The 116,355-nt window shown below is 42.4% G+C and overlaps 2 protein-coding genes across 2 annotated transcripts; both read left to right on the plus strand.

Annotated features, from left to right (window-relative positions):
- Window positions 1-21,344: 21,344 nt before the first annotated feature.
- On the plus strand, window positions 21,345-109,552 carry CAP2 (cyclase associated actin cytoskeleton regulatory protein 2). The gene is made up of 13 exons (XM_074944843.1): window positions 21,345-21,626; window positions 32,849-32,973; window positions 36,532-36,632; window positions 63,894-63,971; window positions 78,825-78,968; window positions 79,480-79,565; window positions 83,098-83,203; window positions 99,465-99,654; window positions 100,671-100,846; window positions 102,251-102,374; window positions 102,596-102,678; window positions 105,516-105,656; window positions 107,471-109,552. The coding sequence occupies exons 2-13, from the start codon at window positions 32,850-32,852 to the stop codon at window positions 107,552-107,554; spliced, it is 1,437 nt and encodes a 478-aa protein (XP_074800944.1). The 5' UTR covers window positions 21,345-21,626; window position 32,849; the 3' UTR covers window positions 107,555-109,552.
- Window positions 57,867-62,569, plus strand: LOC141983479 (uncharacterized). Its single transcript, XM_074946686.1, has 3 exons — window positions 57,867-58,351; window positions 59,331-59,621; window positions 62,487-62,569. The coding sequence occupies exons 1-3, from the start codon at window positions 57,952-57,954 to the stop codon at window positions 62,567-62,569; spliced, it is 774 nt and encodes a 257-aa protein (XP_074802787.1). The 5' UTR covers window positions 57,867-57,951.
- Window positions 109,553-116,355: the final 6,803 nt, after the last annotated feature.

Below are 116,355 nucleotides of genomic sequence, written 5' to 3' on the forward strand. Positions count from 1 at the left end.
GAAAAAATAACACTTGGATGTGATGGCGTCTCATTTGTTTGTTTATTTTTGACATGGAAACTCCCAAAACAGTGACACTATAGAATGCAGAGCGTGCAGTAGATTTGCCATGTGCTCATTTCTCTTATTAGCAGCATCTCCTAATGCCTAAATATGGTGAATCACCAGTTTGTTATGGATATCATGTTGCAGCTGGACTGTTATCCATCTCCCAAACGTGATAAACTGGAAGGGAGAAAATAATTCTACATTTGTATAAGACGTATTTAATACAAATATCTTCCCTATAAATACACAAAAGACAGACTGACCTCCCTACAAAGAATTTACAATCTGCACCCAAACACTACCTGCTTGTTTTGTGCCTTTATAACATTTGTTTTTTTAAACTGGAAAACAATTCTGGCTGGGTCTAATGCCATAGAACATAAATAACCCAAGAGAACCTATGAAATCACTAGAGAAGAAGCTATTTAGACACATCAGGAACTATGCTATAAATCAGTGTTTCTTAACCTTCTCAGGCTGGTGACCCCTTCTTCCAAGTGCCCTGTTAGATTTACTATAAAAGCCAGTGTAAAATTGTATCAATGATAATAATGATAAACCTATATAATTTATTTGTGTATGTTTTGAGAATTCGACAGAGAATACTTGACCTTGAAGAGTAAGGGTGTGCAGGGAGTGGGGGAGTGAGATTTTCTTTGCTTTAGACTGTAATAACATTTTCAACATCTTGCAAACACCTCCTCCCACCGATGGCCTCTTCTGACCCCCCTGGGGGTCACAAACCACTGGATGAGAAACGCTGGTCTAAACAGATCATACAGACATGGGAATGTGGTCTATTTAGCACCCCTTCAAGTGTCTCATGCTGCAATTAATATTTTGCCAAAGAACAGGCCAGAATAGGGCAGAATTACTTCTTCTCAGACAGCTCTTTCTATACATTTTGGGCAACAAAGTGTGTACTCAGTTAATCAAAGAAGGTGAAACATTGGTGAAATGTGCCTTGATTTGTGGTCTTTAAACAATGAGGCTCTTTCCAGTAATCAGTGATAATACATTATCCTGACAGGAATTAAAAATGCCAAATACTAATTTTAGAGTGGTCTTGAATTTCTTGTTCTCTGCACTCAGTGGCAGTGACAATGAAAATAAAGTAACAAAATCCAACTGATATTCAGGTGGATTCCCTAATGGAAACATGAGTAGAGTCCATTAGAATCCTACAGCTGGTCTTTATTACTTTCCTATTGTCTTTTTGCTGTTGTACAGGAGAATCAGTAGCCACAGAAACCTTCAGAATTATTGCTCTGTTCCAACACCTACTTGCCTGGTGGAACTCCAACAGAAGAATTCTTCCATTGACCTAACTACTGCCTCTTGAGGGGGTGGATTTACTGCAGTGATGGAAAAACTCCTTTCACCGCTGAAGTAAATGTCTATACTCCAGTGCTACAGAAGGGTAGCTGCAGGTGTGCCGCTGTAACACTTGTAGTATAGATATACACTAAAGCTTGGTCTACACTTAAAAGTTATGTTGGCGTAGCTACGTCAGTCAGAGGTGCAAAAAAATCATCCCGACCAACATAGACCAACATAATCCCCAATATAGATGTAGCTATGTTGATGGAAGAGGGCTTCTGTCCACATAGCTAATATTGTTCGGAAAGGTGGTGTTCCGACACTGACAGAAAAAGCTGCATCCACACTAGGGGGCTATGCCGGCATAGCTATGCCGATATAGGCTCCATAGTGCAGACATACCCTAAATTATGCATTTTGCAAAACTGACCTAGTTATAGCCTTGCTAAGTGAATGAGAACTAATAGTGCTCTTCAAAGTCCTGTTGATCCAATATGTATTTCTGACTGCTGGAATTGAGAGGGAACATTACTACAAGCAGGACAATCTGCAAACAACCGCCACTTAATTTACCTTTGATTTCTTATGACTTGAAAATGGACTGTTGTCGATAGCCAAGGTGCCATTAAAAATTTCAGGAACTTTATTTTTTTCCCTTCTGTTCCACCAGTAAACATCTGGATTGAGGCTTACCAAATGGTCAATGAAATTAATAAAGTGACATCTTTTTTCATAATGCCGATGCCCAATACACACATCAGTGATGCTTCACATGAAACACCCACCAGTACCACAGTCTGAGAGCGCCTACTTTCAAGTCTAACCTTCTTATTTCCAACTTCCTAGCTAATCCAAAACAGTGAACAAGGAGGGGAAAAAACTTGCTGCTCCCTGAAGTGCACTCATTCAGAGAGGCAGGACTTCTTTGATCTTTTTTTGACAGTAAGAAGCTTGAACCTCTTTGTAACAAATACAGTCATGGTCAACTTGCTAACACATTCACTAACTAAGCTTTTTGTTACAGCTCCTAATTCAGAGGGACCTGGCTGATCTAATTGAGAATTTTCTAAATCAGTGTATAATGTAATCTGACAATGTCAGTCTTCCCTTTAAAATATTATGTGCAACAACTTGTTTCAGTTGCCTGTTATGATTTTTTATTAAACTGGCTGGCATAGAACAGTTCCTTGCACCAGATAGCAAAGATTTTGGTGCAGTTTCTTTCTACTTCCTGCAGATTTACCAAAAAAACCCAGTTTGTTTGTCTCCTTCTCTCTCCTTCACTGAGTTTCTCCCATCATTCTCTATTTTTCGCATGGTGACCCATGAACATACTCCTAACTCTTCATTCCTGAATTATCCAACACCACAATTTTCTGAGTCTCTTTGGATCTCTACCATGCTTCTATTGATATTATATGATAATCTGTGTTAAATCCAAAAGTAGGAACGTGTCTGTTTTCTAGTCTCCCTTTGGATGTGGTTGGAACATCATGAGAACAGCTGATATGTCTTCATTTCAACCTTTTGGACCAAAACTTTGTGAGAACAGCGTGTGGCATTTTGATACCATCTAATCCGATCACAATCCTTAATTCTGATTTGGCCTTGAACCTGGAAATCTAAATTAGAGCCAAATGCAATCTCCTCAACCCATAATTTGTTATGCGGACCATATATTGAAGGGGGAGAATGAGAGACTAAATGCATGATGTCATGGTCTGGTTTAAAGGTTTGAGTGTGGGATGGATGTATTCCAACCAACTGCCTCCATACTGCTGTCCACAGCCAGTCTTTGTGAAAAGACAAATGCTTTAAGAATCATATTTAATGAAGAAAAACAGGAATGTCAAATACTAGAAATGTGCAACATTGCTCAGTTAAAATTATAAGAGCAACCTTAACTAAGGAATTTTCTGTTGACTGGTTTTTCAAACTTAAAATCACATTAATTTTCTTTTAACTTTAGTGTCTTTGTTTTTTAAAAGGTGATTGGGGAAGAACAGAAGAGGAAATAAAAAAAGAAATGCTGAACGATTAGGCTATTCAAGTTTTAGGGGGGAAAAATTAAAAGGGCAACCAGAAGGTACACATCACTCCCAGCCTCTGATGACTGAACCTGTCTGCCTTATTTGTTGACACAGGAGAGTTATGGAGTGACTATGGCTTGATTTACAACTGGGAAGGGAAGGTTAGAGGACCCCTAAACAAGCATTGTGAAACACAGTAGATGTTATCTGACCTGACTTTCTGGGTGGCTTCACAATCTTCACCCACAGAGCTACTTTTTAAAATTACTGTTATTATTTCTATTTTTGGGCTTCTATGAAGACCTGACAATATCCTATAACAAAAAAGCAATAGTTTGTAAATTTGCATATAAATTCAGATACAAACTACCAGAAGTATGTACCTTCCTATTTTGAAGTTACATTTTAACAAAACCCCAAGGGAAGATAATTACATGCATAATGGGGCACACAGGACCAGATATTAGCTGGTGTATATGAGTGTAGCTCCATTGACTTCAATGCGGCTATGGTGACTTTCAAGGGAGAATCAGGCCCAGAGTATTTACAATCGGTTCTTGATATAAATATAAAATCAAACCAATATACTTCTAAGATATTCCTCTATGTTTTACTTTACAGTGCCCAAAGGCACTCATCTTACATAACATCTGATGAAGGCATCATTCCTTGTCCGGAAGAGATTACAATTTAATATTAGACACTACACAGTGAGTGGGGATAAAGAGCAGTTGGGGGGATGTGGTGAGAAAGGAAAAGACTTAGATCAACAAGATCAAGTTGTTATTCAGCTTCCGCTACATTTCCAGTATTATTCCTATTATCTTTCTCACTGTGGCAAGTTCCAAGAAAAGGTGGCAGATGAGGAGAACAAGTGCCTATCACTTGATCTATTCATCAACTGATGTCAAAAAACGTCAAGCCACTTGTGATTTGTTTGTACTGACATAGGCAGGAGAACTGGCAATGATGTGTTGAGATTTTACACGGGAAAGTCACGGAGCCATAAAATAAAAGTAGAAATCTCACCTTCCCATTTTCTCCTTTGCCAGAGAGTTCACCTTCTGACCCTAGAATAATCTGAACAATTGCAAGGCACTCCAAGAGGAACACATACATTTCAAACTTTAATGGGATGAAATAAGAAGTGTGGACATGAAAATGAGAGAGAGAGAAAAAATATATTGTTATAATTCTGTTTTGTTAGAGAGTCTGGAATAAAAAAAAATCTATATTAGGAGATCATTCAGGGATTCAGAAGATGATTTTTAAACATTTTTATTGCCAAGTCTATTTCCAGCACACACAAATCTCTCTGATTTAATTCAAAATTCCTCTCCCACTCCCAGTGTGCCCAAAATCACAAAAAGAGGTAGGCTGGTCAAGCTTCATAACAGACCTGTAGAATGGGGCCCAAAAGTATTAGTCTACTGTGAAAAGCAATAGATTTGGCTGGTCTGCGTGTGGCAGGCTGACCTTTCCTCAGAAAAGGTCATCCTGTTATGGAATCAGGTTCCCTAGCCTTCCAGGGATTCTGCTGCTCAAAAGGCTCTGGATATTTTAGGCTAGATCATAATCAAGCCCTAAAAGGACAGAAATCAATCATTGTTTTTCAAACCTTTACCATTTCTTAGATGAAATCAGTTGGTGGGGTCAGTCCATTTAACAAGTGTCCACATTAAAAAAAACAAAAACAAAGTAAATAGCTATAGTAAATAACTGTAACCATTGTTAAAAATCTCAGCAGAGGAGTGAAGGACACCATGGACATAAAGGCTGTACGACACTCACTAGGTCAAGCGTTGAAGGACGTTGGCAAGATAATGTGAGGAAGCTCGATTTGCTTCTGTCTGAGTTGTCTCTGTTCTATGGTCAAATGGAGGACTTTAGGTTACAGTGCTATCAGTGCGATTCTCTTCACTGCACTACACACACTTTTCAAGAGACAGATTTTTTTCTTCTTTTTTTACAATGACTATTGGTGGAAGAAAATGAGCCCGCTACATATCTATGATTGCTGCTTCCATGTTGTGTCCTATCCAATTGCTTATCTAACATGCCCCTAAAATTAATTATTTAGGGAATTTGATTCTAACTCACTACATTTTATATTAAACTGATTTGCTAAACAAACAAAAAGCTGGAGTACAGTGGCACTCTAAGTGTAAGGATACTTTGGAAGTTAGAACAAAATAAAAGGTTAAGAATTAATATTAGATTAAATTCTAAATTAGGTGTGTAAAGGTTTTCAGTTTTTCAAGGTGTGGCTCAGATATGGAGTGACCAAACCAGCTCTTTGAACAAGTAGAAGACTTTAAATATAGAAAGAGAGCTTAGAACAATTCAAAAGAGGCCAGATTCTCAGATGGTGTAAATCAGCTTAACACCATCAATGACAATTAAGCATGGTGGTTTACACTGCCTGGGAATATCGTCATTCTTTTGGATGAAAGATGTTAAATAAAAGTCTTTCATTTTCCACATGAGTGCATTCACTCTGGATGTAGAAAATCAGGTAAGTGATGGAAAACTAAAAGAACAGCAGAATAAACATCTATCTTAAAAAAAAATCCAGGGCACAAATCAAAAAAGTATCAATGAAGGAAAGGATTCCGGGGGGGGCGGGGGGGGGAATGGAATTTCTTTTTAATTTTTGGTCTGCTGTGTTTTTGAAGTAGCACATTGTATTTAAAACAATGTATGTAACAAGAACACTTATGGTATTATTATGGTTATTATTTATTTTTATTACAGTAGCACCTAGAAACTCCAACATAGATCAGGGCCTTATTGTGCTTGGGGCTGCATATACACATAGTGAGAGACAGCCCCCTCCAGATCTGATACTGTTCATTTATATATATAATTTTACCCTCAGCCACAACTGTGCAGCCACAGCGGTCATATAGCTGTGTCTGAACTCAGAATTTGGCCACTGACTTTCCTCCTAGCATCTACCTTAAGTTTTTTGGTATTTTTTTTAAGTGAGGACATGCAGGGTAAATGCCTTTTGGTTAGGTATTCATTCCAGGTGAAATCCACTGCAGCTGCATAGAAACTGAATAATCAGTCCCTATGGAGACAGAGTGTGACTGGTGAAATCCTCCACCAGTGAATGGTGACTGCTGGACGTACACACACACGCACGCTGTTGCTGTTCTAGTCTATAACTTCATGGTGTCTGAGAGTGAACAGTGTTCTCCAAAACTGAAGGTGACTGAGCTTTGCAAAGGTTCAGGAGCACAATATTTACTGAACTCCAGAGAGGAAGGGTAAGCCACAGAGCTCTGGCTTCAATTCTTGACTCTAGCACAGTCCTCCCTGTGCCTCCGTTCCCCATCTGTCAAGTGAGGATAATAATAGTCCCTTTCTCACACCCTTTGTCTATCTTACCTATTAGGGAAAGGGACGGTCTCTTATAACGTGTATACAATACCTAGCAAGGTGTGGCCTGATCTCATTTGGAGTCTTTTGGTGTTACTATAATCTACCTAGTTATTTTAGGTGTTTATATATTCCCCATCACCTTACTATCTGAGCATGTTACAATCTTTAATGTACTTATCCTCAGAACACCCCTGTGAGGAAGGGAAGTGCCATTCTCCCCATTTTATAGATGAGGAACTAAAGAACAGTAAAATTGAATGACTTGCTGAAGGTCATAGAGGAAGTCTAAGGCAGAGCAAGGAATTGAATTCACATCCCCCAAGACCAAGGCTAACACCCTAACTACTGGGGCATCCTTCCTCATCAAAATATAAAATAACAACATCCTCCTTTATGCTTTTGGGACCATTTTTCACAAACATTTTTGTAAAATGTGTGTCCCTTTTTTACATAATATTTTTTTAATTTTGAATATTTTTGACCAGCTGTACTCTGAACGATAATACCTGATGTGGCTGTACGTGCCACTGTCCACTGTGCTATTATATTAATGCTCATATTAGACCAAAGGCCCAAGCAAACTCCTAAGCAAAGACCCCTATTGACTTCAACTGTTACTGGATTGGTACCTAAAGGCCTGCAGCTGCGCCCATTGACTTCAATGGCTAACCTCCCAGTGGTGCAGGATCAGACCCTAAATATGAAAATTAATCACCACTTATTTTTTCTTATGATTATGTGAAGCTAATTTTTTAACTGCTGTAATTTGTTGGTGTGCAACCAATCAGAAATCAGTCATGGTCAATTTGAATCTTAGCTTAGTTTATTAGTTATAACATGAAGTTTGCACTTATTGAAAGCATGGTATTGTGAGTCATGTTAAGCGCAGAGGAATGACTAATCACCTCTTAGAACCGACACCACAGGAATGACAACAGCAGAGAAAATGTAGTGCTAATAAATATTAGAATTAGTAAGAGCAAAGACATATTCATAGCTCCCACAGCAATCCAAACAATACCGGAATGGGAGAGTGACCAAGCCCATACAAAAGGAGTACAACATTTTGGTTAGGATACTGGGGTATTTAAAAAAACATGGTTCCAAGTATTATATGGAACGCCATGAAATACTGGATTCTCTGACAGACTTGTGCACTGACATTGAAAAAAGATGTAAGGAAGTGTTTCTGAGAATGCACAGAAACATCAATGGAAAGTTGTGCACCTTGATCATACTTCATCTGGTTTAAATGTTATCACGTCAGCCATTATTAGGATGACTATATTTCCCTATGTTGAATACGGGATACCTAGTAAAATTATTTGTATTCAAGCGAGTTCAACGGCAATCAATCAGAACTATGCAGTATAAATGTTCAAATTAACATCAAGCTGACTGAGCCCCTGTTAAAAAAAAAAACTGTGTAGTTGGATTCTTTTTATTTACCTTGTTATCTTTAAGTGACTTATCTTTAAGGCTTTAAGGTTCACTTGGAGAGGGGTGACACACACATCACTACCTCCCCCCCACACACACACACGGGGAGAGGTGACACACCTACACTCCCGTACATCTCTCTTACCCGGGGGGATGACCGACCAACCCAACCCTCCCTGCCCAGCACTCTCCACCCTCCATGCCTGGCTGGGCCCCTGTCACAGACTTGCCTCTCCTAATACCTGGCACCGCGTCTTCCCGAAGCAACATGGGGTGGGGAAAGGAGACACAGGGCACATGCAGTGCTGGGTTTACAATGGCTCCAGTGGCTCCATGGAGCCGGGCCCACGCTCAGAAGTGGTGCCAGCCTGTTCCGCTTGTACTGTGCCCCAAGACCCCGCTGGCTCCCCCCACCCACCACTTGCTCCTCTTGGCCAGCCCACCGGCTGGCCGAGGGCTCCTCTTCGCCCCCTGGCCCCACCCCCTGCTCCTTTCAGCCCTTTGGCCGGACCCCAGTGCACCTCCAGCTCCGAGCAGTCTCTGCTTCCTGCTACCTGTGGGGCCCCACCTGTCTCCCTGGAGCTGAGCTGCCTGGGACTGGTGCAGAAGCCTGGTCTGTCTCAGCCAGGTTTGTGTGTGTGTGTGTGGGGGGAAATAGTGTGGAGGGCTTGGCTGGGCCTCTCGAGGCAAGTGCGTGTTGAGGGACTCCAGCTGGGGCAGGTCCTGGCCTGGCTGATCGCGCCACTCCTGAAGGGACGGAGTGATTCCTGGCCCTGGGACCAGCCCTGGCTGCGCTGCCGGCTTAGACCGGCAGGCACAGTCACCTCCCAGCAGGGCTGGTGAGTGCGGCCGGGAGGCAGGGCTTGCAGGAGTGGGTCTGTAGGGAGTATGGGGGTGGTGCTGGGCTGGAAAGGGGTGGGGAGGATCTGTGTGTGTTGGGGCAATAGGAAGTGGGGGTTCTGTGGGGGGTGCTGGGCAGTTGTGGTGGGGCTGTGGGCACAGGGCAGGGGTGGTGTTGTGCAGGGTGCTGTGCATTTGTGGAGAGGTCTGGGGAGATGCTGGGCATAGTCGGACCGGGGGGGCCTCTGGCCATAGGGAGTCGGGGGGTGTTGGGTGGGGGGGCGGGGGCTGCGTGGTGTGGCATAGGCCCACCCCCGAGGGGAAGGGGCATGCTGGCAGCACAGGGCCGGGCAGGCCACTGTGCCTCTGGCAACTGCCGGTTTATAAATAGTTCCCTCGCATTGGGCGGAGCGAGGCCGCCCCTGCCACGCCCCATTGCCTCTGGGTGTCCCCTTGCTCCGGGGACTGACCTCCCCGCGCCATGCTCCATTGCCTCCATGGCAGCCCACAGATATGTTTGGCGCCGGGCCCACAAAAGGTTAATCCAGCCCTGGTCACATGCCCCCCTCCCCAGATTTCTGCCAGGGCTCACACCAGAATGTGGCCAGCAGCAGCCTTTCCGCACTATGTGGGAGGGAAGGGACACGAGCTGCTTCCAGCCACGGGGAACGGTGGGAGAGATGACCTGGCCCGCCTCTTTGCAGAGCTCATCTCTTCCCCCGCCCTAACCCTCCTTCCCGCTCCCCTGTGGCTGGAGGCAGCTTGTCCCTTCCTGCCTGCACAGTGTCAAAAGCAGCTAACACCTCCAGGCTGCTGCTGGCCACCGACATTACCCAGCCGCCTCCTGTGCCCTGGCTGCAGCGCGGGCAGGAAGGGGTTAAGCCCTAAGGATGCATTGTGCACCAGGGCCCAGGGAACCCAACTGTAAAGGCTTCAGAGAGGTGGCTCAGCAGAGGAGGGTGCCTAAGGGATGGAACAGTCTCACGCTCCCTGGGGGGGGGGGGGGGGGTGTCAGGTGAAGAGGGTTCTAAGACCCTGCCCCGGGGACTACTGTGGAGCCTGCAGGGTCGGGGCATGAACAGGCTGGAAATTGCTTTCCCCTCCCCCGATTTTAGAGCTTAGCTGAAGGAAGGAGAGGATGTGCTGTGCGGAGCTCTGGCACACAAAGGGCTCGGCTCCTCCTGGCCAGTGCACCGGGCTGGAGGGTCTTGGGCTTTCCAGGGGCACCAGCCCAGCCCGAGGCAGTGGGAGAAGGAAGGAGCCTGCAGACCAGGCTGTTGGTGAGCTGAGCGCTCTGACTGGGGGCTGGTTCTCTGCACAGCACTGGGAGTGGGATGTGCCCAGTCAGGGGAGATATGGAGGAGTAGTGGGGCTGGGAGTGTGTGTGCGAAGGGGCAAAGCAGCGAGAGGACAGCGAGAGGGGGAGCACGTAAAGGGCCAATGGGTGGGCAGGAGAGGCGACGTAACCGGCCGCTGCCTGGCACCTGTCCAGACTCACCAGCCACCTCAGCTCACAGCCAGTGCCGGCCGGAAATGGGACAGAAGGCTGGGCCCTGCTGGCCCAGAGCCAGCACGCAGCAGGGGCTGCACTGATGGGCCAGCAGGAAGAGCAGCCAGCCCTGTGAGCTGCAGCTTTGCCCCACCACCAGCCTTTCACACCCACCCCCATCGTCGGCCACTGGACCCCCTCACCCCCACTCACTGCTGATGGGCGGGTGGCTGGTGAGCAGGGATCCGACCAGTAGCGGGACCCGCTAGTACTGATCAGGGGGAGACAGAAAATATTGGACAATTTGCCCATTTTTAAGAAAAAGTTGGGACACCTGCAGATGGGCTTAAATATGGGACTGTCCCCTTAAAAACAGGATGTCTGGTCACCCTAGCCATGATGAATGACTATAAACTTTTATGGATGGCTTCTAAATCAAGATATTGTATATGTTGCTCACTGCAACTGATACTGTAGATCTACCTGCAGAATATTTTAACATGGGGACTCTTTCTTTTCCAAGCAACAATTGAGTCTACCCCTTCCTTAACCCCTTTTTAATTTTGTCTCATTTAGTGCTGCACAAAAAGACTCTCAGTGGCCCATTGCTCACTGTGTTCTGTGTGTACAACAGGAGGGGTTACAGTCTGGACCACAGATTAAATGTGACCAATGAGTCCTACAATGTAGTCCATGGCCTTGCTCATCAGTCATGGAGGGGTTGCCCACAGAACAGAAGACAGCTGTGATCAAGATATGGAGCACTGCATGTGGAGACAACTGATTATATAATGGAAAATTGGTTCTCCTGGTTATCATGAGCCAAGTGGAACAGGAAGACATATTTTCTGAAGAAGCTGAGAGAGGTTGAGATGTAACTTAACAGTCTTTTATATATTTTAATATGTCTAAAAGTTGTGGAACCAACATGTGTCTTTAATATGATCTTGACCTTAAAGATTTCTTTACACCTTCTTCAAGGAGATATTATAAAACTGTTCTGGTTATTATCCCTCACTGTTTTATGAACATCCATGAGCTATATGACTTGGAAACAACACTTCAATGTAAGATGCAAGGTGTGAACCCTTCTTGTACAGACAAAAGTATAGTTAGCTGGGGTCCCCTTTCAACAAAGCCTTGGAGATACTCCAACTCAACAGCTGGGCTAGATGACCTCCTGCAGATGAGACTGACAGGTTCCAATTGAAATTCAGTGGGTGCTGCTGAAAGGCTGCTTCACTGATCTCATTTAGGGATTTAATATAAGTTAGTAGGTAGAGTAAAAGATTAAACATGTGGTGTAACTCTGTGCCACAGTTTCTTAGTGGCTACACTATGGTTTTTTCCTTTCTTTTAAAAGTATTTGTAGTTTACCCACGTATATGGGATTTGGGAAGAAAAGTGATAAAGGAAGCGGTTGCATATGCACACATTACAAACCATATTCTGTCTACGGTGGTGTTTGTATTATGTTCATTTTGGTATCTAACCATAATACAAACTAATATCTTTTCCCTAAAAATCTCTTATATATCATTCACTATATTGTTCCAGGAATAAATACCAAATTTCCCTCAAATCCTTATCTTTCAAACAATGTAAAGAACCCAATTCTGATCTTCATTACATGGATCAAAACCTGTAGTCAGTGAACTTATTCCAGATTTACACATGTGTAACTGAAATCTGGCCTGAAGTTATGATTTGTAATGACCCTTTATGTATTTATGTTCATGTTTTAATTCATAAATCAGCTTTAGAATGTTTGTTTTGTTCATTTCTTTTCTCTCTGAAAGATGTTGGAATGGAATATTTGATGGGGAATTAATAAGAGAACTTCAAAGAGGAAATATTTAGCAGAACAAACAATTCCTTTTCCAGGGAAAATTATAGCCTTTTCATATATGGTACAGTAGGTACAAAGCTAGTGTAAATACAGGGGTGGGGGGTGTGAGAGAGAGAGGTATTAAATGAAGGAATGGTTTGGAAACAAAAAGAAAAATATTTCTAACACATAGTATTGAACTTTCCTACATAAATCTTTTTAGCCTATCTTTATTCAAGCCAATCTTTAGTCTTGGAACTTGGAGTGAAATTCTGGACCCTTTGAAGGCAGTGGCAAAACCCCCATTGACTTCAGTGGGACTGGGATTTCACCCCTAGAGCCTGAAGCATTTACAGATCGTTCTAGTCCATATTTCATGCATCAATATGAATTAATTTTTTGCTACATTTTTAAAGCAAAATATGGCAAATGGAATGAGAGCCTTTGCAATGCCAACATTTATCTTAAAGCCCCCCCACTCTATTTTTTATGTATTCAATATTTTCATTGTAGAAATTCATCCATAGATGAGCACAATTCAAAAACCCAGGTACAAGAAGAAAGCTGTGTCTGTTAAGAGCCTCATACTGCAATACTTACAAAGGAAGAACACACATTATTATTTCTTTTTTACTGAAAGAAAGACGACCTTCTGCTGAACTGGAATGGCAAAAGCATAGACTGCAAATGAAGTTATTTTATTTTGACCATAAAAGAACCCTTTGAAAACTGAAAAATTAAAAAGATACCAGTCCTTTCTTCACAGTGATGGAGTATCATAATGGAAAGACTGAGCATACCTACACCAATCCTGCAGTCCTTGCTCACTGACCTGAATGAAAAGTCTGCAGGATGCCCTTTACTTTTTTCACCAGTATTTTACAATAGAAAATGACCAACCTAGATTTCATAGCACAGATCATACTGTAGCAGAACAATTGTCTCGCAGATGCTTCTCTCACATTCCTGATATTACTGTAGCAACTACATGAATCGCTGATATGGAAAATTAATATTAGAAAAGTATTTAATGTTATTTTAATTTTCTTTTGATTTTATCTTATCTGGTGGAAACAAGGTGAATTAGCCCCATCCAGCTTTCCACAGGTTGTGAGTGAGTTCTCAGACCACAGTTTGAGAACCACTGTGTGGTTGTCATTGATCATTCAATGCTTTAGGTGATTTCAAGAGCTCTGCTTTATTCTGTCTCTGGTAACAAGTTCCAACTGGCTATGCATAATGAGATGCTTCATAGCACCTCACGCAGATTCTCTGCCTGGGAAGCTCAGCCCTTAAAGGCATTGTCCCCAGTCACACACTGTGCTGATTAGGACACTAACCACTTTTATGTTGGGTACAATGCCATTTTTAAGGCTAGCAGCAATATGAATCAGCACTGCAAAGACCCTAAAACAGTAAGGCTACATTTGATTTCTTTTTTGAAAAAAAGGCTTCAGCAATAACAAATCCTGCAGAAAGAGCCATCACTTGTAAAAGATATTGATTTAGATAGACTAAACTGAACAATTAATATAATGTAATGTACCTTGACATCCATGTCATCACTCTCATTTAAGAGGACAGAGAAGGACACAGAGACTGAGATATCCTCTGAGTCCGAGATGTGATTCTTCAAGTTCTTGGTCAAGGCACACAGCTAATGGAGTTTGGGTAAAGCTCACACTGTGGCTGCCCCAATCCTGTTCTGTGGGGAAAAAATATGGGTTAGTTCGGTTCAGTACCTTTCATGAGCACTATCACCATAATAATAATATTTAAATGGCCATTCATTGTGCTAAGATTACCCAGTCTGTCTACAGGAGATATTTATTTATGGCTAGATTGTGACTCGCAGTACAAGCCCATTTATGGGAGAGTAAGAACCCTCCTTACACTCTTAGGCCTGAACCACTTACAGGGCCTGAGGATGATTGGAGCTCCTGGATAGGGCATTTTGAATGAGCCCAACAAGGGTGAATCAGTGGTCTGGAGAAGAGAGGTGGAACCTTTGGTATTGTTTCTCAAATGCAGGAAGCAGCAGGTTTTCACATCTGCTCCCCAGGCACAGATGGATTACAAAGCCCTGAGCAATGACTAGGTTTCCGGCACTGACACTTAACTAGCTATAATTACCCTGCTCAGATGCTTCATAACTTGCATTTGGGGCAGGTAGGGTGGCCTAGTGCTAGCACTCTCTAATGCCATAGTGGAGTTTGTTGTAAAGCAGAGGCAGTACATTCAATTACTATGCTGGAGGTAGTGCCTCATTTCATCCAACTGCAATACAACTAAGACATACGGACAATCTCTTAAAGGAACCCAATCTGCCTGGGTGAGAAGAATAATGAAAGGAATGGAGAGCCAAAAGCATGGGGAGATCGATAAGGCTCAAACTGAGATGCTGAGGATTCTTCAGTGAAAAAGTTAATAGCCCATTACAACTAAAAGTACACAACTCCTTTGGAGTTATTGTTTCATCGGTGCTTACAGACTAATGAGACAGAAGTGCATCAAAAAGTTGGCCTGGGTCAGTGTGTGCTGCACCTTTAAATGTAAAGCTCTCTGGTGAGGGACAATGCTGTAAACCCATTCAAGGTGAGTGTTACAGAGCAACACTATGCTGGCTCTCATGAAAACTGAATTTGTTCTTTCTTTGTTGCTTTTCCTGGTTCTCAAATAAGTAATTCTGCTTGAAAATACTTGGGCTTTTGTGTGTGTGTGCGTGTGTGTGTTTGTTGTGCTTTTATTTATTTTGTATTGAAAATATAAAACTTCATTTGAAACTGATTCAGAAAAGCAATATTGTAGGGAAAGAATTTTTCTTTTAGCAACAGAATGAATACCTGTATATTGTAACTCTAAATCATTACCCATCCTTTCGTCACAGAGATGGAGTAGCGTAATGCAAAAACTGAGCACATTTAGGGCCTTATCCTGTGCTTTACCCATGTTAACTGTCCCCTGAACTTAATGAAACGGACACATCAATCACTTTATTCATGTTAGTAAAGTGTTCAGGACATTAGATTATAGCTTTTTTTTTAATTAAGGCCTGATTCAGCAAAACCCTTAAGCATCTACTGAACTTTAAGTGTGTGAGTAATCATCTCTGATTAGGTTTCAGAGTAGCAGCCGTGTTAGTCTGTATTCGCAAAAAGAAAAGGAGTACTAGTGGCACCTTAGAGACTAACCAATTTATTTGAGCATAAGCTTTCGTGAGCTACAGCTCACTTTGAGCTGAGGCTCACGAAAGCTTATGCTCAAATAAATTGGTTAGTCTCTAAGGTGCCACTGGTACTCCATCGCTGATCAGCAAACCACTTAAGCAAAAGCTGTGCATAGGGCTAGCCTACCTGATCTAACTTGAATCCAGCTAGGACAGGTAACAATATCAGTGAAGACAACACATTGTGGGCAGTCCAAGCCTGGTAAGGACCCGGGTATGTACTTAGCTTGCTAACCCTTTCTGAATTCCATGCTATGCTGTCTTCACTCTATTGTTACTCATGCTAGCTGGATTCAAGCTTGCTCAGGTAGGCTAGCCCATTTTTGGGTGTATCTTTTGCTATGTAGATATACCCAAACACACATGGAATGCTTATGTGCTGTGCTAAATAGGGAAAAGATTATCCACATGCTTAAAGCTAACCATGTGTTTATTATTTAACATTTTTATGTAGTCGCACCAAAAGGTCAGCCAGGTCAGGACCCTCTTGTGCCAGGCACTGTACAAATATATATTAAATAACAGTCACTGCCCCAAAGAGCTTACAATCTAAAAGATAAGACATAACAAGTAAATGAGACCAAAAAGAGATAGTATAATACCCTATCTGAGACTACATGTAATCTGAATCTGCTCTAACCTTTTCTTACAGGTGGTCAAATGAATGAAGACAGATTCTCCCCTTGTTTTTAACTAGTTTGCTCATATTTCTTCTTTTTTGACAGTATCTGTTTCATTCATTGCACATCTTGATATCTGATACAGGCAAGGTGTCTACAAAATGCTCCATTCAATTAATTAATTATATATATTTACTTGGTTCAATAGGCTAAGATGCAGATTTTATAGATAAAAGATATCAACATATGTCCTGAGTAGATTGCAATATGAGATAGGCATGTCTCGCAATTCAAACTGCCAAGATGTTCTGAACAAGCTATTCCCATTTGTGTTATATACATATATTGGCTTGAAATCAATATCTAATTAATATTAATCAATGGTATTTTGTTCTGCAATGCTTCAACAAAATTGCCTTTATAAAATCAAGGTAACTAATAACAATATTTGTTTGTTTCCAAGTTTCATTTATCAATCAGATATGGCTTATGTCATTGGTAAAATTTTTCAACAGTACAAATTCAAACATACGCTTTGTAATTTTATTCCCAGTGAATTACTATAAGGATTGAGGAGAGGATTTTTAACATTTTCCTCAGTTTTCGTCTCTGTAAAAATGAGTATGCAGGTAAAAAAAGTGCATCATAGTATTTTTTATAGAATATAATTCTCTTATTTTATAGAGCTTGACATAGTATATCTCTGTAACAGACTCTGTAGTTCATCGTGGGATCTGTTCAGAATTTCAGAACTACTCTTTCTTCCAGAAAAGGAACTAAAGTATGCAAGCCTTGGGTGCAGCAACAATCTGTGTGAAAGTCAAAAAGTAAAATGAAAAGATTATACAACCAAAGGTATATTAAATATGATCCATTAAAGTACAGTACAACACACTTCATGCAGCATTAAAATTTAATCTCATAAATTCTCTAGCAAGAGGCTACTACTGCAGTTTTTAACTCAGTCAAAGCTCCTGTTAATTTCAATGGGAGTTTTGCTTGAGTAAGAATTGTAGGTCAGGCCTCCATAAATTAATAAGTAGTACTGAAGTCTCTCTGAAGATTTAGGGTTTTATCCTGAAAGTGACTGAACACACTGACAATCCAGAAAAATAATTAAGCACATGCTGAAAGATAATCATTATTATTAATTATTGACGTCAATGGAACAACTCATGTGCATAAAGTTAAGCACGAAAGCATAAATGTTTTGCTGGATCATGGGTAGAGTGCTCAGCCATTATAGCCTGATCCTGCAATCCTTAAGTACACACATATTTTCATTTGAAGTCAGTACCATATAGTTTCATATCACCTGTTCTATTGCGATCCAAAGCCTGTCTTTTTTTCTTGAGAGGTTGAAATAGTTTATAATGAGTCATCTGTTCATTACATTTGCATATACAGTATTCTGTAAACTACAAATAGGCTCATAAGAGTTATTTTGGAGGTCTTTTGTCCTTTTTTACTCTTTAGAAAACCATTAATAAGAATTCTATTTCCTGGTATTGTCTTTTAATATTATGTTTATTATTTATATAGCAACAGAAGTGGACATGGCTCTTAGGACTGTATATTTTGACATATACCTGCTTTTAGGTCTTTTGTTTCTACTAGGTTTCCTCTGTACTTCGAAGTAATTTACAATGATGATATATTTATTTTCTCCTCTTATTGAATTTACCATTTGTTGCTGTTCCCTTTGCTCAGTTGATGTCATCCAACACTCTGGGCTTGTCTACACTTACCGGGGGTTTGACGTGCAGTGATCGATGCATCAGCAGTCAATTTAGTGGGTCTAGACCGGCTAAGTCGACCGCCAATCACTCTCCTGTTGACCCCTGCACTCCACCTGAACGAGAAGAGTAAGGGCAGCCAATGGGAGAGTTTCTCCAGTCGACATCGCATAGTGTGGACCCCGAGGTAAGTAGATCTAAGTACATCGACTTTAGCTACATTATTCACGTAGCTGAAGTTGCATAACTTAGATCAATCTTCCCCCGTAGTGTAGACAAGGCCTCTCTTAAAGGAAGTGATGGATGCCCATTCTGATTTATTTTGTTTTATTGGTAGCTGTAGCTCCTGTTTAAGATGTTCGAAACCAGAATGAACAAAGCACTAGAAAATATATTATAGGGAACTATTTCTCTATCTTTGATATTTATAGGGCATCTACGATCTTGGTACCCAAGTGAACAATCCTACTCTGCTAAGGGGATTGACCTAGTAGGTCTTTTCCATCTCTAATTTCTATGAGTCTATGATACAAATGGGTGATGTTTATAACCCTAGTGCTTAGCTAGATGTATTGCATTTTTGCTTATAGATTCAAGGAAATGTAGGGCTGGGAGGGACCTCAAGAAGTTAGCAAGTCCAGCTCCTTGCACTGTGGCAGGATCAAGCAAACCTAGACCATCCCTGACAGGTGCTTTTCCAACTTGTTTTTAAAAGCTTCCAGTGATGGGGACTCCACAACCCCCCTAGGAAGCCTATTCCGTAACTTAACTACCCTTATAGTTAGAAAGTTTCTCCTAATATCTAAACTAAATCTCCCCTGCTGCAGATTAAGCCCATTATTTCTTGTCCTGTCTTCAGTGAACATGGGGAACAATTGGTCTTCAGCCTCTTTATAACAGCCCTTAACATATTGGAAGACTGTTATCAGGTCGCCCTTCAGTCTTCTTTTCTCAAGACTAAACATGGACAGTTTTTTCAACCTTTCCTCATAGGTCAGGTTTTCTAAACTTTTTATCATTTTTGTTGCTCTCCTCTGAACTCTTTCCAATTTGTCCACATCCTTCCTAAATTCTGATGCCCAGAATTGGCCAAAATACTCCAGCTGGGGCCTCACCAGTGCTGAGTAAAATGGGACAATTACCTCCTTTGTCTTACATACAACACTCCTGTTAATACACCCCAGCATCATGTTAGCCTTTTTTGCAGCTGCATCACACTGATGACTCATTCAGCTTGTGGTCTACTATAACCCCCAGCTCCTTTCCAGTAGTACTGCTACCTCAATAGTTATTTCCCATTTTGTAGCTGTGCATTTGATGTTTCCTTCCTAAGTGAAATACTTTGCACTTGTCTTTATTGAATTTCAGCTTCTTGAATTCAGACCAATTCTCCAATTTGTCAAGGTCATTTTGAATTCTAATGTTCTCCTCCAAAGTGCTAGCAACCCCTCTCAGCTTGGTGTCATCTTCAGATTTTATAAGCATACTCTTCACTCTATTATCCAAGTCATTAATGAAAATACTGAAGAGTACCAGACCCAGGATTGACCCCTGCAGGGCTCCCCTAGATATGACCTCCCAATTTGACAGCAAACCATTGATAACTACTCTTTGAGTATGGTCTTTCAGCTAATTGTGCACCCACCTTATAGTAACTTTGTCTAGACCACATTTCCCTAGTTTGCGTATGAGAATGTCATGCAGAATTGGGTCAAAAGCCTTACTAAAAGCAACGTATATCACATCTACTGCTTCCCCCAACCCACAAGATCAGAAACCCTGTCAGAGAAGGAAATTAAGTTGGTTTAGCATGATTTGTTTTTGACAAATCCATGATGACTATTCCTTATAACCCTATTTTCCTCCACATGCTTACAAATGACTGTTTAATAATTTGCTTGTAAAACTCTTCTGATCTTGACTGTATTCCATTGTCTCAAATGAACTTTCCATCATTTGGAAGGAAGAAATCTGTTTACATTTTATCAAATTAAACCTTCTATCGCATTAACCTATTATCCCCCCAGACTACAGAGGAACATTAAAATGGATCTTTCAGAATGTAATATATTCAGTGAACTTTTGATCTTTCCATTTCTCTCTCTTTCTCCATACTTTCTTTTCTCTCGTCTCCCTCTTTTCATTTGTCCTGTTTCTATTCTCGATCTGTGAGTATCTGCGATACTTCAGTTCATATTAATCTGTTTCCCTCCTAAAACCTGTAAATGGGATTCATTCTACTGATTCAGTAGGAGTTTGATCAAGGCCAACAAGCCAAATAGATATATTTTCATAATTGTGTATATGGTGATGCAGCACCAGTTCCTGTTAGTTATGAACTAGTTCACTATCCAGCAAGATGACAGTTTGGCTTGCAAGACATTTTTTGTTGATCTTTGCCATCAGCTTTTCTCTATCATATTTTCTTATATCTCACCATATACAAATATATAGCTCTGCTGAATTGGTTAGACAGTACTTCATTAATGTATAGTTTCCTCAATCCCAATTAACACTTATGTAATTCAAAACAAACATTTTATGTTCCATATTTTATAGTGTTCCAACATTGAATTATAGAAAATCATCTATATTGTTACATAAGGACTTTTTAAATATATATGTACCTACAACAGGGGAAACTGCCACAAATCCCAACTGTGTGGTTGACTATAGAAAATAAATATTTTTTATGTCAGGCAATTATTTTCCTTTTAGGGGCAAACTGACTTTTCTAGACCTCCTGAATTTAAAAACATTCTGCTTCCTCCCCATGGCACTAACCAACATATTTATACCCTTATAACTCTTCTAGCATAGACCACGCCTAATTCCACTGACTTCAGTGGAACTCCACCGGGATTGAATCTGTCCTTATGTCTGAGAGACAATGAAGGGCACTGTCCTGGCTGTGTATCTCGATAGATGTGCAGTGTTGTTACAGCCACCCATGCTGGTCCCAGGATATGAGAGAGAGAGAAGGTAAGTGAGGTGACATCTTATATTGGACCAACTTCAGTTGCTGAGAGAGACAAACTCTGGCACTCCAGAGAACTCTTTTCCCGACTTGAAGAAGAGCTCCAAAGCTCGCCTCTCGTCTAACCAACAGAATTTGGCCCAATAAAAGGTATTATTACCTCACACCCACCTTGTCTCCATATTAGAGAGGGAAGACCAGGCAGGGCTGCCCTGGGTAGCAAGCCAGAGTAGATTTCCTTTTCCCTTGCCCAGCTTTTCACTCAGGGCAAGGTATTACCCCAGATCCTTGCTTCCCCCACCTGCTCCATCCCCCCCCCAACCTGCTGTCTTTCCCCTTGACGAGCCCACTTTTCCCAGCCTCCTCCCAGGCTGCCTGCTCCCTAGTGATGTGCTAAGATTTCCATTTCCTCTCCGCCTGTTACACAGGGCTGTTGGTGGAGCTGCTGAGAGGCAGCGCTGTCTCTCTCTCCATTTTCACACAGCCCCTCACCCCCTTTGCTGTCTTTCTCCATCTCTCTCTTGCTGGACTTGGCTTTATTTGGCGCTCCCGGAAGCGGCGGTGCGTGTGGCTCTGCCGGGCTGACTGACACCAGCTCCCACGGTAGGGGAGGGGAAGGGGAAGGAGGCAGCGGCCAGGGATTATCCCCGCAGCGAGGACGCGAGCAGGGGGCTCCTCCAGCCAGGTAATTCCGGAGCAGCCCGCGGCGGAGCCGGCTGTGGGGGCCCCGCAAGAGGGCTGGGGTGGGGGCAGCCTCTGGGGGGGGCGATCCGGAGCGGGGCGGTATGTGTGTGTACGCGCGCGAGGCGGAGCGGCGGCTGCAGGGGGCCGTGCAGAGGGGCCCTGCGTTGCCAAGCGGCTGCTGCCTGCAGAGGACATCTGGGGGTGGGGTGGGGGGGCGATGCTGAGGGGTGGGGGTAGGGGGTTTATTGTGCCATGATCCCCAAGCAGTGCTGCCCTGGCAGGCTTCTGGGGCGGGGCTGCATAGCGGCAGAGCTGCCTGTGCCTCCTCTATCTGGGTCAGCTCTGCACACTGGTGCTGCCTCCCCCACATGCTCTGCCTGGGGCTGTGGCCTGCTGCTGGCCAGGGCCCCGGTTCGCTCTTCAACTTTCGGCTCAGCCCCTGAGAAGCCCCAACATCACTTCACCCCCCCCCCCTCCGCCCCCCATGAAGCCAGGCTGACAGCTGCACGCAGCAGTAGAGACGCGCTTACAGAGAACCAGGGCTTTTATTATTACAGCTGTACCTGCATATTCTGCTTTTCAACCTCGTATTCAGCTGAGGAGGAGGGAAGGTGTATGACAGCCCCTGAAAGCAGCACTGCAGGATTTGGCTTGTTGAGGGTAGATAGCCATGAAGTGTGTTGGATTAGAAACCCGACCCCCGCATCACCATGTCTTTCTAAGAGATTATCGGAAACCCTCTGGTTCTTCGTTTAGATCTGATGGTGTCAAGTGATGCCCTGCTGATTCGGGCAGTGCAAGACTAAGATTGGCTAATTTTGTTGAGGAGCCAGGGCTGTTTGATGGTGGCTAGGCTCAAATTGTGCCAGGGAACACCTAGAGCCACAGAAGCAAAATGTTAGGTGACAAGAGACATAGGTTAGTGATTAGCCTACAGGTATAGCTGCATGGAAAGCAAAGGGTTAAAGAGCAGTTTAGGATATACTAGCTAAAGGGAGGACAGAGACTCCTGCTTATAGGGATGCTACAAAACCAAAGGCGGGGGAGGGAGAGAAAGAGAGCAAGAGAGAAGAATCAAGGAACTCAAAGCCTACATACACCTTGCATTTTGAAATAAATGAACATTTTAAAGGAATGTTCTCAACAGATTCATTTTGCACAATAGCAGAGTAGAACTGATCATGAGCCCACCTGAAAGACTATAAAATAAATGTGTTTTTTTTAAATGACTGGTAATTTAGAGCCATATATTTGCAATAGACAAACACAGTTGATGGCTTATACCAAATCAGACCAAATTTCATCATAATCAGCATATTTTTTAAAATAAAGGACTTTTGAAAAAATGACTTCCAAAGTTTCATTATCTAAATGTGTTCTACTAATACAATGATAGAATATATTTAAAGAAAAACACATTGGTCAACAGGCAGCTATATTAACAGTTGTTTAAAAAAGGGGGACTACTGTGTTTTTAAAAAATGCTGCAGGAGATAAAGACAAAAGTGATATTTGGTTCAGTGGGTACCATGCTTCATTGTTCTATGAAATCATTATCTGCAAACCATTCATATTTCAGGGAGTGAATGGCATTTTTAAAAGTATATTGTAGATGGTGGGGATGGTTAAAACCCCCACAAAATTGCAAGCTCTTAAATACTGTTTCTCAAAGCTGTCCTTATTGCATAAGGTATTAATACATTTAGCAAAGTGAACATTTTCACATGCTAATTTTTATGCCTCAGACATATTGAAGCAGGTTTTTCTTTTGTTTACAGCTCACAGAACAGTAAAGTTTCCTTTAGCTTTTGTTTAACACTATAAACTTTAAAACAAGGATTTTATAACAAAATTGAATGGGGGGGAGAAGCTTTTAAACAATGTAATACTATGAACAGTGCTTTTTCTATAGAGAAGCGAGGTGTGTAGAATAGTTTGACATTTTAGATCTTTGTTGTAATAAAATGTTACAGGGTCCTTAGACAATTTCTGTGATTCATCAACCTCTTCTCCCTCAAGAAAGCAAGCACTGCTCAGATCTAGACGGTGCACATGCAGAACTCCAAGTGTAATGAATAAAATCTGTTTTCTCTATTAAATAAAAATGAAAAAGTCGTGCATTATTTACTGTAGTAGGTCTAACACATTACATGGCTTGGTCATCCATTGTAGACAATGGCAAATACTTCAGTGAAAAAAATGCATAGTATCCTCAGTCCTATAGCTAATGGTGAGTGATCTTGGTATACGAAGATCCTATATTAACCAAAGTGAAAACAAAGAAATATTTGTTTACCTATGTTCATATCAGACTTCCACATTCAAAACCATAACTCACCTAAATCTCTCTTGCAAGAGCAATAACTGAAAATCCTGATAGTGGCTCCAAAAGAACACTAAAATTACCACCTATACAGGACTAAATTTGATGGGAATCTGGGATTTTACCCTGAATTATCATACACTGGAGAAAGAATGTGGCCCAGTGGAGCAGGCAGGAGGACTGGAATTTGGGGCACCCATATTTTTTGCCTGGCTCTACCACTGATTTTAGTGTGACTTGATGCAAGTCATTTAATTTTGCTGTATTTCAGTTTACAGTCTTTAAGGAATAAGGACATTTACCCACCTTAGTAAAATGCTTTGAGATCCGTATAGGAAAAATGCTGACATGCAAAGTACCTTTAATGGAATGTTCTTTGTTGATTTGTGCAGACTTCATTGCTCTAAAAATCACCTGCAAAAAAAAAAAAAGATAATTTTAGTAGGTGTGTCTTAGTAAGACATTTTTATAGGTAAAAATTGGGAAAGTTCCTTTACTTCTCACATTTATTAGGCAAACAAAACAGCAAGTTAACCCTAACTTGCGCTCAGTTTTCAGGCACGTAGATCTTATAACAAACTAAGGAAGAGACTTTGGCTGAATTATTCAATTTTTGAAAATTCTTTCCTCTTAATTCTAGATGTTTCTCTTGTATTTGGAATGCAAAAGGAAAGTTCTTTTGTATAGCTTAATTAACAGTTATAAATTCCCATGAATGGTGATAAAAGCTGTCTAGTCTATACCAAGAGTTCCCAAATCTTTTGGAAAACTGATAATAGTTTCAGACTAAGGGCCCAGTCTGACTCCTGTAGATATCAGTGAGAGCTTGTTCGGGCTCTAAGTCTTTGTATGTACCTCTAGTTCATCTATACATATTAACTTACAGTGGCGCTTGGGCTCCTGGAGACTTCAGTCTAATGGTTCCAACAAGTGTTAACACACATAAAGAGAGTGACTCTTGTGAAGTGTTGAGCCAATGGTGGCTGGTGGTCTTCAGCATCTCAAGACTCACGCTGGCAGGAGCAGTCAAGACTACTAATTATAAAAGCCTGATGTGCAGGTACTGCTGTGCATTGGGAATCACTTGGCCCAATGAATAAGGTTTGTGACCTAGTTAAAAGGTAGATAAGTGGCCAACTACATAATTGGTTAAAGTATCTGATTTAGTTCCAAGGCAGTGAGTTCAAATCCTATTACAGCATAGGATTTGTAATATTTCAGTCCAGTTTTTCCATCATTGTAACTACATATTAAGGTGTTACTTTTCTGAAGCAAGACAAGCAATGATTCAACACATTCTGCACCTAACCACCAGTGGTTTAGGGAAAAGAACAATTCAGCCATATAAAGATTTCATGTCAATCAGAGCAGCCATGTTAGGAAAGGTTAACTGTACAAATGGTCAAGTTAAACAAGACCTAATCAGGGCTAACTTGGTCATTCTGGAGTTCATAATTCCACACATTGAAACTCTGACATGGGATAAGTTGCGTACAACTCTGTCACCCTGGGATATATAGCTGTTAGTTCTCATAAACAGAGTAAGGTTGAGCTTGGTCACTATTAAGAGGGAAGATCTTCAAATAGAAACCAAGGTGCTATAAGAAATGTTGTTGGTAATTCAGTAGGTGGCACTCTTCATTCTGTGTAAGAAGCGAACACATGCCCCAGCACAGTTTTGGAGATATTGTTCTGTTAGAGCCTTTGTCTTTGGAATGAGACATGAAAAAAGGGCCTGATTACTTGTCATCAGTAAAGATCACCGCACTTTTTGCAAGAGTAATAATGGTACCCACCATGTCCTAGCCCTATTCCAGACATTCTTCCAACTGCCATTTCTTCTGTAGTTTCAACAGGACAGGGCAGTATTCTTTGCTTGTTCTAAACTCCTGTGAGTTGTTAGACCAATGCTGTATTCCATAACAGAAGTGGCTGCATTCCCGTATTGAATGAAGTGCTTCCTCTGCTTATAAAGTTCAGGCTAAATGTGGTCCATGAGTGATGGATTTTATAATTATGATATGGCTGAACTGTCCTCATTTTCTGATGGTGAAATTTTATTGGATCATGGAGTATATACATGGTAACTGTTTTCCATCCTCCTTTCTCAATCCACTAGTACCAGTTAAAAAGTCTACTCTAGCTCTCTTACAGAAATGGACCAATTCTCATTAATATAAGTCAGATTCAAATGATGTTATTCTACCTCCTTTTGCAGAAAGCCCCCTCCCCCATCCCTAAGTACTAGGATCGCAGGGGCAGGACAGAGGAGTGCTCCACAAATCCATGGCATGTTTCTCTGGTAGCATGAAAGAGGATTTGCGTGTGGTGGGAAGTGAGCTAGGAGAGTGGTCAGTTAGTATGCCACAGGCCTCACTTAGAACTTGATCTAAATCTCTTAGAAGAGAATTGGAGTCTTTCCACTGACTTTAGTGGGAGTTGAATCAGGCTTTGTGAAGCCACAGCTGATACAGCCCATGGAATGCAGTATTAATAGCAGCAGAGTAGCTACTTATCCCCTCGCTCCCTACCTCCTGAATTTGCAGGAGGATTCCTGCCCAGTCTCTCTTAAATCTTGAGTAATCTATTCAGCGTTGGTGAGGCCTCATCTGGAATACTGTGTCCATTTTTGGACCCCACACTATAAGAAGGATGTGGACAAATTGGAAAGAGTCCAGCGGAGGGCAACAAAAATGATTAAGGGGCTGGAGCACAGGATTTATTAGGAGAGGCTGAGGGAACTGGGATTATTTAGTCTGCAAAACAGAAGAATGAGGGGGGATTTGATAGCTGCTTTCAACTACGTGAAAGGGGGTTCCAAAGAGGATGGAGCTAAGCTGTTCTCAGTGGTAGCAGATAACAGAACAAGGAGTAATGGTCTCAAGTTGCAGTGGGGGAGGTTTAGGCTGGATATTAGGAAAAACTTTTTCACTAGGAGGGTGGTGAAGCACTGGAATGGGTTATCTAGGGAGGTGATGGAATCTCCTTCCTTAGAGGTTTTTAAGGTCAGGCTTGACAAAGCCCTGGCTGGGATGATTTAGTTGGGGATTGGTCCTGCTTTCAGCAGGGGGTTAGACTAGAAGACCTCCTGAGGTCCCTTCCAACCCTCATATTCTAGGATTTAGAAAAGATTACCCACTGACAGCCCATTTTGCCTGAATAAAACAAAACTGAATGAGGAATGCAGGATTTGACAGAGTATGGGTATTCTCGAGAGCTAGGGTATACTATAGAGAAACGATCAAGTTTGTCCTAAGTGGTAGTAACAGCAACTTAACTGTTGCCAATTCTGGAAGTTTTGCCTAGAGACTAATGTCTTCTTGCCTTCCATGTTTTTTTATTTGTTTGCCATAATTCTCTCTGGTCAAAGAAGTGAAACACTGACAGCTTCTTTGCATTGGGAAGCATACCCTTTTAAATAGCACAAATGCGTTTTAAAAGCACAACTTAGATAGAACTCTAATTTAGTTAAGGATTTTACCATTCAATCTTATTGGATGAAGTAGTCATACTTCACCAGCTCCAACATCTGTGGCCGTATGCAGTATATTCTCCAAGTTCAGCAGCTCATTTTGCTTGCATACAGTAATTGGACTTGTGGCATGTAATTAAGTAGCTTGCAAGCCCTATAGAATGTTTGATTACTTGAAAAGTATTATGCTAATACATGGCAAAGGGGTGCCTAAGAACACAGTATATCTATTGATGGGAAAAATACTTAAAATCTTACACTTCATTGTCACAAAGAGAAGCAAGTAAAACCAGACAAAAGGTAAGGCGAGAACTGGGAGAACAGTGACATAAAAGGTAGCATAAGTGATTAGGAGGATGTACTAGGAAATGGGTTGCCTTCGTTATTTTAACTCCATCAAACTGGCAATCCTTGATTGCTACAGTAGATCATTAAATAATGAACTTTTCTTTGTCATCACCATTGATAAAGCGTTAAGAATTATTCAGCTGTGGATGGGAGTGGTTTTTTTTTTTAAACAACTGGATATTCATGTGTAGTTAGAGAATGAACTGCTATTTCAAGGGATACTAAATATATATGCACATACTATATTCAAAAATGTGAATCAGTAAAATATTTCAAAGACCTCAGCACAGTGTGTGCATACACGGATTCTTGAATAATTATCCTGGCATGTGCTATTGCTTACCTGTAGTTATGTGAGACTAAATTGGGATGTGATAAGAAATTTAAGATGTGTTTCTAATCTTAGTCTCTGTTTTGATGGATGGGATTTTAATTTTTTTAAATGAAAGCTCTCCCAATATAAAATACTGTCAAAATATAAAATGCCACACTGGCCTCTTGAATGTTTTTGGTTTTTTTTAAACTTTAGTCTGTTGGACAAAACACAGGAAAGAGGAAAAGTGACAGAAAAACCAAACACACAGTAGATAGGCTCTGCGGTACTAGTCAATTTGCATACCAACTCTGTGAAGTCAAAAAAGGAAAAAAACTTGGGGATAAGTAGGAGAAAACAAGGAAAAGTCAGGATTTTCTCTTCTCCATAGAGTTCTCTTCTGATAAAAAGGCTTTTAAGACTTAACACTGTACCTGAAGAGTGTAGCTCACAGAAAAAACCCTTTTGGATACCATCTTGTGGCTATATATATAATATTTAAAAGATCCATTTTCATTAATAGAACATCAGTTTTCATCATCTGTATCCATCAAGACACAGATATGAAAGTTCCTTTATACTTTGTACCATACTAGAACCAGTCAAAAGCTTCAAACACTGACAATTTTTTCCATTTCAAATTTTAACCAAAAAACCCCTCCCACACACATTTTTTGCCTATTTTTTTCCAAGGCAGTTAAGGCTAGTCAAAATGTTGGCAAAAAATCAAAATGCTATAAAAATGCAAGAGCATTGCATAATTTAAAAAAAATATATTTAAAACGTTTTTACAGACAGCTGTCCTCTACACTTAGGAGCACTGTTCCTAAAACAACCTGCAGCAGGGCCAAGGGCAAAATCAGTGCTTCTATATCGTGATGCCAACTTTTCCCAACCTAGCGCTAAAAATTTCCCAAATCTTCCCAAATCTGGTGAAAAATTCCTAGCAGTGCTTCTATATCCTGGGAAATTTCACCAGATCTGGGAATTTTTGAATAAAATGTTTCAACTTGGGAAATTGGGAATTTTCATTCAAAACATTTTACTCAAAAATTCCCAGATTTGGGGAAATTTCCCAGGATATAGAAGCACTGGGCAAAATTGGAAGAAAGCTCACCAAAGGCTCAGGTTTGAGTACAAAGTCACCCTCTCTCTAGGTAGGGTTTTATTGCAGGGATTCTTGTTTAATCTAAATTGACATTAATTTGGCATGTCTCTAACTACATTCTTTCCATGGAGGTAACATAAAAACAAAGTACTAACCATACAAGGTAGCACTTCTGTTTCTCTAACATGCAAGCTTCTGGCAAACACACTCTTCCTATCTCCTATGAGAGAAATCCCCATTTTGTCTCCTCCTGCCACTCATGCTTTATGGTGAAGCAAACTCACTACCCATGCTCTTTTCCTTTTCTTCCTCCTACTCCTCTTCCCTCCCACCCCTTTTCAGGTGATGAAACTAAATAGGTTCTGCTGCACTTAATTAGTCCCATTCTTCCTCTCCCCTTTCGCCACCTTAGTGTCTCTGACTGGGAATTAATCCCTAAAACCATAAGCCATTGCATTGGCTGGCACAGTGGGGCCTCATTTTATGGACAACCTGAGTGTGGGGAGCAGCAAAGATTTGAGTTCCTCACCAGGAAATGCCAACACACCTGTAATAATTTAAAGGAGGTTACATGTCAATAACAGGGGAAAGTAGCTATTCTTTGCATTTCCATCTTACATTGGCTGTGTTTTATGACAATTAAACTATGATTGGATGCTTCTCCAGTTTGAGAAGAATTCCAGGAACATGTTGGGATGTTTCTCCTAACTTAGTATATGTTGTACTGCTTTCTTAGCTAGCAGATGAAAAAAGCCTTCCTGATATAGATTGCTACATACTACTCTAAACCTGTAATAAATTTGTGGTTGGCTTTAAGATGCTACCTTTTTAGAATACTGGAGGTTTGGTTTTTGTATATTTTGTAGTTCAGTTACATCTTATCAGAGAGCAAATGCATGGGCCACTATAATTTGAAGACTATGATAGTGATTTCTCCAAGCAGTGCAAGGGATTTAGTCACACAACTTCCAAATTGCATCTCATGAGGTTGTACAGGAACAACAGAGGGCAGAATTTGCCCTGCACTATCTGTAGTGTGGTGGAGATATGTGAGAAAGAAAGGACCCAGCTTGACTTTCAGATCCCAGGCTGATTTTGAAGGGGCTGGCAGCTAGGAAAAAAACAAACCATCTTTGTAATTTTAAACTGAGTGAATATGGTAAGGAATCAAAAAGGCCCACTAAACATGGAACCCTATGACACTATTTTTACAGTTACTTTTCAGAGTAAAACTATACTTAAGAGGCTACCACCTTTCCTTTGTTCAAAACTGGAATCTTTGCTCTTCTTATTGTCATCATGTTTTTTCACTTTTTTATTTTCTTATGTCACTGTGCTACTTCCCCTCATGGACTCATTACAGCTTGTTTCTACTTGAGACAAAGCAGTATGTTTTTCTCCTGTCAGCCATACAGAATGATGGCAGGAGCAGGCCCATTTGTGCTGCTCTTTCTTTGTCTGCTATGTTGGAAAATATTTGAGATGAAGAGTGTCCAGAGAAATTATTCTGCAGTTTTGTTCTTTCCTAGGTTACAGACATAAGTATATTTGTAGGTAGAGGTCAGATGGGGGTAGGGGAAGGAATGGTCATTCTGTTTTAAGGTTTGCCTATAAAATATGCTCTGCCCATGTCTCCATAGGCTGTGCTAGGCTCCTTGGGCTTGGAGAAAAAATAAATGGTGACCCCTCATCAACACCACCCACTTGTGACACCAAATTGAGATATCACAGTAAATTGTGCAAGTCTATGACCCCCCTCTCCTTTTTTACATGCATGAAATAGTTAACAGCGTTGATATTTAAATTATCATCACTGGGCATCTGAGTTAACATCCTAGTGAGCACCTTTCAGAGATATTGTTCCAAGCTTTTTCCAGGCTCAGGTAGGCTATGTCTTTACTGTAAGAAAAAGAAAGCTGTGTTTTTTACATCAGATAGTTGTCTTGACTTAGACTGTAGATGGTCCTTATTTCAAGATGATGAGTCAGCCCAACCTCACTTTAGAGTCTTTTACAACTTGAGTTTTAGACTTTAGCACATGAGATTTGTGTAGAATGTGGAAAGAAGAGAGTCTGTAGTTTCTTTAGGGGTGTACAATACTTATTTTAAGAAAAAGTTCTTATGTTTTCACAAAATCTTGCACATTGTGGAAGCTCTCCTGGTGCCATCTATCTTATTTCATTCAGACAAAATACCCAGTATGTTAAAAAACAAACAATGTTTGGAATGTTTATGACCAACTCACTCACTGAATATGCAGATTATATTCTGCAAAAAGAACAATGTACACACTATTGTAGGCAGGTTGAGTTCCCACCCTGCACCATGCACAGTGGATCTAGTCCAAGCTTACCCACGTCCAAGGATTTGCCTTTGTTGCTAACGTAAATGAGAACAAAATATAAACCTCGACCAACGCTTTTCCTGAAAATGTCTGTTCCTAGGGTTTTTCCCTGTAGAATCCACTGGCTTTGCTTCTAGTTCCTTGTTCCGTAGTCACGCACAAACCTTATTAAACTACTAGGGTTGAGCTAAAAGGACCCATTAGCCTGACAGCCAAGGTGAATCAGCAGAAGAGCTCTGCATCTATATGTAGAATCCTAATACCCTGTTACATCTTTTTAAAAAATTAAAAATATGTAGTAATAATAATGATAAAAACTTTCTTTGCATATTTGGCTATCTAATAATAGTACTTTAGACACTCTCCCCACAGTACGGGGACAGGTAATTAGCACAATGGTGTTTGTTCTGGTTGCTAGTGTAGCTTAACAATATGCAGTTTGTTGGAATCTAGTATTACACATGCGGTATCTCTGAGGGATTAACACTTTTAGCAGTGATGTTTATTAGGAAATAACATATGCATACCCTGGATGTCATTTACTGGGATAAAATGTTCACAACCCTAAATGGAACATGTGTGCATGAAACCTGTTAAGTAAATGATGAAGGGGGAGGGTTCCATGCTTTGAAACCTAGCTGTTTATTTATTTGTTCACATCATGTACTTTTAGAAGGGAAAGAAGACAACATTAACTGATGAGAGGTCAGATCTTAAAGAAGCAAATACAAGACTTTCTTGGTTTCTTGAATTGAAGGTGTGTAGTCATTAGTAAAAACAACCAAGACAGAATATTACCACAGTATATACGAGGATTGGAAAGACCTAGGAAATCCAAGGAGAGAGTGTACATTCACACAACTTTTAGTCCAGACTTAACTAGCGTTCTGTATTGTATCTGTAAATAGCAGGTACAAATGATTGCAGGCACAACCTTACGCCAACAATTATTTGCAACTGTATTTCAGTCACTTGGATATCTAAGTACCTAATTTGCAGGTGCCGTCAGGCTGTGAACGTAACCAAAATTGCACTGACAGTCATTTGTACCTGTCATTTGGAAATGTAAAAATAGAGACCACTTTTGGAAACCCATCCCTTAAAATATAATTTAAATTTACTGGCGAGGAGAGAGGAGATTGTTTTTCTAATGTTGCGATGATGCAAGCTAAGTAGTTTTTATAAAGGAGATCAGTAGACCTGTCCTTATCCTAGAAATTGATGAAAATTAAAATCACCAAAAACTACAGAAGAATGATAGTGCTGTAAAACCTGTGCTCATATTCAAATGTCTAACATTGTTTCTGTCTTTTAGAATGGCGGAGACACAGGTGTTGATGGAGAGGCTGGAAAAAGCTGTAATTCGACTTGAATCATTGTTTTCAGATTCGCACAGATCCATTGGAATGGAGTGTGGAGCTGTAAATGGAGTCAATGGAGGTATGAGTGGCTCTTTCGAGAACTGCATGCCTTTTTTTGGAATGCCAGATATATAGCTTGTAAGTGGAGCATGTTTTTTGTTCCAAGAGAAGGAGAACAATCCCAGCCCTTAAGAGCTGCACATTAGCAGAAAGCAATATTTTTCTTTTTGTAGACTTAGTTGGAACACGTCAGGAGGCATCCTTAATCTTAATCATACATTAGCATGCCCTAGAAAATTCAAGATTTGAACTAATCTTAAATATATAGTCCATATTTCAAGCTTTATTGCTCTGTTTTACTGTTTATATTGTTACAGAGTGCTCACCAGTTGCAAATGTCTGCTGAGGCTAATTAGCAGAAGAAATGAGTGTTCCTGAAAAGTCAGAACATACATTTTACTGAAGAAATCAGCAATGCAAACTTTGGATTTATTTTCCAGCTCCCTGAATTGAATTTCACTGTGCAGAAACACTGCATGTAATTGCCTGATCCCCTTAATAACAGCTGAACTTGTTCTTAAGCATTTGCTCACTAATCGCTGCCACTATCTCAGCATTGGCCTTATTTTGTGCTCTCTTTCATCCTCTGTCCCCAGAAGTGCATCTCCAAAGTCCTGGAGTTTGGAACAGAGGAAGGAAGGCTGGGATCACAATCTACCCACACCTGTCTGTACCGTGTTGCCAAGCCATACTTAACACTGTGCAGCTCTTAAGTTAGACTTTTGGTTGTCCTTGAAATTTCCAGGTTAAGCAAAACTGCATGAATGAATAGTCAGAGAAAAACACATGACCCACACAGAAGCTGGGAAAATAAGTAACTATTAAAAACTGTGTATTTTCAAAACATAGGCTCCAGTCCTGCAATGAGCTCCTTGCGGGGAAGACCCCTGCATCCACAGAAAGCTCACTGTGGGATTGGAGCCATTGTTACTAAGGTCCCTGTTCTGATTATTTTAATTGCAAAGCCACATCTACCCATGAAATTTGCACAACCCTGTGCTTATGGGGCCAGCTACATCAGATGGGGGGCTCACCACTGGGGAAAGTGCCGCTTTAAAATCCTGGCTGGGCTGCACAGGAACTCAACCAGCAAAGCCTGTCTGTGAGAGGTTGTAAATAAACACATCTTCCAGCTGGTCTGGCCCTGCCTATTCTGGAGGCTGCATCCGTCAGTCCCAAGTTTCCTGGAGGACCAGGGGCTACAGGATATTCCCTGTATAGCATGGCTGCCGCAGGCAGTTACCACAGATGTGAGCCCAGAACCTAGGCTGTGCTGGCAGCGTGCATAGAGCCCACATCATATGCAGTGTCACACTCAAGCAATCCGTGAGTTTGGAGAGATGGTAGCCGTTCTAGCAATAGTGTTCATTCTGGGCCATTGTTATGTGTGTGGTGTCATGAGCACAGCTATACGTTATATGCCTGTGATGGTTTGTTTCAGGGCAGATTCTCCCATTCCAAATGGTCTCTATGGCTAAACATGGTGGCCCAAGTTCCTCACCAGAGATGAATGTGGCTCAGTAACATGACACACAGAGTTCCCCATCTGTATTTATTCACGCCACTTTCCTTAACTGTGCCCCTCAAAGATGGAGGCTCTGGGCATACCTCCTAAAGACATGTTTTAAACCACGTTATCACTCAATATCCCTAGATAGTCTTAGAGCTTTACAGTTGCACCTGTCTTATAGTAAGGTCTTTATTTCATTTAAAACAGGAATTCATGTAAAAGCGTATATGTTCTTCCATAGTAATGACCCAAATAATTTACCATTGCTTACTTCAGAATATATGTGTGATAAGTTAGGCTTGAATGTATATTGTATCCCATCTTAATTGGTTAATATCTTTATCATACATGGCTTGATGGAGAAGAGTACACATTTTGGTCCTGAAGATCATGGTGGCAGGCTTGCAGGAAAAACATGCAGTTTCTGAATTACAGAGAGGTCCACAGCAAACTCTAGGATATGATCTCATAAATCAGCAGCTTTGCTTCCTAAAAATAGGTGTAGCTGTGTTCTGTTTTTCTACAGTGTTAGTGTAGTTGATGGGCTGCTGTTTGAGTCTCCGTGCTCCAAAGTAAAAGTTTAAAATGGAGTCTCTTGGAGACTGGCATGGATTTTTACAAAGAATATAAATAGGCTTTGGAAAACATTTTCTTCTCCACCATAAAAATCTTTGTGCGGTAGGTCCCACAAGAAACTTACACATAAACATTTCAAATGGACAAAAGCCCAGAAATCCTTAGAATCGAAGGTGAGAGAAAAGTAAGTGACATAAGGAGAACAGGACAGCCTAGGCTTTCCATCAAGCAGCTTAAGCACAGAGTGCTAAACATAGGCAATTCCAAGTCCTCATAGTCAAAGCTAGTGTTTTCTGTCAAAGGGCCAAAATGCTGTTACTGCAAAAAGAGCTTTCAGAGTTATTAATCAGGGTTCTGCCGTAGTGCAGTGCCAACTGGTTAAGACAGCACTGGGCAAAGCCTGGGGTCCCTTCAGAACAGGCTTCGCTTTTACCAAGTAGAGGGGAAGCTCAGGGAGAGAGGCAGGAGAAAATTTTGACCCTGATTCTGCAAAGCACTTGAGTAGCTTAAATTTGCATATGTGCTGGATCAGGGCCATAGAGAGGATATGACGGCATATCAGGGAGTGAAAAAGGGACTGGAAAACATCCTAGAAAAGATTACTTTCTCTGGCTTAAATGATATATAAGGTTATTCAGAAAGCCAGTTTGGTGTAAGAAACTGACTCTTACCTGGGTTTCCCAGTAGTCCAGACAATCCACGTCCAGTTTAAATGGAACCCACTGTATCAGGAGACAGTAGTATACTCTATATGAAAAATTGTGCTTGTACTCATCAGCTTGGTATGTTAAAGTCATTGAGATTAATGATTTAGTAAAGTTAGATTTTTTCCAGTGACCGGAGGAGCTTTTATCATTAATGGAATTTACAGTTTTGTAAACTCAGACAATGAAACAAGGAGATTCCAATGCTGTGCTTCAGTATACTGATCGCTTAGGAACTGATTCCCTCATATAGTAGAATTGCACTATTGCCATATTGAAGCCCCATCTTACTAGAAATTGACTTACTGGTTTTTAATGTCTGCCAAACAATTTATAAAGCTTCAGGAATGGGTGTGTGGAATAAACATAGCAGTGGTTCAGTACAGATTCCTTTAGGAGGATGACACTTGTTTTATGTATATTAATAGCACTGTGTTAATGAAAAGGTCTAAATCATGCTTATCCGGTCATTCTGACTTTGCAATATTGAAAAATGTTCATTTTAGCACCTGTTATTTTAGCACAAAGGCCGCTAGCCACATACAGTATATAGATTACATTATTTTCACGCTGCAAGCTAGGTTCCACTGGGAGCAATATTGTTTGGTTGTTGCTGGAAATAATGGTGATGCATTAATTTTCACTGATTTTACAAATCAGTGAATATGGTAAAAGATTACAACAATTTTTTCCCATTTCTACAGTATTTTTCCCTCTGGCAGCAAAGGACATATTACAAATTACTGACTTTATGAACCAGTTGTAATGAAATGCCTTTCTCCCAAAGGTGTAGCACCGTACGTAGAAGCCTTTGATAGACTGTTAAATGGGAGTGTGGCTGAGTTTCTCAGGAATAGCAAGATCCTGGAAGGTGATGTGAAGATACATGTGAGTATTTTCCCATTTCTCCCCAGTATAACTGTGGTTGTCTCTAAATACACAAAACCTCCTCTACCAGCCTTGATTGTGGAGAGGGCTATGGAATTCTCATTGCTGTTGCTTTAATTATTATTAGTAGTAGTTCCCAGAGGTCTCAGTCGGATAGAACCGCATTGTACTAGTGGTTGTATGAACACAAAATATGATACAGTCCCTGTCACAAAGAGTTTACAATCCAAGGCACTAATGTAGAAAAAAAAACCTTACACATATGCATTAGCATACACAATATGAGTAGTCCCATTGCATACAGTTCAGCAAGAGCATGAATATTTGCAGGATTGGGGCCTAATTAAAGACAAGGTGCAACAAGTGAATAAAAAGCAATATGAAGTAAGAAGGGTATTAATGTGCACAACTCGGTTCCAGATCTTAAGTTTTCGGGTTTTTTTTATTTTAATCCTCATCTGCTTTCTTTATTTTCAGGACTTTTGCCTATTTTGTTTTGTTTTAAATTATTAAATTGTTTTTAATCTGCCCAATTTTTTAAATCTATGCCTGTTTCTTTTTTCTTTTGCAATAAATTTTGTAACAAGGAAGTTTTATAAAGACAAAGTTAGTTAACATTGAATGTGGTCATTTTATGTGCTGATACCTCCCCTTTTGTGATCTGGGTTTTTATTTTTTTTAAACTGTCTTTTCTAAAATTCAGTGACAATATACTCATTATCTTATACACATTATCTTAATCCCTCCTGGTCCCCCAGCATGAGATACATAACTCTCTGTGGCATGTTTCTCATGCTGAGGGACAAGGATGGGATTCAGATAATGAGGAGGTTCTGATAACAGCACAGAGACCTCTGGCCAGGACTGTGAGGAGGAGCCCCCAGGCATGGGGAGGCCACCCTGCTGCTGAATGGGAATGTGTGGAGCCCTCTGCAGCCCTGTCATGGAAGTGAGTGAGCAGGGCTGGAGAGGGCTCCCTGTACAGCTGCAGGGTCAGTGACACCCAATCCCTGCAGGTGCAAAGTGCAGGGAAGGCTGCAGCCCTGGCAGGGCAGAGCAGAGTCCTGTATGGGGATCTCTGCTGTGCCCCACTAAGACCTCCCTCCCTCACCTTGCATCTGCAGGGATCAAATGTCACCGGCCGTGGCAGTACAGGGGGCCCTCTGCAGCCATGCTGTTATGGGATTGAATGAGTGGGGCAGAGCAGAGACCCCTGGCAAGCACTGTGAGAAGGAGGAGGAGGACAAGCTCCCAGCCCTCGGGGAGACCACCCTGCTGCTGATTGGCTCCTGCCCTCGATTATCTAAACTCCCAATTACTGAGATAAAATCTGTGACCCCCACACTGTTTTGATAATCAGAAGTATACTGTATTTTCTAAAAAGAAAAGGAGTACTTGTGGCACCTTAGAGACTAACACATTTATTTGAGCATAAGCTTTCGTGAGCTACAGCTCACTTTCTGTGGCAGAGGGACAAAGGATGGATTCATCTGATCACAGCTTGCAACATCCTGTCTATCCTGGTAATGTCATAAAGCTACATGCAAATGGGGGGCTCATCGCTCAAAGTCAGTTAGCTGATCTGAGTTGGGGGTGAAAGAGGGTCAGGGATTTTCCCTCATCTCAATAGAGCTGTGCGACCGTGCCTTTCACCGTATGAATTAATCCTTGCCTAATTCACTGCTGCTGCTACTCTACCCCACAAACCCTGTAGCAAGGGAAACATGCAGCATCCACTGAGTTTGCAAAGACAGGGTGTCTCACCTTAGCGGCTGAGAGCATCATATTCAAAAGACCCTTGCACCCAGTCTGCTCAAGGTACAAGAGTTCTGAGGTTGCTCTCTGAACTGGGTCTCTTGTATGGTTTTATACATTATTGTCCAATAGGGTTAGAGTGCCTCAGTCAGGAAGCTCTAGCATATTGGAATGGATCAGGAGATCAGGCAGATCCAGAGTCTGACTGTCTTTAGAAATTGCTACAAAATCTGGCTCTTCAAAAAAGCCTTCCTCCCATAAGAATGACACTCCCAACACTTGTAGCCTGAAGCCCCTACCAGCAAAAAATAAAACAAAACAAGCTAAAAAAGGGAGGGGAATTCCCTAGGTGCTATGGGAATACAAATTATAAAATAATAATAAAATATTTTTAAAAACAAAAACCAGGCCCTAAGCAGAGATTTGACCTCAAAAATAGACAAGTGCCAGAGCCACCATGAAGTTCACTATGAACTTCACTATTGCAATTGATGGGCAGCAGTATAAAACCCCATGATAAATAGGAAACCTTAGTGTTGCATCCTAACAAACAAACAAAACAATCATAGAATCATAGAATCATAGAATATCAGGGTTGGAAGGGACCCCAGAAGGTCATCTAGTCCAACCCCCTGCTCGAAGCAGGACCAATTCCCAGTTAAATCATCCCAGCCAGGGCTTTGTCAAGCCTGACCTTAAAAACCTCTAAGGAAGGAGATTCTACCACCTCCCTAGGTAACGCATTCCAGTGTTTCACCACCCTCTTAGTGAAAAAGTTTTTCCTAATATCCAATCTAAACCTCCCCCATTGCAACTTGAGACCATTACTCCTCGTTCTGTCATCTGCTACCATTGAGAACAGTCTAGAGCCATCCTCTTTGGAACCCCCTTTCAGGTAGTTGAAAGCAGCTATCAAATCCCCCCTCATTCTTCTCTTCTGCAGACTAAACAATCCCAGCTCCCTCAGCCTCTCTTCATAAGTCATGTGCTCTAGACCCCTAATCATTTTTGTTGCCCTTCGCTGGACTCTCTCCAATTTATCCACATCCTTCTTGTAGTGTGGGGCCCAAAACTGGACACAGTACTCCAGATGAGGCCTCACCAGTGTCGAATAGAGGGGAACGATCACATCCCTCGATCTGCTCGCTATGCCCCTACTTATACATCCCAAAATGCCATTGGCCTTCTTGGCAACAAGGGCACACTGTTGACTCATATCCAGCTTCTCGTCCACTGTCACCCCTAGGTCCTTTTCCGCAGAACTGCTGCCTAGCCATTCGGTCCCTAGTCTGTAGCGGTGCATTGGATTCTTCCATCCTAAGTGCAGGACCCTGCACTTATCCTTATTGAACCTCATCAGATTTCTTTTGGCCCAATCCTCCAATTTGTCTAGGTCCTTCTGTATCCTATCCCTCCCCTCCAGCGTATCTACCACTCCTCCCAGTTTAGTATCATCTGCAAATTTGCTGAGAGTGCAATCCACATCATCCTCCAGATCATTTATGAAGATATTGAACAAAACCGGCCCCAGGACCGACCCCTGGGGCACTCCACTTGACACCGGCTGCCAACTAGACATGGAGCCATTGATCACTACCCGTTGAGCCCGACAATCTAGCCAGCTTTCTACCCACCTTATAGTGCATTCATCTAGCCCATACTTCCTTAACTTGCTGACAAGAATACTGTGGGAGACCGTGTCAAAAGCTTTGCTAAAGTCAAGAAACAATACATCCACTGCTTTCCCTTCATCCACAGAACCAGTAATCTCATCATAAAAGGCGATTAGATTAGTCAGGCATGACCTTCCCTTGGTGAATCCATGCTGACTGTTCCTGATCACTTTCCTCTCATGTAAGTGCTTCAGGATTGATTCTCTGAGGACCTGCTCCATGATTTTTCCAGGGACTGAGGTGAGGCTGACTGGCCTGTAGTTCCCAGGATCCTCCTTCTTCCCTTTTTTAAAGATTGGCACTACATTAGCCAATGACATGGGCTAATTTACATATGCAATCCCGAATCTCCTCTATGGTAATGGGTACACTGCAAATCCAGCCGCAGAACTCTGCTAATTGAGTAAATCCTCTCTAAGCTGGCCACCATTTGACATACACAAATTAGTCCACTTAAAAGAATACTTAAATGAAAAGATTTAATCTTCCTGAAAATGTGGGCAGTGCTGACATATTGTGGGTGCTCCTGGAATATAAATACAATAATAATTAAGAGTGTTTGTTCAGAGCTATAGAAACTATTAGTAAGTTTCCATTGTATAAAGAAAATGGGATTCTGTTTGTAACCTGTTAAAATATTCTGAAATTTTAGTCTTTGAATTTACAACATGAAACACAGACTATAGTTGCTTTATGTTTCTACTTGCTGCTGCAATAACATCTGTGCTTTACTGTAACAAGCAGAACCAGGAGTGTTTTTCTTCTGGGTGTCTTATAGACCATGTGTCCTAAGCATTATGCTTGCAGCTGCTGTCTCTTTCACATAATAAGCTGAAGGGAAGGTTGTATTTTGTTTCAAAAAACACCTGTTGCCTAGAAAACCTCACATACCTGATTGATCAGGATGGTAATATGAGATAGAGCTCATAGGGGACATATTATGCTAAAGAAATAAGGGATTTAATGTGATGCATTTCATGTTTATTGCTGTAAGAATGGTGTGGTTTGTGTTTCTGATGAAAGGAAGAGTACAGCTACATCTCATGTCCGCTGCAGTGCCCCATTCCTGTGTTTTTCTTAGCTTACTGTATGCTAGTCTTTGGAAAGAGAACAAAATAAAAAAGAGAACTGATAACTAGCTTTCGTAAGCCCTGGTGAACATAACAGCGCAGTGGATTTCAGAAAGATTAGTTCACTGAAGAAGAGTTCGGTGTAGACCCAATCCAGTTAGTAGTAGAATGATTTTGAATTCAAACTATAGCATGTCTAGTGATGATTATTTTGGGAGGTCAAATGCATTAAAATAGCTAACCACATCAAAAACCAAAAGCAAGGATTTTTGTATAGCCTATTGAAAACAAGCTATATTAAATGTTTACGGCCAGATCTTTGGCCTTGCTGAGCCCCTGTGGTGATGCATATTGGCCACAAAACAGGTGTAACCGGCTATCTGGCAGTGTATAACTGGGGAAACCAACTCTAATCCATGCCTCTCAGAGCCCCTGAGGCATAGTGAGGCTGCTCTAACTTGAGTCCAAGGATGAAAAGGTGCAAGGAATCAGGGGAGTGCAAAGATGGCCTCCTGGTTTAAACTGCACTCGTGTGGATATTCCAGCAGCCACAGATAGCAGGAGCAGAGGTGCATCAGTGACATCCCCTTTTGCCTCTGGGTGAAGCTGTCCCTGCTGGCACACAGGGGAGGGGATGGGGTGATTTTTATACATACATACACCAGCAGAAATTAATCAACCCCCCCTGTATATTGTGTGTGACATTTAAATTGGGTTTCTAGGTAGTTTCTTGAGAAGAAAGATCTTGGAGTCATTATGGATAGTCCTCTGAAAACATCCACTTCATGTGCAGTGGCAGCCAAAAAAGCTACCAATGTTAGGAACCGTTAGGAAAGGGATAAATAATAAGACAGAAAATATCATATTGCCTCTATATAAATCCATGGTATGCCCACATCTTGAATACTGCATGCAGTTCTGGTTGCCTCATCTCAAAAAAGATATATTAGAATTGGAAAAGGTACAGAGAAGGGCAACAAAAATGATTATGGGTATGGAACAGCTTCCGTATGAGGAGAGATTACAAAGACTGGAACTGTTCAGCTTAGAAAAGAGACGATGAAGGGGATATATATCCAACGTCAGTAAAATCATAAATGGCATGGAGAAGATGAATCAGGAAGTGTTATTTACTCCACATCACACAAGAACTAGGGGTCATCCAATGAAATTAATATACAGGAGGTTTAAAACAAACAAAAGGAAGTACTTCTTCACCCAACACAGAGTCAGCCTGTGAAACTTGTTGCCAGGGGGTGAAGGCCAAAAATATAATGGGATTCAACAAAAAATTAGATCAGTTCATAGAGGATAGGTCCATCAATAGCAGTTAGCCAAGATGGTCAGTAATGCAGCCCCATGCCCTAGGTGTCCTTAGCCTTTGACTGCCAGAAGCTAGGAGTGGACAATGGGATGGATCACTCAATGATTGCGTGTTCTGTTCATTCCCTCTGAAGTACCTGGCATTGGCCACTGTCAGAAGACAGGATACTTGGCTAGACCTGACTACTGGTCTGATCCAGTATAGCTGTTCTTATGTTCTAGGAAGGTCTTGTAGTTCAGGCACTGGCCTGGGATTTAGGAGATTTGGGTGCAGTTCCTAGCTCTGCCACAGACTTTCTGTGTAACCTTGGGCAAGTCACTTAGGCCTAGATTTTCAAAGGTATTTAGGTGCCTAACTCCCAATAAAAATAAATGGGAGTTAGGTGCCTACATACCTTTGAGGATCTGGATCTTAATCTCTGTTCCTCATCTGTAAAATGGGGATAATAATCCTTCTCCCCCACATACTTTCTCTATTTAGATTTTAAATGGATCAGGCAGGGACTTTCTCTTGCTGTGCATATACACCACACTTAGCACAATGGGTCCCCAATCTCAATAGAGGCCACTAAGCACTATTGTAATGCAAATCATTATAGGTGCTGACTCTGTGGGTGCTCCACGGCTGGAGCACCCAAGGAAAAAAATAGCAGGTGCTCAGCACCCACTAGCAGCCAGCTCTCCTCTTACCCACAGAACCTCCTGTCCGCTGGTGACCCCGCCAATCAACTCCTACCCCTCCCTCCCAGCGCCACCTGCCGCCACGATCAGCTGTTCCACGGCATGCAGGAGCCGCTGGGGGAGAGGAGTGGGGACAAGGTACGCTTGGGGGGAGGAGGTGGAACTGGGCGAGAAGAAGCGGGTTAGGGATGGGGCCTTGGGGGAAGGAGTGGAGTAGGGGCAGGGCCTGGGCAGAGCTGGGGCAGGAAGAGGTGGGGTGGGAGCATGGGAGGAAGGAGTGGAGTGGAGTGGGAGCAGGGCCCGGGGTTGAGCGGGCATTGAGCACCCCCAGGCAGAGGGAAAAGCCGGTGCCTGTGCAAATCATTAATGATGGAATCTCATGTCAGTGTTCATGTACCAGGATTCAGCAAATGCTATAGGTGAACATGTACATGCAAGGTCAGACTAATGCAAGAAACATGGTTATGTGGGAGACAGACAAGATTGTCCATGATCTTTGCAGGCTGTTGTATCCTTGCTTTGTGCTGTTCACATTTTTCACAGAAGATATTAATGTGCCTTGCTTCAAAGCAGTTAATGGTGACATGACATATCTGCAGCCACCTTGCTTTGTCGTGGGCTGTTGCTTCCCAGTTGTTGGGATCAACCTGATATACTTTCACGTTTGACTTCAGTGTGTCTTTATATCATTTCTATTGGCCACCACGAGAACAGGTACCTTACATTAGATGATCATAAAATATGGTCCTGAGTATTCTCAAATTGGCAATAGAACGAGATGCCCAGACTAATGCAGCTGAGTGTTTATGAGGATGCTTTGAATGCCAGACATTCGACAATGATTCAGGATTTCGATATTGGGAATCTTGCCCCACCATTTGATCCTGCAAATGGACCAAACACAGCACATGTGGAACTGATCAAGTTTCCAAATCATTAATAATAATTAGACTAAGGGAAGGTAACTTTCTTTTTCTTCCTGTTGGTAACTACCTACAAAATAAGTAATAATCTACATCTGTTCATGACAAGCATTTTATTGTAAGATATAACACTCCCTGTACTCAAATCATCTGTCCTTTACAGGGAGACGTGTAGAAGTAGACATTGGACTTTCATGGTAATGATTTTTCAACAGGATCTCCTTTCTGTGATGGGCAGAAAACACTTTTACAATTTATATTGCCTAATTTAACCACGCACTATCAAACCTATTATTTGGCTGATTCCTCATTAACAAGGCAATGTGCTTACAGGGCAGCAGAATGCACACGTGTACTCTCATGTTGATCTTGCTGTGCCCACAGGCTGTGTGGTTTCAGGCATTGTGCTAAAAGTTGAGTCAGGACTCAAAGTAGAGAATGATGTCAGTCTGCCCAATGAGAAGCATGCAGCAGGGCTATCTCTCAGCTGTTGAAAGCAAACACTAGATAGAACAGTTTTCAGGGTAGGGAAACAACAGAGCAAAAGAAAAAAGAATGAAGCAAAAATATTTTTAAAATATTCAAAATACACTTTTGTAAAATAAAGAGAAAATTAAATAAAAAATAGTCTTAATATGATGTTGATCGAAAAAAACAATATTAAAAAAATCCAGAAATTCTCAAAGTTAAGGTTGCTTTAGTAATCCTGACTTAGCTTTATTGCACATCCTACATCTGTTCCATAAAATATTACATAATATAAATTTAAATCTTAATGTATTACTGGTTAAGAAGACAGACAGGAATACAAGATACTACATATGTGCAATGTGGCCAAATTACCAATGCAATACCCACATTTACTTGTGGAATTTCCTGACTTTTGATTGCTTGGAAGCAGCTCCCATGGAAGTCAATCAGAATCTTTCTGTTGATTTTAATAGCAAATTGGATTGGGTTCTTTGTTTCTTAACCTTAATGTTGCAGTAATGCCAGCTTTATCTTAAAAAGGAGGAGAAAAAAAGTCCAACAGACACTGCTTAAAATCGGGAAATGGTGCCCAGCATGCCTAGCTGTGCATTGCTGGCACCAGAAGCATGCACCTGTAAGTTTTGGGGGCGGGGGGGGAAGAATTCTACTGGGAGTCCTCCAGATGGCATTTGTTAAGTCAGAAGATGAAGAACCCAAAAACAAAAATAGTCAATCTATCAACAATTCTATACAACCTGCTTCCTTAGGCTTGGATTCTGCATAAATTTACACACATGCTTAAGCATGCACATTGTCCCACTGAAACCACTGGGACGGTTTGAGGGAGGGAGTAGAGTTAAACACATGCATAAGTGTTTGCAGGATCACGACCTTAGACTGTAAGCCTCTCAGGACAGGGACAGTGTCGTCTTCTGTGTTTGTACAGCACTGAATACTGTGGGATCCTCATCTCAAAATGGATGTTGACAAAATAGGGAAGGTTCAGACAGAGGCTGATTAAGGTTTTGTGGGGCCCTGGCCAGAGCAAGTGTGGGGGGCCCTCCCAATGGTCCCGCCCCCATTCCGCTCCTTCTGCTTGCGGCCCTGCCCCTGGCCCTACACCATTCTACCCTGCCCACTGCGGCCCCTGTTTGCTCCCTTCTGCCACCCCCCACTGTGGCCCCAAGACTGGAGAAGCTCTGTTCCCCTGCCCCAGCCCCGGGGCCGCAGTGGGGAGTGAGAACTCCCCCAGCCCTGAGGCTGCGGCAGGGAGTCAGAGCTCCTCCATCCCGGGGCTGCAGCCGGGGTCTGGATGCTGGGCGCTGCTTCTGCCGAGGGGCAGGGTCGGGACATTGGGGCTTCCCCTGCCCCGTCCGCCCTGTGGTATCTGCTGGGGAGTCCTCTGGGGCTTCCCCCACTGCCTTGTGCTTCCGCCAGAGAGTGGGGTTGGGGCGTGGGGGCTTCCCCCACCACGCCTGGTGCTGCTGCCAGGGCTCCGGGCTTCTGCTGCCCCACGGCAGATGTCTGCTGGGGCAGGGCGACCATTTTCCGGGACCCCCCCAATTGGCTGGGGCCCCTGGACACGGGCCCTGTCGGCCTGTTGGCTAATCCACCACTAGGTTCAGAAAAGAGAAGAATTATTTGAGATCTGGAAAATCTGCCTTAAATAAGAGATTAAAGAAGCTTCATCTGCGTAGTTTATCCAAGAGAAGGTTAAGAGGTGACTGGAAGCTGAAGTAGACAAATTCAGACTAGAAAGAAGGTGCAGGTAACAGTGAGGGTGATTAACCACTGGAAAAATATAGGAGGGATGTGGTGGATTTTCAGGCACTTGAAGTCTCTAAATCAACATTTGAACTTTCAAATTTCAGCAATTTTTGAGGTATGATAAAAACTGATGGTGAGAATAGAAAATAATGTTGTCGAGTTTTTTTTTGTAATTCCCACAACAGCTGAACATAATCAGCTTCAGTTTAAAACAGACATCTTCTGTGCAGAAACCAAACATGAAAAATATCAGCCCATAAGAAGAATTTTGGGGGAAGTCACAAGTGAGTAAAAATAGGGGTCGGGTGGGAGTGTGGTATAACTTAAGCCTTTTCTGCATTTTTAATTCTAGAGGTGGCATCCTCAACCCTGCTCTGTCTCCTTTTTGCTTGGTTAACGGGCGTGAATGTCATAAAGGGGTCCTAAAAGCCCCGCTTGCAGCTGGGGGAGGGTTCCTTTGGCGCACACACTGCAGAAGACAGCTGTCGGGTTGCCTTCCAAGGAGCCCATTCTAAGCCCCAGGGTAGGGGGCTTGTCAGGGGTGGCACTGCAGCCGGCAGACTTTGGAGGTTGACAGCCATTAGGAAACGGTTCCCAAACCTCTTCTCTGCATGACCCCATTTTCAGATGTATTGTTTCCTATGACCCCAGACAATCTGAAGGATGCCATTTTAAAACAGTGTCCTGTGCACAGTATCACCTCGTAGGTGCAAGATCAGGCTCCATAGAGGATGCCGTTTTGTTCTGCACATCAGTGGTGTCCACCATGGAGTGTGATCTCGCAGACACCATACATGTGAGGTCATGCTGTACAGAAGATGCCATTTTACAATCCTGCACACTCAGGATTGCTGTGACCCCACCCACAAACGGAGCGACACCACTAGAGGTGTCCGCCCGTAGATTCGGAACCACTGCAGGAAGGCAATCCTCCTTAAAGCTCTCCTTTGCTGTGATGCCTGTAAAAAAAAAAATGACAATGATGAGGCTCCTTTGTGTTCTAAGACCACTGCATATCATGCTGACCAATACTGTCTCATTGTTTCCTTGCACTGTCTGCATGTATCTATTGCTTGTTTCTTGTCTTATACTTAGATTATAAATTCCTTGGGGCATCTGTTTTTCCCCCTATGTTTGTACAGTGCCTAGCATAGTGGGGCCCTTGTCCATGACTAGGGCTCCTAGGAGCTATGGTAAAATAAATAATAAGAAGTCCTGAAAGGGGGCCATACCTTAGACAGCCCCAAGGCTAACTTATGCTGGGGACCTCTTCAGTCCCAGACAGCCCGAGATTGGGAGAGTACAAAGGTGGGTTAAAGCCGCCATAGCCACCCATCCTTCTAGGCTGGGAGTTCTGTGCCTGTCACAGTGCTAGCAGACTCCTATGTAGTCCTCGCCAAAACAGAAAGCTGCCCTGATCCAGCAGAAAATCTAAGGGGGAATGGCAGAATTAGTATTACCTGCCCTCCGCATCAGGGCAAGCTCCCCGCGTCAAGCTATAGTTGACAGCTTCTTGCACCATTGAATCTGGCCTGTGGTTTTAATTTCTCTCACAGTGAAGGAGAATGTATTATTATTTTTTCATCTCAGAGCTGCAGTGCTACTGAGCCCAGTTTTTCAAGTTGAGAATAATATACCCCTCAGTGTCCATTTTTAAAGCTTTTCCTCTGATGCTGAACAGTGGTTCCCCTCTCTTATGCTTGATTGGAGTTATTTGTTTTTACAGGCAGTGAACAAGCTTTTTCATTAATTTTCAATCTCATTTTCTCCAGGAACCACGTGCCTTCACTGCCCTGCATAACTCCTCTCCCCCTCCCCTCCCCCCGCTTTTTTTTTTTTAGTTGGTGGCTGCAACTGTTTGAGTCGCATAGAAATGCTGGGTTTGGAAACTGGGGGTCATTTATTGCAGTCAGCATATATGCAAACAATGAGTTCAGAATCTGGCTCTTCAGTCAGTTTCTAGAAAAAAGGAGTTCAGTGAATAATGAGTATTAACAAGGCACAAGAGAAACTGATGTGCCGTTTGAATGTTGTTTTAAATAAGCTGGGAGTGATGTTGCGGGAGGGGGGAGCGACTGGTATTGTAAATGTGCATTTGCCTCTTTTTGTTCAGATTGAAGCATATTATCAGTATGTCCAGTTTCATGAATGCTGGAGAATAAATTTGGGTAGAACAATCCTGTTGTTGCTAACTTCTGTTATCATATGACATCATAAACTATACTATGTCACTTCATAATCAATCTGAACTATGCACACATACACACAAAAACACAAGTGGGTAATGCAAAAATTTATTTAGTTATTTACAAATTTAATTTCACATTTCTCAACAACTCCTGGAGGTGCAGTAAAATAGATTGGTACAGGGTCTTGAAGTCAGTAGTTAAGTCTGAAATCTTTTTATAGCCTTCTATTTAAGGAATGACCTTAGGTCAAATTCTGCTCTCAGCTATATCACTGTGAACCTGGAATAAATCAATGGAGTTACTTTGAATTTACATCTGGTATAACTGAGGACAGAATTTAGTCTCCTGAGCTTATTCTTATAAAATACCTGTTTAACGGAGACCAAGGGTGACTGCAGAAACTGCATATTTCTTTGTAATCAATACTTTAAATTAAATCAGAGCCCAAAATATTCAAACATGGTGCCTAAAAGTAGACCCCTAAGTCCATATTTAAATACCTAGGACTGGTCTACACTACAAACTTGCATTGGCACAGCTGCATTGATGCAGCTGCACTGTTGTAGCGCTTCTGGTGAAGACTCTCTAAGCTGACGGAAGAGAGCTCTCCTATTGACTTAAAAACTCCACCTCTGCGAGAGGCAGTAGCTACATCGGTGGGAGAAGCTCTCCCGCCGACATAGTGCTGTCTACCCAGAGGTGTTAAGGTCAATATAACTATGTTGCTCAGGGGTGTAGATTTTTCACACCCCTGAGCAATGTAGTTATACCTAAGTAAGTTTGTAGTGTCAACCTGGCCCTAGATAAATGGCCTGCTTTAGTGCTTTTCAGAGATGCTGAGCACCTGCAACTCCAAGTCATGAATTGGAGAACCCTGGGTACACAGTACCTCTGAAAGTCAGGCCACTCTTTAGCAGAAGGGTACCTAAATATAGTTTTAAGTGCCTTAACTTTAAATACCTACATTTGTAAATTTTGGCCTGGGAGTCTTCCAAAACCATATAAATGGAAATCAAATTCAACGGAGCCAGGATTCTGACAAATTACTTACTTTGAATGGTATCAGTGATTTCAGTAGGGCTACTCACAGAGAAAGGTGGGTAAGGGTGTAAAAATCTAGACCAGGGATCGGCAAACTTTGGCACACGGCTTGCGAGGGTAAGCCCCCTGGCAGGCCAGGCCGGGCCGGTTTGTTTACCTGCCGTGTCCACAGATTCGACCAACCGTGGCTCCCTCTGGCCACGGTTCACCACTTCAGGCCAATGGCTGTGGGAAGCGGCACGGGCTGAGGGATGTGCTGGCCGCTGCTTCCCGCAGCCCCCATTGGCCTGGAGCAGCAAACCGTGGCCACTGGGAGCTGCGGTCAGCTGAACCTGCGGACACGGCAGGTAAACAAACCAGCCCGGCCTGCCAGGGGTTTTCCCTGCACAAGCAGCGGAACAAGTTTGGGAACCACTGGTCTAGAGTCATCTGCATAGAGACATCAATGGGACCAGAAATTCACCCTTACTTTCTGCATGGGCCAATGAGAGAAAGATGGTGGTCGTTTGCCCGCTTTGCTTTTCCTTGACCAGTTCAGTTACTAGCCCAGTGTTTAGAGAATTGCCAGTGACTAACATTTGGCCCAGTTATACAAACCAAAAAAACCAAACCAAACCAAAAAAAAGCAATCAAATTATTCAGCTGTACAGCATACATATTGTCTCTGCAGCTGCACTGGGTAGTTTGCTTGTTCCTGTTTAATCAAAGCTCCATTCTTTCTCCATTTCTTCCTTGTCCCTTAAAGCCACCAGGAGGTCATACTTCTGAAAGAGTAGCCTCTTCACTCTCAAAAGGCTCTTGAAAACAGACAAGTATCTCAGAGGCAAGACCATTTTCTCCTTTTGGTGGTTGAACTCTTTCTTACAATTCTTAAAAGAAAGAACGGAGTATTAGCTCATGGTAATGTTGTGACCCTCAGTCAGTTGGGGTGTTTATTGCTATAATGTGTGTGTAAGATAGAATAAGATGTTTAAGCTGGAAGAAAAAGTAACACATTGATGCTCTTAGAGCCAACTTTGTGATTGGCATCATTTGAGCTTCACCAGGTTGTCCCCCTGACCATCTTGGCTAACAGCTATTGATGGACTTATGTGTTTTATTGTCTATAAAATGTGCTTATGACGAGGTAAAGCCACAGCCTGGAAAAAGGTGAGGGATTGATTTCCAGGCAGGCCCTCCTGAGACACTCCCTTGTGGCAGGACCATCCCGCCCCAGGATTCTGGCCTTGGCTCGCCCATCTCAGTATCCCTCAGATCACCCCACCACTGCACTTTAAGCCAAAGCCATCCATGTTCCAGGCTCAGTTATTAAAATACGGGCTTCAGAATAACCCTTTACAATCTGAAAAGAAAGTTCCAATTTAATAGCTCAAAATTTATCACTTAGCTCTGTCATCTTCTGCCAGTCCAGACTCTTCCATCCCACTCATCCTTCAGAATGGGGTACCAGGCTTCCTTCCATGTCCTCTTAATATACTCAAGGCCCAGTGATGGATTACCTTATGGGCCCCTGGGGCCTGTCCCCAGGGGCCCCGGCGAATTGGGGGGCCCCTCAGGATTGCCGGAACTCTGGCCGCACCCCCTGCCCCACCCCCTCTCTCTCCCTGCCACCCAGCTCCTCCCCCTGAGGCACCGCTCCCTGGCTAGGCCGGACGCAGGAGTTATAGGGTGAGCATATTCCCTACACACCCCGTACGGCGCTGCCCCCCGAATCCCTCTCCCCCCTCCCTCCCACTCGGAGCTACCAGCCCCTCTCCTTCCCCTCATTTTACACATGGGTATAGTGATACGCACAGAGGTTAGTGAATTACCTACAGTCAAGCACAAAGTGAATCAAGTATCACTGCTAGTTAGTTAGAGAACTCAAGAGTCCTGACTGCCAGTCTCCAACACTTACCAATAGATACTGTTTTAATAAAAAAACTCATGTCTCAGCTATTACAATATTTGGCACTTAGGCAGAGTTCTCTGGCATAATGCTGTGTTATGTGTACAGACATCTGCAGCTGCCACACTCACTCACCTGAAATTACAGGCTCCAAAACTACTGTCACAAGTATCAGCAGGGTTATTAATTCAAAACCAAACAATTTATTGACAAGGTGACAACTTTAAGATAGCCAAATTTTTAGTGCGGTGACCCATTTATTTTCATTCATATTTATTTCTATGTTAACTGTTTTACATCAGTGTTTGATTCTTTGACATGTAAATAAACAAGGCTCCTGCCCTCAGCAGCTTACGATCTAGTGTTTTCCCAATAAATATTTATTTTATACTTAGTATTTTTAAATTTCAAGCTGCTTTATAAAAGCTAAATAATCAATCCTCACTCTCTGCTTGGGAGGTAAGTAAGTAAAAATCATTTTATGATGTGGAAACTTAGACAATGCAAAGTTATGCCAGAAGCAAAGATCACCTAGCGAAGAAGAGAACTCATTTTTCTGGCTCCACAGCCTGTGCTGAGATGCTCTTACTACATCAGCTTCTCAAACTACTTAAAAAGAAAAAGTTACATCTCGTATCTGTGTTAAACAGGAATAATTGAAGTATTTTAAATCGTTACATGTTTTTCTTTATTAAACAAGTTGCAATAAGATAGGCAGTTCTAACTTACTTAAAACAATAAAGGCAGTAAAATAAAGTGTAGCAACTGTACACGGTTCCTTTGTTGTCTTCAATAAATACCCCCATAGCTGTTTTTTTCCAGACAGCCCAGTATGTTATATATAAGCTATGTAGGCTTTTCGCAGCTCCCCTCTCACCCTCACTCAGATTCATTCCTTCCCCATTTGAATTGGCCTTTTAGACAGCCAAAATTTCCCCTCTCTTTTAAACATATATACACACTGCTCCTTTGCTCCCTGTATTTGTATACAGACCTTCGCTTCTAGGGCCCCCCCGAATCCCTCTCTCCCCTCCCCCCGCACAGAGCTGCTACCGCCCCAAGTCCCTTTTTTGCAAAGCTGGGCATTTATCCCATTTGCTCTTGCCAATTGATGATGGACAAATACCTAGTTTTGCCAAAAAAGTCAGGACGTCCAGGGCAGGGCTTAAAAAGGGGACTGTCCTGGCCAAAATAGGACGTATGGTCACCCTAGACTGTAATAAAAGCCACCCAGGGAGCCTGTGGAACCCCGGACCCTCCACCTGCCCTGGGCAAGGAGCCGGGGTGCCCGAGAACAGCCCCCGGCCCATGTCCCAGCTTCCCAGGGTGCGCTGTCTAGGACAGGTGGAGGGTCCAGGACTCCCCACAGCAGCCCAGGCTCTCTGGGCAGCTCTTACCACAGCCCGGCTTCTGGCCAGGCCAGGAGGCAGGGCCATGGGGGGAAAGGGAGAAGCAGAGGATGGGGCTCCATGGTGGGGTGTGTGTGGGGGGGGGCAATGTTCTTTGTGCCCAGGGCCCCAATAAATCTTAATCCACCTCTGTCAAGGCCCCAAATGAAGAAGCTGAATAAATAGCATCCAGCCATCCTGGGCCTAAACAAAACTCCCATGCAATCAGTGTCTGCCCTCCCTGGCCTGGGCTTAAAATCCTAGTCCATCCTGGGTCCTTCCCCAGGACCCTGTCCCTGTACAGAAGAGCGGGCTACAGGGTAATTCCCTGATCCTTTTACCCAGTAGCTGTCTACTGCTTCCTTCACCAGGGGACTCTGGGAAGCACCATGCAGCTATCCCAGAGAGCTCCCATCAGTACACATGTACCCACACACATACACTGTCCTAACTACTTCAAGGCTCTTTATAGAGGCCAGGTACTGTCTATGAGGCCCCATTGAGAGGCAGCTAATTAGTCACAGGTGAACTGAACCCAGTCCCTCTTAACAGGGCCAGTCATCCTATGACAGGATCCTTGCTATCCCTGGCCAGACAGGATATATAAGGAAGAAAAAACTGGGTCATAGGGGAAGAACACTGTGGCCTCTTTCTCCTTGGCTGGTTGAGGCAGGGAAAAGTCTGGGGATAGCAAGCAACATTTTTCAGCTGAGTTGTTATTTTGTGTTGTTTATCTCCTTTGTTATGAATAATCTACCATGCAGGGACCTGGGCATGGAGTTTGCTTCCCTTTCTGGCTGCTGGAACAGCCCCCCAGCCTACAGCGCTCATATTCCCAAACTCAAGGTGCAGGTATTAAATGTATACACATTCAGAATTTATAGTTTGCAAAGATAATAAAAAGAACAAGCATTGCCCCAAAACAAAGCGAATTACCACCACCACCACAGCCTGAGAGGAGGGATGGACTTACCATTGCCTAGGACCATGCCTGCACTACAGAATTGAACTGTTCCTAACTGAATGGGTGGTATAGAACTGGGTCAGGCACAAATGGCTCAGCGTAACCTTGTCAGTTCACATTCTGAACCAATGAAGCTTTGCCCAGTGTCCAAACTAGCACTATTGTAAACAGTTCAATTGCAGTATCTTTTCTAAGCTTCGCTCCCAGAGTTCCTGGCACCACTACCAGAGCAGTGCATTCAGGGAGACATCAAAAGCCAGTAGTGAACAAAAATAAGAAAGGCCATATTGGATCAGACAAATGGTCCAGTATCCTGTCTTCTGACAGTGACCGGTGCCGGATGCTTCAGAGTGAATGAACTGAATAGGGCATTTATTGAGTGATCCATCCCCTATCGTCGAGTCCCAGCATCTGGCAGTCAGAGGCTTAGGGACACCCAGAAAATAGGGGCTAATAGCCATTGATGGACATAGCCTCTGTGAACCTATCTCATTCTTTTTTTGAACCCAGTTATAGTTTTGGCCTTCACAACATCCCCTGGCAATGAGTTCCACAGGTTGTCTTTGCATTATGTGAAGAAGTACTTCCTTTTGTTTGTTTTAAACCTGTATTAATTTCATCGGGTGACCCTTGGTTCTTGTGTTATGTGAAGGAGTGAATAACACTTCCTTATTCACTTTCTCCACGCCATTCATGATTGTGTAGACTTCTGTCACATCTCCCCTTAGCTGTCTCTTTTCAGACAGTCCCAGTCTTCTTAATCTCTCCTCATAGGGAGTCTGTTCCATACCCCTAATCATTTTTGTTGCCTTTCTCTGTACTTTTTCCAATTCTAATATGTATATTTTTGAGATGGAGTGACTGCATGCAGCTGCATGCAGTATTCAAAGTGTGGGTGTACCAGGGATTTATATAGTGGTATTGTGATATTTACTGTCTTATTATCTATCGCTTTCCTAATGGCGTCTAACATTCTGATAGTTTTTTTGACTGCCGGTTCACATTGAGCAGATGCTTTCAGAGAACTATCTATGATGACTCCAAGATCTCTTTCTTGAGTGGTAACAGCTAATTTAGACCCCATCATTAGGGTGCACTGTAGGAGAGTGGTTTGAATCACTACAATTTGGGCAAGTCTCCATCTACACTGGCACTAAAAGAATGCAGTAGTTTAGACTGTCTAAAAGGAAGTTTAATCCAAATCGTTTCTTGGAACACATGTTAACCATTCGGAGCACTTTTGTATGTGGACATGAGATATTTTACAAGTCTACTAGGGGGACTAAACGTTCTTAGAACAGTAAAATTCTCTAGAGTAGACAAGGCCTTACTTGGCCGGATAAGGGGGAGAAGTGAATTCCTGAGTCAAGGACCCTCTGCTGAGAACACACTGCCACCAGCCACTGTGAAAATACATGTATCCTCCAGATGTTGCAGACATATGTACTGATGACAACCTTCACTGAAGCCTGAATTTTAGCTAACATCAGCCCAAATATATCTATGTGAAATTGTAGAGGCAGCTTCAAAACTGCTTAAAAGACACGCACACACACACAGAGCATACAGTTTATTTAATCTCTTTAGTCATCTGTCATGCACAGAGCTAATTGTATGGTGTGGCAGCTAGGATGATACAGGTATACTGTTTTTTATCGTGCTTTCTCCAGAGAAGGGGAAGTTTTGGCCAGAACTAGGGCACAGTGCTTTTAAGATGCATAGTTTACTGAACTTGTACATTAGGAAGCAGATTTTCGAAACTGCTAAGAACTCAGCAGCTCCCATTGACAGCCATTAGGAGCTGAGTTCTTTTTAAAATCCAGCCTCTTATTTAGGATCTTAAATGGGAGCTATTGGGTGCTGAGCTTTTTCGAACATCTGGTTCTATGTATATGTGCCTGTACAGCAATCTAGCCAGAATTCTGCAGAGACCTTTTGTAGGACAAATGCAGTGTCACTGTCTGTAATATGCCATTGCTCTTCCTTTTTAAACACCTCACAGCCGTTGGGACTGTTTCACACATTTCATTGTTACCTACATGTTATCTACTTAAACAGACAGCATTCTTTTTACAGGGAGCTGGTCCCTGAATTGGATTCTTTATTCAGTGTACAGCCAGCGTAGTGAGTGGAGCATAGCGGTGAGGTGTTCACGGTGAGCTAGGTTTCACTGTCTCAAGACCTGGGTATTGATAAACGTTACTGAGAATGTACAGAAGGACCCACTCCTTATCTGATTGTAGTCAATGGAAGCGCTATAGACTTCCATAAGAAAGAAGTTGGCTTCATAGTTTGCTTCCTCTGTAACGTACACCTCAACTGAAGGCACCTGCCCACTAATTGTGAAATCTGTGCACAGCCTTGAACAGGCTAAAAGGGCTCCCAAAGATTTTGCATGCCCGGAGAGCCATGGCTGCAAAATATTTCCATTGGCACCCACGGATAGCCAGAAGTTGTGCCCTATCCGATAGGACACAGATCTAGCCATGTTTACCCAGGCATTTATGACTTCCAGACTTCATTACTTCATTTCATATCTGGGAAGGAAGCCAAATAAAACTTAAAAAGCTTCAGCTGATACAAAATGCAGCAGCCCATCTGCTCAGCCACAAAAGTCACTGTAAACACATCACCCCTGTGCTCACGGTCACTACACTGGCTGCCCATTCAATAAAGAGTCCTATTCAAGGACCAGCTCTCTGTAAAAATAAATGTATCTGTTTAGGTAAATAACTAGTTTGTTAGAACCAGGGAAGTAGAGCTCTGCGCGGATACAAAATGTGTGTCCGCATCCAATCCGCGAGCTGCAAACATGGTCTGCAGATGTAGAGTGGATATCCACGGATTTGCAGGGCTCCTCAGGTAGGTGACAATGAAATGTGTAATGTCGAGTTCCAAGTCTGTGAGGTGGTTAAAAAAGGAAGTGCGGTGGTAGATTACAGCCAGTGATACTGCAGTCTCACTGTGAAGAAGCATTTGTGTTACTTTGCAGAGACATAGTGGAATGAAATCAACACACCTCCATAAACAGGGATATGCAGTAGAACTCAAGTAGGACCATCGTTAAATATTATTGCTGGGAGAAGGAAGTAAACAGTGATAATAAAAGGCCTTATAAAATTATACTATATTAATTGCAAAGGCTATGTTAATACAACCTTTTGGTCAAGATTTAAATACTCATGCCAGGAACATGAGCATTCTGGTGCCCACAGCAGCCTAAAGTATCTAAAGCCAGATTAATTCCTGGCATACAGTAATCACTCTGAAATCAGCAACATTACTCCACAGACATGAATTGACTCACATAGTATCTGATGTTACTAGGTATGATATTAAAGGTAACATTCATGTGTGCAATGTGTCTGGTTTACTCTTGCTATAACTTTGAATTTCCTGACTCATGTATATTTAAAATCAAAAATCAAAATCAATCAAACGTTATATTCACATGGGCTTTTACAGTTAATTTCCTTGTTTTATTTTTAGATGGGAGGGACAGATAAATAAAGGAAAAACATTGAGGAAAAACAAAAGGACCAGTATGTACATTCCCATTTGAAAGTACAGTTATTAGGTTAATTTAACATAGTCATCCTGTTTTTCCATTTATTGATATTATTACTCAATTGTATTATCATTGGGCCTAAGAACCAAGTTCAGAAACCAAGACCCTGTTGTGCTAGGTGCCATACGGAGAGCTTACAATCTAAGGCCTGGTCTACACTACGAATTTATGTCGGATTTAGCAGCATTAAATCTGAATTAACCCTGCACCCGTCCATACAACGAAGCCATTTTTTTGACATAAAGGGCTCTTAAAACTGATTTCTGTACTCCTCCCCAATGAGGGGATTAGTGCTGAAATCGACATTGCCATTTCGAATTAGGGTTAGTGTTGACGCAATTCGAAGGTATTGGCCTCCGGGAGCTATCCCACAGTGCACCATTGTGACTGCTCTGGACAGCACTCTGAACTCGGATGCACTGGCCAGGTGTACAGGAAAAGCCCTGGGAACTTTTGAATCTCATTTCCTGTTTGGCCAGGCGAGCTCATCAGCATAGGTGACCATGCAGTCCCAGAATCGAAAAAGAGCTCCAGCATGGACTGAACGGGAGGTACGGGATCTGATCGCTGTAGGGGGAGAGGAATCCGTGCTATCAGAACTACGTTCCAAAAGATGAAATGCCAAAACATTTCAAAAAATCTCAGAGGCCCATGAGGGACAGAGGCTACATCAGGGACGCAACACAGTGCCGCGTGAAACTTAAGGAGCTCAGACAAGCGTACCAGAAAACCAAAGAATCAAACGGGCGCTCCGGGACAGAGCCCCAGACATGCCGCTTCTACGCTAAGCTGCATGCAATTCTAGGGGGGGCTGCCACCACTACCCCACCCCTGTCCGTGGACTCCGAGGATGAGATACTCTCTGCCATGGCTGAGGATTTTGCAGATGGGGAAGATGAGGAGGAGGACGAGCTTGAGGAGAGCACACAGCACACAGTTTTCCCCAACAGCCAGGATCTTTTTATCACCCTGACTGAAATACCTTCCCAACCCAACGAAGCCGGAGAAGGGACCTCTGGTGAGTGTACCTTTTAAAATATAATACATGTTATAAAAGCAAGCGTTTTTTAATGATTAAGTAGCCCTGAGGACTTGGGATGCATTCGTGGCCAGTATTATTACTGGAAAAATCTGTTAACATGTCTGGGGATGGAGTGGAAATCTTCCAGGGACATCTCCATGAAGCTCTCTTGGAGGTACTCTAAAAGCCTTTGCAGAAGGTTTCTGGGGAGAGCAGCCTTATTCCGTCCTCCATGGTAGGACACTTTACCATGCCATGCTAGTAGCAAGTAATCTGGTATCATTGCATGACAAAGCCTGGCAGCGTATGGTCCCAGTGTATGGCATTCAAGCAACATCCGTTCTTTATCTCTCTGTGTTATCCTCAGGAGGGTGATATTGTTCATGGTAACCTGGTTGAAATAGGGGAATTTGATTAAGGGGACATTCAGAGGTGGCCGTTCCTACTGGGCTGTTTGCCTGTGGCTGAAAATAAATCCTCCCCGCAGTTAGCCATGCGGTGGGAGGGGGGGCCATTGGCGCTGAGCTGTTCGCATTTGGCTAGCAGGGATCTTCCCTGATACCAGCCAGGCAGTGGTGGGAGGGGAAAAATGATCATCCCAGAGAATTGGATGTGGGGAGGGGGTTAGTTTGGTTTCTGCTGCTGCACATTAACAGGAAAACTGCAGCAGTAAATGGCCAAGTCAACGGGCTTTGCTTGGTATGGGAAAGGAGGGGGCTGCTGTTATGAAGGTTGCAGAAGCCGAAAGACTATGGCTTACCATGGCCGCCTGCAAGCCAAATTCTGTTGCCCGGCCCTACATGTGTGATCTCTAACACCAAAGCTGCAGGCACTCAATGTAAGATGCAAAATGCGATCTTGTACCAAAATCACATGTGCTATGTAATGTGAATAGTGTTGTTCACCGTGAAAGAGTATAGCCATTGTTCTGTAAAATGTATGTTTTTAAATACTTCACCCCCTTTTCTTCCTCCAGCAGCTGCAGATGTTTCAAGCCTCCCTCCTCCATCCCAGAGGCTATCTCAGATAAGGCGGCGAAAAAAACGCACACGCAATGACATGTTCTCTGAGCTCATGCAGTCATCCGGCACTGACAGAGCTGTGTGGAGGGACACAATAGCAGAGTACAGGACGATGGCTGATGAACGTGAGGAGAGGTGGCGGCAGGAAGATCAGAGGAGGCATGAGGAAACGCTGGGGATACTGCGGGATCAAACGGACATGCTCAGGTGTCTGGTGGAGGTTCAGGAACGGCAGCAGGATCACAGTCTGCCGCTGCAGCCCCTGCTTAACTGCCTTCCCTCCTCCCCAAGTTCCATAGCCTCCTCACCCAGATGCCCAAGAACGCGGGGTGGGAGGCTCCGGGCACCCAACCACTCCACCCCAGTGGACAGCCCAAGCAACAGAAGGCTGGCATTCAACAAGTTTTAAAGTGGCCTTTTCCTTCCCTCCTACCCTCCTCCCACACCCCACCCGGGCTACCTTGTGAGTTATCTCCCTATTTTTATAATCAATTAATAAAGAATACATGGTTTTTAAACGATAGTGACTTTATTTCCTTTGCAAGCAAGCTGTGATCGAAGGCGGGAGTGCGGGTGGCTTACAGGGAATTAGAGTCAACCAAGGGGACGGGTTTTATCAAGGAGAAACAAACAGAAGTGTCACACAGTACCCTGGCCAGTCATGAAACTGGTTTTCAAAGCTTCTCTGATGCGCACCTCTTCCTGCTGTGCTCTTCTAACTGCCCTGGTGTCTGGCTACGCGTATTCAGCGGCCAGGCGATGTGCATCAACCTGCCACCCCGCCATAAACATCTCCCCCTTACTCTCACAGATATTGTGGAGCACACAGCAAGCAGCAATAACAATGGGATATTGGTTTTGCTGAGGTCTGAGCGAGTCAGTAAACTGCGCCAGCAACCCTTGAAACGTCCAAATGCACACTCTGCCACCATTCTGCACTTGCTCAGCCTACAGTTGAACAGCTCCTGACTACTGTCCAGGGTGCCTGTGTACGACTTCATGAGCCAGGGCATTAAGGGGTAGGCTGGGTCCTCAAGGATAACTATTGGCATTTCAATATCCCCAACAGTTATTTTCTGGTCTGGGAAGTAAATCCTTTCCTGCAGCTGTTTAAACAGACCAGAGTTCCTGAAGACGCAAGCATCATGAACCTTTCCCAGCCATTCCACGTTGATGTTGGTGAAACGTCCCTTGTGATCCACCAGTGCTTGCAGCACCATTGAAAAGTACCCCTTGCGGTTTATGTACTGGCTGCCCTGGTGGTCCGGTCCCAAGATAGGGATATGGGTTCCGTCTATAGCCCCACCACAGTTAGGGAATCCCATTGCAGCAAAGCCATCCACTATGACCTGCACATTTCCCAGAGTCACTACCTTTGATAGCAGCAGCTCAGTGATTGTGTTGGCTACTTGCCTCACAGCAACCCCCACAGTAGATTTGCCCACTCCAAATTGATTCCCGACTGACCGGTAGCTGTCTGGCATTGCAAGCTTCCACAGAGCTATTGCCACTCTCTTGTGAAATGTGAGGGCTGCTCTCATCTTGGTATTCTTGCGCTTCAGGGCAGGAGAAAGTAAGTCACAAAGTTCCATGAAAGTGCCCTTACGCATGCAAAAGTTTCGGAGCCACTGGGAATCATCCCAGACCTGCAACACTATGCGGTCCCACCACTCTGTGCTTGTTTCCCAGGCCCAGAATCGGCGTTCCACGGCATGAGCCTGCCCCATTAACAGCATGATCTCCAAATTGTGGGGGAATGCAGTTTTAGAGAAAAGTGTGTTCATGTCCTCATCACCGCGCTGCCGTCACCTCCTCGCCTGGTTTTTCAGGTGCTGGTTCTGCATACACTGCACGATAATGCGCGAGGTGTTTACATTGGTCATAACTGCTGTGGTGAGCTGAACGGGCTCCATGCTTGCTGTGCTATGGTGTCTGCTCCTGCTCGGGCAATCCAGGGGAAAGGGCGCGAAATGATGGTTTGCTGTTGCTCTGGTGGAGGGAGGGGCGACTGACAACATGGCTTACAGGGTTGGCTTACAGGGAATTAAAATCAACAAAGGGGGTGGCTTTGTGAGAAACAGAATGGCCCCCTCAAGGATAGAACTCAAAACCTCAAGGACAGAACGCAAAACTGGGTTTAGCAGGCCATTGATTTCACGGAGGGAGGGAGGAGAAAATGAATACAAAACAAATCTGGTCTATTTCTTGTTTTGATCCACTTCATCTATCTTTATACATCTTGCTGGCAGCAGATGTGCAGTGCAACCGCTAGCCATCGTCATCTCCTCGGTGCTTGGCAGAAGATGGTGCAGCATGACTGCTGACCATCGTCTTCTGCTGGCTGCAGATTAAAAGACAGTGCACTGCCGGTAGGACTGAATCGCCATGAGACAAAACTTAAAAGGGAGATGACCTGGCTGAGTCACTCCCATGTTTGCCCAGGCGCCCCGACCTCATCGAGGTCGGTTAAAAGAGCACCCAGGACTACGTCGATGATGGCTACCAGTCATACTGCACTGTCTGCTGCCAAAAGGCAATTAACTGCTGCTGTGTAGCAATGCAGTACCGCGTCTGCCAGCACCCAGGAGACATACGGTGACAGTTAGCTGAGCGGGCTCCATGCTTGCCGTGGTATGGCGTCTGCACAGATAACTCAAGAAAAAAGGCGCAAAACGATTGTCTGCCCTTGCTTTCACGGAGGGAGGGAGGGAAGGGGGGCCTGACGATATGTACCCAGAACCACCCGCGACAATGTTTTAGCCCCATCAGCACTGGGATTTCTACCCAGAATTCAAATGGGTGGCAGAGACTGAGGGAACTGTGGGATAGCTACCGACAGTGCAGCGCTCCAGAAGTCGACGGTTGCCTGGGTACTGTGGACACACTCCACCGATTACATGCACTTAGAGCATTTGTGTGGGGACACACACAATCGACTGTATAAAAACGCTTTCTACAAAACCGACTTCTATAAATTCGACCTAATTTCATAGTGTAGACAAGGCCTAAGTATAAGAGAAGAGACAACGGATGTATGCAGACAGACCAACGGGAGAGTACAAGGAAACAGTGAGACAAGTATTAGTCAGCATTATACTCAATGGTTTCAGCACACCAACAGCCTAGCTGTTGTCAAGCTTTTTGTAGGCTTGATGGTAAAGGAGAGTTTAAGGAGGATTTTGAAGGTGGATAACGAAATAGCTTTGCGAATGTTTATGGGTGCTCCTCCCAAGCATGAGAGACAGCATAGGATGGAGTGGACAAACTATGGCCCGTGGGCCATGTCCAGCCTGTCAGACCTTTTAAACCAGCCCTCGAGTTCCCGCTGGGGAGCAGGATTGGGGCCTTCCCTGTTCCGCATGTGCCATGACGCCGCGCAACTCCCGGAAACAGCGGCATGTCCCCCCACCAGCTCCTACACGTAGGGGAAGCCCAGGGGCTCTGCACACTGCCCCTGCCCCAAGTGCTAGGTCTGCAGCTCCCATTGGCCGGGAACTGCGGCCAAAGGGAGCTGCAGGGGTGGCACCTGTGGACAGGGCAGTGCACAGAGCCGCCTCGCCATGTCTCTGGGTAGAAGCCGGCGCGGGGACATGCCGCTGCTTCCAGGAGCTGCTTGAGGTAAGCGCTGCCCAGAGCCTATACCCCGAACGCCTCCTGTGCCCTGACCCCCTGCCCCAGCCCTGATCCCCCTCCTGCCCTCCGAACCCCTTGGTACCAGCCCGGAGCACCCTCCTGCACCCCAAACCCTTCATCCCCAGCCCAGAGCCCACACCCCCAGCCGGAGCCCTCACCCCGCCCCCGAAGCCCCAGCCCAGAGCCCCCTCCCACATTCCAAATCCCTCAGCCCCAGCCCAGAGGCCCCCCCCACACCCCAACCTGGAGCCCCCTCCTGCATCCTGAACTACTGATTTCTGGCCCCACCCCAGAGCCCGCACCCCCAGCTGGAGCCCTCAGCCCTTTCCGCACCCCAATCCCCAATTTTGTGAGCATTCATGGCCTGCCATACAATTTCTATACCCAGATGTGCCATCCCAATTTCTATACCCAAAAAATTTGCCCACCTCTGGCTAGGAGAAAGCACAGATATGCTTGTCTGAACTGTTATCCTCTACGCCTGAATTGGATTCTCCTGATCTGCAGTTGAATGAGGATTAGATGGTACATTCTAGCCCATGTCAAGTTTTGTGCTTGTTTGTGCATGTTCAGAAACACAGAGGACCCATTGCTACCAGTAGCTGAGCACCACCTGTAAGGTGCTGGGCTCCCCTACCTCCATTGTCTTGTGGCCAATCTGTACTGCTGCAGGGAGTTAGACTAGAAGTAGAAAGAGAGAATTAAGTCATAACACTTGACTTGGCGGTACCAAACTAGAAGAGTGAAAGGCTGTAGGGGGGAACTAGGGCATAAAGAAGGAACAGAATAATTGTTAATGCTAAAAAGATGAGGTTAATGTTACTATTAACAATTATTTTCCTTCCAAGATTAAAGTTTAATTTGTTTTGCTCCTCTTCTTATAGGCAGAAATGGTACGTGCTGCTTTCCAAGCACAGAGAGCCTTCTTGTTGCTAGTGTCTCAATATCAAGAACCTCAAGAGGTAAGGAAATCAGTATAACGTTTTGGGAGGCAACGTGTTAGAATGTCTGTGTATGTATAAATGGCAGCACTCAAGCTCTGGTGCATTCACTGCTCTTTATTTAGAGGGAATGTGTGATGGTGTGGTATAAATGCTGTACTGACATGAGTTTGGGATGGGCGCAGTACCAATGGCAAAGCTAGAAGTGGGTCATGCGGCTACTCTCAAATGAGCACTGATATAAACACACTATTATTTATGCTTTGTCACACATATGGCAGAACATTTAAAAAATATATTAGAGAGTTTTAGAACTTTTTTCCTAGGACGAGTTGTTGCAGTCCTCTCTACCTGTAAAGCAAGGTACCTTAGTAGCTCAAAGTTCTATTGCACAGGGATCAGAGTAAGCCATAAAATCCCCCAAATGCCCTAAAACAGTTTTTGCATGCCTAAAAGTGTCACAATACTAACGGGACCTTTGGACCTTCTGGAGCTGGAAGTGAGTGCTGTGTATCTCATTGGGAAGCCAGAAATCTCCTGTTTCCCATGGAATAAAACTTCCATTTCTAGCGCTGCAGGGACACTAGGTAACAGACTTGAAAGCCACAACACTTTTTATGTATAGAAACATTATTATTGGCCCAGGGCTGACTCGTGTCCTGCCTGAGGCCCAGATTACACTAATTTTGGGAGGAAAATACTTCAAGGAGGTAGTATTATGAGGAGAAGGAGGAAACATTTCTCTGTCAGGATGATTATTTTTTTTAAAGGGGAGTTATTTGAATCCTTCTTCACAATTTGAAGCTAGGGCTTGGAGCAGCCCTATGGAGCCTCTATTACAGATTCTGTAATACACTGAGCTTTGATCTGTCTGTATCAAATATCCCAGTCTCTCCATGGGTCCACCCTCAAATCCTCCTTCATGGGGCATGCAGGGAATTAAGAGTCCCTGTGCATAGTCTGTCCATGGCCTGCATTTTTGTGTAGCTTCCTCATTTTTGTGTAGTGCTCCTTTTGAAGTTAAATGCTACTGTGGTGGGTTTCTTTGGAATTTCCTCCCGTACAAGGGCGTTACATTTAATTACATTATGGTTGCTATTCCTGAGTGGTTCAGCCATATTCACGTATTGGACCAGATCCTGTGCGCCACTTAGGACGAAATCAAGAATTGCCTCTTCTCTTGTGGGTTCCAGGACTAGCTGCTCCAGGGAGCAGTCATTAATGGCGTCCATTAATGACTAACTTCCATTTTAAGACACACAATGGTCAGCCAGGGAGATAAGTGTCTCCTATCCCTTGTCTGAACAGAAGCTGTTTATCACCTTCCCGTGACCTGTCTTACATACCTTAAGAATTCAGTTTTCAGTATATATGCACATTATCCCTTCCATATTATCTGTACATATATTTTGCAGTGATTGTGACGAACAGAGTGAGACAGGCTTTCAGTAGAGACCTTACATGACATTCTTTGGCACATTATTATCCATATAACTGATTCAGGAGATCCCAGTAAAACTCTATGAACCCCCTTTGCCCTCTGCCAATTGACATCAAGAGGTTCCTGGGTCACGATAAATTAAGCACTAGGCGTGCAGTATTGCCACACCCAAAAATAGGGAGTCAGGCCCGCCCAAAAGTTCATGATTGGCTTTAAAAAAGAACGCATTTTGGGGTTCTTTTTATTTGTCTTCTTGTTTCTGAGCTTTTGGCAGAATTGAATCACATTTTCAGGCTTCTCTCAGCAACCATGAGGGCTAGAAACTTTCAATTAAAAAAAAAAAAGTAAACTAAGATGCTCATGTAAATCACTGCTTTCCAGGAGCTGGGGCTTTAAGAAACACACTACATATTGCAGAACTTGCAATAAAATCACAAAACTTGGCAACTTGGGGCATAATTTTACTTGCGCTTTGGCTGGCATGACAGTTTTGTTTACCTTGTTAGGACTTACAGCAGGGATCTCAAACTCAGATCACCACGAGGGCCGCATGAGGACTAGTACATTGGCCTGAGGGCCGCACCACTGACACCTTTTAATATAAAGATACAAAAGCCCCCGCCTCTGCCCCCAGCCCCACCCCCACTCCACCCCTTCCATGAGTTCCCGCCCCGCCTCTTCCCACCCCTTCCCCACCCCCATTCCAACCCCTTCCCTAAAGTCCCCTCCCCAACTCCGCCCCCTCCCTGCCCCTATTCCAACCCCTTCCCCAAATCCCTGCCCCTGCTCTGCCTCTTCTCCGCCTCCTCCCCTGAGCATGCGGCTCCCTGCCCCCCCCCCCCCCCCGAAAAGCGCTAAGCACCACCAAAGAGCTGTTTGGCGACAGGAAGCACCTGGAGGTAGGCAGAGGAGCGGGGACGTGGCGAGCTGGGGGGGTGGCGGGTGTGGGGAGCTTAGGGCCACAGGAAATAACTCCGGTGGCGGGGGGTGGGGGAGCTTGGCAGGCCGCAGCAAATAACCCCGCAGGCCGCGTGTTTGAGACCCCTGACTTAGAGGATCAAGGCTGGAATGTTATAGCTATAGACAGAGGTCCACATAGAGATAGTGTGTAGGAGAACACTATTGGAAAGTTAAAAATGTCATGAGGTTTTTTTTCCGATTGCTTGTGAGTGAGACCAAGCCCAGTGCATTTGTTCCTTTTAATATCAAGAGCATTAGGGAGCATTGCTGATACACACATTTATTTTGGTGGGCCTCCATTAAAAGGATATTGCTGCTCATTCTAACTTTTTTTCAGACCCAGTTCTTTCCATAGCTTTACACTCAGCTATTCTGTGGGCAGACCCGAATGGTGCGGATGGCTACTTATTCCGTGCAAAATGTAGTTTGCATGGCAGCAGCTTGAATAGTATTTTCCATTGCAGAGCATGCAGTTCCGGGTACCACTCTGTCTTTTCACACCTACATGTCAGTAGTAGAAAAAAAGCCTGTGTTACTAATTCCACACAGATTAATGGGTTTGCAGATTATTTTCTGCACCACATATGAAAATTGGTGAGCATAGAATATCCCAAGAGAGGGAAGGAAGGGGAGACCCCCCCCATGACTATATCAATGTGATGTAATCTGGGTCTGCTTGTATTTATAGCTTAAAGCTACAAAGTCAGTGTGGAATCCAAACAGGAAAGCTAATCATTAGTGTATCGGAATGCACAGGGCAGAAAAAAGCAAATGAAGATAACAGCGTATCTGTAAATGCAAGAGAAAAGGGAGTAATTCTGTCATTCAGCTGTCTAGACTGTTTGCTTTAGTAATGTAAAGCTGTGAATGAGCCAGTGAGTTGCAATTATGGCATAGTAGCTTTGTAGATATTCAGAGATAGCGGTGTGGAGACTGAGAGGATTTACTGACTTCCTGTGGTGTTGGGATGTCGCATATGGTGACTTTTTAAGTAAAAAAACTAAAGAGAGAAAACCCTGAAAAAACAAATTAGCTCAGCTGTCTTTGCTAAAGAAACTAATGAATTAGGCAATCAGCATTAGAAAGATGGCTGTTGAGGTAATAATATTATAACTTTGAGGTCAGAAAATAGAAATACATAATTTGTAGAAGTCAGGATTTTTTTCTCTTCTCCTTTTATTCAAATGCTGAGGTGACTAACTAATTTAGTTCTTTAATATCTGTAGTCAGTGAGTTACTATCAAATGCTCTTCCATTTAGCTAAAACTCATTTAGCTTGGTTTTGTTCAGATTTGTTTCTTATTATTAGCTTCTACATTTTTTCATCTTGGAGCTTGTGGTGAACAGCATTTATCATCTGTATATGTGAAAATAACTGTTCCAGATGGCATACCAATCCTGCATCAACTGCAATAAATTACTTAGCAGAGTGCATGTTCTCCTTACTTTTTATGGTCATGTTCTATATTTGTAGGTTCAGTGGAAAAGATCACATGACAAAACTATCATTTGATATTAATGTTTGTGTCCCAACTAGTGGCTGCTGGATACAAACTAATTCTACAATTCTTACATTCATCCACTTATTGGAAGTAATTTTCTGATGCTACATTTTAAAATGTTAAAAATGTAACCTATCTACCATAAATTATTTATACATGGGAATGGAAAGGGGTGAAGAGAGAGCCAAAGAGGTGTAAGTGTGTTGTGTTCTGTGAGAAATTATTTTAAAAGGCATTTTGATTTATATGCTTTTTGAGCTGTTCAAAAAATTAAAATATCAAAACATTGTGAAACAGTTTTGAACTGAATTTCCTATTCCACATATTCTATTCCAAATCTAATTCTGAATCAAACAGAATATTATTTTGTGGCATATTTAAAGTTATTTGTTTCCTTGAGTAACTATCTTTTTAACAATATAAGTTTTTACTTGTGATCTGCAAAAAATGCATTCTTGTTCCAGAATAGTACCATTCAAAGTCATAGGAGTAAACATTCTATGAATGATAAATTTTATGCCACTGCTTCTTCAGTAACTGTTTCTTTTCACTTCAAGAGTTTAAATATCTTAAAAAACTGCTTTGTCAGTTTGGTCTTCTATTTGTACCACTGTTCCCACAAAGGGGATCATTAGTAAGATAAGTTTGCCCATGAATTATTATAAGTATAAGCAGTATCAGCTTTAGATCTGTGCCAAACACATTGCTGCAGATGGTACTGGACTGAGATGTTGTAGCCCAGTTTATCAGGAACCTCTCATATTAAAGTTTATTCCTCAGATATGTTGTGGAAGACAGAGGGGCTTTTTTCATGATGTAATGATGCACATCTTGCATTAAGTCTATTCATTTAAAATTACACCACAGCACTTCTGAGGTAAAGCCCTTTACATTCAAAAATTTAGTGTCCATACAAATAGGCACAGCTAGAAATGTAAGAAACTGGTCATAAGAGATTATCACAACCAGATTCAGATGACAGATGCAGTTCAGACTATAAATGGTGCATATGTCTGCCAATCCCCAGCTGGTCTGATATTAACATTCTGTAGACAAACATTCCGGTTAAATACCTGCCTTTAATGTGCAGATGCTATAACCAATTTGAGGGTGGGGAATGGGAAGGGCTCACCTAGAAAAAAATAAATCACAATAACCTGTCCTCAAAATCCCACAAAAACTAGGGAAATTAGAGTGGAATTGTAGGAGCAAAACCTGAGGTTTTAAATGGCCCTTTACTCAGACATGACTTTCGTTAAAGTCAGTGGGAATTTGCCTGAGTAGAGACTGAGTAAATACGTCGAAATTTAGTCTATAGAAATTAGAGATGAATGTTTTCAACCAGCTCGTTCCTGCGAGTGCAGGATTGTTTGCAGCATCATATTCTGAAGTTTTTTTCCAGTCTGTTTTGTCCAGACTGAAAAGAAGTTGAGCACCATTCAGATGAAGCTAGCATCTCAGAAACATTCAAAAACATCAAATGGTCCAAATTCAAGTCAATTGAAGAAACCCATCTTCCAACTAAACAGGTCCCACTCTCTTGGACGGTCACCCAACGTTCTCTAAGGTGGTGTGGTCATTTGCTCCTAATATCCACCAGCTTCCCCTGAGAGAATTATTTTCAATTTTATCTAATGAAAGCAGGATAGAAAAGACCCCTCAGAAGACCTAAAACACAATAGCTGGATAGTCTCAACAGAAACCTGTTGGTCATCGGCATCTAATCCAGTAACCCGCCAGATTTGGCTCAGGACAGAACATCATGGAGGCAGCATGGGAACTATCCTATTTTTAAATTACCCCAGTGATAGGATGGCCACTGCATCTCATGGGAGACTATTGCCTCAAGTAGGAGATTTTTCCTATTACTTATGTAGAATTTCTCTTTGTTGATTGTCATTCCATTACTGATTGCTCCTAGATATACCACCCATGGACCACCTATTTTCTAAATACATCCCTTCCTCTTCAGTCATTGCTCAGCCAAACTAAACATTTTAGGTCAAGATCTGCTGTCATTTTACTCATTTGGTTGACTTCAGCAAGGCTGCACCTTTGTAACTAGAAGTAGAATTTGGTCCAATTATTTTTTCTTCTTTCTTAAATCTTTCTAGGCCCTCAGGGCACAATCTGGTAAAAAGTGTGGAGGTTGAAGTGAATGAGAGTTGAGAGTGCTGAACCCCTAATAGGAGGCACTCAGCACCTTGCATCATTAGGCCCTTATTCCCCCTTCCACCCAGGTTCTCTGCATTTCTTCCTGATTGTCAGCATGTTTCAGGTATGAATAAGCCTAGAACTGTGTGATGCCTGTGGTCTCATTAATGCCATATAAAGAGGGTCCACAGGCAGCATACAGTTCCCAGCTCCTTCATGTGATGCCTTTTGTATATGCAGCCCAAAACTGCATGGGCTCTTTTTTTGTTCAGCATTGCACACTTACATCCAGTTGTCCACCACCATCCTTGGTTGTTTTTTTGGTAAGTATTATTGTTTTCCAAATAGCTACCTGCCATTGGTTGTGTATTGCTCACTTTTTTCCCTCCAGATGCACTTTACCAGCTTCAGACTAATTTTATTTCCTGCCCACATAGCTCACCTCTCTAGATCCCCTTGTATGGTTTCTCTTTCCTCATTGGTGTCTGCAAAACCTCCCAAGTTAATGTCTTCTGCAGCTTGATGGTCTGAAGTGTTTGAGACACAGCCCTGCAGGCAGGGCACTTAGCCTCGGGAAGGCATAATGCCACCTGGCGCTCCAGAGAGTACAGGAAGGCTGTGGTTGTTGTGGTACCATTGAGGAAGTCCATTCTCTGTACCCTACCAGCTCTTCTGGCCAGTGCAGAAGGGAGGTGAGGCTACGGTTCTGCTTCTTCACACCCTTTTGAGGGGCAGACACCACCAGCATCGCTAGCCTCTCACAGACTTTGCACTTCTCAGTGTGAGCACTGTCATCGTGTACACATGCAGGGGCCAGACACAAGTAAGAGGGAGGTTCCTTCCACCTTTGACCCCCCAGCACATCCATGCAGGGGCTGAGCACCATTTTACCGTTTTAACGGATATGCTATTCATTGCCTCTCGAGGCTCATGAATGAAATAGTAAATGCCTTTGGACACAACACTAATAATCCCTGTGGCTCCTTATTGGATACCTGCCTGAAACATTTCCTTTTGGCATTTATCCTTTCTCCACAATCCTTCAGCCAGTTTTCAGTCCCTGCAGAAATGCTCATACTCAAGCCCTTGAGCTATATAAGGTTACATTAAACCATTTTGATGTAAGTATTCTGGTAAGAGTCCCTAATCCACTAGGGACCATGCTCTTCATTTTTTGCACACCCAAAACTGAAGTAGCTCACTCCCTTGGCCAGGAGGTCCACCCACTTCCCAGCACTTTTGGTCTGCACTCACCCCCGATACATCTTCTGGCAGGAGAGACAACATGGTGATTGGGCACTGCTGCAGTCTCTATCTCTGGCAAATATGCTACCACTAGTGACCTGCGACCGGGGTTTTTGCCATCATAAACACAGGGTGAATCCGGTGAGTGGATTTTAACAGTGGCAGTGTTTAGAGAAGAATTATTGTCCTTCTTAAAGCTGTTGGAGTGGTACTACAGCATGTGATTGCTTTTTAAAACCCGAGAAGCTTATATAGCTAGTCAGCTCAGTCTTCCTGCGCACTTCTGTGTTTTCAGTTAGTGCACATGCCCTCCTACCGCCATTCTCTGTCATGAAATTTGCTTCAGTGTATTGCTAGAACATACAGAGTAGGGCAAACCATGTAACAAACAGAACCCAGGAGTCCCTCGAGCAGCACAAATTAGGAGCAAATCTGGTCTTGCCTGGGTAGCAGCCCACAGTTAGGAGTGGAATCTGTTCAGTTTGGCTGGGACAGCAGAACACCTAGGTGGGTCTGCACAGTTTGTCTGACCTTAGGAGTGGCTCTTTGTTGGACGTACAGTGTGCTGCCTGGCCAGAATGACCGCAGAAGGTAACGCAGTGTGCAGTAGCGGCAATTCTAATTATAAAAATTGTCAGACTGACTCCAGGCTCCCAGGATAAATATATTGGGCCTGATTCTCTGTTGGTATAACTTGGCACAGCTTCACTGAAATTTACACCAGCCCCAGGTTTCTTCACTGATTAGGAAACTATTTATCTTTCATGTTCCTGGCTGTTTGCTTTCCTAACGTTTTATGCATAAAAATAAAAACCACAAGTGACAAAAATAGTAATTTGTCAGTTTTGACAGAACACCAATTAGTTATTGGGTAGGGCATTGCTGTGGTTTTTAAGAGAAATACATCAAATGCCATTTAAGTGACTGCTGAATCACATGCATCTGTCAATAGACAACTGACTTGGTAAGGCCAGGAATTTTCCCCCACACTTGTCGCACCTTGTTAAGGCCCAGGTCCTGCACTATTAAAGTCAATCGGAGCTTTGCTGTTGACTTCTGTGAATGCAGGAACAAGCCCTAAATGTACAATTGTGTTGGAGACTCATTCAATTTAAGAAAAATCAGAAAATTCACTTATGTATGGAGGGTCTGCACAAGGCCCCCTGCATGGAAATATTGCTGTAGCCCTCCCTGGGGGAGGTGTGAGTGGATTGGTCACACAGAGGGATCCCTGAAGACAGATCTCTGTACTGATCCCGAATAAGCTGGTGTGGTGAAGGCCTATGGACCCAGGTGGGCGAAGTTCAACAGAAGCTGCAGCTGCATACATTTAGCAAAAAGAAAAGGAGTACTTGTGGCACCTTAGAGACTAACCAATTTATTTGAGCATAAGCTTTCGTGAGCTATAGCTTTCCTCAAATAAATTGGTTAGTCTCTAAGGTGCCACAAGTACTCCTTTTCTTTTTGCGAATACAGACTAACATGGCTGTTACTCTGAAACCTGTCATATATTTAGCAGTAACCCACTTGCTCCCCAGTGCACAGGGGCAGCGGATGCTATTCTGGCCCAGAGGCTGAAGTAGCAGATGCAGAGGGGCTGCAATTTCTTCCCACTCAAACCTCACACAAGACAAAGCTCCTTTGTGCAAGGGGGGTGAATCATCTCATCCCATGGAGGAGGAGGAGGAGTGTGCAAAAGGAACTGTCCGGCAGCTGCCTTTGAAAGCTGGATACATTTTTGCTAGGAAATAAACAAACAGAAAATTGTAACCATTCAAGGGATCCAGATATTTCCCAAACAGCAAGCCCTGGAGGTTCAAGGCTGTTTAGCAGCTTGTTTTGGGTTTATTTAGATTCAGCTCTGAAAATCATTCCTCAGCCTAACACAAGCACCACCTCAGTTGAGTTCAGATTAGTAATAAAATAGAAAAATTATTCCATCACACTGCTGACATTCTTGAATGTCAAAAACAAAACAACCTTTCATTCCTTCCATATGCATAATAAAAGAAGGGTTCAAGTCCAATAAAAAAAATGCTCTTTACAGATTGCCTTTAAAAGAAACACAAACATTTGAAAGTGTGGAAAAGCACAGTTAATGCACCCAAACTCTGCAACTGTAGTTATGCCAGAAACTCTTAGATGATTTTATCCATCCATAACAGAGTTTCATCTCATCAGCGATAACAAACTACAATGCCTTATTCTTCAATACACAGTGATATCACTAACTCTGGCCTACCTTATGGCCATACACAATTCACAGTAAAAGATATGCTGTACTGCTTGGTGGAGGTGCAGGGAATTATTCTAACTTGGAATCCAAGATGGGAAGGATCTAGGATGACCAGATAGCTGTGGGGATGCAGCATCTCAGGTTACAACTCATCAGATGCTAATCCAATCACTGTGTAGCTCCAGCATTGTTTCGCAGTGCGACCACTCTCTGCTCTCACTTGAACTTGGGTAACCTGGATGCTGTAATTGGAATGTACTAACTCAAACTAACTGCTGCAGTGTGGACAAGGTTTGAAAGAACTCAGGGTATGTCTACACAGCAGCTGGAGGGTGCTTCCAAACACTGCTGGAGCTAGTGTGCTAAAAAAAATAGCAGTGTCCCATAGCATCATGTGTTGTCAACCCCAAGCTTTTTTTTTTTTTTTTAAATTAGTCAAGCCCCAAAACACTACGAGATTGGCTTAAAGTCGTGAGACTAAAAATAGTACATTGGCTTCTTTTTATTTGCCTTGTGGTTTGTGAACCTTTAGGAGTCACATTTTCAAGCTTTGCTCCACAACTACTAATAATGGTAAGAGATTCTTGTCTGGCATTACTAATTATTATAAAGGCCGAAAGGTAAGAGAGAAGCTAAGAATTATATTTGATATTTTTCAGTTGTACTATGCTGCATTTTTTAAATTTCAGTAAAATGATGTTATAATAGGAATGGATCTAGTGTTTAAATACCAAGAGTCCTAAATTACTGGACCTTGAACAACTGTGCTGTTTTACATGACAAGAAATTTCATGTAGCACATGCTGAAGACATGTTGAAGATTTTTTCCAACTAAATTGGTCAGAGTCATCTCTTTGAATTGATTTTTTTTTGTTACAGATACAGTATAGAGATTCACTTTATCGCAATGAATATTAAATCAGCTGGTAGCTAATAAAGAGAAAATTCTTTTAGAATCCTGAGCAGAGCAGATTCATATTGCTCCTATTGTAGAGCCAAATCAAGAGCTATTACTGCCAGAAGTAAGAGTATTTTATTAATTAATTGCCCCGCACCACATAGTCAAATGCACTGTATATCATTCATCTAATGGTACATTTCAATCATTTTAAGAAGTTCGGATGCTTAGGGCTGGATTGTGACAGACCCTTGCCCAAGTGCATGAGTAACAGGAAGCTACGCGCACACACACACACACACACACTTACTTTGAGGATGAATCTAGCTGCTGTATGAATCCAAATTCTGCTCCTTTCAGTTTCTCTAGTACTTAATATTTCATCTTTAAAAGCCCTGCGATGGGCTTAAATAACTTAATAGAAAATGTAAAATGGACTACCTTTTTAGAAATATTTAATATGTAGTGCAGCAAAAGAAAATATATATCTCCCTACATTCAAAGCAACAGAAAACTCTAACACACGTAAGATGAATGGACATAATCTTGTACTGAAGTCATGGGAGCTTTTCTGTTGACCTTAATGAAAGCAGGATTGGGTCCCCTGCCCACAGTAATAATACTACTTACCTCTTATTTAGGGCTTTTTATCCTTGGCTCTCAAAGCATTTTACAAATGAAGGTAAGTATCATCAGCCCCAATTGACATATAAGGAACTGAGGCACAGAGAACTGAAGTGATTTTCCAGAAGTCACACAATAAGTCAGTGGCAGAGCCTGGAAGAGAACTGAGGTTTCCTGATTACGAAGCCTGTGCCCTATCCCCACGACCACGCTGCCTCGATATGCAAGGCCTTTCTGGAGCTACATGTTCTGTTCCTGACATTCTCTTGGGCTGTTTGGATCTGGGCCATGAAGGTTTATGATGAGCTAGAGACTGTAAACATTCTTTAGACTCTAGGAGCAAATTAGGACAACACAAAAGCAGGGAAAATACTTTATTTAATTTCATTTTTGCTAATCACTGTTGTACTCAGATTCCTGAGTGTTGTATGAAAAAATAAAAACTGTAAACAAGAACTTTTCCAAACTTGATAATATTATGGTCACAAAAACAATTTTTAAGAGATCGCAGGGTCTTTTCAGACTTAATGACTTGTAGTTGGGGAGCCAGAGATAAACAAGAATCCTTTCTGATCCAGTTAATATTGTAAATATCATATTTTTGCCCTTTGTGGAGGCAGGCCAGATATCACCAACTTTTCAGATGCACTGGTCTTTCTCAATGTGACAATAATAAGGTTCGAGACTGACTCCTTTAAAATTTTTTAACCCCTGATTTTTCCCCTGTTGCTGGGAAAGCCTTTTGACCATGTGTTGATTTATGGTAACTTTGACACATTTATTTTAAGTAGGGGGAATATTTTAAGAAGTTTACGTCATGCGGAATGGCTTGAAACACATGTTAAAGGGGAGGGAAATAAACAAGCGAAGCTTATTGCTGTGTGTTATTTTTTACAGCCATCAGAAGTCATGAGATATTGTTGCCCAATCAGAAGTCATGAGATATTTTAAATGGCAAGGCAGGAAGAAGGTCATCCTGTAAAGGTATTCCTCAGCTGATCAGGGAACATTTGAACTTCTCTTTGTTACAACTCTCTCCCAGCACGGAAAAGAAAATTGTGTAGCTCTCAAAAGGCCATTTAGGAGCTTTCACCTTTTCCACTAATCCCACTTTTGGATACATCTTTTGCAAATGAAGCCACTTACAATCAATCTTTCTTTGCTGACTGGAAAATCTTTCTGATAATTAATCTCTCTGTTACACTACCTACCTATTTTAGGAATTGTATAGCATCCATCACTGCAGTATTTAAGCACTCTGATATACCAGTTTCTTACTACAGAATGGACCTGCACCTTGACTGGGCAGGTAATTGTACAATAATGGTAATTTTATTATGTGAATGGTAATGCTGGTCCTCAAAGTATTCTGAAAAATGAATTTTCTTCAGTAAACAGTTAAGTCAGTCAAACAGTTACACTCTTAGGAAAAGTGAAAAGAAATATCTGTCTCAGACAACTTTGTCCATAAATACTAGTGGCCAACTTCTCCCCTCGGTTATATTTCAGGAAAGAGCGTGGGCACTGGAGAATGGTGTTCTCTCAAGTCGGTCACATGTCAGTGTGCGGCATGAGTTAGGTGACCGAACTTTTAAAATCAAAAACTGAGCCATTTTTGTGGCAATATATTTTAGGGTCGCAAGATAGTTTATATTACAGATAAGAAGATGCTGACAGATTCTCACTCTGCAGCAACATGTGTCTATTACTGAATGTGGTAAATTTTCCACCAACTTAGTGTTTTGAATGAGTTTATCTGATACACTGGACAAGTGTGATTAATATTCACGTTGAATAAAAGAATAGCTTAGATGGCCATCTATGCTCATCCAGCTTTTCTCTTCATTCCAAACGCTATTCAATCGCACTGAGTACTCATTCTATTGGACTGTTTGTTGCTGGTAAACACAGAGCAAATTCTACTTGGTATAGCAATACATCAAAACAAATATTTTGTACTTCTAAAAAACAAAATCAGACATAAAATACATTTTGATAAATAAAATGAAAACCCAGGGCATTGCAAGTGTCCTAAAGAAGTTTCTGGAATATCGTATGAAAAACTAACTGTCACAGTAACTCAAAATGTATAATCATTTTAGGAGTGGGGTCCTGTGACCCAAGAATCTCGTAATGCCAGTTGATAAGTTTATGGGCATATTCTGATTCTAGTATGTACATTTTGCTTTGTCAAAGAATGTCATGTGAGGTCTCAAGTTAAAGCAAGTGTCACAGTGGTCATTACTATCCTAGTGAAATGTATGAAGAAGTTATGTATATACACACACACTGAAAATATGTTTTTTAAGTCTGTATCAAGATGTTTGTCACCAGCAAAGGTGAAAAACAGGTTTTCCTCCAAACGGGAGGTAAGAAATGTGTGCGTCTCTGTGTCAGGATGTAAATTAAGCATTGTAAACTAACACAATGGCTGCCCATTTACATGTGAAGTCAAATATTAATGAAGAGGTGTGAAGCAAACAGGGAAAGGTCACACAGGAAAAAAGACAATCTATGGGAGGTTATCCTGTCTGTGAGTAAAGACCATGAACTTTGCTGATATATCTAGAAGACAAAGAAGATACCCCTTCATCTTGTACCTAGGAAGTAAATGGACGATGTGTTTATATTCATGAAAATGGGATCTCAGCCAGCCTTGGTTGAAAGTGTTGAAAATCTTTAGAAAGGAGGTTAATCTGTCTCTAGAAAGTGTGTTATGATATTGTTTCATATGTAACCATGTTTCCAGTATCCTTACTCACTATCTCTTGAATATCTATTTGATAATAAACGTATTCTTGTTTTCACTATAAATATATCTCAGAGCACTGATGTTAAGCAAAGTGCGGGCCTTGAGCTGAATCTTACAAGCTAGTGTATGCCTTATGTGTACATTTGTTTTCTCTGTGTGTGTTTTCTGAATGTGAGTGTTCTCTATATCCTGGTATTTCTCTGAGTGTTTAATGAATATGGGGCTGGACAAAACAGGGAATGCTCAGAAAGGGCTTGGCTGTTGGTGTGTGCCAACCTGCTCAGAGGGAGTGAGGCCTGCAGAGGCCTGGAAGGCAGTGCTTGTATTGCCAGAGGCCATTGGTTTCAGGGAGTTGATCCACAGTGTGAAGGAGTCTTGTCTGTGTCTGCTAAAGGGAGGTAGTAGTGAGGTGCCTTACAACCATGGGTGCCCTTGGGGAGCATCACAGGTCCCAGGAAGCACAGGTCCCTGTTTAACTATATAGCAGGGGTGGCCAAACTTACTGGCCCTCTGAGCCACATACAAAAATCTTCAGAAGTTCGAGAGCTGGAGCACACCTGGCAGGAGCCAGGGCTCGGGGCGTCAGCCCCACTCTTGCTGAAGCCCCGAGCCCCAGCAAGTGCGCCCTACAGGGCTAAAGCCCGGAGACCCCCCCCTCCCTGCTGGACAGAAGTCCCTACCCCACCACCCCACTGCAAGGCAGAGGGCCTGAGCTCACCCCCAGTCTGGTAGACAGAGAATGGGGGGTCGTGGGGGGCTTGTGAGCCACACTTTAATGGTAAAAGAGCCAGTTTGACCAGCCCTGCTGTATAGATTGCACATATCTCAGACACTGCCAATGCTGACTGTAATTTACATTGCAATGCACATCAGTATTTAATGGGTGGATGTTTTGCTGTTGTAACTGGAGCGGGGCAAATGAAGTTGTGTGGTGAGCTTACAAGTGATACAAGACATTGACCTTTATTGCCTCCCTAAATCGATGGCATTACACGGAGAAGTGCTGAGCACAGAGTGCCTCCAGTCTGCCAGTATTACCAATAGTTTCATGTTTTACTGCAGAGTGAGATGGCCGTGCTGCTCAAACCTATATCTGACAAGATCCAGGAAATCCAGACATTCAGAGAGAGAAACCGAGGAAGTAAAATGTTCAACCACCTCTCAGCTGTCAGCGAAAGCATTCCTGCACTTGGGTGGATAACAGTGGTGAGTTAGACACAGACTAGGGCATTTTTAAACGCACTTCTTAATGGTACTCCATAAACAAATAATCAAATCAGAGCAGTCCTGAATATTATTTAACTCTGCATTCCCATCTCCTTATTTCTACACTCAGGCCTAGTCTACACTAGGGGAGTAAGTCGATCTAGGTTACGCTATTCCAACTACATGAATAATGTAGCTTAGGTCGACTTACCCTGGTGTCTTCACTGCGCTGTGTTGACGGGAGATGCTCTCCGGTCGACTTCCCTTACTTTTCTCGGAGAGCTGGGGTACCGGAGTCAACCGAAGAGCACTCTGCTGTTGATTTAGCGGGTCTTCACTAGACCCGCTAAATCGACCCCCCACTGCATCGCTCGCAGCGGCGTTGATCTCCCTCGTAGTGAAGACAAGCCCTTAGTCTAAAATACTGGTGGGGGGTTTTGACTAATGTTTTAACTCTTCTCTTCTTTTATTTTTTTCTTGCTCTGCTTGGGCAATGGTGCTGTTCTCTTAGTCTCCTAAACCAGGCCCTTATGTCAAGGAGATGAATGATGCTGCTACCTTTTATACTAACAGGGTGTTAAAGGACTACAAAAACAGGTATGTTGCCTGGTGTGAATGTCTACATTTTCTCTATTGGTAGCTTAGAACTAGCTTTACTGAGGTGCTAGAGAGTACTGTATTAGTTGCAAACACATGACAAAAAAATGTTTTGAAAATTAAAAAGCACTCAACGCGTGAACGCACGACACACACACACACACACACTGCCAGCTACAGCACTACCCTGTCTGACTGATACACTGCTGCAGAGATGGAATTCCCTGACTGCCCATCTTGCTTTTCTGCTTGAAAAATTGCACTTAGGCTCTATCATCTGGAGTCCAGCTCCATGCAGTTGAGACTTTACTGCCCCTTGATGCTGTGTTTCCAAAGGGGCTCTCTTTGCACCAATGCATGGGGATCTTAAGGGGTGGGCACAGGGAGGCATGTGGTTGCTGCAGCACATATGGTGCAGTGCTATTGGTGTTCTGTAGCCTGAGACAGTGAGAGGATGACTCCTTTTTCTGAGCCCCTTTGGGGAACCCTTGCACAAATCCCATTCACTTGGCCTTTGCAGAGTTTTTAGCCGATAGAACCATATTGTTACTAAAATACAATACCTGCAAATTAGGGGGTTTTTTTTCCCCTTAGCCATCATATTCCATGACAAATTAGGCTGATTGAAACCCCATTTTTGTTCTTTTATAGAACGTAAGGCATTTGATACCGTGCCACATGGGGAATTATTAGTTAAATTGGATAAGATGGGGATCAATAGGAAAATTGAAAGGTGGATAAGGAATTGGTTAAAGGGGAGACTACAACGGGTCCTACTGAAAGGTGAACTGTCAGGCTGGAGGGAGGTTACCAGTGGAGTTCCTCAAGGATCGGTTTTGGGACCAATCTTATTTAATCTTTTTATTAAAGATTATTATTATTTATTATCTTTTTATTATCTTATCTGACCTTGGCACAAAAAGTGGGAGTGTGCTAATAAAGTTTGCGGATGATACAAAGCTGGGAGGTATTGCCAATTTAGAGAAGGACAGGGATACCCTACAGGAGGATCTGGATGACCTTGTAAACTGGAGTAATAGTAATAGGATGAAATTTAATAGTGAGAAGTGTAAGGTCATGCATTTAGGGATTAATAACAAGAATTTTAGTTATAAGCTAGGGACGCATCAATTAGAAGTAACGGAGGAGGAGAAGGACCTTGGAGTATTGGTTGATCATAGGATGACTATGAGCCGCCAATGTGATATGGCTGTGAAAAAAGCTAATACGGTCTTGGGATGCATCAGGAGAGGTATTTCCAGTAGGGATAAGGAGGTTTTAGTACCGTTATACAAGGCACTGGTGAGACCTCACCTGGAATACTGTGTGCAGTTCTGGTCTCCCATGTTTAAGAAGGATGAATTCAAACTGGAACAGGTACAGAGAAGGGCTACTAGGATGATCCGAGGAATGGAAAACTTGTCTTATGAAAGGAGACTCAGGGAGCTTGGCTTGTTTAGCCTAACTAAAAGAAGGTTGAGGGGAGATATGATTGCTCTCTATAAATATATCAGAGGGATTAATACCAGAGAGGGAGAGGAATTATTTAAGCTCAGTACCAATGTGGACACAAGAACAAATGGATATAAACTGGCCACTAGGAAATTTAGACTAGAAATTAGACGAAGGTTTTTAACCATCAGAGGAGTGAAGTTTTGGAATAGCCTTCCATGGGAAGCAGTGGGGGCAAAAGATCTATCTGGCTTTAAGATTAAACTCGATAAGTTTATGGAGGCGATGGTATGATGGGATAACATGGTTTTGGTAATTAAATATTCATAAATAGGCCCAATGGCCTGTGATGGGCTATTAGATGGGGTGAGATCCGAGTTACCCAGGAAAGAATTTTCTGTAGTATCTGGCTGACGAATCTTGCCCATATGCTCAGGGTTTAGCTGATCGCCATATTTGAGGTCGGGAAGGAATTTTCCTCCAGGGCAGATTGGAAGAGGCCCTGGAGGTTTTTCGCCTTCCTCTGTAGCATGGGGCACGGGTCACTTGCTGGAGGATTCTCTGATCCTTGAAGTCTTTAAACTACGATTTGAGGACTTCAATAGCACAGGTGTGAGGTTTTTTTTGTAGGAGTGGTGGGTGAAATTCTGTGGTCTGCATTGTGCAGGAGGTCAGACTAGATGATCATAATGGTCCCTTCTGACCTAAATATCTATGAATCTATACCTGATTCAAGTCCTTATATCAGGTCTGTTGATACACATTTTCATCCACACTGATCAGCAGAGGGAAAGCAGCTCACAAGTAATTTAATCTTTTGCCCAAGTAAAAATTAATCTGCAGATCTGAATTTTTGAGAAAGTTCTTTTAATTATAGTTGTGAATTGCCTGCTGGAGCCCAAAATGATCTACTCTGGGTAATTCTTTGCTCCATTTTAGAATGTACTTTTTGAACGGGTATAAGCACCAGTGGGGAAAGTGCACCTTTTGAAAAGGAATAAACAATGTGCATGATTTTTAGGGATGAGGAGAGGGATGATGTTTGTTTAGTATTTCACACCAAGATATTTCTGAGTATTGGAGCTGAAAAAGTTATATAAAAATAAACAAAAAAGACACAGGATTTAAGTGTGGAGATTTTTCTCTGAGGCTGTTTTACTTTAAGACTTGATCCCAGTGCCCATGCAACGGAATCAATGGGAGTCTTTCCATTGACTCCAGCGGGCCATGGATCAGGCTTTTAGTGATCACTGTTATTATCTTTAACTGGATTTTCACCATTAAGGGCTCCATCCTACAAATAGTTACTCCCATACATATTCTTACTTCCACTCATTGTCCCATTGCAGTCAATGATAGGCATCCGGGTGCTTGGAGTTTTGGAAAATTAGGCCACTTATTTAGGTGCCTAAATAATAATTTGGGAACCTAACTTATTTTTTAAAATCTTGGCTTATAAATATGAGTCTGAGAGAAATTATAACATGACACCGTATTATCTAGCCTAAAGATGCACATAACCTTTGTTTCCTGACCAGCCTTTATTTATGACAACTCCTCCTTTTCTTTTGAGATTAATATTTTGGTTGCGTTTAAGAGTTTATAAGGTGCTGGTTAAAATGTTCCAAGGGGAAAGGGTAGCAGAGCACATGCTCATTTGAGAGGTGTAAAGGAAAGCAATAAGCTACCTTTGAACTCAGAAGCCAGGACATTTTACAGAATATGCTGATCTTTAATTCTCTAAAAATCAAAACACTGAAGGGGACCAGGTTTGAATTCCTGGCACAGGGCCCCATCTAGCTTTATTACTGCCCTGGCTCACTTTGAGCCTGGGCAGGAAGCATTCTGTTCTGGAGCCCTCTTGTTCCCTTATCTCTCCTCTGGAAGGATCTCAGGGCTCACCAGTCTGCTAGGCCTCACCATTTGCTGGGCTGCCTGTCTGTCAGCAGTCTTCTGACTGAATTGTCAGTGGCCAATGACAGATGCAGTCTCTAGTCTGCTTTAAATACAGGGTAGCAAGTATCTATATTTAAACACAATAAATCATACATAGAAATATTTCCTTTTTTTTTCCTTACAGTGACTTACATCATGTTGATTGGGTGAAATCATACTTGAACATCTGGACTGAGCTTCAAGCTTACATCAAAGAGCATCATACCACAGGCCTCACCTGGAGTAAAACCGTGAGTGCTCCTTCCCTTTCACAGTCAGAACAAGAAAATAACACTAGCTCATTCTGCTTTTACCAGATTCTGGCATTATTGCAGTGAGACCAAACATTATCTCCGGGAGAGGAAAGGATTTAAAAAAAAAAAAAAAAGAAGAAGACGACATTTCTGTATTTAAAATTTTAAAAATATTTTAAGGGGATAAGACAAATGTGACCCAGGAAGAAGATTCAAAACAAAAGTTGACCGTGCAAAGCAGTGAATGTTGTAGTAAGGTAGCTTTTTAGGCTATGTCTACACTACAGACCTTACAGCAGCGCAGCTGTACCACTGCACTGTAAGGTCTCCTGTGTAGCTCTTCTATGCCGGCAGGAGAGAGCTCTCCTGCTGGCATAATTAAACCACCCACAATGAGCAGTGGTAGCTATGTCGGCAGGAGAGCATCTCCCACTGACATAGCGCTCTCCACACTGGCACGCTTGTTGGCGAAATTTATGTTGGTCAGCGGTGTGGTTTTTTCACACCCCTGACAAAATTTTTGCTGACAAAAGTGCTGGTGTAGACAAAGCCTTAGTCTCCTAGTATGAGAGATCTAAAGTGGGTCGGGTGCATTGATAAAATAAAATGGAGATCTGAGTGGGCGGAGGTGGACATTGTAATAATAGTCGTCAGATATGAACAAACTAGGCTCAATGTATGCTGGCTGCAGGATTTTTCTTTCTTTAATCTGCCTTTGTGGATAGTGCCATGTCTACCCTCATCTTCCCTTTCACTTTTCCAAAGCATCACAACGGATGGGCCCCAGGGAGGTGAAGCCTCCCCAGAAATTTTGTGTCTTACACAAATCAGAGACTAAACAGTGCTGGCTGTGTGGCTGCACAACTGTGCTTCTCCAGAGCAGAGCAGGCAATGGTCACAGCTCACTGTTCTTAGCCAGTAGCAGAAGTTACATTCTTTTTGCTCTCCGCTGAGAACAGCTGAAACTTGTGCGAAAGATGGACAGAATGATGCTTTAGGATGATTGTGGCCTAGACATTTGGGGAGGTGGAGAAATTCTTTGGGCTCCTAGTTCTCAGCAGCAATGAGGGTGGAGTAAGGAAATTAGATTCTCCAGGTCCAGTGCGCTATTGCTTGTGGGGATAGAGAGCAGAAGAAAGGTTAAGAAGGGGATAAAAAGTTAAGGAGAGATTGAAAGATGGAAGAATGGGAGGGAAAGACAGAGAAGAGGGAGGTTTTATAATGAGAAAAAGAAATACAAGGGACACATATCACATTATTATAGTATAGATCATTTTATTTTACTATGTTATACGAATATAAATAATTATTGAGCTCCATGCTGTGTGTATATATTGTGTGTAACATATATACAATATAAGTACATTTTCACTGTGTTACAACTATGATGTGTAACCACATTAGAGGATCATCTTGCAATCTGTTGTCTATTCTCTTAAATAGGGTTAAACTTTAAGAATAAAGAATTTGCTGTGTTTGACACACATGCAAGGATTTTGATCCCCTGTCAATATAAAAATGTAAGAGTCTAAGTTTCTTCTTGGTAGTCTAAAGAATGTACTCACATTACTTATCTAGTTAGAGGAATTCTAGATGTGAGTCAAAATGTCTTATGCCCTGAAATTTCATTAACAATTTTTTGGTTTTGGAGTGTCCTAATTTTTTTTAAAAAGCACACACATACAATATTGTTCATAGTTTCTTTTGTGTAAGCAAATAAAGACACAGTTTAAAAATTTGTAATTAAGTGGAATGGGACAAGTCACCAGAACGTTACAGTTTCAGGCCAAAACAGTTTTCCAATCCAAAGACACAGAGAAGCTAAAATTGTATCTTATAATGGAGGCTAGCTTTAACTTCAGCTATGAAGTGGTTACCTCCCCTCCAATATATATGGCACATATGCAGAGGTGAGATCCATGTGATAAACTGTATCTATCGCTAACCTTTGATGCCTGCATCCTAACCACTAAGCCACCTCTTCTAAGACGTATTCTAATATTACAAATCCATGGTTGCCAAATCACTACAGCCTAATAGTAGGAGTCAGGATAAAGGCCCTGATGCAACTTTTATTGTAGTCAACGGGAGTCTTTCCACTGACTTTAATAGGAGTTACATTGGCCCAGAGAAAGAAACACATATTAGCATGCCAAGGATCGCACTTGACATGCCCCTTTAGACACATACATTCACTGCACATGCTTTGCACTCAAGGGGCTTGAAACTTACTTCTGTTCAGGGAAAACAACTGTGCCTAGTACATCATGTTACTTGTGCCCAGGGATAGCTTTTGCTCAGATTTGCACTGGACTACAAACTTTGCACTCTTCCCTGTGCACCATGCAAGACCTTGAAGCATAGCAAGTGTAAGTGCAAGTTCAAACAAAGGAGAAACTAGCACTTGTTGAAATATGTGTACTTTTTGGTCTGAACCAAAGTAAAATATTAAACTTTTTTGAGGTGTCTGAGGAATTAGCTGCTTTTTTGTGGGGTTCTTTCATTAGCAAAGGTTTAAAATATTAAACTTCACTTTCTTTCTCAGTATTTAGTATAAAATTACACCCTTGCTGCATCCTATTCTATTTTAATCCAGTCAGTGGGTGTGAGAAGAATTACCGATTTTGAAATGATTATAAGACAGGGCTAAGGAACTCTATTACCCTATTAGCAGAATGAGCATTAGAATAAGGGCCAACTTTATATCTGCGAATATATAAAAGAAATAATTTTATTTTACATAATGGAACCTTACAGGTATGGAACTAATATTAAGATAAGACAAAGCTATCTCATTTGCATTTCGTCAGATAGGAGTCATTTTTAGCTTTGTGGGCACCTGCAATCTTTCCCAAAATAGTAGCTATTGCAGGATACATTTGACTGGTTGTAAGTCAGCATCTCAGCCTCCCACCCAGGGTCTCTCTGTTTCCTTTGGTTTAATTGTCAATCAGAGTGCTGTATGCAAACAGACCGAAACCCACTATTTGTTCATATCAAATATAACGTCTCCACAGACAGTACTCCATCCATTACAGTTGGTTAAAGATGATTTACTGCATCCATAGTATTATTAGTTTCGCTCACTTGAAATATGTCCTATCTGAAGTGGTTTATCCTGAAAGTATGGTTCAGTTAAATCTCAGATGACCTGGGACTCAGATGTCAAATTCTAAACATAATGTTCTTATTGATGTGATATGTAATTCTTTTGACATACCATCAAGTGAACCTTACGAAGTCAGAAGTTTAATAAATTAGCATGTATCTTTTCTGTTTAGATTTTTTTCTACTAGACACCTGTAACAAATCCATGAGTTATAAAATGGTATTATGATTTTTCTTTTACTTTTTAAAGTCAGAATTAAACAGTCACATATCAGTGTTTTTGGATAGTTTTCAGTGAATCCCTGATTATATACTCAGGCTTTCAAAAGTGATACACCTAAGAGTTTTGGCCAGGCATAAAGTGACTGTATCATAAAGATACTGCATTTAAAAGGGAACTTTTGACCAATTTAGCACAGGTTTAACTCCCAGTGAAATCAGTGGAACTACTCACAAGGCCTGATCCTGCACTATTGAAGTCAATGGCAAAGATCCCATTGACTTCAACAAGTCAGGACCAGACCCACAGTGTATAAAGTCGGGCACACGCCCAGGTGTTTGCAGGATCAGGGTCTTAGATAGGTACTATGGGACTATTACAAACAAAATTGTTAATCCTTGAAAGGAATAGCATCTGCTTATGTGCATAAAAGGAAAAACTGGTAGGTTGGCTAGGCATTGAGAAAGAAATGTTTATGGAAAGAAAATGTTGGTACAGAATCGCTATTGTGTATACAATAAACTTTTGACCAACTTGAATGCATATTTATAAGTACCATGTCATACAAATAATTTGTCATTGGTATCTACACAACTGGACAAGGAATGCTAGAAATCACACTCACACACAAATAAAATAAATAACTCAGAGTGTTTGGGGTTGTTAAAGAGAGAGAAAAAGTGTCTTGGAAAATCATTAGGAAATTACTACTTTTTTCCAACCAGTTTGCAAATATCTTGGGAAAATGTGCAGAACATAGGAGTTACCAAATTAGATCAGACCATTAGGGCATCTAGAACTGTATCTCTGTCTCTGGCACTGGCCAGTTCTGGATGCTTTAAGAGGCAGGTTCAAGATAGGTCTTAATGGAGTACAGTATAGCGGCCCTAGTACAGGGCACATAAGGGTGAAAGCACACATAAGCAATCAGCCCTCATAATATAATCACAGGGGCTCTATCAGCTTTTATTATTGTGCTTATGCTGATAAAAATAGATCTGTACAGACTCTGAAAGATAATAATGTGCCCTGTTCTGTCACCCTTATTCATTTCGGTCTTGATTCTGCCACCCTGTTGAGTAATACCTTATTCTTTAAGCAGTCCCACTGAAATATGTGTAATTATTTGAGGAGTAAGTTACTTCTCAACGTTCACACAGGTGGCAGAACTGAGCCACCTGTATTTGCAGATTTTTTAAACAATAAATAGGGTTAGTGCATTTCTGGGCTCTTTGCTCATGGAAAAACTATTCACAAGACTGGTTCCCCTTGGAAGAACCTGAGGGACTAGATAGGTCGACGGCGGGTTCTGGGCTGCTGATACTTCCACAGTGCCATTGGACACTTAGGCTGGGTTCCCACTGGAGGACTTTATGAAGATAGACATTGGAGGAAGTACCTCTCAGCAGAGCCTGAGTAGCCGCCCCTCACAGCCCACTGATTGGCTCATGCTGGTATATAAACCAGGAAGCCATCATGGGGAGCTGTCTGAGCAATGACACAGACTGCCTGCTTGCTTCTGCCCCAGACCTTGCCTTGCTCTGGATCCTAGACTCTGGCTTCTGACCCTGGTTTGTCCCCAACTCTGCTATTTACCTGCTGTCTGTAACCTGGTTCCTGATTCCCTGGTATCCCAACCCAGCTTTACTCTGACCCTGCTACTTGCCTGGTGCCTGACCCTGGCGTCCTGGTATCCTGACCTGGCTTGACCCTAACCCTGCTACTCTTCTCCTGCCTGCAATTTGGTAACTGACCATGAACACAGGCTACCCACAGCCCTGCCCTGACAGTTTACTCAAACCACCTTCACCCCCTAAGCCCATCTAACCCCTGCATATATGATGGAAGGGGTGGGCTGCCCTCCGACCAGTAGCTCCCCTGGGGTCTGGGACCTGCAAGAGCAAGTTGCCAACCTGCAGGCGGAGAACCTAATACTACAGATCCGAGTGATGAAGCTCACTGTCAAAGCACAAACTCTACACAAACAGCTGGCATGCTTACAGGGAGAAGCAGCCACACTATGTGCCTGACAGACCACCCATCGCCTGAACCAACGCCTGCGGTGCCACTGCCCAAACAGTTTGACAGGGATTGTTGGAAATTCCAGGGGTTTCTGAACCAAGGCAGCCTGCTCTTCCTGCTGTGCCCCCAACGTACCCCATGGACCAGACAAAGGTGGAGCTAATAGTCAGCCTGATTGCCTGTGAAGCATTCGATTGGGCTTCCCTCCTGTTGGAATAGAGCAGGCCCATGGTCTCTGATTGGGACTCCTTGCAAGCCTTCTCAACCATCTTTGATGACCCACATTGTGGCTGCTCTGCAGAGGCTGCCCTCTGGAAGCTTCGCCAGGAGCAAGGGCCAGCCACTTACGTTGCTCATTTCCAACAGTGTGCAGCGGACATCCAATGGAAAGACACTGCCCAACTACATAAATTCCGGTGGTGCTCAGTGAGTATGTAAAAGATGAGCTAGCCTGCCCCACCTGCCTACAGGCCTCTATTGATCTCACATGAACTCTCAGCTGTGTGAGTAGCAGGAGGAAATGAGGGGTGGTCAGATGCCCCATGTCCGCCCTCTACACCAAAGCCTGTAGGACCCAGTCCTGAACCCATATAGGTCAACAAGGGTCACCAACACTTGACCTCAGGAGAAAGAACATAGACAGCAGTGAAGCTCTGTTTTCACTGTGTGGTTCCAGAACACTCCCTTGCCTCCTCTCCAGCTCAGAAGAGCTCAGGAAATGAACAAGACCAGGCGCAGTAGGGGGGTACAGTCTAGGCACCACCACACCTCATGCTCTGGAACCACCCCCAACCCTCAAGTAGAACCCAACCCAGAACTGGGGGGGAGGGGAGAAAGAGTTAGAACCTGGACCATGAGAATTCTGGGCTGCTAACAATTCAGCATTGTCATAGGAAGCTTACGCCACGTTTCCGCTGGAGTACCCTGTGGAGCTAGGCACTGCAGGAAGTACTGCCCAACAGGGTCTGAGTGGCAGCCCCTTGCAGCCCACTGATTGTCTCATGCTGGTATATAAACCAGGAAGCCATCATGGGGAATTGTCCTGAGCAATGACACAGACTGCCTGCTTGCTTCTTCTCCAGACCTTGCCTTGCTGTGGACCCTAGACTCTGGCTTCTGACCCTGGTTTGTCCCAGACTCTGCTATTTGCCTGCTGTCTGTAACTTGATGCCTGACCCTGACTCCCTGGTATCCTTACCCAGTTCGACCCTGACTTATCTCCTGACTGCAACTTGGTAATTGACCAGTGCATACAGGCCACCCACTGCTCAGCCCCACTGACACCCATGGAATAAAATATAGAATTATATTTTCATCATGATATGCAAGCATAATTTTCATGAATGTTAACAGGATTGTGTTTGTGCAACTCAAAGAGACTGTTCTTGCCAGTATGATCCAAAATAATTCAATCTGAAATCATTTCCCTAAAGTAAGGTTTTGGGGATTCATTGAATTGATTGGAATGTGTGAAGTTTCAGAAATCACGTGAATGGGTGGGAGTCATGATACCTGGTTCTACTAGGTAAGTCACTAAGTGTTGTGCCTCAATTTACCCATCTGTATAATGGGGATAATAATATTTACTTACCTAATAGAGCTCAGTAAAATTTAATTCATTAATGCTTGGACATTTTCAGATGTCAGAAGAGACTGTAGAAGTGCAAAGCTATTATTATAATGAACTGTTGAAAATGATCAGCATATCATTTCCCCCACACAACAACTGTTCTGTTTTGTGACAGTTGCAACCATGTTTCCTTGTTACCACTTTTTGAACTCTAGACGAAATCTACAGCTGTAGTAATAAACTGTTCCTTCTTTCAGTTGTCACTGGTGAAATGCAAGAGACTACTGAACTATCTCTCCCTCCCCTCGCCCCACTTTTTTTTCTTTTTTAGAAAAAGGACTGAACAGCTGTAGTATAAGCTATCAGGAATGTCTCATAAAAGTTTTAGTTTGCTGGAGGGGTTGAGTGTGTTGGGAGGGACCAGGGAAATACATCCACTCCTATTCATGCAGGTTTACTTTATGGCCTGAAAACAACTGGCAATAAGGAGAGTTTGCTGTAGCTAACTGTATCTCAAATCAGTGCTAACAAACAAATACTGCCTGAGGATTATTTTCCAAAACATTCATCTCAAGTTACTTGTGTAGAGCTGGGATAATTTATTTTTTGTAGACCACGGTCATTTGGGACAAAATTGGTGAGTTTTTGATTTGATGAAATAGTCTCACAATAGTGGTGAATTTAGTGAAAATGTTCCCTTTGACACAATCTCAAGGAAACACTAAACATTTTCCCCATTTATAAAAAAACACAGATACCTAGGAGAAAATCTGCAATTTACGAACAGTTTCAAAATTGAGATTTATTTACAGTGGGCCGATCCTACTCACATTGAAGCCAATGAAAGTTTTATCTGTGTCTGCAAGTCTTATCTCCTAACACATATTTTTCTAAAATATTCATAATGGAATACATAATATTTTTAAATGTTCTTTAAAAAACTGAAATTTTGATTAAAACTCCCCTAAGCATCTTCAGCGAGAACCAGAGATAGATCAAACAGTGGTAAGTACTGCAGCCCATAAATTAGCATGCCAGTCTGCCCTTATATTAGTCCCAATACAATCATTTGGCACTTCATTCCCAGCTACAGACGCCTGCTCTAGACATTCTCAACATTTTCCCCATAAAACTTTGTCTTGTCCCTACCATCTGCATGCTCAGAGGAGGAGGCTGCAAAGGCTGATTTTTGCAACCAGCAGCCTCCTGCTATCTTCACAGTATATCTGCTATGCTATGTTTAGTTTGACCCATTTATCAAAAAGCCACATAGCCACGCCCAGGGGGAATTATAAGTCTTGTGTTCTTATGTGGAATAAAGTTCATCTTTCTTTTCTGACCACCCCCCAGAAGAAGAGATGTTGGGAAGGTATAAACATACACCTGATGCAATTCCATGTTTCCAACAAGAAATTTAGAAAATAAATGATGCACCCACCATTGCCAGCGACACTCATCTTTCATAAAACAAGGGGTTAACATGATCAGGTGAAATTCCACCCCGTGTTACTGTATAGCGGTGCAACTCCACTCACCTCAGCAGGATTGCACAAATATAAGTAAGGGCAGAGTCTGGACATAGGGTTTTAATTCTCTAGGTCTTGGTAAGAGAACATGGCTTGCCCCGCCCTTCCTGCCCCCCCCAATCTTTTCTGGGGCACCCTTCTGCCCCATGTTGTATTTCCCTCTCACTCATTTTGCTGACCAGCTTGCATCACTTTAAACTTAGCCACTTCCATTTCACAGAACACACTGTGCTCCGAGACTGTTACCGGTGCAATGCCAAGCTGGAGATTGCCTGGCAGAGGTTCCTGTAGAAAGCTTCAGCCGTCACCTTTCCCCTGTAAGACAGAGTCTCACCACTGAGACACTAACATTATAGAAACAGCCATTCAGGACACTCAATGTAAACATGGCAGAACACCATCCAGTGCTGAAATCAGTTTCCCCACTGGTGTAGATAGGGTCGGTTACATTCAACACACTTGCTAAGAAAGTGTCCTCACTCCCTCCTTCTAGCAGGGGTTCGCAACACTGTATACTGATTTGGCCCTATCCACACCAGTGGCCAAACATTATTCAGCCCCAGTTAAGGGGAAGCCTGGGGAGACTTGTTTGACACCAGCCATCAAGTGCAGCTTGAGCAGTAGTATAAACACAGCCAGGGGGATGGAATGGGAGGACTGAACATACATAGAGGGAAAAGGAGAGAAAGATGTCTACTAATCAATTTAATAGGTTACAAGAAGTATTTACACATTTTTTTACTTTTAAAAAAGAAACAGCTTAAATAGGCCCATTAAGCAAATTACTTAATGATAGTACATCATCATTCAGCTCCAGGGTGATTAAGAGAACCCAGACTTTGTAAAGCATCTCTGATTGCGTGATTGAATGGTACCATTGCTCAGTGGCAACATAGGCCCTATGTTAAATCCCAAACAGGTGATAAATGGCACAAATGCATAAAAGCGGCTTCAGAGCTGGAGAGCCGGACAGATAAATAATCCTGCCGAGAACCAGAAAAAGAGGATTTTTTTTTTTATTCACAAAGACTGCAGCCTCTGCACATCAGCTGTTTCATCGTATAACTTCCATATCATTGGGCAGCATGAATGCTTGCAGACAGGTGGCCTAACATGTTGTAGTTAATAGGGCCATAACATTAAGCCACTTTTACAGAAGAAACACCTTAACAAAAGATCTATGTCTCTGTGTCATAGTCCACCTGTTCCTAGAGGCTGTTACATGATATTTTGAGCTCTACGATCCTCATCTTTGTGCCTGCATGTGTATGAAGAGAACAACACAGAGCAGTAATCATTTCAGGCATGTAACTAGGATTATAAAAAGGGGGGTGGGGTATCCTTTTATGAGGAGAAAGTGAACCTCCCCATTGGGAGTCCTATTCATCTGTTGCCTTGAAAAGGAAAGCGTTCAATGAATTTCAGGGGGTTATGCCCCCCCAAAACCACTTGTCTCGTCCTCAATTAGATACCTGTATCATGAGATAGATATAAAGGGATACATTTTATTTCTAATTTACGTCAGTTATTTTTATATATATATACACATATATATATATAATTGTATGTATTATTTAGAAATTTATATTTATACCCAAGGTCTTTCCTCACTAAGAGCAATCAGTAGACTACAAAATGAGATGTGTTCCCATTTAAATGTTCCACAGTAATCTCACACTGCACTGGAACCTTCATCCTCCCATCTTCCTTGTTATTACACATAAAACCCTGCAGTAGATCACCAAAAGCTTGAACAAAAAAAGGCATGTCCATGTCTTTCTGTGTGTTTGTACACCACCTAGCACATTAAGGCCTCATTTCTCATTGTGGCATCTGGATGCTACCATAAGGACAGATACCTTTCTGTGGCTCACTCAATTTGAACTTGATGAGTGATAGAAGTGAGATCCTTTCTGCGTCTAGCCCTACAGAAACTTCCTAGGAACTTAACCTTGGGAACTAGGAGCAAGAGTGATCAGGTAGGTTGTAACGCCTGCGCTGGGACATTACCTGGCTTAAATTACGCTCCAAGAGCTACCATAGAGAAGCTACTCAGAATAAAGAGCTTTGGGTCCAAACACCTCTTCCCCACTGATCTGCACATTTGATGTCGCCCCTCCAGCATGGTGTGGGGTTATCAGCTTCTTCCATGCAACTTTCTACTCCTTCACGTTCCTGGCCCATCCAGTGGGGGAAAAGAGGTAGGTCAGGAGGAACATATGGGTAGCTCTGTGGAGCTAAGGGTGGAGACATAATACAGCCACGGTCTGTATTACATTCCTGCACCCCTTCCACAGCAGTATCCCCCTTTTACAGAGAATCCTGGGGCATGCACAAGCTGCTGGAGGTTTATAAGCATGACGCCACTGGAACTGTGTCACTGAGGTACAGGGGGCTGCTAGGGAGCCAGAGTCAGTATGGAGGAACAGGGCCTCTGTGCAGATGACTCTGACCTACACAGGGTCAAACCCTGACCCCAATGGAAGGCTGCAGAGGAAACACCATGACGATAATCCTGTAGAGTTTCCTGTCCCCTACACAGCTATTTCCGCATAGAGCTAGGTTCTAGCCTTTCCAATGTTCATAGGATCTTACTCAGACAGCTACAAAGAATTCTTTGTCCAGTTATATAAATCTTTACTAAAGCAAGCTTTACTAAAGCAACCACATTGAGACTGCTAGTACTGTGTGATGAAACGTCTATGATACATTCCCTTCTTCTCAGATGTCTTCCTGTATTTGTATAAAATTGTAATTTTAGCTAGCTAGCGCTGAAGTCAGTCACTTCCCTAATATTTCTTACAAGGGGCACATTTGCAAGTGATGACACTGTTTCAACAAAAAGATCTTAATTACAAATGGAAAATGACCACCCAAAGATGCAAGTGGGAACAAACATCCCTGAGCATAACTTGAGTGGATGTATGTAAACCAGGGCACTGAGGAGAGCAGCTGTTACCAAGGAAAACAGCTGAAATGAAAATAGAAGACAGGGGCTTGCAGAAAACATCCCTCGCTAGTCAAATGGCTCTTAAATACTCTTTGTGTAAAGATACATTGTTGTGGACATCTGCTCAAAGTTAATGTAAAGAGTTGTTTGCAAATAGCAAGCCTTTTAAGCACCTGCTGTATTAGAAAAGATGAACTTTTGTGAGCGTATAATGTGCTGTTTTTTCAATTCCCAGGGGCTCACACATACACCCACCACGCAATGCAAAGCACAAATAAATAGGCTTTATGAAGGGAACTCAGTGGAAACTGGACAGGAATGGAATTCACCCCAATTCAGGGACAGGTCACCCAACTGTAAAATACCCCTTACATAGCTACTACTCCAGCTTGTATGGTGATTGCTGCCCCACAGTGATCACTATGCAGCCATTCCTAGATACTAGACCAATTTATGGATCCAATGGACCCTCCTAACCAAGCCCACTCCAAAACTGCCCTCCTTACGAGCGTATTTGGAAGCAGCACAAAATCCATTGCCCTGGCAGGCTAGGGATGCAAAGACTTTCCTGCACATCCAGTCTGCTTGCCTGCTCCCTGTCCCCTTGCCAAGAGGTATCTCAGGGCTTCCTCAGCATGAAGGGCCTTGCATGGTGTGATGGTTCTCGGGGTACCCAGGACTGTGAGTCATCTTTCTTACCGCTGCCTCCAGCAAGAGGGAGTCTTCCCTTTGGTAACTGGGTATCACCTCCCTGACACCACCAGCCTGTCAGCCACTCAAACACTCTCCTCTGGGCTATGCCAGCTCTGTCTTCACCTTGCAGGTTAACAATAGGTGCGCCTCAAGCCTTGAGTCCCTTTGAATCATTCCCTTGTGACATCCAGCCCCAGACACTGGCTACTCACTGAAATTCCAGATTCTCGGCACCCAGAGGTGCAGGGTACCCCAGTTTACCAGTTTTACCTTAAACCACCACTCCTGAAAACCACACAGCACTTGTGAACACTTACAATAAAACAAAAGTAGGTTTATTTAAGAAAGAATAAAGATTTAACTAGAAGTGAGAGAAAAGGATGGAAACAACTGGTTACAAACACAAAACAATCGTAAAACACAAACCTGGGTCCATGCTTAGCAGTAGTTACCTTTCCTATACAACAAAGTAGGCTTCCCCCCAAAGTTCAGCTTGTTGCAGAGCTGGCTGGTTTCACAAGAACTAGGATCCAAACGTTCATGAAAGCCCCCTTGTTAAAGGGTTTCTTCAATGAATGGGTCCAGAGCGCCTTTCCCTACACTCTGTTATAGTGAAACAGTGTTTTGTTTTTATTCATAGCCAGGGCAATCTCCTGCCTGCTAAAATGTTCTTTTTCACTTCCAAGTGGTTTTGTTTTGATTGTTGGCATTTGTCTTTGATGGTTTTCCATTGACTGTTCTGCAATGTGGCAAGGGTAGACAATAGAATCTTGCATTACCTCACCAGCTGACTAGGGAGGGGTGGCAACTCTTGCTTGAATAGGTCATCACCAAGACTACCCTGGTGACTAATTTTTGCTCCAAGTCGATAAAGCATAATTTCAATATAAATACATTATTCCTTAAATATTATCCATATATATCTTGCAAAGATTATGAGTCTTGACAAGTTATAAGCACAGTTGCCAACTTCCATGCGGTAAATAAGCACCCTGACTTTCACAATAAGCCAAAAATCAAGCAAATCCCATTTCAAAACAAGGCCAAAACAAGCCAATCCCTAAGAACCCCACCACTCTATGTGACTAGATACCCCTGTCATGCAGTCTGGGACTGTGGTGGGCCCACTGTGCATCCCTGACTCTCTCCCCTGCTTGCCCCTGCTTGCCAGGAGCCGATCAAAAAAAAGAAGCAACAAGCTGCAATAAGCTACAAGCCGAACAAGCAACAAGCCAAAAACTAGCCAACAAGCAACTCACAAGTCAATTAAGCCAAAAACAAGCCCAATTTCTGCATTTTTTTGTGGGTTTGGCATGTCTGGTTATAAGTTTTCTGTAGATACCTTACATGTCGCTCTTTATGGCTAAATATCCTGTAAGACATGCCTTTGATGGAGTGAGATTGTCAGGTCTGAGGTGAGATTTGTTTTAAAAGAACAGGGGACCCTTGCCCAAGGAGCCTCTATGCTACACATGGGTCCTCCTCCATGGAATGAATTTCATGAAGCATGAATATTTACTTGATCTAAATTGGGCAACTCAATATTGTACAGGTTAAAAGAGAGAGACAGACACACACACAGTACACACAGAGGCAGACAGTTGACAGCAGCACCAGTATGTTTCTGTATGCCTCCTAATTATTTAAATTGGTCTGTCTTTTCTCGTCATTCTGTCCCAGGTGTGTTCACTGGGTGTGTTTGGTAACTTCAGCTGAGTCCCTCATGCCTTGAGATGTGTACGTACAATGGAGCAAACTCAGCCCTGAATTATACCCCAGCAATCTCATTACCTTAGATTTGTTCTTAGATGTCTCAGTGGCCTAAATTATGACTGAAATTCATGACAGGTTAAAAAGTGGGACTAGGTTTTGAGAATCTCTTCCTATGCAATAATTATGGAGACAAATTCTGCTCTCACATACACCCATGTTATTCTGTTGATTTTTATAGGGTTACTTGGCTGTAACTCTTCTTTCTAGATCAGTGGTTTTCACCTGGGGTCCACAGAATGTCTAAGATTTCCAAAAGGATCTGCACCACCATTCTAAATTTTTTAGGGGTCCACAAATGAAAAAAGGTTGAAAAACACTGTTCTAGACACTTCCCTAGTCAGTGTCAGCAACTTTTATAGCCTTCTTCCAAAACCCATGATTGTACTCTAGGCTGTTGTGCAGATTGACTTCTCTGCAGTCTGCTGATATTCTGTCTATGTTGCTTGGCTGTAATTGAGAAAAAAATTTGGCACACAGGAAAAAAGTTTGCAAGAGAAGTTCAACTTAACTCTTGAACTTCCTTGATTTCTGTTACAAAGTCGATTGTTATTTTCTCTTCTCCCTTTCCCAAGCCACCTAAATGTGCATAAAAGTAAGAAACAAGAGAAAATGCAGCTTATTTACCATTCAAGCTTTGATGGCTCAGTGAGTGCTGCTAGGAATTCTAGGAGTGTAGTGGAATATAATGATTTTTGTAACCTCTATTGTTTACTTAGCCCATGGAGGAGGAGGAGGAATACAAAACACTGCTGGTTTTACAGTGTTTAGAGTTCTGATCCTTTACTCACTACCTGAGTCATAACTTGTATGCAAAGATCTTACCCTAGACTGAAACAGTGGGAAAGTACATTATAGAGGTACTGTTGGTTGAATATATTAGCATATTTTTGTCAATTACTGCCATGCTTTTTACTTCTGATACAATTGCCAAAATGCTTCCTTGTTGTTATAGGGCCTGATCCAAAGCCTGCTGAACTCAAATGAAAGACTCCCATTGACTGAAATGGGCTTTAGACTGGGTCCATAATAGGATGTGAGGCAGTTTTGCAGCCTGGGGGGGAAATGATCCCAAAACCAAACAAAAAGTTCTGTTTTCTCTATGGAGAAATTTACCCATCCCACATAAGGCTCAAGGATCTGTGCTCTATGGGAGTGGAGTGGCTGTGGAGGTAAAATCCACCTTCCCATCTCAGGTTTTGTGCAGCCCAGCCTAGCCTTCACCCTCTTGACTGCTATTCTAGTCTATGGGCTGGAATAATTCAGGGACTCTGCTCACATGTGAACCTATGGCCTTTCCAGCAGCCTCATCCCATTGTAGCCTTCCCCATTGGATTGTGCTGGACCCACACAGATGCCAGGCCCTCCTATACATCCATTTTCCTAACGACCTGCCTGTGCAGCCCCCATGTAAGATATAAGTGGTACAGAGGGCCTCATGCTACTTCCATATAACCAGCCTGGGCTGCTGCTTCTAGGTGGTAGTTATGCCTGAAACAATGAGGTTTTCAGGTATAGATTCCAAACGTCTGATCTTCCATATAGTCTTTGTCCTCCTCTGCAGAGGTGCTGTCCAGATGAGGGATTCTTGGAATCAGAATGACACTCGGTGAGCGGTCAGACAGAAAAAATGAATCCCAATTCCTTTGATCCTTCCTGTCTTTCCTGTGAGTCAGGCAAATTAGAAATCTAAGATCTGAATCGGATTTTTTACTAATAAAGCTGTTCTGTTTCTTTTCATAGTGCACTGGCATAGACATATAATTCAAACAGACCAATACCATGTACTGCTGATTATACAAACCAATTGCTAGAAAGATTAGTTTATTCACACTATATCCATGTCCCTCATTACAGTATTTGTCTATAACTGGTATTACGACTGCACCTGGAGCTATTGTGTTAGAAACATATAGAAATTTAAAAAAATAAAAAGCAGTCAAATCAGAATTCTGAAATATAGTGTTGAATTTAACAGCCTGAGTCACCACAGCCTTACACCACATTGCAAAGTATATTCAAAATCTGAAGGGTAGCATTTTATGCCCACTTTGCATGTGTATAACTGGCTGGGCAAGTTCCACCCTATTATTCATTGTGTTATCTTCACTGGAGATTAGAGTGAAATGCTTTTTTATTTGTCTGGCCTATACTGAATGTGCATCATTCGGGGGTTTATTTTATCTGGGTATTTGGGGAAAGAAGAAACTTTCTTCCTTACACTATGAATCTTTCTTAATATGTAAGTTCATTCATTAGTGCCAGCAATTTTTCCCAAGCCCACTGCTGGCCGAAGTCCAAATCCCAGCAGCATTCAAGTATGAAAAGAAGTAAGATTCCATAATAGAGCGTTTTTGAAAAACTGTATTAAACATATTTTCCATCTCTCCCACACATAGGGCCCAACTGCGTCAACAGCATCTGTGTTGTCTACTCTAACAAGTGGGCAGTGCCTCCCACCACCCCCACCTCCACCGCTGCCCCCAGGACCTCCTCCTGTCTTCGATACAGAAAGTGGAAAGGATGAAGCAACCACATCTCGCTCAGCCTTGTTTGCCCAGCTTAACCAGGGAGAGGCAATTACCAAAGGTTAGAGGAAAATAGTTCAACTTGTCACTCTTCAGCCAACTGATACTAGCTACCACTATATGTACTTAGCCAAATTCTCCCTTTAGTCACATCTATACTGCCCAAAGCCAGTATATTTTTAAGCTTGGAAGCCTAAATTTAGGCATCTAAATCCATATTGAGGCACCCAAATAAATAGCCTGATTTTCAGAGATACTGAGCCCTGGCAGCTCCCATTTAATAAGTAGGATCTCATAGGTACTCAGCACCTTTGAAATTCCTGTCACTTATTTAGATCCCTCAGTGTGAATTTGGTCACTTATTATAGGCACCCAAGTTTGACACTTTGGGTCCTGTTGACTTCAGTGGCAGTGCCCAGATGTCACTGAGACTAGAATTTGTCCACTCTGCATTTTCTGCATACACTGATTTGTACTGAGACATTGGTTTAGATAAGCAGGTACCGATTGCTATACCACTGTATAATGTTGTTGTAAGTACACCTAGATAAAGCTATTAAGCTTTTCTTAATAAAACTGGACAGTCTTAATTAGTGTACACAGTTTTGAGTTGAAATATACGCAGTACAGTAAAGTTCAGTCTTTGGCCCTAGGTATTCTGAGGATGGGTGCATTACAATCAGATTAGCTAGAGAATCTAATTTTCACAGATGAACCTATAAAATGAATGGAGTGGCGGCATGCACAGCTGATGACAGATATAGTGAACCTTTAGATCTGTGAACAGAGAGATGCCAATAGACATTGCTGAGCTTATCTGTGAAGACATAATACCAGCCCATTCACAGTAAAAGAACCTTTATTTAAAAGTATGAGGCCAGACAGTTCCCCTTTGGCTAAATACCTAAAGAAGCATAAAAGTGTGTTGGGCATTTTAATACAATTGTAATCAAACTAGCTATGGTATTGTCTTCCCTGTTTTAATATTAACCTCCCTAGGGGCCTAATGCTGTGAGAGAGACTCAGTCATATCAGCACCTCTTTGTTTATTTATCTATTTATTTATTTATTTATTAGGGCTACGACATGTCTCAGATGACCAGAAGACCCATAAGAATCCCAATCTACGTGCTCAGGGTCCGCCAGTTCGTTCTCCTACAAAAAGCCATACTCTGAGCCCCACTTCTCCCAAAAATTCTCCTCAGCAGAGCCATTCTCCTTTGTTAGAACTAGAGGGAAAGAAATGGAGAGTGGTAAGTTCAGCTCACATCGCACATATACACACACACACACACACACGTACTTGTGCCTGGAATATCCCCAGAGGGATTGTACCTGCCTGAGGCACAATCTCTCCAGTGCTCCTCTGGGGGCACAGTGACTCTGCACTGTCCCATCTAGCCACAGCTTAGTCCTTAATATTCTTGTGGGATTTACAGCTTGTTCATTTGTTGGTGAGAATAGTATGAGAATTTACCTGAACTGGAAAATACTCTTATAAGGTTCAGAACCAATATTTTAGTTCTTAACTCAGTCAAAAAGTCCCTCAGAAGGAAACCCACAGAGAACTCCAATTGAGTAAGGTCCCATTGTGCAAGCCATTCTTACGTATGAGAGATATAGTTGTTGTGACACAATGGAAGTTCTCATTTATTAGCCAGTGGGAGCACCTCTATCTAGATACTCATATAATCACAATATCATAGTATTTACAAATAGAAAGAACAATAGTTCTCCATCTTCTTTCCCAGCCCATAGAAGAAATAGCTTGATTCGTTTAGTTTTGGAGGGGGTATGTGTGGTTTTTTGCATGTGCATGCAGAGAACTTATTGAATGGAAAGGTATGTTGTTTATAAGGGTGGGGAAGACAAGACACGATTTAGTCAGTTGGTAGCTTACATAGGCCCTTGTTTGCATGGGTCACAGTGTGCATGAGGGACAGCCATTGTTTACATGGGTTGTGCTATGCTAGTGTTAGAATATTCCAGGTACTCTCACTGAGACAGGAAAGTGCAGTAAAGGCAAAACATGGGAGAGCCCCTGTGTACATGCTAAGTAGACCAGCATTTTGCTATGAATTCTGTTTTACTATGCTGGGACACGCAGTGTGTAGCTTACATACCTCAACTCTCCCATTGAAATCAATTGGAAGTCTTGTGTGCAGAATGGGCCCTCAGTGTCTTACAAATAGAAAGGAAGGTCTTCATGCACTACTCCTTATTGGATACTGCCTTGCTCACACCTAACCCTAATGAATTATATAACAGTATGCACCAACAACTTGTTCTATTCCTGAAGGTGCCTACTTGTTCTAAAGTTGGGTGGTAACCAAGCAACAACTTCACTGAGATAGTTTTAAATAGTTGAGTGTATAAGAACCTAGTACCAAAATAAACATTTTTTGGTCTTGGTCAGTGTTAAGATCTTCACAACACAGACACTTCAGCTCTAAATCATGCACACACAGCACTGAATATGTGCCCTCATAAACCCAATCAGTTAGACTTATCACAGGCTGAGATAAGTGAGAATCTTTTTTCCTCCCCATTCTCTTTCTATGTGAAGATGCAATGACTGGAATAAGTTGTGCTTAAAGTCTACCTTATTGCTGCCTTATTAAAGATAGTGAAACCAGTATATGCGTTTTTTAAAACAGGAATACCAAGAGGATAAGAACGACCTTGTTATTACTGATACTGAACTCAAGCAAGTGGCTTACATTTTTAAATGCAACAAATCTACACTACAAATGAAAGGAAAAATAAATTCCATTACAATTGGTGAGTGGACAGTCTCACATATGAGCTTTGGGGCAGTAAGTCCTGGAAAGATTTGCACATGCAGGTAACTTTATTGACATGAATAGTCCTGTGTAAAGTTACTCACACGTGTAAGTCATTGCAGGATTGAAGCATTTTAGTTTTTAATGTGGTCATGTGATTTTTTTTTTAAAAAGATCTTTTTTTTTGCCTTCATTCGTTTTGGGTTTGTTTGTTTGTAGACAACTGCAGAAAGTTTGGCCTTGTGTTTGACAACGTCGTGGGTATCGTGGAAGTGATCAATTCCAGGGATATTCAGATTCAGGTAAACATCCAATTAGACAAGAAGAAGAAAAGAACCAACAACTTCAAAGTGGTATTTGACTACTAGAGATAATTTCAGCTTCCCTGGAGTATACAAAAAAAAATGTATATTTCCAAAAATTACCTTTTAGATGCACTAAATTCTTGTAACTTGTCTAGAAAAAGGTTGAGAGTTACTATTGTTTTTGCCTTTGAGTTTTCAAGTGCCACTGATCATGGCTCCCTGTCGAGAACACCTTTCCTTAATGTTCTGGTGCTGTAGTTGAGATCAGCAGAGGTATTTTCTGATAGTCTGGGAACTTTTACTTCTGGGGAGTGGTGGTCAGGTTCTCTCAATGAATGGTCCCCAGGTTTGGACTCCATGCATCCTGGTCCATCAGTGCCGGAGTTTGGCAAAGCTTCATGGCATAGTGCCACTCATTTGCCTAATTGGTGCTAAAGTCAAGAAGGTGGTTGTGAGGCTCAGCTAATTTTCTCACACTGAGGATGTTGGGTAGATTTTCAAATGGCACCTAACTCCAAATGACTTTAATTGAGCGCTAGGTGCTGAGCCCTTGACAGTCTACCCTGTTAGCAACAGAATGGAATTGAAATGGCTTCTTCAGCTTTGCTGGGGGAAGGGCAAACAATGGCTTTTCTTTAAAATATCAATAAAAAATAAAACCGTTGAAACACTCATCAGCTCATATCCTGCCATCCGTCTCGAGGCTCACATTCCTCACTGAAATCAGTGGGGTCTTCTGTTTACATGTGGATGGGCAGATACAGCACAGTGAGTGACATTAATAATGGAGAATACTGTACCATGCTTCAGAAATGTGGGTCAAAGCCACCATAGGGAGAGGAACAGCAAGATATTTTGTATCTTTTAAATGTTAAACAAGTGAATGCCATTACTACTAGCTATTTGTCTACTTCTGAACATTTACCAATAATTTTATTGATAATCACTACATTTCCTTTTGCGGGAGAGGCAGTTGGGAGAGAGAAAAGGGCATGATTATTTAAGAAATAGTGATCTTTTTTTCAATAAATAGAGGATTTTGATTGTTAGCGCTAGAACTATTCACCAAAGCTGAAAAGTCTATACACAATGAATAGGAACACCACGTCTCGTTAAAATTCAAATAAAGGGGAAATATATTTGCTAAAATCAAAATGCCTTTGATGATTCAGGCTTCATGAATGTTGCATAAGATTTCAGTGCCTTATAGCGTGGCTGGTCTTGCACTTAAGAAAAGCATGAGTCAGGCTGAACAACAACTGCTTGAAGCAGGCTGCTGTCTTCTTTCTAAGAGTTTGATCCTGCAAGGTGCTGAGCACCTGAACTCTGTCAGCACTTTGCAGGTTTGGTCATATGAATGATATGTTAATGTAACAGATCAATGGAATTCACCAAGCAGATCTTGCCATAAACAGCAATAATAGTGCAATGCTCTTGGCTCTTGACCCCCACCAGTATAATTATTTACTGATTATTTTTCCTGCTGGGTTAATATTTGTCAAATAAAATACCCCCAGGCATACCATATGATCCATATAGGAGCATACTTTCGCCTCAATGGAGCTCCATTAAAATCAACCTAGAGACAGTGCTCCACTTGCACAGACTAGCTATAGAATCAAGGCCATGGCCACTGAACACTCTGTGTTTATCAGCATGTTGTTCAGGAACTGAATCTAAAATGTATTAACGTGAATGATGTGAGAAAACACTCCTTTTTATTTACATGGGAATATATATATATACCCTGCTGCTGCTGTTTTATGACCCTAACTAACCTCTGTCCTTTTGATATCTTGGCAATCATATACCATGGGGCTCTAGTTCCTGCTTTTTTTTTTTTTTTTTTTTTTTGCGGGGCAGGGGGTGGAGAGAAGGGGATTCTTACTGAAAAACAGTGACTCAACCACTTTGCCCTGTGGAGTTGTTTACAACCCCACAGATGCAAAGAGGAGTTGGCTCGTTTCCTCTTCTCGCCTCAAGTAAATCTTGCGCTTGCTTTCAAACTGACTTAAAGAAATGACTGTTTAATTTAAATTGTAATCAATTTCAATACACTTTTAGAGCTGTACCATTGCTGGCAGGGGAAGAAAAAAAAATCCTTTCTTATTATGTGCTGCAATACCTCAGAGACCCTTCGGGCTGCAGAATGTTTTAAGCAGAAACTTGTGGAGCATCTCTCTAGTGAAGGAGTATTTGCAGTCAGAAAAGGAGGACTTGTGGCACCTTAGAGACTAACAAATTTTATTTGAGCATAAGCTTTCGTGAGCTACAGCTGAGCTGTAGCTCACGAAAGCTTATGCTCAAATAAAATTTGTTAGTCTCTAAGGTGTCACAAGTACTCCTTTTCTTTTTGCGAATACAGACTAACACGGCTGCCACTCTGAAACCTGTCATTATTTGCAGTCAGTCACTCTGTGTGTGGGGGGGATCTGTTTCCCCATAAGTCCCACTGATGTACATGCAAGTTATGCACTAGTACTGGTGGGAGTGTGTGTGGATCCCATCATCTTATCCCCTTTGGTAAAGAGGGCCAAGGGGTGGAGACCGTGTCTATGTGTGTGGGAGTGAGAGGCTTGTTGTTTAAAAGTTGATGTTTTAGAACTTCAGGGCTAGAAAATAACATTTAATACAGTTAAACAGTAGCAGCCTTCCCACCATCCATTAATTGGTCCATGCCAGTCTGTTTAAATCCCCAAATGTAAATGCAGCTGCCATACATCAGAGTTTGGTGGCCAAAGCTAGGCTCAGCAGGTGGATAGGGTTTTTGTTATTAACTGTTACTTTCACTGACGCAGTGGCATTTGGTATTAGGTGCATTTATTGTTCTTCAGGTGATGGGGAAAGTTCCAACCATTTCGATTAACAAGACAGAAGGCTGCCACATATACCTCAGTGAAGATTCATTAGACTGTGAGATTGTGAGTGCCAAGTCATCTGAAATGAACATTCTCATCCCCCTAAATGGAGATTACGTAAGTGGAATATTTTTAAAGACTCAGTTTTTCTCCCTCTTTTAATCTGTGTAGTGATTAGCCTTTCATATTACGAGGCAAGTAGGAGTTAAAGTGCCACAATTTCCACCACCCCCAGCAAGGTCTGATTCAAACGACAGAAATAAACCCTCTTTCATACACCAATAGTCTCAGCTACCATCAAAGAACACCTTTTCCTGGGGTGCAGAGTAATTCCGTACATTAAAAGAGCCGTTATCTCCTTCCGTTGTGATGGAAAATAATTCAGTGTCTCCTATGTCACTTTAGTCTCTGGCCTGTGTGAAACAGATTTCTAACTTCAGTTTCCTGCCACATATTATAAGAACATCAACTCAAAGGTCAAGAAATGCCAGTGTTAAGGTCAACATCATCACATATTAATTCTCAAATAATACAATGTATTTTTAAATACAAGCTTTTGGTACGTGTATAGTTTCTTGTAGTACTTTCTGCACATGCCAGACAGAGTCCAGGAAAGCATCCGATGAAGTGAGCTGTAGCTCACGAAAGCTTATGCTCAAATAAATTTGTTAGTCTCTAAGGTGCCACAAGTACTCCTTTTCTTTTGATTCATACATAAGGGGCACGTTACCTGAAGCCAGGGCTCTGACTCTTCTACTAAGGTTCTCATACTATACTTAGGACTGCAGTATCTCAGCACCTCCTGTGAAGCTGTGCCTCATTCACTGCATGCAATACAGTAGCAGGATATCATATAATTAGGCTGTGTTGTAATACATACACACAAAGGGGCAGGGTTAAAGTTGTGTATGCAACTTTACTGAGGGCTTAACCAGGCTACCTTAACGTTCTCTTAATATTTTTGTGCTGGAATTTCATTGGGGAGTTTTTTGTTAATTAAAAAAAAAAAAAGCCTAAATGTTCAGCAGTGACTAGTGGTCCTGGGTGCCCAACTTCCGACACCTTAAAAGGGCCTCATTTTCAGAGGACGGTTGCTAAGCACTTTCTGAAAATCAGGCCCCTTTGAACGTGTCTCGAGCTGGGTACCCAAAATCACTAGTCATTTAAGAAAATATAAGTCTACTGCAGGGTCTGAGGAAAGGAGCCCTCTCTTCCACGTCTTAGGAGCATCACACAATTTTTACCCTACGAGGTGTGCAGCACCTGAGGCCAGGGATCCAGCAGAGTTCACAGGTGCACACTGAATGAGCTAAGGACTCCCGTGAAGTCCTGCAACATTGACTGTACATAGTGTGTCTTTTGGAATGCTTCACTGTTAAAGTGGTAATGTGACAGTGTTTTTGTTAACATGCACCTTTGTTCATCCACCTAAGACTGGTGAACAATTATCTTGAGATCTGAGATTACATCTGCCACCAAATTCTGGGGATTGACGTTGGGTTTTGCTCTGTAGGACATCACTTTTCTCTTTAAAATTCCTGTTAGTCTTGTTACTACCTTACCAAGTTTACTGGTATTTACCAGGTTTTCTTTTCTACATTCCCATCCAGTTAGCTTGCCTGCCTGCTAATGGAGTCCATAGTCTTTTTTGAAACAAGTTATATTGATGTAGTTTGCCCAAATAAGGAGGAAAGGGGGCTGTTACAAACTAGCACATGAACAAAGCTAAGTGAATTATGGTAATAATGAGCTTGTTTTCTGTGTGACATTGAAACGGTTTCCTGCGCGTAATGAAGAAGGCCTCTTTGTAATCCAGGCATGTCTGAGTTATAAATGCCTTGTCAATCATGCAGCACTAATAGTATTCCATCAGTTTTTATAAGATATCCACTGTTTATCTAACAATCATTGTTGCTCTTTCCATTTACCAGAAAGAATTTCCTGTTCCTGAACAGTTTAAGACAGCATGGGATGGATCTAAGTTGGTCACTGAACCTGCAGAGATTGTAGGTTAACTTCCTAATGCCATACAGCTCCCGCTGACCACGATCTCAGACCAAGGTCAGCCTAAATAAAACAGCAACATAAAGAACTAGAAGTAACAGTAGCATATACTGCTGTAGTAGGTCTTCAAACAGCAGCTCTGTACACTAGAAACCATGACATGTCTGGCTCGCTTTTATTAGGCATTCTGATATTTTTAAAGTTTCCACACAGTTTGCCTTCATTTACGGTTTTGATTCTACATGATGTCATGTGAACATAAGGGATTTTTTAAAAAAAATACTCCATTCGCGTTATTGGCTATTACACTGTACACAATAAGCCAAAATATTGCATGATATATATACTTTGTTATAATCATGTTTCAGTGCATTCCTTTTTATGTTTCTGCTAGTCAAAAATAATCTTAAAACAGTTAAGATGTTTATTTTACCTTTTAGACAATTCATGTATGATGCGGTGAACATGTACCTTTAGGAAGTGTGTGATTCTTGTAGATCTGTTCTAATAATCATGGGGATTTTTAAGGCACAAAAGTACAATTTTCAGCAATACATTTTGCCAGTGGAATATAAAAACAGGATATTTTAATCAAACATTTTTCTAATATGTATATGTAGAGTATTCCTCAGCTTTCAGTTTACACAGACCTGTTGTATCCCTTTTGGTTGTAAATTATTAATCCTAATATCTTCTAGAAAACGTTATTTAATGTTCAGCATATCATCTGAAGGTTTTTCACTTCTCTGATTTCTTTTGTGTTCCTTTATTTGGGGTTGGGGGGGCAGGAATTGGGTTTTTTTGTTTTTCTTCACACAGTACTGCACAGCCTGCTCTAAAAACTGAGGGCAGGTCTACACCAGTGGTTCTCAAACTTTTGTACTGGTGACCCTTTTCACACAGCAAGCCTCTGAGTGTGACCCCCTTTATAAATTAAAAACACTTTTAAATATATTTAACACCATTATAAATGCTGGAGGCAACGCGGGGTTTAGGGTGGAGGCTGACAGCTCGCGATCCCCCCATGTAATAACCTCACGACCGACCCGCAGTTTGAGAACCCCTGGTCTACACTACATCCAGGATCATTGCTCTGAGATCGATCCACCGGCGGTTAATTTAGCGAAGACCCGCCAAATCAACAGCAGATTGCTCTGCAGTCAACCCCTGTACTCTACCCCCAATGAGAAGAGTAAGGTAAGTTGACGGGAGAGTTTCTTCTGTTGAAACCCCCCCCCCCGCACCCCCGCAGTGTAGACCCCACGGTAACTTGACCTAAGGTACGTCGACTGCAGCTACGTTATTCACGTAGCTGGAGTTGCGTAGCGTAGGTCGATTTTCCACGGTAGTGTAGACATAGCCTGAGATAGGGTTGTTTTATGATTTGGGCACATGCTAAGTGTCAGGTGCCCTATAACTGATTTCCTTGCTGATTTTGGTTCTCTAAAGTATTCTATTGTATAAACTGTCTGTTGGGGATGTAATCCCAGGGTTTTGCTTGGTTTTTTTAGTCACTTGCAAGATTTGCATACTAATCTTCAAATATGTCCATAAATAAAAGCCATAGATGTATTCCATATGAATTCTGAACCCAAATTAAAGGGACTCTTTCTTGTTTAAGACCCTTGATTCTATGTTACAGTTCTTATTTACGTGCTTTTTCAACACTAAGGTGGCGTGTGCTATACATTTTACGATTTCAGCGTGTAGTAGTCAACATTCAGCATACATTTTTGATCACTTGTAATCCTTTGTAAGAGTGAATTCATGGTCATATGCTTGCAAAGCTAGTTACAGGATATACATTGTGCCTCCTGCACCTTTTCAGAGTACATCAATTCCTTCAGGTTTAAGGTATCTGATTGTACTACAACCAATAGTGCTCACACAATAAGGTTTTATTATCTGATGTTTTATCTGTATGTATAATGTTGTGGCTTTAGTACATAGCATTTTTCAACGGTAAACCTATTCTGAAATAAAAAAAAGGAGTCCGTACTTGGTTTAAATACAGCGAGTTCAGAGTGCACTTCATTTAAGTGTTTTCATCCATTTTCCTAAATGCCATTTCAAAAGGTCTGAATGAGGGGAGACAGCTCTTACTCCCTGCAGTTGACCGAGTGTCTCTTGTACATCATATCCCACCCACCCTCCTCCCAGAGAATAGCTTGGATATAATGTATTAGTGATAATGGGCAGACTTGCAGTTTCAAAATTAAAGCCTTAGTGGCAACCACAGAACTTCAGAGGCCCTTACTTTAAATAATTGCATTACATAACATCACTCTCTCTTTTTGGAGCACCTGTATGTGCTATAGGGTATGTCCTGGAAATGACCATGTTCAAGTGGGAGTCACTGAAACTTTGTTTCTAGTCTCAGCTCTGCCACTAACTCACTGTGGACCCTTGGGCATGACCCTTTTGGTCTGATTGTCAGAGGTGCACAGCATAGCACCATCCACTAGTTGTGCAATGCATTTCACCTGGATGTAGAGCACATACCTAAAGGAACGGGTAGCCGGTGTAGGTCATGACCAAACAGTTTATTCACATTAATTACACTAATAATTCCTGCAGTAAAACAATCATACATTGGAACATTCTAAACCTGAGCCACTGACTTCTCTTCTAATACTGCATCTGATATTGATATTATATATGTCATCACTCAGCAATGTGATGCCAACCAACCCTTTGGACTGCTGAAGCAAAACAAGTGTTGAATACTCAATAACAACAGGAAGCAGATATACAGCTCTGACTTATAGTAGGCAGGCAAATAATTTCAAAATATCCCGGTGAGGAACCAGGGATACTGATTCTCCCCTGAAATAAGTGGCGGTTTGAGGGGCAGTATACTTGTATGACTTTTCTCCTAAATATTTGCAGGGAAAACACCACTGTGGTACAGCTTTCTCCTTATGGATTATGTTCCTGCAAATGGTTTACAAATATTGCAGAAAAGGCACTTCTAAGAAATTATCATATTAACTGTTGATATCAGATACATGTGCCCTTGCTACACTTTTTTAAAAGTGCAGTTTAGCTTCCTTGCCATGCACTGTCATGTAGGATGGGCTGCCCCCTGCCCTACAACGGAAACCCATCTTTAATGTATCTACGGGACATGAAGGAAGAGGATCTTTTTTAAAAAAATCCCAGCTTCTGACTCCACTTAATACACATCTGTGTATAGTTGCCTCTAAAGAATAATCCTCTACTGAAAATCATATATAAAATCATGTTGGTCAAGATATGTAGATGCCTACATCCTTCAGGCATTTTGCATAATGACGATCTGATGAACTGTGCCAACTTTAATCGATTGTCTGCAGGTTTGATCTACACTTAATGCCTTCCCCAGTTCTGTTGCAGCCCTAATGTGTGAAGATTGTTGTGTATTATCATGTACCGATTCCAGCGATCTGTGTCCAAGTCACACCCTCATTGTGCATTTCTGCCCCAAAATTGTGGTTATTCTCCAAACTAATTGTTGCACCAATTTAAATTGTACAGCATCACACTAGCTAGAACCCACTTGGGTGCATACAATGATCTTGAGAGAACAATTATTTAAACATGTGTGCTATCTGTGGGGATAATTGTGGCACCTAGGACAGTTATCACCTTTTTGAAGAAGAATTACACAATCAATGCATCTGATGAAGTGAGCTGTAGCTCACAAAAGCTCATGCTCAAATAAATTGGTTAGTCTCTAAGGTGCCACAAGTCCTCCTTTTCTTTTTGCGGATACAGACTAACACGGCTGCTACTCTAAAACAATCAACGTAGTGTGATTTTCATGAAGTTTTGTACCCACATAAATATTGGAAATAATGCAGGGAACAGGCCCTTTTGAACTTTAAAGCCTTTATTCTCAATGTTGTCATTCTCTGTATATTTTTGTTTGTTAATGGAAAGAGATGGGAGTTATCAGGTGGCCAAAATAGCAGCTTCTAGTTTTAGTGGCTGAAGAGTTGTAGCTTTATGAGTGAAGAGTCAGCCTTGTATCCAAGGTAATAAATACAGGATACAAGGTTGTATCTTCTAAACACATCTCAACTTCTTTTCATCAGTGTAATTATAGATAAATATAACTATTATCATTTTACTCCTAGAGACAATATCTAGACTCTGGAACCACAGGTTAAAATCCTTCTGGCATCACTTCCGCCCTTTATCCTTCCAAGGTGTATAAACTGAGCACCATAAGTCATTTACTGTATACGTCCTTCTTTATTATTATCATACCTTCCCTGAGGGCCTGGCCGCTTTGCATGGATCTTAGAGATCCTAGGACACTTTCCACAACATTAGGAGGTCGCTTCATTGTTCTTAGCAAAAAGTGTCCCTTCTCCACACTGTTGTGCTGTTTGTTCGCTGGCTGCTGCCAGCCACACCAAAGGTGACTGCATTTCAGTGATACTGTATGTATGTGGCCAAAAGGACACATGCAGTGTGTGTTGCCAATAATGAAAATAATTACTGCAGAATACAAAGTTCGCATGTAATGATGTTAGAATGATCGAGTTTGTAGAAAGCCACAAAATAATAAAGGTTTCATACTGTGGGGCAACATCCCATATCCCGTATGAAGTTCATCACCCTTTGTTGACACTATGGGCTTGTCTACACTGGCACTTTACAGCGCTGCAACTTTCTCACTCAGGGGTGTGAAAAAACACCCCCCTGAGCGCTGCAAATTTCAGCACTGCAACGCACCAGTGTAGACAGTGCCCCAGCGCTGGGAGCCGCGCCTCTCGTGGAGGTGGAAGGTGTGCCGCGAATACACAGCTGCAGCACTTTACGTTGCCAGTGTAGACCAGCCCTTAGCCTTTGTCTCTACTGCCTTGCACTTTGTGTTGTATTTGGGCCTACAGAGCCTGCTCTTGCCAAATTAAAAACATGAGTTTTTCCATGGATTTTAATGGGATCAGGATCAGACCTTAAGGGATATGCAGTTCTAGAAATAATCCCAACATGATATAATAGAATCTGGGCCAATTTTTGGTACAGACTGATGACAGGATATATCCCTGAAAGCAGAAACTCAGGCAATAAATACAGTAATTCCCCAACCGTTATCAAGAAATGGTGAATTGGCCCTTTGTTTCATATTATCTTAAAAAGGAAACTGTAAAAATCCTGATTTATTTAATCATACTTGTCATTAAAAATGTAGGAAAACATAAGAGATTGTAAGTATTGAGGTACTGACCCTATATATCCACCAGGTGGCAGAAAACTATTGTGGTGCAAGAAAATCCAAGCTGTCTGGGTAATCAGACAATGTAGGAACTATACTATTTATACAGAATACATGTACTAATTTAGAATTGCAGCTAATCCAGGAATTAGGAAAGTTTACACTCCAAAAACGAGGCCAAATTTACATTGTTAAAAACAAGAAAAGATTATTTGATTCTGAAAATGATCGTTTGAGTAAATCCAGAGGGTTTTTTTTTTTAATTTTTTTAGAAAGTGTCGGGGAGGGAAAGAACATCCAGGTCTAGGTGTCAGTGAATAATTCAGCTCATCTATTTTCAGCTATCCTTCTATAATAATCATTTTAAAAACACACGCAACAGGAAATACCTACCTGGCTTAGAACACTGAAATCTAGTGAGCAGGGTTATTGAAGAAGGTGACAGAGGAAATAATTTGAAATACAGAAATCTTTCCAGTGTGTTCAACCAAAACATTCATGTTATTATTAATTGTTAAGTGTGGTCAGAGTGCTCGGCTTTGTACAAGTCACAGTCCATGCCCTGTAGAACTTGCATCCAGTATTTGATTTAGTGCCATTGTATTATACACATATCCCAGAAATACCTACACCTGAAACCCCAAATTCTACTCCCAAACATCTGCCCATATCATGTAGTCAATGGAGATCTCCAGCCTAAGAGCTAAATAGCCTACATAAGTGAAATGCTGATGCCATTGACTTCAGTGGAGCCACGATTTCTCTCTATATCCCTTGCACCTCCAGAGGGTGGGGATGACTGGAAGATCCACATGGTGGTAGAAAGACTCTGTGACTATCAGTCCAGCCTCTAATGCCCTCTGGTTACTTAGCGGGGTGAGGGGAAAAGGTGTAGAGCAGTGTTTCCCAAACTTGGGACGCAGCTTGTTCAGGGAAAGCCCCTGGCAGGCCAGGCTGGTTTGTTTACCTGCCGCTTCCGCCGGTTCGGCTGATCGCGGCTCCCACTGGCCGCGGTTCGCCACTCCAGGCCAATGGGGGCTGCGGGAAGAGGCATGGGCCAAGGGACTTCCATTCCTTAGCTATTGCTGCCCTGAGAAACTGAGAGCTTTCCTCTAGGTCTCAGCTCTAGAGAAGAAAATAATAAGCTGTTAAAAGCCGTCCCCTCCTAAATTCCAGCCAGTTACACCTATGTAAAACCCCTGAGGGCAATGGGATTGCAAAGGTGTCACTGAGGGCATACCTGAAGCCTGGAAGATTTCACAGATGTAACTGGAGGTCTAATTTGGCTTTCAGAACTCTTTATGCCAGTGGTAATGCCCAGGAAGGAAAGAACTAAGTTGGACTTCTGGAGGCTAGTTGAATTTGCAGGGCTGGAAGTTAGAAAACCTATTTAAAGCAAAATTTTAAAAAAGTACAGTTAATATAAAAATCAATGAAAGGTAATGAAAAGGAGCCCCATGATACCAATTTTACAGTCCCTTTACAGAATAGATCTCCACTTAAGGATTAATAAACATTTTAAAATAAATCTGTTTTTCAGGATCTCTTAAAAAATCCCTGGGCTTGCCATAGTCATTCAGCAGCAGAGCAGCTCTCTACTGTAAGAGTTTCTGATCCCACGGTCTTTCTTCCAAAATGTTACCTTACATGAATCACACTGTGCAGTTCTCGTTTGCTCACCCTTCTTTACCTCCTTTCTTATCTTTTCTCCTTTCCCTCTCTCAGTGATTAAAGTGCACTGGGTTAGAGGCCCAGAAATAAAATTTCTAAAACTCAAGCAGGGGTGACATTTCAGCCCTACCTGGGGCAAAAAATACCCTGCTTTCCTCTCTTGCTCATCTCCTGGGGCCAGTCAATCAGAGCTGCTGCAGGAAACAAGCTGTGCTCTCTCCCCTTCCTCTCAAGAGCCAAAGCCCTTCTCACTGGACGGAGCACAAAAAACTCAGGGTAGCTCCACTCCCTCCTTCCCTCCTGTGAACCATAGGATGGTTCATGGACCCCCACCCCACCCCCAAATGGTTTGGAATGGAAAGTGTGCGGGGGTGGAGCCCCTGGAGCTGCCCCCCGCAGCTTGGAAAGGGGAGAGGGGACCCCAGTGCAGCCCCTGAGTCGGGGGGGGGGGGGAAGAACTCCAAGAGCTGCAGGACCAGAGATGAGGCAAGGTGGGAGGAGACCTGATGTGAAGTGTTGGAGGGACAGAATTGATGAACTGCAGAGACAGGCCGATGCGATACCGCTTTCAGTTCTGTAGAAAATGATAGATCCACCCAAACACTTTTTTCAGACCACTTTATGCACTACCCTCTTTTCGTATCTTTCCCCACTTATGCCAAACTTTGCAGTATAAGAAGGTCTCAATTCATCTGCTTAATCTGATCTCTAATTTTGGTCTGGTCTATATTAGAAAACATGCACTAGTGTGGATCTTCCTACTACAGATGTGCTTAAACTGATTTAGCTAACGTCTGTCCCACTCAGTTAAATCAGTTTAAGCATGATTTAAATGTCTTTCAATCCATCTGTATTAGGGGCTTGCAACAAAGTAACTAGATTGACTTCAAAATCAATATGGTTTAATCCCTGTGAGGTTTGTTTTGTCTTTCTAATATAGACAGTTATTTCTCCAATGTTGCTGAGCACCATAGCTTGGCAGCAAGGGGAAGATGTACTGCCGCCAGCCCTGTTGAAGGTGGATCTTCAGAGGAACGCCATCACTTCCTACTGAAGAGCGGCTGTGGTGCTCAGCAGCATCTGGAAACCAGCAAAGTAGTTTAAAAATGTAAAGTTAATTTTAGACAGCTGAGTTGGAAGCTGCTGTAAAGCTCCCAATTTAGTTTCTTACACTTCCAAGTTTTGCAAAGAGAGAAGAGGGAGACAGAAAAGATGAGAGGCCGAGGTCTCAAGGCAAAAAGATACTGTCTGACTTAGATACCATGAAAAGAAAAGGAGTACTTGTGGCACCTTAGAGACTAACCAATTTATCTGAGCATAAGCTTCATCAGCTACAGCTGATGAAGTGAGCTGTAGCTCACGAAAGCTTATGCTCAAATAAATTGGTTAGTCTCTAAGGTGCCACAAGTACTCCTTTTCTTTTTGCGAATACAGACTAACACGGCTGCTACTCTGAAACCTGTCATTAGATACCATGGTGACAAGTGCCTTAGAAACAACTAGGATACATAGAAAAATGGCAACTTTTAGCTACCTCCCATCCTCCTGAGCCTTGATGCCCCTAGCTAATTCTGTGTCCTCTAGTTAATTTCAGTTTAGAAAATGCAACCGCAAACCTAATTCCGTTTTCAGAATAGAAAGTGATTTGAAAGTAGCCAGAGGCCACAAACAAGCTGAAAGCACAGATGGGCAAGAACAACAGAGAAAATTAAATTTATCCAGCTACATCTGCTCAGAAATGTAGAGTAGGGTGAGAGCACATTTTAATCATGTCAGTAGATTTATTGGCATGACAAGGTAACTGTTGGTAAGACTGATTCATCAGTGATGTCGACCAAATTCAGAGGAAAGTTTATGGGAAGCTTAAGTGGTAACTTATGCCCTGCCCCCTTAGCACATCTGTTACACCAGGTTAAACTCAGTTCTGAATTCAGA

This window comes from Natator depressus, chromosome 2 (assembly GCF_965152275.1).
Source record: "Natator depressus isolate rNatDep1 chromosome 2, rNatDep2.hap1, whole genome shotgun sequence".
Taxonomy (NCBI): Eukaryota; Metazoa; Chordata; order Testudines; family Cheloniidae; genus Natator; species Natator depressus.

Coding starts and splice junctions, on each gene's coding strand:
- CAP2 (XM_074944843.1), top strand. CDS start 32,850: ATGGCGGAGACACAGGTGTTGATGGAGAGGCTGGAAAAAGCTGTAATT. Junction 63,972..78,824: donor AATATCAAGAACCTCAAGAG/GTAAGGAAATCA, acceptor GTTTTACTGCAG/AGTGAGATGGCCGTGCTGCT. Junction 102,375..102,595: donor AATAAATTCCATTACAATTG/GTGAGTGGACAG, acceptor GTTTGTTTGTAG/ACAACTGCAGAAAGTTTGGC.
- LOC141983479 (XM_074946686.1), top strand. CDS start 57,952: ATGCCAAAACATTTCAAAAAATCTCAGAGGCCCATGAGGGACAGAGGC. Junction 58,352..59,330: donor AGCCGGAGAAGGGACCTCTG/GTGAGTGTACCT, acceptor TTCTTCCTCCAG/CAGCTGCAGATGTTTCAAGC. Junction 59,622..62,486: donor GGAACGGCAGCAGGATCACA/GTCTGCCGCTGC, acceptor CAATGGTTTCAG/CACACCAACAGCCTAGCTGT.